Raw genomic sequence first — 144,179 nt, forward strand, 5'->3', positions numbered from 1 at the left:
AAAAGAGTGGCAAAAGCTGTACTGGGATGCAATCTCAAAAATGATAGAATGATCTCGATACGAATCCAAGGCAGACCTTTTAACATCACAGTAATCCAAGTTTATGCACCAACTACTGGTGCTGAAGAAACTGAAATTGACCAATTCTATGAAGACTTACAACACCTTATAGAAGTGACACCAAAGAAGGATGTTCTTCTCATTATAGGGGATTGGAATGCTAAAGTAGGGAGTCAAGAGATAAAAGGAACAACTGGCAAGTTTGGCCTTGGAGATCAAAACGAAGCAGGGCAAAGGCTAATAGAGTTCTGTCAAGAGAACAAGCTGGTCATCACAAACACGCTTTTCCAACAACACAAGAGACGTCTCTACACATGGACATCACCAGATGGGCAGCATCGAAATCAGATTGATTATATTCTCTACAGCCAAAGATGGAGAAGCTCTATACAGTCAGCAAAAACAAGACCTGGAGCTGACTGTGGCTCAGATCATCAGCTTCTTATAGCAAAATTCAAGCTTAAACTGAAGAAAGTAGGAAAAACCACTGGGCCGGTAAGATACAATCTAAGTCAAATCCCTTATGAATACACAGTGGAAGTGAGGAACAGGTTTAAGGATTTAGATTTGGTGGACAGAGTGCCTGAAGAACTATGGATGGAGGCTCGTAACATTATACAGGAGGCAGCAACGAAAACCATCCCAATGAAAAGGAAATGCAAGAAAGCAAAGTGGCTGTCTAATGAGGCCTTACAAATAGCGGGGGAGAGAAGGCAAGCAAAATGCAAGGGAGATCGTGAAACATACAGGAAATTGAATGCAGATTTCCAAAGAATAGCAAGGAGAGACAAGAAGACCTTCTTAAACAAGCAATGCAAAGAAATAGAGGAAAGCAATAGAATGGGAAGAACCAGAGATCTGTTCAAGAAAATTGGAGATATGAAAGGAACATTTCGTACAAAGATTTCCATAATAAAGGACAAAAGTGGAAAGGACCTAACAGAAGCAGAAGACATCAAGAAGAGGTGGCAAGAATACACAGAGGAATTATACCAGAAAGAAACGGATGTCTCATATACCCCAGGTAGTGTGGTTGCTGACCTTGAGCCAGACATCCTGGAGAGTGAAGTCAAATGGGCCTTAGAAAGCACTGCAAATAACAAGGCCAGTGGAAGTGATGGTATTCCAGCTGAACTATTTAAAATTTTAAAAGATGATGCTGTTAAGGTGCTACACTCAATATGCCAGCAAGTTTGGAAAACTCAGCAGTGGCCAGAAGATTGGAGAAGATCAGTCTACATCCCAATCCCAAAGAAGGGCAGTGCCAAAGAATGCTCCAACTATCGCACAATTGCACTAATTTCTCACGCTAGCAAGGTTATGCTTAAAATTCTACAAGGAAGGCTCAAGCAGTATGTGGACCGAGAACTCCCAGAAGTGCAAGCTCGATTTAGAAGAGGCAGAGGAACCAGAGACCAAATTGCAAACATGCGCTGGATTATGGAGAAAGCTAGAGAGTTCCAGAAAGACATTTACTTCTGCTTCATTGACTATGCAAAAGCCTTTGACTGTGTCGACCATGGCAAACTATGGCAAGTTCTTAAAGAAATGGGAGTGCCTGATCACCTCATCTGTCTCCTGAGAAATCTCTATGTGGGACAAGAAGCTACAGTTAGAACTGGATATGGAACAACTGACTGGTTCAAAATTGGGAAAGGAGTACGACAAGGCTGCATTTTGTCTCCCTGCTTATTTAACTTATATGCAGAATTCATCATGCGAAAGGCTGGGCTGGATGAATCCCTAGCCGGAATTAAGATTGCCGGAAGAAATATCAACAACCTCAGATATGCAGATGACACAACCTTGATGGCAGAAAGTGAGGAGGAATTAAAGAACCTTTTATTGAGGGTGAAAGAGGAGAGTGCAAAATATGGTCTGAAGCTCAACATCAAAAAAACGAAGATCATGGCTACTGGTCCCATCACCTCCTGGCAAATAGAAGGGGAAGAAATGGAGGCAGTGAGAGATTTTACTTTCTTGGGCTCCATGATCACTGCAGATGGTGACAGCAGCCACGAAATTAAAAGACGCCTGCTTCTTGGGAGAAGGGCAATGACAGGCCTAGACGGCATCTTGAGAAGTAGAGACATCACCTTGCCAACAAAGGTCCGTATAGTTAAAGCTATGGTTTTCCCAGTAGTGATGTATGGAAGTGAGAGCTGGACCATAAAGAAGGCTGATCGCCGAAGAATTGATGCTTTTGAATTATGGTGCTGGAGGAGACTCTTGAGAGTCCCATGGACTGCAAGAAGATCAAACCTCTCCATTCTGAAGGAAATCAGCCCTGAGTGCTCACTGGAAGGACAGATTGTGAAGCTGAGGCTCCAGTACTTTGGCCACCTCATGAGAAGAGAAGACTCCCTGGAGAAGACCCTGATGTTGGGAAAGATGGAGGGCACAAGGAGAAGGGGGCGACAGAGGACGAGATGGTTGGATAGTGTTTTCGAGGTTACCAGCATGAGTCTGACCAAGCTGCGGGGGGCAGTGGAGGACAGGAGTGCCTGGCGTTCTCTGGTCCATGGGGTCACGAAGAGTCGGACACGACTAAACGACTAAACAACAACAACAACAAGGTGAATTTCTGCATTGCTAATTATTTGTCTCTTTCATGAGTATGAAATAAAAAGAATGCTAAAAATGTAATCCCACCAACCAAAAATCTCAATATTCATTCTTCGCATTACAGTGGTACCTCGGGTTAAGTACTTAATTCGTTCCGGAGGTCCGTACTTAACCTGAAACTGTTCTTAACCTGAAGCACCACTTTAGCTAATGGGGCCTCCTGCTGCCGCCGTGCCACCAGAGCACGATTTCTGTTCTCATCCTGAAGCAAAGTTCTTAACCTGAAGCACTATTTCTGGGTTAGTGGAGTATGTAACCTGAAGCATATGTAACCTGAAGCGTATGTAACCCGAGGTACCACAGTATTCACATTCATGAAGTAATAGCTAAAAATATATAAATAAATGAGGCTGTGATGATCATCCACTCAAGTTCTCTACAAGTATCCAACATTCCTAGGAAGGAGAGAAAAGTTCAAAAGCAGGCATCATTCAGTGCACAATTCATGGGTTTATTCTGTTCTCAGTGTTGTCAGCTACTTAAAAGGAGAATGGTGGTGTTGCCTAGCATCCAATCAGATTGGCACCATCCTTGCTGAAGTAATCTGAGTTCTGACTGGCTATGTAGTTCTGAGGAAGTTTTCCTATGAATCATTGTTGAATCTTTCCCTATGATGAACAAGGCCTGAGCCAAGAACGGTAAAACCGCTCTGTTCCTTTCTCCTCAAATTATACACTGGTTTTGTTCAGTTTACTTCATAAATTATTATCTGTTTCTTTTTTCTCAGGACTGAGTCTGCAATTATACATTTTATCAGTCATCAGTCATATTTCCCCTTTTTCTGAATTAAAAGCCACAAAGGTTGTAACCTTTCCTCGTAGGGGAATTGTTCTAACCCTCGATCATTTTGATTGCTATTTTCGGAACCTATCCAGCTCTACAATATCCTTTTTCAGTTGAGGCAGTCAGAACAGTACACAGGATTCCAAATCTTTGCCACGTGCAACCAATGGAAACTTTATCATGGAATACTAAGACACCCATAAATACAAATGATGCATTTACACAGCAATTTGTTCCATTTCCTCATTGCCCTAACTCTTAATTTCTGCATTATATTTGAGATTTCAAATGACATTAAAAAAGCGCTTCTGGAAAAACTAGTGGAATACGCTAAAAGTTTAGCACTCATTTCTGTGTTAATTGCTTCCAGAAAATAATATGTTTGTAATCCCATTGACCCACAAAATTCCAGAAGTAAAGTGATGAAATCTGGGGGCAGTATACCAGGAATACAATTCTTCCCTGCCATTTTCTTGGGTGAATCGTGGAGGAACAGAAGCACACATGTGCGGAAAGAGTAATGACATTGTCCAATGATGTTTGTTCGTTCTATTATATTTGCTGTTGTGTCACACCCACACCCACCAGTTGTTGCTATAAGTCTGTCTCAGGAGACAATGGAGGAATACGCCTTTGGGGGTGAGGTCAAACTGATGGCAGGTTGCAGCACCTGCTGTGGCTATAGAAACAAATATGGGAGAGACATGTTTTGTTGTAGCTGGGGCAGATGAAGGCATCAGGTTTTGCTGTTACAGGTGTACCATGACATTTCTTCTCTCAGCGCTATTCTCAGTGGTCATTCCTCCTTTGGTCACTGGTATGGGTACACAACTTGACTGCCTGTCTCCAAGCACTGCGGTCATCTGCAAGGGATTCCCACATGTCAGGAACCTCACATGACAAAGTTGATGTTGCCTGTTGCCAGCCTTCATATCATGTTTGCAGACATCTTTGTAATGCGGAGTTGGTCTGCCAATTGGCCTGGTGCCAGAAGCCAGCTCCCCGTAGAGTACGTTTGTTGCCGAGACTGTGTCATTTGGAAACAACGTCTCTCGGATGTGAAGGTATATCGGTCCTAAAGCTACTGTTCCATAACACAGCAGGTACTGCAGTGTGAAAGGAATGTAAGAAAATAAGTGTTAGCATCATTATCAGGAAAACGAACACAACATTTCCCATGTCCAAAAGAGTTCCTGCCAGCTTGAATCCACCAGGATCTTACAGTTCAGAACATATTATTAAAACTGTACTGGCAACTTTCTGGGACGTTACACTTAGATCTCTGAAATGAAATCTGCATATTAACTATATTCTGAAAGGATTGTATCGGAAAAATTATTAAAGAGCTGGCATATCTCAGAGACCATATGACCTCGATCGCCTCTGGCTTTCACTGGGGACAAGCCCAGCCACAGAAGTTATGTTCGGTTTCAATGTGCTGACGTTCCATGCAAATAGATGAAATGCTAATTGGCTTATTGTACAGCTTTGGAGAAAGTAATTGTCCCCTTTGATCTGTGGTATAATGAGATTTATTTTGAAACATCAAAGTGATCTCTAAAAACTGAAGGAGGAGATGAGGAGCTACGTAAGCTTCATATTCTCGTGTCCTTTGAGGAACCGAGTGGGGGGGGAGGGACAATCAGTAATACAAATGCTGAGGAAGTGGAAACTTGCCCGAGTGTTAGAAACTGGGGATAAGGATTCCGTGAGGGTTTGTCTTTGTCCTCTGCGGTCTGTCAGAGCAGCACAGAAGCTTTTCAAAGTAGATCCTCTTCTCAGTGCAACTTTCTCCGCTGGAAACTTTAATTACTTCCACAGCAATTGAGGTGGATGGATTTCAAACTGTGAAATAGGTTTTTACTAGGGAGAGCTAATAGGGGAACTCCTCCCTAACCCCATCCCATTATGGTGTCTTGAGTCCTGACTGGAACAGGAATCAGAAAGACAATCCCTGTGCTTGTTACATACCAGTGTTAGGAGTCAATGGGGCAAGGCTGTCTCTTTCAAAGCAGTGCTGCAGAACAATAAAGCTCTACTCCCTCCTTTTTCTCATTTGAACTACTTCCACCAAGAGAAGTAATTAGTGAACATCCAAGGATGAAGTCTGTTTTCTGACGGTGTATTGGTTTTTTTATGAGAAGCCATTATAATTTGGATGTAAATGGTAGTGTTCAATTTGATAGAGTGGCTTTCCCTATATAAAAGGTAAAGGATAAAGGGACCCCTGACCATTAGGTCCAGTCGTGACCGACTCTGGGGTTGCGGCACTCATCTCGCTTTATTGGACGAGGGAGCTGGCGTACAGCTTCCAGGTCATGTGGCCAGCATGACTAAGCTGCTTCTTGTGAACCAGAGTAGCACACGGAAAAGCCGTTTACCTTCCTGCCAGAGCGGTACCTATTTATCTACTTGCACTTTGACGTGCTTTCAAACTGCTAGGTTGGCAGGAGCAGGGACCGAGCAACGGGAGCTCACCCAATTGCAGGAATTCAAACCGCCGACCTTCTGATCGGGAAGTCCTAGGCTCTGTGGTTTAACCCACAGCGCCACCCGCATCCCCTGTATAAACCACCCCAAAGCCTGAGATGCTCTATAGGGACCTGAAGGAGAACTTACTCTGTCATGAAATACTTCTCCCCTTAATGCGTTGGTTTTATGTATATGCTGTTGTTGTTTTAAACTGTTTTTATATTTATATATTTTTTTTAAATGTTTTCATATCTGCAATTGTTTTAACTGTTTTTATATATGAAATTTTATTTTTGTTTTTATATTGCAAATTGCTGCAGAAAGCCTGGTGGGAAGTGATTCATAAATGAAATAAATTACTGTTTTCATCATCAATAAGAAAAGGTTTTTAACATTTGTTAGCTACCCATCTGTCTTCTGAAGCCTTTCAAAGATGGGAAAAGGATGAAACTCTTATTTATCTTTGCCTGGATCTCCTTCTATATTTGGTGCTCTATGGGAAGCTGGCTTCAGCACTAAATCTTTTGGAAGACCAACTCTGTGTCACAAAGATGTCTGCAAAGCTGACATGAGGGCTGGCGACATTAACCCCACTGTATAGGAATCCTTTGCCATCAGGTCATCCATCCACAGCAGTGACCAGAGGAGGAATGTCCACTGGGAGGAGCGCAGAAAGAAGAAATGTCATGGTACGCCTGTAACAACAAAACCTGATGCCTTCATCTGCCCCAGCTGCAACAAAACATGCCTGTTCTGTATTGGTCTCTACAGCCACAGCAGGCGCAGGCACTGTCACTCTTCAATGGTCTCCCAAGACAGACAGAAGCAGACAACTTATAAGGTTTTCTTTATGTTTTTATATGAAAACTGCTTTGGGGTCATCAGTGTAAGGCATTACACAAGAGCCTTAAAGAAACAAAAAAAAGGTGTCTCAAACTGTATATTTTTAGACTAAACTTGTATATCTATATCATCTATATCTATATATATCTATATCTATCTCCTCCTTTTAATCCTTTCTAGTGCCCCACTTCCCCCTGGCTTAGAATATTTCAGTAAAGCCCCAGTTTAGTTATTTCTTAAAATGGCAGCAGTAGAAAGAAAATTAAGTTCATTTCTTCTTGAGTGAAAACAAAGCTGAAGGGACCAGGTGAAAAAATATATGAGCACGCATCAATTATTTGAGTTGGTGCATTCTAGATGCGAGGGATCTATCATCTTTCAAGTAGGAATAGGTGTATTCTATTCTATTCTGTTCTATTCTATTCTGTTCTATTCTTCTTCCAAAATCAGGTACTCATGAAAAAATTGACAATGGCTGGCCCTGCCATTGTGTGGACAGGCGGAGTCCCCCCAACCCCAGGCGACCCCCGAGTGGAATAATGACTCAGGACAACGTGCTATGGGATTAAAATTGGCCACAACTTTATTAAGTTTCGGATATAGGGAGATCTTTGCTCAGGCATTTGGCGTTTATCCTTCCCAGTCCCCAGCCAGGGATCTGGAAGACATCAGGGTTAGCAGAATGTGTGGTGGTTGGGCTGGCTCAGGAGAACCTATGTTCAAGCAGAGAGCCCGCCCCCCATTTCACCGCCACAGGAGGGGAAAGCAATGACAATCTCTTGGCGTATGGCCAATGCCTCCCCTCAAGATCCATTTAATGGGGAACCCTGGGATCACCGCCACAAGGGGGGGTCATGCTTCACACACACCCCTTTAGGAAGATATACTAAAGGATTCTGCCCAAGGCCTGAAACCGCCAAAGTTGTGATGTTTTGCTACGGGAAAGGCAAAACCTGCCAATGCAGGAAAATTCCTTTCCGACCCTTCAACAGCAACCCTGACATAGCAGTGCCTGCGTACCTGTGGAGAAGAGGTTAACCTGCAAAAGAAGACTTAACTGCGGGAGGGCAGGGTGGGAGAAGCTCTGGAGCTGACTGACGCTTCCCAGGTAAGATTCTCCTTCTGTTGTGTTGGCATGGTGGTCCCTCCCCTTACCTGGCCAATCCCCTGGCAACGCCTCCCCAGGCATGATTGGGTGATTGACTGAGGTAGGCGGAGACCTTCAGGTATCCAGCCTGGGGAGGGAGAAGCCAGTCCAAACTACCGGGAGCCACACTGGGATCTGGGGGGCTGAGCACGACCATGCAAAAGGTGCCCCCCCCATTTGATGTGGGGTGTGGTCATTCCCCTTCCCCATCACAAGCAAAATATATTTATCTTTGATGACTCACTGCCACAGAGTTCCCACCAGACCTACCAGTCTGCCTACCAAATTGTCCGTGACAGCACGGGATGTTACTTAGCCCCTCCTGTGGTCCTCAGTACTGCTATCAAGTTAATGCCATTAGTTTCCCTGGCTGCCTTCACTAGGGCTGTCCTCCAGCCCATTATTGTCTATGATTTTGTCATCTGCTATAGGTTTCCGTCTTATCCCAGCCAACTCATTGTACAGGGTAGAGTGGACCCAGTAGTTATGTGGTGGGTGAAAATTAAGGCTTCAGATCAAGGTTAAGCCAACAATAAATCTAGCTTTTATTAAAGGTTTTGAAAAGCCGCAACATTATCGATTTCTCTCCTTATTTTAAAATGGTTTTAACAGTTTATCATACAAGCAATTTGGATATGAAAATAGCAGAGGAAAACACATCCATCTAAAGCTTGCTTGCACCATTTCTGTACTTTAGCTAAGTTATAGTGAAAAGAACCATTTCTCTCTGCTCATTCTTCTCCATTTGCAGTCCAGCTTCCAATCCTCTGCTCCTCTACAGTGGTACCTTGGGATAAGAACTTAATTTGTTCTGGAAGTCCGTTCTTAGCCTGAAACTGTTCTTAACCTGAGGTACCACTTTAGCTAATGGGGTCTCCCGCTGCCACCATGCTGCCATCATGCAATTTCTGTTCTCATCCTGAAGCAAAGTTCTTAACCTGAGGTACTATTTCTGGGCTAGTGGAGTCTGTAACCGGAAGTATCTGTAAACTGAAGCATCTGTAACCTGAGGTACCACTGTACTTTCAAGCTTAGTCTCTTTTGTCCCTGGAGTCTGGGTCCTCTGCCCCATTTTCTGGCTTATTTCTTCCTATGTTTCTTCCATTCTCTCTCTCTCTCTCTCTCTCTCTCTCTCTCTCTCTCTCTCTGTGTGTGTGTGTGTGTGTGTGTACATGTGCATGTGTCTAACCCCCATCTCTCACTTTCCCTTGCCTGCCTGCCAGCTTCACTTACATACATTATTTCAATTACCTTGCCCAGCCATGCAGCCAAACAGAAGGGCAGTAGAATTTCCATAGTAACTAGAGGACTTCATACCCATGTTAGTTTCAGTTTCCTGGACTAATCTGTAGTACCTTTAGAGTTTGCCAAAGTGTGCCCACCAATAGTACCTAAAACAAATGTGGCTGTTTTCAGTAAATAGCCCCTCAAAAATCCACAGTGCCCCTACAGCAGCCATTTTGTGTTATTATGTCACAACCCATGGCAGACATTTTGTGACTGAGGTCCATCACTTTCTCAAGATTCCAAATGTGCCCAATGATCAAAATATTTTGGCCACCCCTCATCTATTATCTTTACAAATACACACACACCCCAAGTATAGCCTCCACACCAAGATCAAGCATTTTATAACTCAAAACAACAACACAATGATGAAAAAGGCCATTGCTTCCCACTGCCATTCATCTATGAAAGAAACCTTACCACAGCACATGCTTGTGTTTCCTTCTTTATTTTAAAATCCATTAAACATCCAAAAATGTTATGTCTCAGCAGTAACCTGCACAAATGTCTCTGTTTTCATTTTTCAAAAATAAAAATGGGTGACATCACTATATCTAAACAAGTAGACACAAAACCTGCTGACAGAAATGGTTTAAATGAAGCAGAAAACTATAACAAAGTAACAGAATGACTGATACTCTAAAACAGAGCATCATTGAAATGATCACCCTGCTTGGGATCCCAGACTGTGATCCCAAAATGAAAACAGGAACGCAAGTAGGAAGTCTGCATTCAGAACATCCAGGTCAAAATCATTTAAAGGGAAGGCCAACAGAAAAAAATTAATGGAGAAGGAAAAATAAAAATCTATATTTTAAAAAAAACCTGTATTACTTGTAACCACACAATCACTTCACCCCTTATGATTAATTGTACCTATGCAGAATTAGGGGACATTCACACAGGATTATTATTGGTGTTTATCGGCTTAAGGAAACTATCAGAAGAGATCATAAAGAAAAAAGAGAAAATATATGAACAAGATGTGATGTGGAAACAGCAAGATAAGACTGGATTGAATTATGAACTCTGTTTGGACTGATATGGATTGATTTGGACATTAACGCAGTAGCAAGAAGATGATCAGAATCCCCCTTCGGATCTTGAAATATGGGTCCCCCCAACAAAATTTAAAATTCGGCTTTGTAATTCGGAATTTATGTGATGTGATTTAATTTGATTTGATTGGCAGGTTAATAAAAATTATTTAAAAATAAATAAATAAATAAAATTCTTTCTGGTGGATGAAAACACTGCTGTTTGTTAGACTCGTGCCTCCGCTGCACATGTCAAACTGGACATTTAAAATTGCATCTTAGCTGCCAAGATAAAGATGTCCTCCGAAGTGTGCTAATATCTGGGAATTGTATTTGGCAGAGGGCTGCTGTAATAGAAACATAATCGTAATTGAGACATTTAAGCTGCTCCTGTACAAGAAATCCTTTCTGTACATCTGGTGCTTCCTGGAAACTTAAACACCAGGGACTTCATTTTAATTTGCCTAATGCCGTGTTCCTGTCGGTAATGATGGCTATGAACTATCCTACTAATCTCTCCAATGTCAATTTCACACACAGACAGTGGTCATAGAGTTTGTGATTAGATTTCCCCAGGTAAATTCACTTTGCCCTGGCAGATCCTACAGCAAATATACATTACTGTGGGAGCAGGACCTGTGTGCGGTTAATAAGAAAGCCCTTCCTCCTTTGCAAATACCAAATGTTGCTTGATTCCTATTGTCAAATGCATATGGAACACAGCAAACCCAGATATTTTTCTAGCTGGAGTATGGTTCTGGCCGGATTGCTTATAGTCATTGTCATTACCACCACACCAAACTACAGTGGTCAGGGGCATATATGCCAAATCTCACTGTGCTAGGTTTGTGGCATATAATCTAATTGATTCAGTTGCCCAGATTTTTCATCTTGCACCCAGATTTTACTGCAAATGCTTCTGATAGTAAAGTTGAGTAATATATCTGTATAGAACACTATTGCAACTATTCTTTCAAAAAGCTTAGCATTAGTAACATTCCTTCATTCATTATGTTTCTATCCCACTTTCCTTTCAAGAAGCTGAAGGCAGTGTACATGATTTCCCTTTCCACCCTCATTTTTACCCTCACAACAATCCTGTGAGGTAGGTTAGGCTAAGTCGGTAGTGACCACCCCAAGGTCACCCAGTGAGCTTCACGAGTGAGTGGAATTTGAACCTGGGTCTTCATATTTCTAGCCACTCTAACGACACTGGATTTCATGTGAATTTAAGAAGAGCCCTGCAAGATGAGACCAATAATAATTACAGTAACAACAAAAATTGTAACTAATTGAAGGATGTGATTTGATGTGTCACAAGTCTGTTTTTGCTGTGTTTTGTCAATTGCACATGTGTTCATTCATAAATACAGTCCAGAGACTCCATATGTCTATTGTAAAAGGTAAAGGTAAAGGGACCCCTGACCATTAGGTCCAGTCGTGACCGACTGTGGGGTTGCGGCGCTCATCTCGCTTTATTGGCCGAGGGAGCCGGCGTACAGCTCCCAGGTCATGTGGCCAGCAAGACTAAGCTGCTTCTGGCGAACCAGAGCAGCGCACAGAAACGCCGTTTACCTTCCCGCCGGAGTGGTACCTATTTATCTACTTGCACTTTGATGTGCTTTCAAACTGCTAGGTTGGCAGGAGCTGGGACCGAACAACGGGAGCTCACCCTGTTGCGGGGATTTGAACCGCCAACCTTCTGATTAGCAAGCCCTAGGCTCTGTGGTTTAACCCTCAGCGCCACCCATGTCTATTGTAGTAGCAGACAAATCTGGGATTTATGTCCACCAATCTGCCACAGACAGCCATCTAGTTCCCGGGTAATGGTTAAGTTGGAATTATCCACAGGATAGAATACAATACCATATTAAAATGTCCTCAATATTGTATCTCTTATGGGTGCAAACCTTAGCAGTAGCAATTCCCTGGTATTTTGGAGCTTGAGTGAACACGGAAAGCCTTTAACACACCATGTTAAAGTGAACCTTTTTGTTAATTTACTTATTCTATGACAAGCTCCAGTGTCCTTGAGATCTTCTATTTTTAGCAGAAAATATGTAAGAAAGTTGCTCTAAAGGCACAAACCTGAGTTTCATAAAATTGCAACTGACTCCCCTATGTTACAGTCAAAACATGTTTCATGTGAGATGAGGGGAAAACATGGGAGTGCAATTTTAATTTGAAATTAGGAAAATTTGTAGTATGGTTGTAAATTCTAATTTTATTGGATTGTCTGTTGAAGCGATAATGAAGCATTTTCAGAGCATCCCTATGACACCTTAATCAATACTGTTTGTCAAAAATAGGAGAGAGGGAAAGGAGTGGCATAAATCATAACCACTAGCAAACTGCTAGTATCTGGAGCTTGCACTTCTATTGAATGCTTATGGAGATGGAGACAGAGAGAGAGAGACTGTCCTTGTTCAGAATCACTCTCTGGAAGCTGTATCAAAAAGAGAAGATTCCAGCCTTCTTCTGGCATTTCCTGCAATAAGCCTGAAACAACATTTAGCTCATTGACAACCTCAAGAGCCACCAATGTTTCAAAGAATGAATATGTGAATGATTTCCAACACAGGAATCATGAGAAATCTGATTTGCCATTATCTCTGCATGGACTGGCTCCACTTTGTAATCAGTATGGCGGCCCGAATTCTAAGTGCATTCAGGTGGATGTGGTGAGAATCCACCCCACAGTCAGTAGTCCTGCATAGAGATGTAAAATTTCCAAATATTTTGAAGCCATGAGGGGGGAAAACTATTCCCCCCCCCGTTTCCCCCCGGAAAAAATAGAAACTTTGGAAAAATTGAAAAAAAGTTCAGTGTGGAGTAGTTTTACAAATTACATGAAATGCAGTGTATATAAAAGTATTGTGCTTGCAATAAAACAGGTAACCACCCCCCCTTTCCCTCAAAAGCAAAAAAAACAAAAAGAAAAGAAGAAACCAAAATAAAAAATAATCAGATTTGCCCCTTAGCACCAACAGCAAATAAAGTTACGGACATTACAATGGCTGCAGAGGGAAAATTACTGGCAGAGATAGAAAAAATGTTTTTTCTCGTGGGAATCCTGCAAGAGCAGAGTATGGCTATGAATAAAGAACTTATGACCTTGAACCCTAAAACAAACAACTCTGCTGAATGCATAAAGGATTTGACTGATAAGGAATCTGCAGCTGAACCAGAGGAGGCGTTTTTGGAATTGGTGGAGAGGAAAGAAGGAGTGAAAAAATTACAGGAAAATACTAATCAGAAGCCTATATTGTCAGGAAATAAAGAAGAAGATCTTTGAACTACAAATCTGCGAAAGATGAGAAAGATGAAGGAAGAAGTCCCTGGAGTCCCTGGAATACTGGAATTTAAAAGAATAAAGAAATATGATTGGGACTTCCTCTTTGAATATGGGAGATCAGCTGACCTTTTGCAGCAACTGCTTTTAAGTATTTTGGATGGAAGAAAATTTGATGTGACTGTGACAGAACTCCTTCGAGACCTGAGGACCAACAAAAAGGGTTATCAACAAAATCGGCAGAGAGAGACTGACAGAGACTTGAAGGCCTCGGATGTGAGGAATCCGGGCTAGGAACTGTTTTTGGGGACATCTGCTTGGGAAGGGATGGAAACCGGGGTAGGGAGGGAGGGGAGAATAGAATTTCAAAATTTTATGATTTTTGTATTTGGCCATTATGACATATAACTAATTATATGAAGGGAGAAATTCTTGGAAGGGAAATTAGGTCGACCTTAGAAAAAGGACTTAATGTTTATAATAGAATTGGATAAGTTAAATGTGGATAAGTAAAAAGAGCTAACTTCCAAAATAACAATAATATGTTAAAGATGGGAGATAAGAACTTGCTGAATTAATTATTGGAATTGGGATGTATGAAGAGGGGGTGGGGGGAAGTCAGGGAAAGGGGGTAAAGAAAGTAAGAATATGAAATTATACATGTTTTGTTTTTGTTTTTGTTTTTGTTTTGTGTGTGTGTGTAAAATGTGAAAATCTAATAAAAATTTTATTAAAAAAAATAAAAATAAAAAATAAAGTTACGGTCCACCTCAATATTTAAGCTCCATAGAAGGTCTACTCTTTGAGTAGTGCTTTAGAAAAAAAGAAACAGAAGATACAACATATACATGCAGTTTATTCTATCTCATTTTCTGAACTACTGCTATCATTTTCCATTTCTTCTTCCTCTTTCTCTGTCATTTTTCTCATGGACTTCTAAAAAATAGCTTCAGGGGAAAACCTGCCCCCCCCTCCATTTTTCCATTTTTCCCCCAGGCCTTCCTATCTCTACTTGAGGACAGCCAGGGCAAAGTGTAAGGCAATTTTTTTGCATGCCAGGCTCAGAAGTAACCAACATCCAGTTACTGAATAGTATGTTGCACTATGGCTCAAACTCTGTTTGAAAGGAAAAGGAGTGTGTGTGGTTTTTAAAATTAAATTTGTTATTATATGTTATAAACTGCATGATGGTAAGAGAGCTTCTAAACAGTTTACAAAAATATACAACAGAACATTAAAATGATTGATAAAACACAGTTAAAAGCAGGTATTTAAGAGTATTCAAAAGATTATTAAAGTCAGCAGTGGTTAAAAGGAAGTAAATCACATCCAGCTTCTACATGTTCAGATGGGCTGGCCCTAACGAAAATGTTTTGAGCAGTTGCCGGAAAGAGTACAGTGAGAGCACCTGCCTGGTGTCAGTCAGCAGGGAGCTCCAAAGTGCGGGTGCTGGAAGGCCTGAAGGGCAGAAAAAAATGTGGGGGGGGGGGCACCAGGGTTTTTCTCCTGTTTTTTTCCAAAGCCATTTTTTTTCAAGAACTTTATTTAAAAAGTAAATGTGTGGAATATTCAGACTATATCAAACTTTTTTTTTTTCATTTTTTCCGGAAAAAAATGGCTTTGGAAAAAAACGGGGGAGGGGACATAGCCCCCCCCCAAAAAAAAAATTCCCAGGTTTTTTCCAGGACTTCCCATCTCTAGTCCTGCATTACCACCCAAATGCACTTGGAATCCCCTTTTAAATCTTTGCACTGAATTGGAGTAGGTCTGAAGTGTCGCCAGCTCGCGGGCAGTTGTTGAAAGTAGGACTTCCTTGCATTCCCCCAGTTCACCTTCAGCTCACATGTATTTGCCTTCAAATGCATGCAGCCAATGTTGCCGACCATTCAGTACTTGGATGGTTCAAGGTATGACTCATGTTAAAAACCAATTACCCAACTAGGGACCTGGCCTGCGCTGAATTAGCAGAGAGGCAATGTAGTGCAGCAGCTAAGATCTGGTACAGAAAACATCTCCCCAATACAATTCTAATCTTTAGGGTTGCCAGCTCTTGAACTTCAGGTGCCTAGGTTGGAGTCAATAATGGATCTGGGGTTGCAGGTGACGTGTGTATTGAGCCACTGAGTGAATATCCTGACACCAATAGGAGTTTTCCGTAGCAGAAGCTAAAGAAGAGCATTTTCACTAGCAGCAGGAAAGGGTTAAATTTGCCATTTTCCATCCATTTCAGTCCTGACAATTATCATTAGCACCTCCCCCCAGAACTGTTATTTTTGTTTTTTCTCCAAAGGTGCACCCTAAATGCAAAGGTGAATAAGAACATAAGAAGTGTCTGCTGGATCAGGCCCATGATTCATCTGGTCCAACATTCTGTTCTCACAGTGGTCAAATAGATGCCTATGGAACAAGGGGAAAAGGCAGGGTATTAAAAAATAATAATCAAAGAAACACATCTGCAAGAAAGCTCTGAGCATATGAACACTCTTCACTTCTGTGGTTTCCAGCAACTGGGATTACTACGCCAGCATGGTGTAGTGGTTAAGAGCGGTGGACTCGTAATCTGGTGAACCGGGTTCACGTCTCTGCTCCTCCACATGCAGCTACTGGGTGACCTTAGGCTAGTCACACTTCTCTGAAGTCTCTCATCCCCACTCACCTCACAGAGTGTTTGTTGTGGGGGAGGAAGGGAAAGGAGAATGTTAGCAGCTTTGAGACTCCTTCGGGTAGTGATAAAGTGGGATATCAAACCCAAACTCTTCTTCTTCCAATGTCAAAGGTAGAGAATAGCCATCATGTCTAGCCTGGCCCTCAACTGTGACTGCATGTACATTATGTTTTGTCTATTGCTTGGACAGGCGGAGTCTCCCCAACCCCAGGCGACCCCCAAGTGGAATAATAACTCAAGACAATGTGCTATGGGATTAAAATTGGCCACAACTTTATTAAGTTTCAGATGTAGGGAGACCTTGGCTCAGGCATTGGGCATTTATCCTTCCCTTATCCCAGAGACATCAGGGTTATCCAGAATGTGTGGGAATTCGGCTGGCTCTGGAGAGCCTATGTTCAAGCAGAGAGCCCACCCCCCGTTTTGCCGCTGTTGGAGGGAAGAGCAATGACAACCTCTCAGCGTATGGCCAATGCCTCCTCTCAAGACCCCTTTAACGGGGAACCCTGGGATCACCACCGCAAGGGGGGCATGGGTTACCGCTTCACGCCCCCCCCCCCTTTTAAGAAGATAGACTAAAGGATTCTGCCCAAAGCCTGAAACCGCCAAAGTTGTGAAGTTTTGCTACAGGAAAGGCAAAACCTGCCAATGTAGGAAAATTCCTTCCGGCCCTTCAACAGCGACCCTGATGTAGCAGCACCTGCATACCTGTGGGGAAGAGGTTAACCTGCAAAAGAAGACTTAACTGTGGGAGGGCAGGGTGGGAAAAGCACTAGAGCCAACCGACGCTTTGCAGGTAAGATTCTCCTTCTGTTGTGTGGGCAGGGCGGTCCCTCCCCTTACGTGACTGATCCCCTGGCAATGCCTCCCCAGGCGGGATTGGGCGATTGGCTGAGGTAGGCAGAGACCTCCAGGTATCTAGCCTGGGGAGGGAGAAGCCAGCCCGAACTACCAGGAGCCGCACTGGGATCCGGGGGGCTGTGTGCGACCACCCAAAAGGTGCCCCCCATTTGATGTGGGGAGCGGTCATTTCTACAGACCCTCCAAGTCTCCCCATTTTCCAGGGACGTCCCTAATTTAGAGAAGCCATCCTGGTTTCTGATTTGATCCCAGAATGTCTCCCTTTTCCTTAGGATGCCCTATTTTCATTGGAGAAATGTTGGAGGGTATGGAATTATCCATCCCCTGAGCCATCTGAAGACAATCCTGTACAGGGAGTTTTTTTTTATGTTTCATGTTTCATTATGTTTTTATATATGTTGGAAGCTGCCCAGAGCAGCTGGGGCAGCCCAGTAAGATGTGTGGGCTATAAATGGTAAAAATATCATTATGGAATTGGATGTCCCTATTTTCATTGAAGAATGTGTCACTCTTCATTAGAATATCCATTGTTCCAGTGGATACTGGTGTACAGATATAGAGGAAACAGATTTAGAGCAATCTAGGAATGGATAGTTATTAGACATAGCACTTAAGCTGATTCTGTTCCTTGTCACTGTGATAAAAATAAACTGAGTGCTTTTGCACCTGTACTGGCAAAGGACACTTTTACCAAGCAGGCATCCACATCTCGTACAACACTTTTAAAAAAGACTTAATTCAGCAGGGAACCAGCACAGCCCCCACCACATGGAGGGACGCAGGCTGCAACCTCAGCTTATATTTTCTCTAGCCACAGGCTTTCTGGGTATCTCCAAGAATGCCCTTGTTAAAATGCCCTTGTTAGAATTATTAAAGAGCTTTCTTGGCTCCCAGAAACAGCTTAATTGCCTCTCCCAAATGTGACATTTTCTAAAGCTGGTCTGTTGCTGCATACAGAATTGGAGGTGTTGGGTTTTCTGTTGGTTTGTAGAAAAAATATATATGTAGGAATTAGAAATTATTAGAAAATGAGATTCAGAACAGCTTCACATTTAGCAGTGAGGGCACCCCAAACCCTGCTGCACATGAAATGTTTCATTAAATATATTGGCATTTTGAGAAGCAAGTGAGACGCAGTTAACTGTGTGATGTATCTTTTTAAAAAGCTGTGTCGCCCCAGTCCAACGAAATGTTGCACTCACAGTTGACATGTGTGGGATGCTCATCAACAACAAGCCTTGGAGCCATTATGTATTACACACAAATTAGTCTATCTGCATGGCTCTGCAAACATTATGCTACAGATCTGTGCTTCCAACTTTCTTGGGTAGAGAGGTGTTTCAGGGACCTAACTACGAGGAATGTTAATGGTGTGATAAGCAGTTATGTCGTGAGTGTTTGAAAAATAAATATCAGGCATCTTACCCCTACCCACCCAAATGTTATCAGGATCATAGCACACAGGGAGGGGAACATTCAGTCTTCCCACCACAGTTCCCCGCTGTGCCAGTTAGTACCGGAGAGGTGGGGGAGAAAGTCACACTGAGAAAATGGAAACCCTTTTCCTCATGTTAACTGTCACATGGGGGGGGGGTGATGTTCACTGAGATTGTTGCTGGGGAATGAAGCTTTTAACCTCTACACTCTGCACACTGTGATCTTGAGAACAATATCCTCTCCCAACACATAATTTGGTGTACTTAAAAAAGAAGCATGCACAGTTATTGTTAAACATGTAATGTGGTTCGGCTAGTCACCAACTTCTTTTAGACATGCAGTGGATTTTAGACATGCATTTGGATTTGAGAGGAAGCAAAAAGGGCCACAAAATTTCTGTTTACACACACACACACACACAACATTTGCCCACTTACTGTACCTAAGAGGGACTGACTCCTTTCTAAAGCTCTGGTGGCTTTCTCAGGAAGGGGGGGTGGGGTGGATCTACACACAGAAAAAAGGCCACTATAAATAAGTCAGAAATTAAATGTTATAACAAAAGAAAAAAACCTGTGATGTAAAATCCCATGGTGTTGCATGTTTATAACACATTCAAAGCCCTGTTTTTGTTAAGTCTGGTCACTTTTACTATAGCTGTGGTCGCAACACCAACCATACAATCTCAAATGTTCTTTTTAAGCAAAGAGATTCAAGCAGTGGAGGTCAATCTCCATTAGGGTGAATGGAGCAATGTTTCACCAACCTCAGTCAACCCTACCTGCCTGCCTTCTTACTTAACAGCCAGTCCAGGAGATAACCCTGGCTGTCAGCTTTCGGGGTTGTCCCTGTAGAAGTCAGCGGGGGGGGGGAGGAAAGGGGGGGAATTAGTTTGCTCTGCCCATCACTGCTGTCCTCCATGTGTTCTTCCTTACCCGTCCCAATGGGTACCAGCCACCACTGGATGTGAGTTTTGGGCATGCATACACCTAACACATTGGCCGGCAACAATCACTCAGTATATACAGTCTGTGAGCTTGTCAAGGTTGGAGAAGATGGCAGCTCTCAGACAATCCTATGGCTTCCCTCAGGGAGTTCTCCTGAAGTTACCAGGATTTGAAAGCCACATTCTAATTCACACAAACCACATTCTAATTCTTTCCCTCTTTGATTACTAGGCAACAAAACAGAACACGCTGTTCAGGCTGCTGGCTCTATTTTTCCCCTCATCTAACAATGGCATTAGAAATTCTAACATTAGTCATATTTATTATATAGTTGGAAAATGAAAGATTTTTTTGTGAGCTTTAATGATGCAACCAACCAAGGAAATGCAATTTTATACTTTCCTGTATTAATGGTTTACTCACTGCTCTTAACTACTGGATTTTAATTACGTTTTTAAAAAAAATGAATTGTAATTTTATGTTTCTATATTAATGGTTTCTTTGCTAATTTTCAGTTCTGGGTTATTTTACTGCTGATTAAAGTTAACACTAAATTAATTTGAATGTATTGGATTGTATCGAGTGGTAGCTCTGGACTATCAGAAAGCACCTCCCACAAATCCAGGGTGGGGCTCCAGATTTCCACTGATGTACCTCTACCCACTGGACCCCACTTGGCCCCTGGATGCTGCTCTTGAGCATTAAATAACCTTTTGGGACAGTATAGCAGAGAGCCGCAGTAGTTGCTGGAGTTTGGCAAAAGTTGAATATCCCGCCCAGTATGAGTATAAGGAACTAATTCCAAAGGAACTGTGAGAGCTGAGAAAGACTGTGTTTGCCATCTGAGCATGGCTGTTTCCACCTGCCTTGCTCCTTTTCCTGCAGCACTGGGAGCCGGGCTTGGCATTAGCCAAGGTCCCCAAAGCTCAGAAGGACCACTCACTGGCCAAGCCTAGCTGTGCAAACTTCCCATCATCCTCGCTGGGCCCCCCATGGTATATTAGCAGTAGGGCAGATGGCAGTGCCACTTCTGAATGGGACTCCAGCTCAATTCTTACCACCTACAGTGGCCACCCAACATTTTAATTTACCCAAAATTCTATGAGATGGGGTACTGCATTTGGGGTAAATTGAAATGGTGGGCAGTCCATCATGAAGGGGAGCCAAGGCTGACTCCCATTCAAATGTGGCACTGCAGCTCTCACCTATCACTAATATGTCTATCATTGAAAAGATCAATGTCTGCACCAGGCAGGCCTCACTTGGGAGAGCATTCTGTTGGCAGTGGGCCACAACTGAGAAGGCCTTCTCTGGCATTATTCATTGCATTTTTCTGAAACTGGCTGTGGCGTTTGTGGTGTGTGACATCATACTGGGTTCATAAGGAAAGGGTTAACTAAGTGTAAAATGACTAACCTATAGGAACCCAAGGGGAGGAGTTAGAATTAGAGTTCTTAAGAAGTCAGTCTGGAGTTAGAGAAGAGAGAGGGAGGATAAGTCTGTGGGTTGGGCTAGTCTGATGTGAGAGAGTGAGAGGATCTGTTAAGAGGAGTCAGTCAAACAGTTGAGATAATCAGTCAGAAGGTATTAGGAAGGTATAGGCCGGTAAAGAAACTAAGGTTAAGAAACTGACAAGAAAAATTATCTGAAACCATAAACTTGATAATGCTTATAAAATAAACTTGTTTATTTGGTTTAATGTTAACAACTGTCTGGACTCAGTGTGTACCCAAGAGTAACAGGTTGGTGGCAGCGGGGAAGCGAGCACAGTGGTGGCACAGGGATCAATAGACCGGCAAACATCCGGGGACCTGTGTGATCGCCACACTGGCCCTCTTATAACCCATACCAGGCAGATCCCTTTCTACAAATTCCAGACTGATTAAACAGATCTTCTTGATTATATGGTAACTCTAATTCCCAGGTAGTATAACGGGATAATGCTAAAAAGAAAAAGAAATCTAAATATGTTAAGTAACTATACAGCTGTTTTTGGAGTCCATAATTCAAATTAATTACGTATAGTTAAAGCTATGGTTTTCCCAGTAGTGATGTATGGAAGTGAGAGCTGGACCATAAAGAAGGCTGATCGCCGAAGAATTGATGCTTTTGAATTCTGGTGCTGCAGGACCCATGGACTGCAAGAAGATCAAACCTCTCCATTCTGAAGGAAATCAGCCCTGAGTGCTCACTGGAAGGACAGATCCTGAAGCTGAGACTCCAATACCTTGGCCACCTCATGAGAAGAGAAGACTCCCTGGAAAAGACCCTGATGTTGGGAAGGATGGAGGGCACAAGAAGAAGGGGACGAAAGAGGACAAGATGGTTGGACAGTGTTCTCGAAGCTACCAGCATGAGTTTGTCCAAACTGCGGGAGGCAGTGGAAGACAGAAGTGCCTGGCATGCTCTGGTCCATGGGGTCACAAAGAGTCGGACACGACTAAACGACTAAACAACAACAAATTCAAATTACCTAAAACAGATGAGAAAACCAGACTGTCTTTTTATGTATACAGTTATATTCATATTATAATATGAATTAATACCATAATATTCATATATATTCATATACTATCATATTCATATATAGTATTCAGAAAGGAGTCATATATGTGTGTTATATGTGTTACACAGTCAGACCTGGGTTTCTGATAGTGAGTTACCCGTCTCTGAGTTTGCTTTCTCTTCTTCTCCAGCTTGCAGTGGGAGAGAAGAATCAACATTTTGTAAATATTCAAGTCACATAGACCAGAACACACACCACAGAAGTGCCCCGCAGCCAATCTCTTGCCCACCATGGCTCCTAAAAGATTATTATAGCAGTTAAAAAGATTAGAAGTTTTATAAATTATGATTATGCACTTATATTTCTGTTTATTGATCCTTTAGGGAAGACTAACTTAATAACCTAGACAAAGCACTTTACGCATTTGTTAGGAAGATTTGTTCAGTGTTATGAAAATGACATTGTCAAATGGCATGACTGGTCCTTTGCCAACAGGCTTCCCGTCAGGACAGAGCGGGCCAGAAAAACAAGTCCCTAGAATTGTTCTACAATGTAAAAAACAGCAGGTGAAAATGTTGGAGTCTCTCTCTCTCTCTTTTTTAACAGGGGGAAAAAAAACTATTGCCATTGCTTCAAGTGGCAGAAGAACAGCAATGATCACCCTGTCTGTATTCTTCCTTTCTACACAATTTCTATACAATTAATGGGGAAGCACCATAGCTCAGTGGTAGAACACCAGCTTTGAATGCAGAAGGTGCCAGGTTTAATCCCCTGCAACTCCAGATGGGGCTAGAAAAGTCCCCTGGAAAGCCACTGCTTTTGTGGATGTTACTGAGCTAAGTGGACCAATGGCCTGACTGCTGAGGTGTGCCTGCAACTGTGAAACCTGAAGAGATTGTGATGGTGCATCTCCCTCTGTTGCCATTGGCTGAGTACTGCCTGTGATGTCACAAAAGCACATGGCAACACAGCGGATACAAACATGGGCCATTAGAAAAGCTGGTAGACTAAAAGGGAAGCACTTTTCTCTTCCCCACAGAACACAGAGGACAATGACTGTGGCATAAAGCATTTTCCTATCTTCTTCCACCTGCAGCAGGCAAATTGGCAGATGGAAAGAGGTGATCTTCTGGAAGCAGAATGCTATGGAGTAATAACAAGGTAAGCTCACTTGCTGAGTGGGAATATAGCTTTCAGGTGGCTCGTCATACCCATGGTCAGAAGCTTCCTGGTGTCTAGTGATGGACCTAGTGGAGCTTGTATTTGGAAGTCGGCAGATGCTGTAAGGCGGAAGCAGGCTGATCGTTTTCATCTTTTGAAATTGGCCAACAGAAGCTGGTGGATTTTTGTAAGTTGAAGCTGGAGCATGAATGTGAATGAATGGAGAGTGAATGATGAGTGAATGTGTCTGTTGGGAGCCTGAAGAGCCCTGCCCTGCTTCTATCCACCTGGCTTGGGGTGGGGCCTGACAGGCTCCATAAAGGACTGCTGCCGCTGCTGCTGGGCAGAGAGGGCTCCATTTTTATTTTTGAATTGCTTTTATTTTTTATCTATGTCATTTTAAATTGTGATTGATATTAATGCTGTATTCTTAGTTTTAGATTTTATGATTTATGTGGAAATGGTTTTCCATTTGGTTGTGATATCTTTTATTTATTGTTTATGACTTTTTTATGTTGATAATTATGTAAATCTTGTCATGTTGTAAGCCGCCTTGAGCACTGTTTCAACTATGGAAAGGTGGGATACAAATAAAATGATGAATGGATGAATGAATGAATGTTTTTCATGGATGTCTGCTGCGTGTGGGTGGATGGGTAGAAGGTTTCTAATGCGGTCAGTGCAAATGCTGTGTGCATGCATGTGAATGTGCTGTATGAAAGAAAACCAGTGGATACGTATATGAATAGATGAAAGCCATGGGAGCTGGCAGGATGAAGCTAGCTGATGAAGTCATGAGACAGAAGCTAGTGGAGGTGCCTGGGTGATGCTGTTGGACGGTAGCCAATTCCACTCATTGTCCCTGAGGTTTCTTTAATGCAACATGCCCTCAGTACCCTGAGGGTACATTCTATCATATATGGTGGACCTATAAAAGGATAAAAGGAATATTGGGAAATAATTCATAATGAATTGAAAAAAAATGTTTAAAAGTACTTCCCCCCAAAAAAAAAACCAGAGTCCTTTTTGTTAGGGATAATTCAGACAGAAATTCCCACATGTCAAAAAAGGTTATTTATGTATCCCACTAATGCGGCCTGTGTTTTGTTAGCCCCAAAATGGAAAATGAGCGAGGTACCAACTAAAGAAGAATGGCAACTTAAACTGATAGAATATGTGCAGCTTGCAGACCTAACAAATAGAATAAGAGAACAAGAAGCACATATTTTTAATGAAGATTGAAAAATGTTTGTTGATTATGTGGGGGGAAATTGTGTACACTTGAAAACATTGGCAACCTTAAGATAAATTCAACAGTGTAAATAAGTTTTGATGGATGTAACAATGGGATACTGAATGGTTTAGTTTATGTAAAATAATGCAGGGATTTATGTTACGCAAAATAAACCATGGAAAGAGAAGAAGGGAAGTCACTGATATTTTAAGGTTGTTTAAATGAATATTCTAAAATGTAAAACAGAAAATTTAATAAAAAATATTGAAAAAACAACAATATGAATGTCTGAAGGCAGCAAGGTATTCTCAATAATAAGACCACACTTAAAACAAAATAAAAAAATTCCTTCCAGTAGCACCTTAAAGACCAACTAAGTTAGTTCTTGGTATGAGCTTTCGTGTGCATGCACACTTCTTCAGAAGTGTGTATCTGAAGAAGTGTGTATCTGAAGAAGTGTGCATGCACACGAAAGCTCATACCAAGAACTAACTTAGTTGGTCTTTAAGGTGCTACTGGAAGGAATTTTTTTATTTTGTTTTGACTATGGCAGACCAACACGGCTACCTATCTGTAACAAGACCACACTTGTCAATTATGCAGGACTGTCTGAAGATTGCAAGGTTTTCTCAAGACCCCACCCCTAGTGAAAGTAAAGAAGAGAACTGCAAGGTTTAATTGCAAGCCAGCTTATATTTCTAAATATTTCACTTTTATGGTGTTGCCCATCCCTGTTGTCAGTACACTTGTGGGGTAGGCTGATGTGGCGTTTGCCCTCCTATGTGCGTGACATCATACTGGGTTCATAGGGGAAGGGTTAACTAATTGTAACTAACCAATGGGAACCCAGGAGTTCCCATTGACTAACCAATGGGAACCCAGGAGGAGAGTTAGAGTTAGGGTGGAGAAGACAGTCTGGAGTTAGAAGAGACAGATAAGATAAGTCTGTGGGTTGGGCTAGTTTGGTGTGAGAGAGTGAGAGAATTTGTTAAGAGGAGTCAGTCAAACAGTTGAGATAATCAGTCAGAAGGTATTAGGAAGGTATAGGCCATTAAAGAAACTAAAGTTAAGATACTGACAGGAATATTATCGGAGAAACCACAAACTTGTTAATGTCTGTAAAATGAACTTGGGTTTTTTGGTTCACTTTTAACAACTGCCTGGACTCCGTGTTTTACCAGAGAGTAACTGGTTGGTGGCAGCAAGGAAGAGAGCACAGTAGTGGCACAGGGATCAACAGACCGTTAAACGTCCGGGGACCCTGTGTGATCACCACAGCTATATATATATTTCATTATAAATAAATCATTGTGAGGTTTTCGCACAATTGTCTTATTGAGAGGGTGGTAGTCCTATGGTATTCTGAAAATTGCATTGAAATAGGCTCAGGGCAAAGATTAAGCCTCCTTCATTGATTATTGTCATTAGGAAGAACAATCAGGAAAGGGTATGAAAGTCCACTCACAGAAAGATCCATACACACGAATGGTGTTAAATAACTAATACTCAAAAAAGCTGGGAAATGGCTTTTTCATTCTTTAAATTTTATGACCCAAACTGGCATCTGCTGGTTATGAGAGCCTTTGAGAGTATAAGCGGAAATTAGCAATAGCTGTTTTGAACTCCAGAGCTTTCTGTTCCTGAAAGGTTAATAGAGAGCCCATCTTCTTAAAAGTAAGAAAGAAAGAATAATTCCTTTGCTTTTTAAAAAAATGGTTATTGAGTTACAGAACAAGCCAGTAGGAATTTAACCACCAGCTTCCATCATCCTGTAAACCCTTCAGCTGAAGAAATCTTTATTTACTTAGGCTGCAATCCTAACCCCACTTACCTAAGAGTAAGACCCATTAAATTCAATAGGACTTACTTTGAAAAAGACATGGTTAGGATAGCACTGTTAGACTGTCCACTTACAACCACTTCCCAGGATATAAGCTCTTCTGAAGTCAACAGGGCTTACTTCTGAGTAGACGTATGGGGAATTGTGGTATTTCTTACTATCATGCATAGCTGCTGCAGAGGTAATAAGAACACTGGAAGAGTCTGCTGGATCAGGCCAAAGCCTTATCTAGTCCAACATCCTGTTCTCATAGTGGGCAAACAGATGCTCATGGAAAGCCTGCTTTTCTTCTTTAGTGATCACTTGTAGCCAAGTAAGATTGTCTTCCATAAACAATGAGTCCGTAAGTGACTGTGGAGGCCAATTCTGGATCCACATGTCCTTCCACAGTGGGGACATTGGTTTCCAGATGGGAGCTGATCACGGTGTGGATTTGCCAAGCGTGCCTTCCTCCTAGCACATTTCTCCCTTGCGTCAGAGTTCAAGTGTCTTCAAAGCCCATGACACCTTTGGTAAAGGCTGTTCTCCAACTGGAGCGCTCGCAGGCAAGTGTTTCCCAATTGTTTTTTATACTACATTTTTTTTTTAGATTTGCCTTGAGACAGTCTTTAAACCTCTTTTGTTGACCACCAGCATTACGCTTTCCATTTTTAAGTTTGGAATAGAGTAGTTGCTTTGGAAGGTGATAATCAGGCATCTGCACAACATGACCAGTCCAACGAAGTTGATGTTGAAGAATCATGGCTTCAACACTGGTATTAGTTCGCCTGTCTTCCCAAGTGATGCATAAAAATTTTAAGAGACAAGTCTGCTGGTCTCCCCACTTGTAATTACCAGAAACTTGCAGAAGCATGTGTCATCCAACAGTAGAGGCAGATCAGAGCCATTGTGGTTAGTAGCTACTGATAGCCTTATATTTCATGAATTTGTCTATTTTTTTAAAAAAATAATTTTTATTCATTTTCCAAACAAATTTTATACAGTCAACAAATTATTTTGCACTCATTCTTCAATTTTTTGACTTCCCTCAGTTTTTCTGTCAATCTTTCATAAAATTTCTTTTTGTTAACACATTTCTAAACATAATATTGCCTTTCCGAACTCCTTTTCCTCTTACTCTCTTTTTTGCAGTATTTCTTACTATCTCACAGAGTCTCTTCAAAACCAACAAGCACTATCTGTACATCACATATATTTTTCAGATGTTCTATAAATTTCCCCCAGTCCTCGATAAACTTTTGGTCTTTCTGATATCGAATCTTCCCAGTCAATTTGTCTAATTCTGCATATTCAGTCAATTTCCTTCTCCATTCCTCCACTGTTGGAATTTCTTCCTGTTTCCATCTTTGGGTCAGAAGTATCCTTGTGGCAGTCACTGCATATTGAAACAGTTTAGAGTCTCTCTTATTAATTTCGTTTCCTACCATTCCTAATAGAAAGGCCTCTGGTTTTTTTAACAAACGTATATTTCAACATCTTTTTCAATTCATTGTATATCCTTTCCCAGAAGTCTTTTACCCTTTTACACTCCCACCACATATGATAGAAAGTACCTTCTTTTTCTTTACATTTCCAACACTTATTGCATGTTTTATACATTTTAGCCAGTTTAACTGGCGTTATATACCATCTGTAAACCATTTTCATTACATTTTCTTTCAATGCAGTACATGCCGTGAATTTTAACCTTTCATTCCATAATTTCATCCAATCATCATACTGTATATTATAACCAAAATCTCTTGCCCAATGTATCATTACTGCTTTTACCTCTTCATCTTTTGTATGCCACTCCAGCAACATTTTATACATTTTAGACAGATTTTTATACTCATTATTCAATACCTCCACTTGGAATTTTGATTCTTTACCTTCATACCCACACATTTTACAATCTTTTTTAAACATTTCATTGATCTGAAAATAATGTAACCAGTCATAAACAAATTCTTTCACCTCTTCATAAGGTTTCATTTTCCATTCCCCCCCTCTCTTATTACCAATTCTCCATATGTTATCCACCTCCCCCTCAGATTGATTTTATTTCATGAATTTGTCTAATCTATTATCCTCTTTTAAAGCTGTCCAAATGGTTGGTCATCACTATCTCTTGCAAGAGGCTGTGAAAGAAACCTGTGAAAGCAAGTCAACTTCCCAGCAAGAATATCCAAAATTGTGGATTCGTTCAGAGCTCCCATCTTTGTAACTTTGCCATTTCCAACCCACTTTTGTCCCTTTTCTCCACTTTAAGAACAACAGACAGAACACCATTTCACTGTAAAATATTGATAGCATGCTAAACTATGAACTACAGCTGTTTCATCCCCTTGCCACTTAAATTCTTGTTACAAATCATGTTCAAAGTGACAAAGGTCACACTCGATGCAAATCTGCAGTGCTCGATTCACAGTTCCACTTCGCAATTGTTTGAATATGCAATATTCTTACCAAAGTGAAATTTGCATGAATATTGTTATTTGGCTCCACTTTGATAGGAACAGCTTCTGAAAGCATTTTCTAGGAGGCGATTTGCTGCATAAAAAAAATAAACTTTGTGCGAAAAGTTGAGGCAGAACAAGAAAATGAACATGGTGACTGCCTTAGACCTTCTAAAAGCTCCTGTCCCTTTCCTATTACATCGTTCAGAAAAGCACTTCACTTTGCATTGCTACTAGTGCTAACACAAATCAACCTTTTCTTTAGAACCAGGGTGGGAAAACACTGATAGTGTTGAACCACCTGCTTATTTTAACACAGAGGTCAAAAAGTATGTGTACTGGAACAAAACATGCTGTTAAATGTTACTTTTAATCAACAAGAAAGCATTTTTAAGGTTTTCGCCTTTTTAGCTAGAGACAAAATTGCTTCAGGATCCAAAGCTAAGTCAATAAAACATAAATTATGAATCATAGCAGAACACACTGAAAAAGTAACTTCTTGATCTCAGCTTGAAAGCAATATTTATAATAAAAATATTGTGCTAATATATTCTGGGCTTTTTACATAGAGTAGTTCTAAAACATGTTCTCATTTGAACCCCAGAAGTACAAAAGCAACATGTAGCTGCTTCTGATCTATGGAAATGTTGAGTTTTAAATATGTACTATTGCATTAACATCCTTCTCCCACCACCTCAGCTGATCCATATTTACAAGCAGCTTTTACTTTATTTTCTCTCACACTATGTACCAAAGAATGTTCTTAAACACATGCAGGGAAGAAACTGTATTTGCATTGACACAGAAATCATTTCAGCAATTATTATTTTTTAAGTATAAAAGCTAAAAGCTAATAATAGGTTTGATAATGAATGCACATTTCCCTGCTTTAAATAGCAGCAGCTTCTTTATACTTATAATAATATTGACAGTAGTGTTGAACCACCTGCTTATTTTAACACAGAGGTCAAAAAGTATGTGTACTGGAACAAAACAGCTGTTAAATGTTAATTTTAATCAACAAGAAAGCATTTTTAAGGTTTTCACCTTTTTAGCTAGAGACAAAACTGCTTCAGGATCCAAAGCTAAGTCAATAAAACAAATTATGAATCATAGCAGAACACACTGAAAAAGTAACTTCTTGATCTCAGCTTGAAAGCAATATTTATAATAAAAAAAACCTGTGCTAATGTTGTTATCAATGCCACCCTTTGCTCTAGCTGATTAGACATAATTGCATTACTTTCCATTTTATAGCAAACTACAGAGGTAACACATTGGATTAAAATTATAAATGATCCATTTTACAAAAAATAATGTGCCACTTTATAGTGTGCACGGTAAGTTGATATTAAAGAATTATTTAATGGTTTGTTTATGGTGGGTTTCTAGACAGGAGACGGCCATCAAACTTTAATTTTGTGTGAGTTACCAGAATAAATTAGCTAATATCCCGCAAATTGCATCATCTTTCATAAAACCCTTTGCCTGATGTTGTTCAGGGAATCGGTTGGTTAGAAGACTCACTGTCTAGCTATAGCTTGGCTTAGGCAAAACCCTCTCTTGTCAAAGCACATGAATTCTGGTATCCAGGCAGAATCTATTCACATTTTCCAAATGCTTTCTTTTTGGGCAGCCTAAGACCAAGCTTTTCCTAGTCTGCAGGACTTCAAGCTGCAAAGAGAGGGGCAATTGCTTCAATGCTCCCTTGTGAAACGAACTCCTTGTGTGTTGGGCTTGTGTATGCCAAAGAGATAGGCTCAGCTTGGCTGTTCCAGTTACAGATAGGTAGCCATGTTGGTCTGCCATAGTCAAAACAAAATAAAAAAATTCCTTCCAGTAGCACCTTAAAGACCAACTAAGTTAGTTCTTGGTATGAGCTTTCGTGTGCATGCACACTTCATCAGATACCCTGACGAATAAGTATCTGATGAAGTGTGCATGCACACGAAAGCTCATACCAAGAACTAACTTAGTTGGTCTTTAAGGTGCTACTGGAAGGAATTTTTTTATTTTGTTTTGACTCTGGAATGTTATTCCGGTACTTTACCAGAGAATTCTGGGAAGTGTAGTTTATTAAGGATGCTGACCCCACAGACCTACAGTTCCCAGCACTTTTAATAAACTACACTTTCCGGGATTCTTTGGGGGAAGTCATGACCCTTAAAGTGGTATAAGGGTGATTTAAATGTGTTGCATGGATATGGCCTTAGACGTGGAGGTAGTAATGGGGTTCTGAGTATCAGCTGCTAAAAGGTAAAGGTAAAGGTACCCCTGCCCGTACGGGCCAGTCTTGACAGACTCTGGGGTTGTGCGCGCATCTCACTTAAGAGGCCAGGGGCCAGCGCTGTCCGGAGACACTTCCGGGTCACGTGGCCAGCGTGACAAAGCTGCTCTGGCGAGCCAGAGCCGCACACGGAAACGCCGTTTACCTTCCCGCTGGTAAGCGGTCCCTATTTATCTACTTGCACCCGGAGGTGCTTTCGAACTGCTAGGTTGGCAGGTGCTGGGACCGAGCAGCGGGAGCGCACCCCGCCGCAGGGATTCGAACCGCCGACCTTTCGATCGGCAAGCCCTAGGCACTGAGGCTTTAACCCACAGCGCCACCTGCGTCCCTAGCTGCTAGAAACCACAAAAGAGGAGATTGCTCTTGTATGTGGTCCTCTTGAATGCTTCTGGCAGGCATCTGGGTAGCCTCTGTGAGAATAGGATGCTGGACTTAGATGGGCCATTGCCCTGAATAAGCAGGGTCTTCTGGTTTTCTTACGTTCTTAAGTTACTTTGGCAATTAAGTGGTATATAAGTGAAAATAAGACACAGAGGTAACCACTGGCAATAAAAGTTGCAGAGCGTGCTGGCTGCAGTCTCCTGCAATCTTGTGGGCTTTCCTATTCTCATTGCTGCAGCACAGATAATTCCCACCACTACGACCAGATTTTAAGATGTGCTGTGAAGTGTAGGTGGTTTCGAGCAAGACCCAAGACTGAGATTCAGCTCAAAACGGATTTATTGGAACATGAGGAACAAGAATGACAAACAGGGACACTTGGCCCAATATATATATACCTTATATATAATCAGCCTGATCCCCTCCTCTTCTTTCCTTTTCCTTCTGTGATGGAACCCCTATTTGGGGACTTCCCTGGCTTTTTTCTGGCCCATGTAGGACCAGTCTGGATAGTTGGCCTTGGTGAAGATCTGACATTTTCTCCCCCCAAGCAGTTTTTGATCTGGGCTTCCACTAAAACGAGGCTGCATTTTAAGTTGTATTTTAATCAATTGTTTTTATACCTGATGTTAGTCACCCTGAGCCCAGTCTTAGCTGGGGAGGGTGGGGTATAATTAAAATTTTTTATTATTATTATTATTATTATTATTATTATTATTATTATTATTAAGCCAGCCCAGGCAAAAACACACACACTGCCTGTGATAGCTCACCTTAATGCTGCAATTAGCGAATCACAACACTGGCCTTATCTCAGCAGGGATTGGCAGCCTGTCAGCTACTAGCAATGTAACTGGAGGGTTTTAGAATCCTCTCTGTCTTTTGTTATGCAGATGAAGCTCCTGAGCTTCAGGAGGCCTGAAGGCCTAGGTCTGCATTGCATGTATATAGCCTGACTTCAGCCTGCAATGCATAACAGGCTGCTCTTCTGCCTAAGACATTAAAGAGTGGTTCCATTTACAACGATTAAGATAGTTGCAATTTCCTTTGTGCTGCAGACTGCAAATCAGATGAAGGAGAAGAGATTCTTTTGGGGTGGGCAAACCTATGAATATGCCTATTGGCCTTCTGTATAAGGAGAAGTTATTGGTATTGCAGGCTTGGAGGGAGGCAAGACCTTTCAGCCATCAAAATCTAAATCCTACCAATTTGAGTTTTATATCTATGCACACAAATTTGCATTCCCTCTTTTTCTGGAGTGGGGGGTTCAGTTTCCTATTTTTTTAGTGAACATATTTTTGTTAAATATATAGAAACCAAAGCAAAGCCCGACTTTAGTCAGCATCCTATTCTCAGCAGTGGCCCATCTAGATCAGGCATAGGCAAACTCGGCACTCCAGATGTTTTGGGACTACAACTCCCATCATCCCTGACCACTGGTCCTATTAGCTAGGGATGATGGGAGTTGTAGTCCGAAAACATCTGGAGGGCCGAGTTTGCCTTTGCCTGGTCTAGACGGCTGTAGGAAGCATGAAAGCAGGGACCACTTGCAGTGTATCCCAGCATACTGCCTCCGACTGTGGAGGTAAAATGGCAAACTAGGTTTTATTGAAGTCAACTTGTCATGCATCAGGGTTTGAATCTTATTTGGACTGGTAGGGCCATTTCAGTGGAAGCTGGTGAATTCCTTCTCATCCAACATGCCCCCCAAGTCAAAGAAGAATGGACTTAAAGGGGGCATAGATTGCTTGCTACACCCTGAGCTACCTGTCACAGCTGCCAAGTTTTAATCAGCTTTTCCTCCTCCCTCGCTAGCTCTACGCTGCACACATAGCATTGACTTTCTGGTTTTTCTTTGACAGAATCAATTTGTCTTTAATGCTTGCACGACAGAAATTAAACAGGTGCAACTTTCTGCACTGTGTTTCCTGAACAGGAAATTCTGCATGAAATACATTCCTGTGCATCATGAAGTCACTAATGGCACAGAGCCTATGTCTCGAGTTGGGGGAAGTGAAGTAGCAACTATGCTATCTCTCGGGGAATTCCCACTGCTTCACGGCTTGCTCTGCAGGAGGCATCCGACTCTTGTCAGACTTTGCAGAGCAGTTCACAGGAAGGCAGATGCAGAAACTGAAAGATGCTGTGTATTGTTAAAGTGATCACCAAACAATGCATTCATGGGTCTGTACCTAGATCAGGACGCTTCCTCGTGCTCTAGTCAGGTGGGGCCTCATCCACCCAATATATGATATGACTCACATCTTCTTGTATGACTCACAGCCATGAGTTTTATTCCAGTCCTCATTGATCCCTGGGTTTATTCCAGAGAACTTTAATAAGTGACCCCATACACAAAGCCCTGAGCAATAAATAAATAAAATGTCCTGAATATTCCAAGCTTTCTTGTGAATAGTGTTATTAAAGGACATGATTTTGGAACTGGCAAGCCAGTTTTGCCAGCCACCTTCATTGCTAGAGATATTAATAGTGTTAAGAAAGTGATGTTCTCCAGGAAGAGATCACGAGAGAAACAATGATCTTCCCTATTGAAAGAATGACTTTTGTACGCCCATGGGTGAGTCACAATGAGGGACCTACAATATAAAATTAATATAGTGTATTTTAATTGCCGTGGTTGTGTCGTTTACTAGATATAAGAGGTGGATATGAACTTTTCCTGTGGAATCATCTGATGGTTCCTCCTTCACGTCATGCTCCCAGACAGTCAGTGACCACATGATTAGCATGATGACATTATGTAACTATGATGTACATGGGAGACACTATGGGGAGATGCACTGTCACTCCCTTGACCTTTATTTTGTTTTGTCGCTTAAAGAATGTTATGTTTAAGAATATACTCCTCCCTCTGCATGGGAAGGGCTGCATCTCAGGGGCAGAACATCTGCTTGGCATTCAGAAGGTCCCAGCATGAATCCTCGGCATCTCCAAGTACGGCTGGGAGAAAACCCTGTCTGAAACCCAGGAGACCTGCTGCCAGTCGGTTTAGACAATACTTAGCTAGAGAGACCAATGAGTCTGACTCAGTATAGAGCAGCTTCCTAGCTTCCTACTCCACAGGTCACTGTCATCTGGGCTTAACCCCATGATTTCCATAAACCTTGCCTTCCAAGTGGATAAGGGACGCAGCTGGCGCTGTGGTCTAAACTACTGAGCCCCTCAGGCTTGCCGATCAGAAGGTCAGTGGTTCGAATTGACTTAACCATCCAGAGGTCCTTTACCTTTTTTTACCTTTTACAAGTGAATAAGATGGACCTAAGTTGACTAGACAGCTAATACAATACCTAGTTGAGCAGTGAAATTCAATGTCCCCTTTCATATTTTAAGGGTACTGAAAGCCCATCTTAAATAGCCTAAAATTTGAATTTTGGGGTTGGATGGATGAAGGGATGAAATTCATTTTAAAAAGCAAACACCCAAATGAAATATGTATTCAAATACGCAACTGGACGTGAAGTTTTGCGTGAATGTTTAAAATAAAACAAAAATGCAGATTACAAATGCAGAAACAGGACACAATGGATTTGCTTATTTATTTATTTAGAATATTTTCAGCCTACCCTTCATTGTAGTACAATGTCATTGGAATATATTCTATTGTCTTTGGAAGCAATACAATCTTAAGAGCAGGTTGAAACTTCAGAAGGTATTTCTAAGATAAAGAAAACATTGTTGAACATGCATAATGCTGGTGATTCTAAAGACATCATGCAAAGCCATGAAATTATATATTTGGAATAGGGCAATTATGAGAAGCAGTCCTTGATACTGAAAATCTGTGTTAACATCAACATATTAATTTTGAGTACACACAAGGTACTTGAAAAAAGCGACAGCTTGTAATTTCTTTAATAAATACAGAGCCACGTTCAATTCCTCTCATTACAATTCTTTGCTATGGATAATCCATGCAAAGCAATGGGTCAAGTTTACACTCATGGATCTCTTATGAATGAATGAGAACTAAGTTGTGAAATAAAGCTTGAAGCAAGTTCTGCACCAGGCAGGAAACGCTGGGATTGCAAGATGGTTCCATGGGAAAGAAATTCACATTATACTTCAAGCAAGAGACAAGCCAGTCTCTACCTTGTGAATTAACCAACTTTGTGTAGAAAGATTCCAGGCTGGGACAAACCAAGCCTGAATGCAGCGAGAAGCCATATAATATTATTAGCTTTCTTATTTTGACAATGGCTTAGTTCAACCATGTGAGGCAATGATGTCTGACCATGCTGACAGGTGCTGTGATTCATGTAAAAACTGTGGGTTAAACAAAAAAAATTGGGCCAGCACATTGATGCACTAGAGTGGCTGCTCAGTAGATTTCAGCACTTCATTTCCCTCCTCTCTCCTTCACCGGTATATTACTCAAAGCTGGTCGTCCCCCCCACCTTGGACAAAGGGACTGTTGTCTAGATTTTATGAGAAGCATGAATGCCAGTGACTAAGATCCAGCGCTGCCTCCAAATTCATGGATGCCCAAAGAAAGTGCCATCCATGGGTCACCAACCGCCACTGGTGTGGGCCCCTCACCTACTGGGCTTACTGGCAGCAGCACCACAGTATTCAGCAACAATGCTACTGAGGGTAGCATCTATGTGCCAGTCAGCATTTTGACATTCCCACAATGCCCCCAACATAATGGCATTGTGGTGGGAGTCAAAATGGGACCTTTCTAACCACTCACCAGTGCCTCTCAGGAAACCAGGTTAAGAGACACAAACGCCAGCTCCATTTTGAATGCCCGGTCCATCCAGCTCAGCATTGTCTACAATGACTTCCTCAGACCTACCTGAAAATGCCAGGAGCCGGTCCTGGACCTTTGCCTGCAATGCACAACATACCCTGCTGTGTTTTGTTGTTGTTTAGTCGTTTAGTTGTATCCGACTCTTCGTGACCCACATGGGCCAGAGCATGCCAGGCACTCCTGTATTCCACTGCCTCCCACAGTTTGGTCAAACTCATGTTCGTAGCTTTGAGAACACTGTCCAACCATCTCGTCCTCTGTCGTCCCCTTCTCCTTGTGCCCTCCATCTTTCCCAACATCAGGGTCTTTTCCAGGGAATCTTCTCTTCTCGTGAGGTGACCAAAGTACTAGAGCCTCAGCTTCAGGATCTGTCCTTCCAGTGAGCACTCAGGGCTGATTTCCTTAAGAATGGATACGTTTGATCTTCTTGCAGTCTATGGGACTCTCAAGAGTCTCCTCCAGCACCAGAATTCAAAAGCATCAATTCTTCGGTGATCAGCTTTCTTTATGGTCCAGCTCTCACTTCCATACATCACTACTGGGAAAATCATAGCTTTAACTATACGGACCTTTGTTGGCAAGGTGATGTCTCTGCTTTTTAAGATGCTGTCTTGGTTTGTCATTGCTTTTCTCCCAAGAAGCAGGCGTCTTTTACTTTCATGACTACTGTCACAATCTGCAGTGATCATGGAACCCAAGAAAGTAAAACCTCTCACTGCCTCCATTTCTTCCCCTTCTATTTGCCAGAAGGCGATGGGACCAGTGGCCATGATTTTAGTTTTTTTGATGTTGAGTTTCAGACCATATTTTGCGCTCTCCTCTTTCACCCTCACTAAAATGTTCTTTAATTCCTCCTCACTTTCTGCCATCAAGGTTGTGTCATCTGCATATCTGAGGTTGTTGATATTTCTTCCGGCAATCTTAATTCTGGCTAGGGATTCATCCAGCCCAGCCTTTTGCATGATGAATTCTGCACGAAAGGTAAATAAGCAGGGAGACAATATACAGCCTTGTCCTACTCCTTTCCCAATTTAGAACCAATCAGTTGTTCCATGTCCAGTTCTAACTTCTGTATATACATAGGTGTGGAATGGGAGGAAACCAAATGAACCAAGTGAGAAAACCAAAGCGGTTGCGAAGGCATCCTGATAACAGAAGGTGTGCTTTCATTTTCTATATCATTTGGAAACTAGGGATGCTAAACATCTGCTTGCCTCTCAGGCTTTGTTTCTGTTGGAGACTTTTATTAATTAGTAAATGTTTGCAATGTTCTTGGGAGGTGTTAACTATTATTCAAAGTAATTTACAGGTGCAATCTGGTGTTTGCTAAAAAGAACTTGCTTGCTGCACAAGCAGGGCTTTGTTTACTAATAGCTATCTTCCTGATTCTTTTACAGCTGATAAATGAGGGAAGGGGAAGGAATAGTCTAAAGATTTTTGGCAGGTTGTTGTTTTCCTTAAAATGAAACCCACTCATTAGCCCACCACAAGCTGAGAAATAACTCAGGTTAATTAGGACCAAAGCTGATCTTGTTAGAAAGTGTGTTTTGAGCATGTGCAACTGGGATTGCTTGACTTGGAGAGCAGTGTTCATGTGGTTGTTTCAGTTATAGCATGGTTCAACTTGGCTCAGTTCTGGCTTAGTTCAAGGGAGCCTCCAGCATGAAACTAATTGACTGCCATTTATCAAGAAAGTTACATGAGGCACTTCAGTCTACACAGGGACAGTGGTTTCTTTCCCTACTACAGATGTTAATGAAAGCAATCAACTTGTGAATGGTAACATTTTTGAATTAAGGTGCCTTGACTCATTTTTCCTTCCTACCTGAAGATTTTTAGCAAAATGCTTGGCAAAAGAAGATACACTCAGTCTCCTTTTCAGCTGCATCCAATGGGACATGTCTCACAGCATACACAAGACTTAAAAAATGAACTTTAGATGCTTGGGATTTGCTTTGGATTCCCAATCTGTGGCTAGATTAGGCTCATGTGAGCCCAATAGAGCCGCTAACCCCCCACCCCCAAGAAGGGATAGGCAAGAGTTGGAGAAGCAGGATGACACCAATGCCGTAAGAGGACTTGTTGCTCAAATTTGCCTATGATGGAGAAAGGACATCTCTAAACTTACCAAAAGCATGGCAGAAATCACAACAGCAGCTAATGAAGCTGTGGACCTCATCTTAAAAGAAAAAACCTCTGTAAAAATGCTAAAGCATTCCCAAGCTGAATTTAAACTGCATCTTGAAGACATGCAGAACCATCATCATGATCTGAGCATATGTGCATGAAGGATCCCTGACCACTAAAAGATATTGAATACAATGGTACCTCGGGTTACAAACACCTTGGGTTACAAACACTTCAGTTTACAAACTCCACTAACCTGGAAGTAGTACCTTGGGTTGAGAACTTTACCTCTGGTTGAGAATGCAAATCATGCACTAATGGCATGGCAGCAGCAGGAGGCCCCATTAGCAAAAGTGTACCTCAGGTTAAGAACAGTTTCAGGTTAAGATCTTAACCTGAGGTACCACTGTATGCAGAATCCTTAGCCAGCATTTTTTCAAGATCTCTGACTTGACACCCTCCACAGCGGACAGGATTTCTACCTATATACCTCTGGGCCTCAGAAAGCAGTCATACAGCACAAATGGGGCTACCCGCTCAAACTGGTCATAAACTGGTCATTAACCAAATGGTGCAACAAAATATTCTGGGCCACTGCTGAGAAGGCCCTCGGCCTGGTTCCCTGTAAGTTCCCTTCTCTCAGTGAGGGAACCACTAGCAGAACCTTGGAGGAGAACCTCAGTCATGCTAAGCATGACTTTCCATGCTCCAAAAGGGGCAGAAGGGGTGAGTTTGATGTCATTCTCTGGAATTGTTTTCTACTTGTTTGTAACCAGTGGGTTTACAACATGGCACCCTTGTTTAAGGTGGCCATCAGTAGATGTTAGAGATATTAGTTCTTTGGTGGAAGTTTAGTTTGGACAAGGGAGAGGGAGGGAGGGAGAATGTTGGCGTGTTCAGAGTACATATTCTTAGCAATCATTTCACAAAAGGGAGAGTGCTATATATATATATAAAATTCCTCACTACAAGATATTTCAATCTGGAGGTAAAATTCTAATTCTAATTCCAATTGAGAATTGGCATTAAAGCCCAATAATTTCAAAGTATACATGATCTTGAACGCTGCATATTAGAGTGATAACTTTATTCAAAAAATCCACATATTTAATAGATTTGCAGATGAAGGGTGGCATACAAATTTAATAAATAACAACAATAAAAAAATCTAATAATAAAAAGGATCATGGAGTCCCTGGTGTCATTTATGGGTGAAACCTTCATATTGTGTCAAGTGGTGTTCTTTTGTGTGACTGGAAGTGACATTCTGTATCCTTCCCAGTACACTGCATGGAGGAGTTGTTTGGTTGCAACTTGCCATTGTTTCTGTGCCTAATGTATTAATAGTTTGTTTTAAAAGAGGATGTGTGTGACTAATCCATTAAGGGCAGCAGTGCACTGTGGAATTAGAGTATATTAGCACAAGGGAAGGACAAGGACAATTAAATGAGTGTGTCACGAAGTATGGTTCACATGTGCCAGCAGTATAGTAGATGCTTGTTAAAAATAGAGAGAGTCTCATAGCATAATTCGGAGATAGAATGAAGAAATGCATACTTCATGGAGTTTTTTAGCAGGTTTCCCCTACTGCTGTGTTTTCAAACCATGGTAAATCATTTAAGGTAACAAGGTAAAGGACCCTTGGATGGTTAAGTCCAGTCAAAGGTAATTATGGGTTTGCGGCACTCATCTCACTTTCAGGCCGAGGGAGCCGGCATTTGTCCACAGACAGCTTTCCAGGTCATGTGCCCAGCATGACTAAGCCACTTCTGGCGAACCAGAGCAGCACACGGAAACACCATTTACCTTCCCGCCAGAGCGGTACCTATTTATCTACTTGCACTGGTATGCTTTTGAACTGCTAGGTTGGCAGGAGCTGGGGCTGAGTGACAGAAGCTCATCCCGTCATGGGGATTCAAACTGCTGACCTTCTGATAGGTAAACCCAAGAGGCTCAATGGTTTAGACCACAGCACCACCCATGTTATTCATCAAAAATATTTTAAAAATAAATAAATTGAGTAGCACCTTTGAGACCAACTAAGTTTGTTCTTGGTATAAGCTTTTGTATGCATGCACACTTCTTCAGATACCAATTTATCAAAATTGTTATTATTTATAAAAATTGAGTAGACTTAAGTCTGCTTGATTTCACTGGAAGAAAGTTGAAGGACATGGCTATCTCTTCCAATGAAATCAGTGAGATTTTAAAGTGGCTGGATGCCAACTTGGGGGGGGGGGGGTTATATCACATGCTTGACAGGTATCCAGCCCCTCCCACATGCTAGATTTGGCCCAAGCAGATTCTGATAGGGAACTGGCCTCTGGCGCCTCAAAGCTTCCCCACCCCTGGTGTAGTGTTTCCAAAAGAGTGCATTAGGTAAGCTCACCATTAAATGTAAACAGAGCTGAATTCCATCCCCATCTCTATGTACTAGGGACATAATTTCACCTTATTTTCCTAATCTAGGCAATTTGGACAGCACCTTCCCATAAAAAAACGCAGTTTTGTACATACAGACTTTGCAAGATAACCTTTCTTAGGTTTAACATTTTCAGCCTTAAATATCTGCCACACTCTGGGTAATGACTCCCAATGTTTACACTGCCTTATTGCTGTAAATTTTATATGCTGACAAGCAGACCGTCCTCTTGGGAGTACCCTAAGTACAAAATTAAATTTAATCACCTAAGTTTTTTTTATTATCAATTTACATGATTTGCTGTTGCCATTGCTACATAGCTTGAAATAATTATACACACCCATCTCTTTTGTCTTTGCTGAACTATTTCATCTCCCCAACCTGTCGTTCAGCTTCTGATTACTTTCATATTGTTTTCCGCCTCAGACCAAGATTACTATTATAACACAAATTTAGATGCATCACCCCTTTTTTAGCAAAGGAAGAAGCCTATAAGAGTCATTCGTTTTCCTATTTCTTAAAGAGCTGTTATTCTTTAGCCATTACTTCATATTAATTCCAAATTTCTGTTGAATAAGAATAAGAATAAGAGGAGGCTTCTGGATCAGGCCCATCTAGGTCAGTATCCTGTTCTCACAGCTGCCAACAGCTATTTGAAGCCTACAGGCAGGACCTGGGTGCAATGGCACTCTCCCCTCTTGTAGTTTCCAGGAACTGGCACTCAGAAGCATTGCTTACTGCCTTCAGCTATTGAGGTGATTCAGGTAAGTGTCAAATAGTATATACTTTTGTAGATTGTCCCACTCATGATTATGGTGGTCGTCAGATGTATGATCTTGCTAGATTTGCCATCATCAGCAATATCAAAAGCAATACGATGGCCAGAAACAATTGCAGTGGTACCTTGGGTTAAGAACTTACCGGTAATTCGTTCCAGAGGTCCATTCTTAACCTGAAACTGTTCTTAACCTGAAGCACCACTTTAGCTAATGGGGCCTCCTGCTGCCACTGTGCCGCTGCTGCACGATTTCTATTCTCACCCTGAAGCAAAGTTCTTAACCCGAGGTACTATTTCTGGGTTAGCGGAGTCTGTAACCTGAAGCATCTGTAACCTGAAGCGTATGAAACCCAAGGTACCACCGTACGTACAATGTGAAGAACTTTATGGACTAATTCAAAACATCAAAACTAAAAACTGAAGTCTCTGAAAGTCTCTGAAAGTTCTTAAATGAATCACAGTGCCAGACTTTACCCAGCGAAGAGCAAGCTGTGAAGCTTTGTATAATCAGCAATGTCAGATTCTGATGTCCAACTCTGAACTCTGCTGAACAGTGTTTCCGGACAACAACTACTGTTTCGTTGAATTCTTCACCAGCCAATTAGTTCAACACTCATGAGTAGAAAGATATGTAATTTCTTCATTAACCAAACTTTTTTGAATAGATATAATATACATGAGAATAAAAAATACTCTGGAACAGTGCTCATGCGATTCCATGCACTAAATGCCAGGCCAGGGATTTTGGAGGACTCTGATAGAAGCAGGAGTAGAAATTCCTGATATTCACTTATTTGTCCTATGTCTGGAACAGAAAACAATCCTGCAAATACATCAATATTTGCTGCTGCTGTTGCTTTCAGTCTGCAAAAAAAAAAAAAAAAAGCATAATGGATGACATTTGTTGCCCGTTAGCATTGTGTTTCCTTTGCACTGGAATGAATGGGAGTGGGGTAAAGTAATGGCAGTGCAATTTACATAATCAGTTGCAGAAATTATGTAGGTGACATAATTTTGAGACAGTGGACAGTGAGATGAATAATGCCCTTTTCAGAGGAGGGTAAACTACAGTGGAAATGGAACAGTGCTGCTTGCAACAAATGTAGGGCAGATCAAAAAACTATGCCATTTAATATCCCCAGCCCGGTCTCACATTTCATATAGCCATTGGTATCATAACTAAACACAAGGACAGGCTTTCACTCTCAAATAATAGTAAGACACACTTAACTACAGCAAATATTACACATTCCCAATGAGGTGTTATTTGGTGCAGGCCATATCTTTAGCACAGAAGCTCGTTGCAATTTCTATTCCTTCAAATGTATTTGTTATCATGCACCCATGTGCCTATCTTAAATTAGGCTGCCATGGAGATGAAGAGAGCTATTCATATGCCTTCTCAGTTTAATTTCCCCTTTCTCCTAATTTTTGCAATACTTTCTTTGGTAGTCCTCAAAGACTGAAATCCAATACAAACAAAAATGCTTTTAGAGAGATTATTCAACCTATAATGTCAAATTCAATAAACTCAGGCAACATTATTTATAAGAGGAGAGAAGGAAATGATGCCCCAAATTTCAAGTATTTTCAGAGATGCTCCGAGTTGAAAATTAAGGATGCATTATTGAAGCACTGAGAAACCAAATTGTTATTCAGAAAATGGAACTAACATAATGATTTTTCCATCTGGCATATTTATTCTGAATCCAATGGTCATTAATAAATCTAAACCCAGGGGAACTGAAGGCACATTTGGGGGTAAACGCCTACCGTTATTTGTTGAGAGAAGCTAAAATTGAGATCTTCAGAAAAATATAGTTAGTTACAAATCATGCTGCCTTCTTCAATGCCCAATTGAGCTGTATAAATTAGTGTATGTGAAGCAAAAATACAAATATTAGCTAAGGTAGGCTACACATACCATGTACTCTGGCTTGTTTGCATCTACTGCAGAGTTTGTGGTTTGTCTTTTTTACAAAAATGATATTGCATTGCTATATATTGGCACATGAGGATGGGAAGGATTCAGTCATGTAATTGTTTTGGTGGAAAGCTGAATGGAGTCATTTCACTCTTACAGAAATGCATTCTACCACCCTGAGCATGCCCAGAGGCCTCAGATGAAGGGGAGCAGGCCATTGGGAGAATAGGGTGCTGGACTAAAATAGCCATTGGACTGATCCAGTCGACTCTTCTTATGTTCTTAAGACTCCCAAGAATTCTGCATTATCTTGTGTCAGGGACTGGCTGGATGAGGAAGAGTGGTGGAAGCCACACACCCAAGAGCCCCCCCCCCCCCAGGGAAGACACAGAAGACTTAGATGCTGGAGCCTGGTGGTGGGACACTGGCCACACCTCAGAAGTGGGGATGAGCTGGGAGATACTAGAAGCAGAGAGCTTGAGGGATAGTGAAGAGGCAGAAATAGGCAGGTGGCCCAGCACAGGCCAGGGTTATGAGGTTTCCTGTTTGGATGCAGGCACCGACAGCGATGACAGAGGGGAGCCAGACCCTGCAGTTCTCCCATGGATCTCCTGCTCCACTTATTCCTAGAATGTGACAAATGTTACATATTGCCAAACAACTAGCTAGGTAGGTACAGAGGGAGGCTCCTGGGGTTTGCTGTAGCAGAGGATCACAGAGGGAGAGGCCCTGACTCAGAGGGCTAGAGAGCATAGGAAGGGCTGCATGACAGTTCAAACAACTGCTTCATAAAAGGGCTTGCCTTTACGAGCATCCTTCAATTTTTTTCTTACCTTAATAAAGAAACTAAGTGCAAGTTAGCCTCATTTCTCTCTCTCTCTGACCTATGGATGACCAGCTCTGCCTGTAGGCTCTGCTACATCTTGATTCTCCACCATGAGGAGGCTTCAATGCACATTGCACATTTAAAAATTGCTTTGAAAATATGTGTATATTTGGGGAAATTGCGTGCAAAAATGTGTATATTCACAATTCACATTTTAATGATGACAATGACTAAAAAAAAAAATACAAACTAATATGGAAATGCAAACTGAATTTGGAAGGAACAAAAAACTGGGAGAAACAAAAAATGACAGATTTGCCCATTCATAAAACTCTCTCTCTCTGTACATGTGCAGCAAACATGTGCTACAATTCTCTAAGATATTGAAATTATTTCATCACTAAGCACTTCCAGCAACATTTAGCAAGGCTTATGGATGATAAGATATAAAATATATTTTCTATTCAGTGGGAAGGGGGGAAAGGACTTTGTTTAAAGAGAGCCAAGAGAAAGACTTAATAATCCCCCCCAAGAGATAAATCATCTTGGTCATGTAATTAACTCAAAATTACAATGGCAATAAAGGTACAGTTAAATTCTTATTGACACATTAAAATTGTGTGGAAATGTTAATACATTTAATTGGCATTTAACTAGGTAGCTGCAGCTAGTTAATTATATATCAATTTACATACTTAATAAATGCCAGAACATTTAACGATTATGCCCACGCCCATCAGAAAAGGGATATATATTATTGGATCTCTCTGCTACTGTTGCATTACCTGCAACCTCTGTGGAACTTACAGCCATATTGTGCAGCCTGAACAGAAATCTAAAAGAGAAGCTGTGGCTTTTAAGGTGCTGGTGTTTTCTTATCCTAAAGACTGGTACAACAAGGAAATGGGATACACATTGTCCCTTAAGTGTTTGTAGGAATCAAGAAACTATTTGTTCACAGGGTGGACCACCCATGTAGCCAGTTGGACGTGTACAACTGCTTTGGAGACTATACTTTCTGGGAACTAATAACCTATTCTGTCCGAGAATGAAGATGTTGTGCTTCATGCAGAAGAATTGTCTGCACTGCTCACCTATTGGTGGTGCTTCTCTATTCAACAACTCAAAGTGAAATTTTGATGGAATGTTAACAGTTCAAACAATACAAAACTTGGCTCTGATCATTCTGACATCCATAAGGAAATTTACGATACATGCTTCTCCCAAAATAAGGTAGTTCTCATTATTTCTGAAGTTGTGTAGAAGAAGGCTAAAATATTCCCTGTGACTCATCAAATTATGCAATGCCACATTTCCTGCCAATATCCCTTACATTTAACCAGTACTTGAAGAGGACAGCCTGAGCCATTGCCAGCCCGAGCAGAGGCTGGACCCGAGCTCCTACCCGATCACTCCACTGTGGCGCTGCTGGTTCTGCGGCACAGCGCCCTCCGGAGGTTGCATGTGCCCCTCCAACCCCCAACCCCCATAAAACATTTTTTTTTTAAAAAAAGACCCAAACCAGACATTTCCTTAAAAATGTAAAAATCCTCCCCAATGGGCATGTTAACACCACAAAAGAGGGCATGTCCAGGTTTTCCTTGACATATGGCAACCCTAACTTCACCCGAAATTATGCAAACCTCCAAATACAATAGGCACATCAATATGTGAAATGCACATGCAACAAATATTCTTGCATATGAATGGAATTTCAAATTCTACCAGAATGGTCTTAATCAAGGTGTTGGGGTGGGTGTTGGGGCACGGCAGTTGAAGCAGTGCTTGAATTCAATCAGACTGCTAGTGAAAGACTCCTTCTGAAAACATTTAGATATGTACAGTGCCCACATCATTTTATATTATTTCAATCATCCTTACAGTAAAAAATGTCGATTTTACTCCTATAATGCAGTGTTGCAGCCTCCATAGTGAAGTATGTTCTGTACTGACCCACCCAGGCTGACCACTAGATCTTTCCAGGCTGGGAGGATTATAAACAGCTTACTTCTCTCGCTGAACCTTCTTTGAGCAACTATTTTTTCATGAGCTTTGGAATGTTCCTGTATTGTTGGTTGTTCTTCAGTCTTGACCCCTGGCTTGTTCTTCTTGGTTTATCCTCTGGTTTTGACTTGCTCTTCAGTCCTGGCTCTTGGGCTTATTCTTGCTTCTTGACTTGTCCTCCAGTCCTTTCTTGCTCTTTTGTTCTGACTTCTGGCTTGACTCATTACACTTATCAGTTCAGAGCGTTGACCTGTTTTGTTACTTGGCTTTTTACTTCAGAGTGCTGCCCATGGCCTAACCCAGACAGCAGACTAGAAATAAGTACAGCACAGAGCACTAGAGCACATACTTTTCGGATTGACTTGTGACAGCACACACTTCCCATGACCTCACAAATTCATGACTAAGATGAGAGATTTGAACTGAGGGTTGTCCAGCTCATAATCTTAATCGTTGCTCTGCATTAGCTATACAAGGAATATTATTCTCCAAAACTCTGGACCAACTTTGATAACAGACTTAAATAACAAGACAACACAAAATTAATGAGTTTTCAAAGTTGCATGGAATGGCTTAACCAGTGTCCTTAAAAACCAAGTAGAAGCGTGCAGTAGCAAAATGTTTAGCAATTAAAAATGGAATTTTGACCTCCACCGAGGTCAAATGAGCAACCTCATGAAACTTCCACTCAGCACAACAGTTTAATTATAAGTCTATAACCTATGAAAACAAGTGGGAATACTCTGTTGCTTATGTACAAAGGGCAACAAAAGGGCTGTGTCTCAAAGGATAACAGAAGGGCTAATTTGCATGCTGTGCCTTCATGACAGCCACTCTGAATAAGGCAAATGTACAAGGTTTTGTTGGAATCCACCACCAAAACAATCAGACTTATCCTTGTGTGTGTCCATGCTTTGATGCTGTCAGGCTTCAGGGAATCCAGTCCCTCCCACAGTGGCAGCCAAGAAGCAGATAAACAAAAAACAGTTCTTACCCAGTAATTTATTCACTATGCACAGAGAGAGACGAAGGAATGCAGTCTACCTATGATAACGGCATTGCTCCAAGTAAAGTCCCACCCCCTCCATCTCTCCTATTCTACGTCACCCCTGTGTTGGCTAATCTGAGCTTTCTGCCTTTGAGTTTTCTGTTCCACTACTCTCAATGCACACCTGATCCTGGGGGGGGGGGGGTCAGGAATGCTGTCCAAGGACACTGAGTCTGTCAGCTGTCTCTCCCCTGGTGCTTCTTCTTCCTGCTGTTCCTCTTCCAATATTTCCCAGCTTCTCCCCTCTGCAGCCTCTGAACTATGCCATTCTGCAAACCACTGTTCTAAATCTATACTGCCCTCCTTTTCTTAGGAATGTTCCTCCTCAGTCCAGCCCCTGACAGATGCATTCATTGAGCTCTTACCTGATAAAGAGATCCTATATTGGGTCCAGTCTTTGGGGAAGTTCTCTGCATGCATCACTGTTGCATGCTTAGACTTTCCTCAATATTAGAATGAATGGGGGAAGTCTACTGAGAGCTCCATTAACACACCAGGAGGCCTACAGAATTATAGACGGAGATCAATGTATGTGAGAACAGAGAAACCATTCTATATGCATTAATTTCTTATCTGATTCCAGATTTATTTCCTCCAGCTCCACAATAATCACACTGTTTAATACCTTTCAGGGAATTGCCCCCAATATCCAGCTATTACTTGGAAAGTACTGAAATGAATGACATTGCTATGTAGTTGAGTATTAAAGAGACATTTGTAAAGAAATAAGGCCAAATTCCTCTGTTCAGTTAATGTGGCTTAACTGTTGGTTAAGAGTGGAGTTAATGGCAATCAATGTAATGGAAAACGAAATTTGCCCTTGAAATGTAAATGTTACAATCTTGCAAAGTATCTCAGACATTCCTCTATAAAGTCACTGCAACACTTTCTCATGCTAATCAAAATTTTATTTACATTTAAAAATAATCCTTTTAATGAAGCGCCTACCAGTTTCAAATATCACCAGCATTGAATGTTCAAACTGAAAAAGTACAAACTGCATAGCATGCAAATTTTTCACAAGAAGAAGGTAGAGATTAGTTCACCCCCTGACTTTTAAGATATATTAATAAGGCATGGCTTGATGATTGCATTGCTGAAAGTATAATATGGTTAACAAAGAACTTTTTTTATCTTCTACATAATCATTGGAATAAGAAATGCTTTTAAAAATGTTTCTAGCCCTTATGACTTTGAAGAAAAGCCTGCAATCATTAGTATATTTTCATATATATTTTTAAGGATACATCAGATGTTGATCAAAATAATGGGCTGCATTCAACTAACTGGGCCTGCTAGCAGAAGACCATGCAAGGACTTCTGTTAGCTCAACCGGGCTTTCCTCCCTCTTCTCCCCTGTGCATGCCCCCAAATTAGGTCAGGGGCGGAGGAAGGGGGTGCAGTAGGTGCGGGCCACCCCGGGTGTCACCACTGAGGGGGTGACAAAATGCCGGGTGGCACACACCGCGGGGCCTGCAGCGTGCCCAGGCCACACGTCTTGCCTGGGAGAGACGCGGTGCCATGGGCGCGTGCAGGCTCCACGCTGCCCAAACTGTCAGCCCACTGCCTCCCCCCCAGCTGTAGGGCAGCTGAGTGGGAGGAGGCAGGCAGACTCTGAAGGCCTCACAGTGAGCCCCGCTCCTAGGCGCGCTGCCTCAGTCACCCAAGCTGCTTCCTCCGACGCTGGATTAGGTTGGGAGATCAAGACAACCCCCAGAAAATGCCTAGGAGGAAGGGGATGATTGTATCAGGCAAGCAGAGATGCTTGCGCTCTGGGAGCAATCTCCTTAATGCTATGTTGAATTTTATTTTTTTCAGATCATATTGATTTTTGTTGTTGGGGTTTTTTTTTACAGCACAACATTTCCAGGATCCTATGTTAATATCTGGTGTGTGTGTGTTGTTAGGAGTGCGGATAGAGAGAACACTGCCAGCAGTGATGGATTTTACTGTCACAGAGTCCCAAACTTTGCCTTGTCCCAGTATACCTGAAGGAGCATCTTCTCTCCCATCATTCAGGCTAGACACTGAGGTCCTCCTCCAAGGGTCTTCTGCTGGTTCCCTCACTGCAAGAAGCAAGGGAACCAGGCAAAGCACCTTTTCGATAGTGTTACCCACCCTGTGGAATGCCCTCCCTTCAGATGTCAAGAAAATAAACAACTATCTGACTTTTAGAATACATCTGAAGGCAGCTCTGTTTAGAGAAGTTTTAAATGTTTGATGTTTTAGTGTGTTCTGATATATGCTGTGAGCTGTCCAGAGTGGATGGGGAGCAGCAAGCCACTGATAGTTTTCTCACTAGCAGTACCCAGCATTGAGCCCTGAAATGGAGTATTCAGGGTTGGGTGGGTAAATGCACTTTGGAACCTCTGAAAACAAACCTCCAGGGATCTTCATGGATCCAGACCCATTAGGCCCCTCACCCACACCAACCTGAAACTGGTGGAGCAAGTGTTTTTTGTTTGTCTGGTTGTTGTTTTTTAAAACACACACACACACACACACACTGCTGCCCTGGCACAAACAGAAAGACTTTGGATATGGCTATCTACTTATGACAGTGATGATAAGTGGGTGGGTGATAGGGTGAATAAGGACTTAAGGTACGGTAACCAATTTTATTTATTGCATTTATCCCCTTTTCCTCCATGGAGCTCAAGGGTTCTCCCCCTGCTTGTTTAATGTCCACAATAACCTTGTGAGGTAGTTTAGACTGAGACAGAGTAACTGGCCCAATTTCACCCAGTGAGCTTTGTGGCCAATTAGGGATTCAAATGGGACGCAGGTGGCGCTGTGGGTTAAAGCCTCAGCGCCTAGGACTTGCCGATCGAAAGGTCGGCGGTTCGAATCCCTGCGGCGGGGTGCGCTCCCGCTGCTCGGTCCCAGCGCCTGCCAACCTAGCAGTTCGAAAGCACCTCTGGGTGCAAGTAGATAAATAGGGACCGCTTACCAGCGGGAAGGTAAATGGCGTTTCCATGTGCGGCTCTGGCTCTGGCCAGAGCAGCGATGTCACGCTGGCCACGTGACCCGGAAGTGTCTCCGGACAGCGCTGGCCCCTGGCCTCTTAAGTGAGATGGGCACACAACCCCAGAGTCTGTCAAGACTGGCCCGTACGGGCAGGGGTACCTTTACCTTTACCTAGGGATTCAAAACTCTGGTCTCCTGGGTCCTAGTCCAATGCTCTAACCGCATTGGCTCATATAACCACATGTAACTGGAACAATAGCATACAGTGGTACCTATGGTTGTGGACAGGATCCGTTCCGGAGGTCCAGTCGGATCCCGAGGGTTCAGCAGCCTGAGGACTGCTTCTGCGCATGTGTGCATGGTGAAACCTGGTAAAATACTTCCAGGTTTGCTGCACTTGCATCCCAAAGTTTATGTAACCAGAAGGTTACGTAAACGGAGGTTTGATTGTATTCTTTCCCTATTTATCCCTGTCTCCACTTCCCTTCCCTATGTTCTTGTTTCCCCTATGTCAAATTTTACATTGTAAGCCCATTGGGGCAGGGATCTGCCCTTAACTACCCCACATTCCTTGATGGCACCATATAGATACTGTATTGCATTGTCATTTCAGCTTATTGGTTGACTGATGCCCTTACCAGCAGGTGTCATTTGATGATGGCTGAAGCAGAAGGTGGCTGGAAATGCCTGTGTATATTCCTGGGTATTCATGTGACTCTTTCCCACATCCAGTAACTTTTGGTGGTCAAATCTATGTGGAAGAGTTTTATCTACAGAATTTCCCTGTACGCTGGACTTCAATGCAATCACATATTTGATAAAGTGTGTGTGTGTGTGTGTAACTGCTTATGGGAAGTCTACTGCCCGGACACTGAGGTCCAGTGCCGAGGGCCTTCTGGTGGTTCCCTCGCTGTGAGAAGCCAAGTTTCAGGGAACCAGGCAGAGGGCCTTCTCAGTAGTGGCACCCGCCCTGTGGAACGCCCTCCCAACAGATGTCAAAGAGAAAAACAACTACCAGACTTTTAGAAGACATCTGAAGGCAGCCCTCTTTAGGGAAGCTTTTAATGTTTAATATGTTATTGTATTTTAATATTCTGTTGGAAGCCACTCAGACTGGCTGGGGAAACCCAGCCAGATGGCTGTGGTATAAATATATTATTATTATTATTATTATTATTATTATTATTATTATTATTATTATTATTTCCCCAGCCAATCTGGGTGGCTTCCAACAATTATTATTATTATTATTATTATTATTATTATTATTATTATTACTACTGGAAAATGGCACATGACACAATGGATCCTGTCAGACAACCCAGTGCTATGTTAGTACTATTGAGTGGTGACTGAATCAACTGAGGGGGAGAAATAATAAACTTGAAAATTCATTAGACTGAGATTAAGCTTAACTTCCAATGGATCTCAAGGGAGAATTAAATCTCAGAGTTGCCACACATGGGAACTTTAATAAGAAATATGCATGGTGAACAAACAATGGTAAAAGGCACGCTGAGTAATAAAGCAGTCTTTCTGTTTTCTATTTGCAGTGGAAACGATAAATAGTCTTGATACTTAGCTACCATGTCTTTGTGCTGATCATACATTGCAGACAAGTAATTTGCACAGTATCAATATTTTTTTGGTTTTGATCCAGTGTCATCAGCATTATTTCAAGACAAGAGGTATTAAAGTAATTAGATTTTTAATTGATTTTTTTGCTTATTTTTTTTCTTCAGTAGAGGAAATTCGTCAATGTTCATTTTGCAAATGAGCTAACAATGTTTTTTAAACGCTGACCTCTGGGAAGGAGGAGGAGGACTAAGGTCAATATTAATCAGTTCATTAGCACATTAATAGGACCGTGGATTTCATTGTAAAGAGCAGGTAAGTTCGCTGCCAACACCCATGAATAGGCTGTAGTCCAAAACATGAAATGTATATTCCAGACGCACAAACAAAGCTGGAGGAGGCAGTTTTCATTAAAGGGTTCAATTCTAGTAATATAGGAAGAGGTTAATATAAAAGTACTTGAACATAAGAAGAGCTCTGTTGGATCCGGCTGAAGGCCCATGAGCTGGCAAGGCTCATTTGACAGCAGCAAGAAACTTAGGCTTTAGTGTCATCAGCCCAGTCCTGTGGAATGCTCTGCCAATACAGATTCAGCAAACACCTTCTGTTTTCAGTTTTAAGTCCCTGTTGAAAACCTTTCTTTGCTGCCAAGCATACACTGGCAATAAAGAAAACACCCTTCTGTAGTAGTTAGTTAATCTCTGATTTTAAAATTTTGTATTTTTATTGTATGGTTTTAACTTGTGATTGTTGTAAATTACTCTGATTTTTTTAAATTAATAACTCTCTCTCTCTCTCTCTCTCTGTGTGTGTGTGTGTGTAACAGGTGTACCAAGTTCCCAGGGATCAGTAATCTGTCCTCCTCACAGCACCTATGCTGTACAGAAAAAAATCTCATTTTTGTTTATCATTCTCCATTAATTAATGTGAAAATAAATTGATTTTTTAAAAAATCAGTGAGAGAAAATGGTGAACTTATCATGAAAGGGATGGAGGGTTTTGTTGTGTATACCCTACTTTCCAGGTGGTCAAACTGGCTTTACATGTTTCATGTAATTCATTCTATACATCTTCATTCATTCTATACACAATGTTGCAAGCACTTTGCAGCCCTCCTGGGTGCTCGCTTATATTTTCTGAAAAATTCATTGCATCCTAAGCTGAAAGTCCTATAAGCACAGGATACAGGGAGCTTGTCTGCCGTGCACCAGATATATGTTTGTTTTTGGTATTTTTGGTTGAGGTTTTTAATTTTTAAAGAAACCCGTGCAGGTTGTTTAAACAAAAAAACAAAACAGGTTAACAGAAAGGACTTCCATTAAAAATAGAATCAGCAAGTGCATTGATCTCAGGCACTTCACAGCCAGTCTCTCTAAAGCTCAGAAGGAGATATTGTGAAATAGCTCTTGCCATGGGACATTTATCGGATCAGGAAGTGCAGGCAGCCAGTGAGACAGCAGAGTTCTGAAGGGACATATGCCACTGGAAACTGAATAGTCTATCTCAGGGATGTCCAACTCCCAAGACACTGTGATCTACTCTCAGAATAAATAAAAAAAACTGGCCGTGGTCTACCCATGGGGGGAGAGAGAGTTCAGAGTTAAGTTCAGGCCAGGCCAAAATTACTGAGTATTTTTAGAGGACACGTCAAAGTTGCTGAGCTTTTTTTTAGGGGGGCAGGCAAACACTGTTGAGCTTTTATGGGGGGAAGTTATTTCGCTTTTGGGGGGCAGGCCATAAATCGCTCACCAAAAAATAAACCAGGCAGTGAGAACTCCGTCTTCTGTTTTAACAATCGTGCGCGAATGAAGGACAGAGCAAAGGGGTGGGGCGAAATAATAATAATAATAATAATAATAATAATAATAATAATAATTTATTATTATTTGTACCCCACCCATCTGGTTTCCACAGAAACCAAAAATACACTAAAATATCACACATTAAAAACTTCCCTGAACAGGGCTGCCTTAAGATGTCTTCTGAATGTCAGGTAGTTATTTATCACTTTGACATCTGCTGGAAGGGCGTTCCACAGGGCGGGCACCACTACCGAGAAGGCCCTCTGCCTGGTTCCCTGTAGCTTTGCTTCTTGCAATGAGGGAACCGGCAGAAGGCCCTCGGCGCTGGATCTCAGCGTCCGGGCAGAACGATGGGGGGATACATTCATTCTACGGTTCATTTCTCCCTCAGGGACAAAAATAAGCCCACGGTTGATTGGTTGGACATCCCTGGTCTATCTGGTTCAGTATTGCCTCTCTGCTGACTAGCGCACCTCTCCAGGATTCCATGCTGAAGTCCTTCCCAGCCCTACCTGGAGATGCTGTGGAGTGGGTGAGGGACCGTCTGCATTTAAAGCAGTTGCTCTGCCACTGAGCTATAGGCCTTCCCCTTAGATCAGGAGCCTCCACTGTGGTAGCCTTAATATTTTTTGGATTACAACTCCCATCAGCCCTAGCCAGCATTGCCAGTGGACGGGAACGATGGGAGTCGCAATCCAAAACATAATAATAATATTTTAAAATAATTTTATTGTTTATACCCCACCCATCTGGCTCGCACTACTTGATGGGCCTTTCAACTCATCTGCAGGGCTCTTCTCATGAAATGGAGAGAGAGTGAATTGCTGCTCTTGTTGGGGTTATTGCGAGTGTGGTAGCCATGGACCCATGGCCTGCAGAGTCCTTCCCTAGCATCCACAGGGCTCCCTTCCCATCTGAAATTCTGTTGTAGCTCTGAATAGGTGGCAGTGTATGATTGTTTGCATTGTGTTTGAGTTATAGCTATGACAGGTTATCTGGGTTGCAAGTGTGCCTACAGGCCTCAGAAAACTGAGGAGCCCTTCTCTTTTTTGTTTGTTTAATGTTTCAAAATGTTTTCCATATAGAATCCAATGACATACAGTGGTACCTCAGGTTAAGTACTTAATTCGTTCCGGAGGTCTGTTCTTAACCTGAAACTGTTCTTAAACTGAAGCACCACTTTAGCTAATGGGGCCTCCTGCTGCCGCCGCACCACCAGAGCACGATTTCTGTTCTCATCCTGAAGCAAAGTTCTTAATCTGAAGCACTATTTCTGGGTTAGCAGAGTCTGTAACCTGAAGCGTATGTAACCTGAAGCGTATGTAACCTGAGGTACCACAGTATAACAAAATGCATGTAAAGCCAAGAGAGAGAGCTACACTCCTTTGAAGTGAAAGTAAAAAACCAGGGCAATACTACAGCAATAACAGCATTCAATAAGTGTCCTTCCATAAATCCCCATGCGATGTAGTACGCATTTCCAAACGTCCATCAAATCAATCTTTAGGGATCTGCAAATATCTTGCTATAGTAAGTCGAGCTGCCACCATGAAATGTATAATCGTATGCTTTGGGGAGAGTCCTGCAATTTTTAAACATCTGAAAGTCAAAAATCCCTGTGTGGCTTGCTGATCTCCTGCAAGGCACCCAGAGACGTTACCAGTAGATCGCAATCTAACTTTTGCTCACCCCTGGACTAGATGATTTGAAACTAAATTATCCTGTTCCCAATCTAAAACATGTTCAGGGTCCTGCCCTACAAGCGGAGGTGTAAATAGGGAGATTTCTGAAGTGCGCCAAGTTTATTAAGATTCTGGAAGTAGCAAGGAGTGGCATGGTAGTTCAAGCAATTCAATCTTGTTCATTCTGAACAGCCTGTACGAGTTCATAAAAAGACAAAAAATCTGCTGTGAACAGTCTCTGGGTCACGGCACTACCGTCCTCCTGACACCAGCCAGAGCAAATGCCTAAGAAAAGAGGGTGAAAAGCCTGATTACAGATTAGCTTCGGTGTTATTTCAATCAATCCCCTGAATGAAGTTAGTAATCAGCAAGACAGTGAACAATGAAGTGGCATTAGAGAGCCACTGTGTCTGTGTGTGCAAAGGAGGAGGAGGGGAAGAGTCAATTTAAAAGATTCTGTTATTTTTAAAAGTTGCATGACGACTTCTTTTTCCCCTAAAGGTCAATTACAAAGAGAGGGAGAGCCATTGGGGGCAGGGCTCTTTAGTCACAAAGTGTCAATTGCTGTTTTGACCAAGTTCATCTCAAGTAGCTTGGTTAGGCTTGCCATACATCAGGAAAATTCCTGACATGTCCTAGATTTCAGGTGTAAAAATGGTGTTGGGGGGAATTTTGCAAATTGGCAAAATGTCAGGGAAAACCCAGATGTATGGCAACACGGTGGTAAAAGCAGTTTTGGAAGTTGGTTTCCCCAAGAAAGCTCAACAATTTTTGTGGTTTTCTTTAAAAAGCTCAACAATTTTGGGGTCTTCCTAAAAAAGCTTGGCAACTTTGTGGGTGTCAGGAATGTTACTTTTTGAAACCCTAAGCTTGGTGGATTCTAGTGCCATAAGTACAAAGAGTCATCTACTCTGCTGATCTGCACCATCTTGCTTGTGGGCTTGTTGTCGAGGTATCTGGTCAGCCACAAGGAGAACAGGATGCTAGACCAGATGGGCCACTGGCCTGGTCCTTCAGGGCTCTTCTCACAGAACAGTCTTATTATTGGCTGTTTTCATCAGCAGACTTATTGTGGCAGGGGCGTGGGAGATTAGGAGATTTCACAAAGTATTCATGCACCTCAGAATTGAGATTCTCAATTTAAGTTGGGTTTGGGGAATTGGCCTGGGGCTGCTTTCCCAACTGGACTTCAGAATGAGAAGCTCAGTTCTGAAGTCCATGACATCTTAACTTAATAAAAGCTGTGTGAAATCTTAACTTCAGTTCACCCCATCAGTTTGCAATTTTAAAGACTAAACTTCTAAGAATTCTGCATTGAAATGTTACACGTGCGTGTGATACGTTTTCATGCACATGCTTCCTTATATATGCAATTTGGTGCACAATTTTGTCCACTACTTAAATTTGCATGTGCATCTTTGCAAGTTATTTTCCCTAATTTCTGCTTCTTGTTTTCACTGATATACACATTTTATACACAAGTGTGTATTATACACAATGTGCGTAAAAAGTCCCTAATATATGTATGCACTTAGGGGTTGACAAATTGCAGCATGAATTTCGAATAAATGCTCATTTCAGTGGATAGTTGTGTTTCGGTCCCTGTATTGGTTTGAAAAGTGCACGTTAGATGGGTTCACACTAAAATGCAAACAGAAACAAACTTATCCACCCCTACATAGAAAATGGAAGCTAGCAAATCTGTTAGAAAATTAGAGAGCCTTTTCAGCCTTATGAACATAAGAGCTGGATGGATCAGACCAATGGCTCATCTAGTCCAGGATCCTGTTCCTACAGAGGCCAAGCAGATGTCTTTGGGCAAGCAGGATTCAGGCAGAAGAGCTTCCTCCCTTCCTGTGGTTTCCAGCAACTGAGATTCAGAAGCATTACTCCTTCCAATTGTGGAGGGCAGAGCCACAGCCATTATGAGCCCCCCACCTCCAATCATGCCAACAAACTAATATATGTAAGAATTCATTTAGATTCGTACTTCCATTGAGAGAGCTGTCCTAATAGAGGTAAAGAATGTGAGAAGCACTGAAGGTTAATTGTCAATTATCCCGAGAATTATGTAGAAATGAGAATAAAAACACAGTTTAACATATAATTGTCCTTTCCTCATTTGTGCCCAAGTATTTGATTGAACAATGCTAAATTGGTTTAGTTGCTGTCACTAATGTTTAATTCTAGGAAGTTTGCTTTTTTTAAAATTGGGAAACAATTACGGTAGCACTGGAGTGTGCTCAAGGATCAAAAGAAATGTCACCGCAATGGGTATAGAAGGGGGGGACGTAATCTTGTGCACACCTCCTATAACTGCCACTGGAGAACTAGACTATTTGATTTGGTTTTTTTAATAACCAACATGCCGTAATGATGTGTGACCATGATTGCAGTCGGAAGAAAAAGAAATAAAGTGAAAACAGTGATCAGAGCATATCCTGAGCATGAAAATGAGCTCTTAATGCCAAAGGGAGTCTGGGTAGAAATTGCTTCTAACTCTGTGTCACAAAGAAGACTGGCTTGCTTCTGCCCCCTGCCCACTTGCACTGCTCCCTCTGGTTTAAATAAGTCAGTTTCAGAATTGCCTCATATGATGGGAACTGCCTTTAAGGAACATGGCCAGCTCTGCCATTAGGCAGAATGCAGGGACTGTCTCAAGCAGCACATGTAGGAGGGCAGAGGTGGCACACTTCTGGCTGTACCCTACTGTCGGGGGCCAGAGCTGGTTGTAGCCGTGTTTGCCAGTACAAATAGATATCACTTGGCTGCTAATTCATACAAAGATCAAAAGTTAATTTACATGGATCATTACCTGAGTTTGTTAACCCTTCCGTAATCTACAGTAGTATTTAGGATTTCAGTAAAGTGGGTAAAATACTCAAAATATCAAGAGTTTCATAACTATTTTTCATCCTGTGGGAGATGGTGTGGTTTCACACATAACTAGCCTCAAGCAATTTTAAAGGATGCTTAAAGGATCAATCAAACTTTTATTGCCATTTGCTTATTAAGGAATGACTATCCCTGGTGGCATGACTGAGTTTCTGTTGAAGCATGCTGAACACTGGACAAGGGGGGCGAGAACCAGCACAAAAGATAGTGCTATGCAGTGCCTTTTCTTAAAAAAAATGTTTAAGGGTACTCTCATTTTCCTACTCATATTGAAATAATGCCCCTCAATGGGGCCAAACGTAGATTCACAAAATGTTTAGGGATATGTGTACCTCTGCGTCCCCCCAGAAAAAAGCACAAGTGCTATGCGAGCATCACATCAAACACAGCCTTAGTGTTGCAGAGTGTAAAGTTTAAGTATTAAGCAGCAGCAAACATGGGATCCTTAATGCAGATTCACCATGGTAGGAGAAAAAAAGCCATGTGGAAGGAAATGCTGAATCTTTCCCTCTCTTTCCTTCTCTCCCTAGATCTTCTTCTTTACTTGGGATTCTGTGAAAGAGGCAGTGGTTGGAAAGGGCCATAGCTCAGTGCTAGAGCACATACATCTCCAGGTCCAACGGAGAGACTTCTTTTTGAAAACGATGCAAAGCCACTGCTAGTTAGTGTAGGTTGTGCTGAGCTAGATGAACCAATGGGACAGTATTCAACTAACTAATATTCTACTTGCACAATCAGGCTTTCCTTCTCTTCTTCCCACCATTGGTGCCCTACACCACCCCCAACTCTGCTTCAGCGGACTGGGGAACCCTCCAGAACAGATCTAGAGGGAAGATCAGGTATACATACTCAGTTCTTCCTGGTATTCTTCGAATGCTCTTATTGTGATGTCAACATGCCTGTAAGTGTTTCCTCTCACTCTTAAACATGTCCATGTAAAGATTGAGTTACCTTTATTAATAAATCAATGCCTCTTTCAGTTCCCCTGTCACTTGTCACTCACTCTGTACAAGAAGCATATGGTGTCTTGAAAACACCTGCTCAGATGTGCTTCTGCTCTTCTCTCAAGCTGTGGTGATTGTTGACAAACTGTAGGTGTGAATCTTTTTTTTTTTTAATGTTACTGGAATGACTTCATGTTTAGAAAATTAAACCCTTCCTCTATGTTATGCCCATAGGCATCTGGTTGGCCACTACGAAAAGAGGAGGCTAAACTAAATGGGCCTTTGGTCTGATCCAGCAGGCTCTTCTTACCTTCTGAGTCAAATAGAAGGTTGTTATGTTTAAGTAACATCATCTGAAGGGACCAATAGGACATAGTCAGCTGCCTTGTATCAAGTCAAGTCTTTGGTCCATCTAACTCAATGTTGGCTCTGCTGTGACCCTCTAGGTTTTCAGAAATGTCCTTCCCAGCCTTACTCTGGCCCTCCAGATGGTGGTGGACTGTAACCCCAGTTCATTGGCCATGCTGACTGGGGCTGATAGGACTTTGAATCTGACCTGTGCAAGGCCACATGTTCTCCACCTCTGCCCTAAACTATAAATTGTAGAAGCTGCCAACAGGCTTGAGCCAATTATATTATTAATCCCCATAGTTGTTCCCTTCGGGAGCTTCCCCACAGTTGAGTTCTGGTTCTGAGTTCACTGTAAGATAGGCAAAGGGATGCACTGGGTGGAGCCAAAGAACCTTCTCTTCTCCCCATAACTTTTACAGTACCAGTGAAGCCACTCCTTGTGGCACTTATTTCCTAGGTATGTTTGTTGAATGGTTTCTTTAAATGTAAAGGTTCATCATTGTTCCACCTGATGTGTATGTCTTTAAGGGGCCAGAGCAAGGGCCAGAGCAAAATAATGAGACCCAGCTCTACAGCTGTGAAACATAGCAGGTGCTGCTGAGTTGTATTGATTAAGCTGTGTCAGCAATTGGATGTAGTATATAAGGAGCAGCACCTAGCTCTCCCATTACCCTGGGGGATGGGTTGGTGGTTGGGTCTGGTTTGTTGTTGATGTATTTAGTGTATTAGGAGTTTTTGTTTTTGTAATTAAAACCTTGTTTAAGTTATTTTTGAGTCCCTTTTTAATGCATGGTCTCCCCAGCAAGCTCTCTGCAGCACTACCAAACTGCAAATAGCCAACAATGTTATCTCCCGGTATTGCAGGTGAGTTTGATTGGGACAAATGCATCAAAAGGGATGACCTGTAGGGGTAAGAATAGGAGTGTGGGAAGGGTTCAACACCACCCACCTCAATACACCCATAACACTTTAAATTGCACTCTACCTTCTGAATTCCACGTGAATGGGACAGTCCCATGTTTAAACATAGGAGTCAGCCACTATACTTTAGGCCCCAAGTGGCATTGGGGAAATCTCAGCCTGAGTTCTTGGAATGCTACTGCCAGTCAAACCTAACAGCACCAAGTTAGAGGCATACGTAGTCTGACCTGGAATAAGACAGTATCTGCTGTTAATTAAAATGGAGTGGAAATACCTTGAGTGAGTGCCACTGCTAGAAACCTTTTGCAAATATAATCTCCTTTAAATAACAGCTATCTCAGTGAACAATTAAAATTGTTTAAAGTGTGAAACTGGGGGCAGGGGAAGCAATCAACGGCAAATAAATTGTACAGTTGCTCTTGAGTAGATAAGGGAGTACTTGGAGATAAACACTGTTATCATATGTGTTGAGTAATTGTTCAGAAAATATGTTCTTGAGGCACAAACCATCAATGAATTGTTATGAGAGCAAGCACACGCTGATAAAGTCAGGGCTGAGGTCCTTCGCTTTGTGTGATGTACATGCAAGTAAGTGCCCACGCAGGAAAAGAAGAACTGGAATGAAAAGGCACCATGAAAGGCAGCAGCGGGTTTAAGGCATATTTAAGTCACAATTTGTACATTGACTGGTTTGCGTAAACAGAGAGGGTCACAATACGACCCAATTCAACCACGCTTCCTCTTTCTTGACTTCTACACCATAGCATCTGGATGAGAGGTCAAGCTGCATCCTGTATCCCTTCTGTGTACTTCCCTCTTTAACTCAAGGATCTAGATAGGGTTGAAGATTCCAAAAGCCACCCCTAGGAACATAAGAGCCTGCTGGATCAGACCAATGGCCATTTTATTATTTTTTTTAAAATGATATTTTATTGAATTTTAACAATAGAAGTTATAAAACAAGCAGTAAAGAAAGCACAAGAGAAAATACAAAAACACAAAAATACAAAATACAAAAAATACAGACACTTAACATAAGAACAAAAGAAAAAAACAGAAAAACAGAAGTCCCTCTTTTTTTTTATCTTCTCCTCTTTAGTTAACTTATTTTCCTGACTTCCTCACGCCTCCCTTTTTTGTATTCCACTTAAAATTTAATTCAGCAAATTCATTAACTTCAAGCTTTCAATTACCATCAGTCCATTCTTGCATAGTCTTTTACCTTGTTACTAGAACCCCTTCATTTCATTTCAATGTCATCAACATTCAAAAATTTTACAATGTTTCTGTAAATAGATTTTAAATTTCCTCCAATCTTCTTCCACCAACTCTTCTCCCAGGTCTCGGATTCTGCCAGTCATTTCCGCCATTTCCATATAGTCCATTACTTGCACCTGCCATTCTTCCAGGGTGGGTAGATCTTGTGTCTTCCAATGCTTTGCGATGAGTATTCTTGCTGCTGCTGTAGCGTACATAAAAAAAGTTCTATCCTTCTTTAGCACCAATTGGCCGACTATGCCCAGGAGAAAGGCCTCTGGTTTCTTCAGGACAGACCAATGGCCATTTTAGTCCAGTGTCCTGTTCTCACAGTGGCCTATGGTAAACCTACAAACAGGACCCAAGCACAAGAGCACTCTCTCCCCTTGTGCTTTCCGGTAACTGGTATTCAGAAGCATTATTGCCTCCAACTGTGGAGGCAGAGCATAACCATCATGGCCCTTGATCCTAGTCTTCCATGAATTTGTCTAATCCTCTTTTAAAGCCATCCAGGTTGCTGACCATCACCATAACTATGTGAATAGGGACTTCCTTTTATCTGTCCTGAATCTTTCAGCATTCATTGGAAGTCTGTGAGTTAGAGCGTTATGAGAGAAGGAGAAAAACTTTTATACATGTCATGCATAATTGCACAAACTTCTATCATGCCACTTTGTACCAATTAATGGATGCAAGCCAATTGTTGTGGTTGTTGTTTTGATTGTGGTGGTTATTCATTAATTCCATCCAGTTGATGATGGGACCTAGAAGTTGCCTAATAATATCAACCACTGATGCTTGGCCAAGTTAAACTGTATGGAGATCAATCAAAGGTACATTAAAAAAAAAAAAAATTAATTCCGAATGCCCTCAGTCTTGTTCACAAGATTGCATTTTATAGGTGGGGGATTAAGTCCAGGAGCCAGTAAGTAAATATAGAACTGGTATTGTAAGCTAAGTTGGTGCTACCAAATCACTTTTCCAGTCTCATCCAAACACAATGAAAGGACTGGTTACAACTTGTTCAGGGAAGGCTTTTCTGTGGGGGAAAATGCACTGAGTGATCCAATCAGAGATCTGTGTGCATTAGAATAATTCCTGCTCCCATCCCATAAACCCCAGTCCACTTCTTCTATAGCCCATGTCAGCTTTAATGAATTTAACCAAACTTGCAAGATTAAATTGTGTCAGTCAAGATGAATGCTTTTGACACCTAAAAGAAGGTGCCAAGCAACAGCAGCCAGTTTGGAAACGAACCATTGCATTATCGTAATTCTTCCGAGATGAAGTTACTGCAATAAGCAGGGATGTTGGATAAGCAGAGGAGATTGTCTTCCCCTGACTTGGGACCTTGATTCAGAAATCCTTTGAATCCATTAAGACTGACAATTTTCACATTTCACAGAGGATTCTATACAAAGTCAAATTATGTTGACCCAAATGAACAGGAATATATATATATATATATATATATATATATATATATATATATATATAATGTTCATTGGTTGAAAGCAGAAATTGCTGGATTTGTGTGAAATTGATTCTTACATTTTGCCCTCCCCTTTCTTTTAATAACATTTTAAAAATAACTGGCAATTAACCTCTAAACCTTTTCCCAAACTTGTTCTTTCAGTCCAGTGACGGTCTTTTTAGAAAGAGGTTAGAGTTAATCACACAGTTTGAGGGTGGGTAGGTTATTCTGCATGGAACTCTTGAAGATGCTTTCAGTATAAGTAATTAGAATTGCTGGTAGCAATACAAGATGAGGGCAAGTTCAACAGAGCATGTCCAAAAAGCAGAGGAGCACAGAGAGCTTGAATGAGGGAAGGGCGGGATAAGAGTGGGGGGCAGAGAGAGAAACAGAATGAGAGAACAGAGAGTGTGTATGAAGGAACCCGCCAAGTTGGTGATATTTTGTGAGAGAGAAGCTTGTTAAAATTGAGAAAAAAACAAAATATGAAGAGCATCCAGCATTCAAACTCTAATTAGATAGCATACACCAGAGAACTGCATGAAAGTCTTCTCTCTCTGAAGCATAACCAAAACTATCAATAGGATCAGATCCACAGCTGGTGTAGACCAGGACTGCAAGTTTACACCAGCTAAAAAAGCTTTCTGAGTGCATGCTAAATAACATCAATTTGTGTAGCATCTCCTTCTGAAGATGACATCACCCAGCCATGAATGAAATGTCATTAGTCCTATTTCATTGCTAAGATGGATTAGTCACTGTAGCTATGCACCACTCTGGCACCTTGGGAATTGTGCATATTAATCTTCTGGCAAATATTTACTGAACCTTTTCGACTTGCCTTCATAAACATTTGTCTGCTTTCCACTGGAAAATGTAACTTCTTAGGCATGATAATGGGATCTCACAGCAATGAATTAAACAAAAATTATGCACAAAGCAAAATTATTAATAATTATGCAAAATCTATTACAATGTCATGTTCCCGCAAATTTTGTGCTCAGGTGAAGAAAAGTGGATCAGAGGCTTCACTCTGAGTAGAGCCCTAATGCCACTGCTGTTTGCTAATTGGGCTCACGAAAAGTTCAGAGTAATGATTCCACATGCCAGGATGCATCTGCCAAGTAACAATTATATGTCCCAGTAGGAAACAGAAAAGATACCAAAAATAGCAACACATGCACACACATAGGCGTGATGCTAAGATAAATATTGCAAGAAGTGAGATTGTTGAAATGGCTAAACTCAGTTAAAAAACCTGAATTAGAGGGAGCCATATCTGTTCATTGGCATTAAGAATGTAAAAATATTTTTTTCTGAAAGCAGTTAAAAAGTCTTAAAGGGCTGGCAGAGGATTTAGGGTTAGCTAACATGGAGACCTCCATATGTTGTGGATATACTTCCAATCACCTGTGAGATTCAGCCAAGCTGCCTGGGCCTGCTGGGAACTATAGTCCAAGGCACCATGGATGATACCATGTTGGCTATCCTGATTTAACACTAAAATCTAGGCATATCAAAGTGTGGGCTGATCTACACTAAGGGGTGACTATGGGCAAATATTGAGTTGAAATTGGTTTAGCAAGAAGTTGATCTGCTGTCAACATATCAAGTGTTAGGGATGTGTGGACTTTCCACTCCTAAATAAGAAATTCCACCAGTTTCTTGAAATTCCCTTTGCTTACCCCAATATTCTTCAGATGTTTTGCCTGAATGGAAACCTCCAAATTTCTCTCATAAATTCTCTTTAGGTAGGGATGAATTCTACCTTAGCAAGATATGGAACCAAGCACCAGATTTTACAGCTCTTATCGATTTTTATTTGCTTGTCTTGAAATGCTTTGGAATTTTTTCCCCCAACCAAAATTTGACTCTTTTGGTGACAGTTCAGCTCTGTGGCACAGAAATGTATGTGACATTTCTAATCTCCTCTGAAATGTTGCTGTGTGATATTAGTACTATTGCTAGAATTCTTTTTTGCTATATTTTGAAGATGTTTCACAAGCACAATGAGAAGAGGGGCTGATGGAACATATAGTGTGACACATCTAGAGAACATCAGGTTGACCAAGGCCACTTTAAGGTATTGTCTCTCCACTCCAATCCTATGAGCCTTGATGTGGACCTTTCACATTTCATTGGTCCTTTCTCCACTTACGACTTTAGATACCAGTTCCACTACATCTACATCTTGCTGCTGCTCCTCTCCCCCACTGGAACAAAGACACAAGACAACAACTATACTGACTATAAACATATTCAATGACCAAATGGGCTAGCATAGCCAAAGTGAAAATGTGGGGTATCCAAAACTCATTGGAGACTTTGGAATTAAACATAAATTCAATAAATCATCACCACCACCACCGTCATCCCTTGGGAGCCTGGTTGGGCAACACACAGGCCAGCCAGCTGGCTGTTTTTACTTACTTCATCCACTCATTCAAAGTTTGTGCTGGGGCCTAATCCTAACCAGGCTACTCTGCACCAACATTTGATGGGCTGGAGTCACCCAGGCCCAAGGATAGTTTCTTTCCAGCATCCTCCTCAAACTGGCAGTAAGAGGGAGTAGGGATTTATCCAACAAAGTACATAATTTCTCTGCCCGATTGTTGTTGATTTCTCTCTCCCACTGGACACTTGTAAGACACTGGCTACAGTGTAGGTTGCTTCCTTAGAGGGTACAGGGGAAGAAGTTGGAGAAAAAGATCCATTGCAGACACTTCGTTCCAGTTGCACATCAATGAGTACAACCCATTGTGTCTGACAACCACTTGGGCAAAAATGTAGTGCTTAGAAATTCATACATGATTCTGTGCTTTTGCAACAAAAGCATATCCTGTTCCAGTCTAGAGTATACATTTCTGTTTCACTGTTTGTAGACCATGTATATATTTCATTCTACTTAATTGAAGCTCTTATCCAAAGATGTTTCTTATAGCTAGAGCTTACAATTAGCCAAGGAAAAAGAGGGGGGGAGAGAGAAATGAAACATATATAATTTATCAGTTTTGAGCTGTTCTTTCTAAGCTGCAAAATGTTCATTACCTTAATAAGGTAACTTCATACATATCTAGGGAGTGGCTATGCTGTAAACAAGTAGGTCACTTTCATGTGGTGGAAGAAAAGATAGAAAATAATGCAATGTTGAAACCCAAATGCCAGTCAGAGTGCTATACAATCTATCCACCTATCTTCGTGATAGTGAACCAATCCAAAGGATCAACTCTTTCAGAACTGTCAGTCCTAACTGGAAGTAGATCAACAGTATTGTTCATAGGCCTGTTATCAAATGTTAAAATGCTAAGACTGAACCTTGACTGAACTTATGTAAAGCTCTTACTCATACACCAGAGAACTGCATGAAAGCCTTCTCTCCATGGACGTTTGACCCAACTCAATAGAAGCATTATTTGTGTCAGAATGATTTTATCAGAAGATAAATACTGGGTGTGGAAGGGACATTTACTTCCACTTTTCATGTTTCTGCATAACATGTAGAGGGAGAAATTGTGTGGCTCTGTACCAAAAAGCACAGTGTTCAAATACACAACTCATCACAGGTAAGGATAGGGAGGTAATCCAGTTTGGTTCACATTGAAAAGTAGATCTATCAAGGCCTGGCCCACCCATGAGGTGGGATGAAGCAGTCACCTCAGGCAGCAGTAGCCCCCAAGGCAGCATCCCAATGGGTGCCCCACCTGTCCTGCTGCTTCTGCCGCTGGTGGATAAGTGGTGCTGACATTGATGTTGAGATCTCACTCAGTGAGAAATCTTGCAAGATCCCATGAGTGATCTCAGGAAATTATGCCATAAATGGGTGCTGATGCTGGCAGAGGTGGGTGGTATGGCAGCAGTGCTGGTGGCTGAGCTGAGTGGCATGGCAGAATGAGGCAGCACTTCCTGTTTCACCTCAAGAGGCTCATTCCCCCTTGGACCTATGTAATTCACAATTTCAAAAACCACACAGCGATCCTTCAAAATGCTTCTCTGAATTTTGTAAGAAATGCATATACTTGGTGAAATGCACACATTAGTAAAAATAACATACAAAATGCATTATATTGAGGAAAATGTAACACATATATTAGGTCATATTGCATATAAAAATGCAATTAGAAGAAATTCACACACAAATGTGGGTGATTTTCAATGAGAACTTTTTCTTAAAAAACCACAAATTGATTCGGAAATAGGGAGAAGTTGATTTAAGATAAGAAAATATGAGAAACTGAGGGCTCAGCTACACAGCTGCAAATAAAACGTTTTAAATGCATTGCAAAGTGCAATATACAAACGGGACACTAGATGGTGACAGTGAGCTATGAAAAATTCAATGTATTTTTCAAAACTTTTTTTTTTTAAAAAAATGCATTTTCACAGCCTTTTTTAAAATATGTGTGTAGATTCCACCTGAGACAAACCAAATTTGATTGATTCACCCATCTCCAGTTACTGGAGAGAGCTGATTTTTCCATCTTCGCATGTTGCTCAAAAGCAAGAAAGGCAAAGCCACAAGTCCATTAGCATATGCATTCTTTACTGCTAATCCTCATGAGTAGAACCACTAGGGAATGCTGAAACCAGTAACCATCAATGTTCCCAAAGGAACTGACAGAGTTAGCATAACATCACCTTTTGTAGATGCCTGGCCCATGCTTAACAGTTCTCTTGTAATTGAGATCCATTTCTTCCAGGACTGTGATATTGTTCATCTTAATGGAGGCATGTTGAATAAAATTGTCTTAAGGGAGTTTTAAAAGTGCCTCATTTCTGTCTCCTTAAGCATTTTATGATGGATGCATTATCCATTAAACGTAAGCACTATAGTCACCCTGTCCAAATTGCATTCTTTATTTAAGTAATTTTTAAAGAATGATCGTGCACTCCTGCATTTCTTCAAGAGTTCCAAAGCTCTTGGCCATGGTTGCATTGGGAGATCGAGCAATTAAATATGAAAACATCTTGAAATACTTCCTGGACAGACAGGGTTTCCAAGATTTACAGTGCTAAGTGTAATTACGCAATTCACAAGATGCATGAGCATTTTCAGTTTCATGGGGAATGGCTGGGAGGGGGGCTTTCTGTTCTCTGCCATTGCTAATGGCCCACACAGGAGAATGTGGAAATGCTTTCTGTTGGGAGTACAGAATATTTTAGCACAGACAGCATGCCAGGATGGGATGGATTGCTTCAAATGCTCTGGGGGTTACACTGTTTGAAGAAAGCAGAATTGTTCTCACTATCCTTGTGGCTGTTGGTGTGAAGCTCTCTTAGGAAAAGAATTGCAGTAGAGAAAATAAAGAACAAAGGTACAAGATAGCTACAGATCAGGAGATGAATTTATTCTTCTTAAAAAGGGGGAGGGGAATATCCACTTTGAATTTAGGAGAGTAAGTCCACTTTGGGATATAACACTTTGGGCATGTGAAATATACTCCTGTAGTTATTTCATGCTCTTTATTGCAGCTTGTAAAACAGTGATTGAATTGCCCACCAAACCTCAGGCTTTTATATACATTATTTACACAATGAGTCCTGTCTGACTGGCTGATTCTGCTTCCCTCCTAGAGCCTGATTGGTCTTTTCCTGCAGGCCAATCAGTTCTTGCACTCTAGGATCCTACTTGCCTATTGTACTAGGATCCAAGGATAGTACATAACAGCATGGATAGCCAATATAGTGCCTTCTAGATGCTATATAGTGCCTTCTAGATGCTTTGAATGATAACTCTGTAACTCCCATCAGTCCTTGCCAGTGTGATCACTGCTTAAGGATAATGGGAGTTGCAGTTCAACATCTGAAGGACATCACATTGGCTTAGGGCATGAGGAGAAGCTCAGACATTTCTGATTCTGTTATCAACTAGCTATCGGTTGTTGTTTTGTCCAAACTATGAACCATGATCAATTTTAACCATATTTTATCCAAATAAGGCAGGCTCGGAAAACACTGTATGATTTAGGCTATTTGTATAAAACATGGCTTAAACTCACTGTAGTCAGCTATATAATCTCCAAATAGTGTTGCGCTGATATTCTCAGCTAAGTCGGCCAGTGGTCGAAGATAGTGGAATTTATAGTCAAAAAACATCTGGAGGGCACTGTGTTTGCTACCCCAGGTTAAGCTAATCATAGTATGGTCTGGCTTCGATGAAACAACAAAATGTGATTCGATGGAATGGAAGGAGTCAGTCTCCATCTTGTGGTCAAACCAGAGAGTGAGGGATAAAAGAGGGGGTGATCAAAAGCACAAGGCTCATTCATGTACCAATGAATTATTGTTTAGGCACTGAACCAGACATTTACAGGTGCCAGGGTAACCTTCGATGGCACCAACAAAAGATCTCAGCAAATATCCCCTAAAGAGTCACAACACATGAGACTGCTCTTCCTGCTCAGTTGTCCATCAAACTGAAGTTTTCCCCTTTAACATCGAGATACCAAGTCTGGACATTCCTTTTGTTCTGAGCAGAAAAAAAGTGCAAAGAGCTTCTCTCTGTGAGAGAGCTTGGAGGTAGTGGTTGATGGCTCATGTAAGTGCCTTTTTTATTGGGGAAGGGGCTGTGAGGGGATGCCTTCACCATATTGTGATCAGCTCTTTCTGCTCTTTTAGATGTAGCACACTTTTTAGATGTGGCAGCCATTTTGTGTTAGGATGTGCCCCCATGGGAGCCATTTTGTGACAGGTGCCTATGGCATTTTCTCAAAATTCAAAATGTACCCACCAGCCTGAAAAGCCCAAATTTCTCATTTCCAATCTGTGCACTGTACAATATTCTGGAGTGTGGCTGAAAGAAATTATCCATTACCATCCCCCAACACAATTATGTCACAGTTGCCTTGTCCCATTTTTTGAAACATTGATTATTGATGTCACTGATCTAGAAAAATGACACTAAAGGTTTACCCAGTCCTGGAACGGATTTGAGAGACAGATGAGTATCAAGGTCCTGTTCTATCAGCAGCTGCAACTTGATGACCTGGACAGAGAGGCTGTGAGATCCCACAGGACAATGAGTTCCACATGATTCAAGCTATTTCACAACACTGCAATAGCACAGCCAGATGAGGGATCAAAGGAAAAGGCAGGAAGCATTAGTGGGGAGTAGTGAGAGAGGAAAGTTGTGGACTTTCCTTCCTTGGAGGTTTTTAAGCAGAGGTTGGATGGTCATTTGTCATGGATGCTTTCGTTGAGATTCCTGCATTGCAAGGGGTTGAGCTAGATGACCCTTATGGACCCTTCCAACTCTATAATTCTATGGTTCTGTAGAGAGGAGTAAATTAAGGATGACCAAGGAAGAGGATTCCTGTGGCCTCCATATGTGGCCTCCTAGCTGAATAGAACCTACGGAGCAAGATTTGAATGAGTTAAACGTGCCACTTATGGTTCCTTCGTGACACAAATTATATAGCTGCTCTATTAATCCACTGTACACAGAAAATCAAAGGTTGACACTCTGATATTTAGTATAAACAATATACAATTGTGGTGGGGAGGTGGGGAAATCTTATTATTGTCTCACACCTTGAGAACCACGGTGCCAGTGATTGAAAGACTTATCATTCATAAGGACCACCTGCTTTTCCCTCTAGCAGTACCCAGATTCATGTCCTGGGAGGACATTGGGGAATGCAACTGGAAAGATTCTGTAGCTAGTGCTGCTGTTTTATATAGGCAGAAAATGCAAAACTGATATTGATCATAACTTCCGCTGTTACTGCTCATAGTGTCATTTGTGTCTTGTTCTTCTCTGGCATTTCACATTGTTTATTAACCCAGTGTCAACCTTAAATATAAATTGCCCCTTTGGAGGAGAAGTGTTGACTTGAAGAACAATAGTTTGGAGCCAGCAACCAAATTTATACCAACCCCCCTGTGGGCTAGTATGAACAGAAGAAAGGTGTCAGTCAGTGTGCTAGTTCCTCTTTAGCTGCTTAAATTCTTAAAGATGGCCATACTAATACAACAGGTTGCAGGCAAAAGTAGAGAGAAAAAGGAGAGGTGAATGCAGAGACTATGTAAGACATGTTACCTTTGCTTGGATGGACAGGTTAAAGCATCTCACGAGAACCATGAGAACCGCCTAAGCCAGTGTGTCTACAATATAGTGCCTTCCAATTTAGCAGACATCCAATGAAACGGAATGTTGGACAATTCAGTACAGTTAAAAGAAAATTTATTCACATAGCCCACAGTTAAACTATGGAACTTGCTCCCACAGGAAGCAGTAATGGCCAGCAACTTGGATGGCTTCAAAAGAGGACTGGATCAATCCTTGGAGGATAGGTCTATCAATGGCGATGAGCCACAATGTCTGTGTACTGTCCTCACAGTCAGATGCAGAAATGCTCCTGAATACCAGTTCCTTGAAACAACAGGAGGGGAGAATGTTTTTCTGTTCAGGTCCTGTTTGCTGATTTTCTATAGGCACCTGTTTGGCGGCTGTGAGAACAGGATGCTTAACTTGATGGGCTACTGGCCTGATTCAGCAGGCTCTTCTTATGTTTGTGTAGGTTGCTCTACAACTAGTTTCATAGCATCCAGATGGTAATCCTCTGACCTGTGCCTCTCTATCCAACCCCCAGCACTCTCCTCTGGCCACAACTCTCTTGACTCTGCATGCCATTTACTCTGGCTTCTTCTGCTTTTGGGCTCCTAACCTTCCACCCTGTCCCTCCCAATGGACACCAACCACCACAGATCCTGGGCCTGATTCATACACACACATTCATCCAATGCGTGTTACAGTCACAAACTCCTTTTCATCATTTGGCCCCGAGGCCCCCAATCACATTTCAAGTGGTGTTGCTTTAAGCCAGGCATCCCCAACCTGCAGCCCTCCAGATGTTTTGGCCTACAACTCCCATGATCCCTAGCTAACAGGACCAGTGGTCAGGGATGATGGGAATTGTAGTCCAAAAACCTGGAGGGCTGAAGGTTGGGGATGCCTGCTTTAAGCTCACATCAGAGCAGCAAAGGGGACCTTGACTGTCTCATTCATAGTCATAGCTTCACAAGTGCGGTTGTCGGGAGAATTAACATGACCAAACCTTGCTTAGGTTGTTGTTTTCTATGTGCAACCGGTGGATATCCTGCAAGTCTACGTGGCAGATTTGTCAATGTAATAGGTGAGTGTTATGATGCATGGCCAGACAAGTCTTAGCAAATGCTCTAAGTGAATAAATGAGGTGAGGCAGGCTGAGCATAATTGTCAATTCTGTTTGCACTAATCGGCAACTGATTTATAAAGTGGGAAACAAAAACAAGAAGCCACCAAGGAGAGCATGAAATGGGACAGAAGAGTATATTCAAGCTTGACAACAGTGTTTTATTAAGTACCTCAGTGAAATAGCACAGAGAGGTGGTCCGGAATTTTTTGATCAGGCAAGCTCCCATATTGACTGCAGCAGTGTGCTTCATGTAAGGCTACAATTGAAAATGCTCCAGAAACTGCAGCTAGGGAAGAATGCTTCTACAACAGTCCTGACTGGCATATCAAAGTCAATGACACTTGACTTGCAGGATCTGCACTGGCTGCTGTATGTTACCCAATTTAAGACATTGATGTTAACACAGAACCGCCTGAATTACACCGGACTTAGGTATCTGATAGAGCACCTCTTTCCATATCTCCAGGCTTTGAAGTTGGAAAAGAGGGCTCTTCATACTGTCCCTAGATGTGAGGACACAGACTAGGCCCTTCTTGGTGATTGCACCCTGGCTGTGGAACTCCCTTTCTTTGGAGAAATTGAGGGCTGCCTCTTTGATTAGCTCCTGTTACCAGTTTGCAATATTTCCATTCCCCCGGGCTTATGGTAGTTTTCAGCCACATTCACTAGGGTTGTCATATTTCAAAAAGTGAAAATCCAGACATAAAAGTTGGGCAAAGTTGTTGAGCTTTTTCAAATAACTATGGCTTACCCCATAGATTTCTGGGAGCTGTTATTCGTTAAGGGTGCTGAGAGACCCTTAATCCCCTTACAGAGATGCAATTCCCGGACTTCCTGGGGGGGGGGGAGAGAGTATTGATTGTTAAAGTACTCTGAGATGTGTGGCTCAGAGGGGAATGAGTTGTCCTAGCAACTTTCAGCTTCCCATTTGTGTGTGTGTGTGTGTGTGTGTGTGTGTGTGTGTTTGTGTGTGGAAAGCCATGATGGTCTAAAATAGTAGCATAGTGAATTAAATCTGTGGTGTGAATGTGGCCTTAATGAGCCAACTCCAGAACAGAATATTGTGTTACTGCTGTACTATTGTGGTCAACTTCTCAACTTGTTTTATCTGCATCTGTTTCTTGGTTTCATGGAATCATAGAATTGTAGAGTTGGAAGGGATCCCAAGGGTAATCTAGTCCAACCCCCTACAATGCAGAAATTTCAGCTAAAGCATCCATGACAGATGGCCATCCAACTTCTGCTTAAAAGCCTCCGTGGAAGGAGAGTCCACAACCTTCTGAAAGAGACCATTCCACTGTTGAACAGCTCTTCCTGTCAGGAAGTTGCTCTTGATGTTTAGTCAGAATCTCCTTTCGTGTAGCTTAAAGCCATTGGTTCGAGTCCTACCCTCCAAAACAGGTTTGTTTAGTTTAAACACTATTATTTTGACTGTTTCTAAAAATTTTAAAATATTTCTAAAAATAAGAAACTTTGTAGTGCAAGCTAAGGTCGTACAAGACCAGAAAGAAGCTGGCCGGGTCAGGTAAGTTTGAGGCCTGCTGTTTGAGGACGGTGCTGTGAAGGTGACTGTAATAATGAGGATAGGATTAGAAAAAGGAAATACCGCCATTGGAGGGTGCGTAACGTCTTGACAAATAGAAAGTTCCATATTAATCCAAAGATTAGATCCTATCATACAACTATATCAAATATGTTTCATCACGTGGTAGAGACCAGCTAGTTGACAACAGCGAAAAAAATAAAATTGGAAGTTTCTTATCACAGATGAATGGGGTGGGGGGGACTCTGAGTTTTATGGAAGGTCAAACTTACAAAGTGAGAGATAGGATTGTTTCCCATGTTGTGTGTGTGTGTGTGTGTGTGTGTGTGTGTGTGTGAGTGAGTGTGTTATATTGGGTAGAGGTTGTTGAGTACCAAGTGCACACACAGTGCGTAAGTGATAAACTCCCCATGTCTTTCGCAAAGGTACCGTTACCCTGCGTACTTAGAAAAAATGCAACCGCTGACCTGTAGAATCTATTTATCTATCTTTTTGTTTGTTTTATTTAGCAACATTTAGATACTGCTTAATCAATTAATTATTATTAGTTTATTTCTTAATTACCCACCCTTCACCCCAAGGTCCCAGGGTGGGTTACAGTATTAAAGCACAATATTAAAAAACAATTTAAAGCAATTTACATATTATTAAGTATTATATCTTTCAGCAGTTTACATAATAGTATAGCATATAAATGAAAATGCAATAGAAACAGATGTTAAAAGCTGTAGACACAATAAAATTATCGGAATATAGATCAAATCAACAGGATTTATTATTTATTTATTTATTTATTTACTTATTTATTTATTTTTAAAAAAGAACAAATATATGAGTATAATGAAATTACACGTCTGGGCAGGCTTGCCAAAGCAAACAAGTTTTTAGTAGGTGTTGAGAAAAGTACGATGAAGTTCTTTGCCCCATATTATTAGGCAGGGAGCAATAGGTGCCACCACACTAAAATAGTGATTGCTCACAAGTGAAGAAAGAACACTATGTGGCACTTGTAAAAGTGCTAGTTCCACAAACTGAAGTGGTTGGGCTGGCATATATGGGGTAAGCAATTATTTAAGATAACTGAACAGTATGTGAAGAGAAAGTGACAGAGAGGTTTTGTCTTCCTTCACGCATTATACACAGCAGGGTCGTACTGAATGAAATATTCAGAGCAGGGAAAACCTCCTTCAGAAGTTCACAGCAAATCAGAATACATGCTGCCTCAGTAAACATCATGCTACTTGGTCTAGTTGCCAAGCAACATTTCCACCAGTCCCCTCTCTTGACTCATTGACGTTAACCCTTAAATTGCAATCTGAATGAACTCTGTTGTTGCACTTCCAACAAAATGGGTGGCATTCAACTAAGTTTTAATCAGAGTCAACCATTTGAAATTAATGGGCCTAACTCAACCATGTTCATTTATTTCAGTGAGTCTACTCTGAGTAAAACCTACTCAGAACAGTGCCAGAGTAAATGCTTTGAGTGTAAAAGTTGATGGGTTTAAAGAGCATGGATTTGCAAGGTGGTGTTCGGAAAGCAGTATTCTAGTCCTCCTAATTAACACAAAACATTGTTTTTCATCTCAAACTTTATTGTTGCCAGCTATGGAAACATTTACCTGCTGAAACTATTCCCCATTTAATAAGCAGCTTGTTGAATATGCCTTTTTCTTGCTCCATGCAGACCTCTCTTTGCTCAGGTGTATAAAGAGGGTGTAGAATACTCTTTGTGCATTTATACCATTGCTATCATTTCTCTTCTTTTCAGCTGTCCACTTTCCTCTTCCTAGATAATGTTTCTAAGCCCATTTTTTAAAACATATGACAGCCTTTCAGTAACTTATTCCCCAACCCAGCAATCATGATGCACGAAGCTTTTTCCCCTCTTTGCCTTTCTCCACGCTACAAAGAAAGGGAGTAACAAAGGTTCTTCAAAGAGCAGCTTGTAGAGACTCCCCAAGTTTGCATTTTCTCCCTACAATAACAAATGCGGTTCTTTCTCAGGTAGTGCATTAATCCCATGCCAACCAAAAATGGGTTAGCAAGCATATAAATGAGCTCAATCACCCTTCACTCAACACCATCTCAAATCTTGGAGAGGTGAGTTAAAAGGAAACAGTTTACAGTCTCAGAGGGAGCGACCAGGAGGAAGGGAGGGGGCTGGCTTTCCATCTCTCACAGTTAAAACTAAAAACTTGTAGCCAGGAATAGACTACAATGCAATACCTTCCAGAGCCTCCCTGAATGAAGGACGGGTGGTTAGGCATTGCTACCTGTCAGTTATCAAAACTGGAAGAGATTTCTGCAGACAGTATCATACTCAAAGCTGGCAAATCGTGGAAGAATAACAGGCACTATTACCCCCATGCTGCACTATTTTAGAGCTGCAGTAGATCTTATGTGCACAGAGGGCTGGGGCAGAAATTCATTTCAGTTCATATTTAAAAGCATATCCACCTAATTTGTGCTTTGCAAAACAACACATGACCCAAACCACAGCTTTAAATCAGAATTTCCACTTCTCCCAATTCAGCAATTCAGTTATCCAGACAAATTGTATGTCCATAAATGCATCTACTAAGGGGAAGTGTACATACAAAGACATACATTAGCGAAAATAACACCAAGATGCATTATATGAGGCCAATTTAAATTTAAAATGCATTATATGAGGCAAAATGTTTTGCAGATAATGCATATAAACATGTGTATATTAAGAGAAATTCAATTTAAACTTCTGGTGGATTTTCATGATGACTTGGAAAAAAGTACAAACTGACGTGGAAAGCTGGAGGACTGAACTTAGGTTGGAAAAATGAGAAAGTGAGAGACACTGAAACTCCCTCCCCCATGCATCCCTCAGGCTTTCCTCAGTGCAGGTAACAGAGCCAGATGCTCATTCCTTGGGGAAAATGCCCTCTGCTAAGCCCCTCCACCACCAGCTGGTCCTGGGGGTGCTTGAGAGCTTTTATGGAAAATTAAAATGGTGGTATGGCAGGCCAAAAAGAAAATTCAAACATTGGCCTAGAGCAGAAAGGAGCATTGGGCTCTGCCAGGTTCAGGAGCCTTGGCAACTGCCCAAGATTCTCAGGTGTGATGCAGATTCTGAGTCCTTCTTCATGTTTGATCTCAGACCATGACCTTGAAGGAATTTAATAGGAATGAATGATTCAATGTGTGATTTGATTCTTAGTTGAGCCATTGCAAAATTTTACAAGGATGGTGTTTCACCTAAAACCCCAAAATACTCTAGGGCATTGCAATGGGTGGGGAGTTGGCCCCCTTAGGAATAGTTGAGGTCCCTTTGAATTTTTATCTTTCTAGTATTCCATGAAAAAATGGGGTGGCGAGAACAGATGCTGGTAGTGTTCTTCCCAATTGCTTACTAAAATGTAAGCTTTTCCCCATTTCTCAGCTTTCTGTCCAATGAGTGCAAGTGGAACAGTATAGAATGTTAATGTTATGACTGCTAATTTTATTATTATCTACACACACTCATACATCCCCCTCTATTCTCCATCTAAACAAGCAAGATACATTTTCAGGGTTAAAGGAAACATTTCCCCTATGAAGAAATGTGTGGGGTGCAAAGCAGTAGTAGCAAGAGGTGCAACCTAAGGGCCAGATAGAGAGGCATTGGGGGGGGCATATTCAAACCCCAGGCCTGAGGTTTCCCTCTCCTACCTTATATAAAAAGGAGATAACCCCTTAGTGTTAAAAGGACAAAGGATACACTGAAAAACTCCTTCCAATGTATTCCAGTTGTATTGCCTGCAAGTATCTGCAACTGCAAATTTACTTTAAGGAATTTTTAGGGAAACTGGGTATTCAGAGGAAAGAAAAAGAAATGCAAATACAACAATTTACCTGCCTGATACGAAATCACTATCATTGAATACTTAATAGCTTTCTTTGCCCACCTTACACCTGCATAAATCCCTTTAGTGCAAGCAATTGTAGGAAACACTACTCATGATATGATTTCACTTCTGAGATAAATTACTAGGTATTTAAATTTGGTCCTTTAGCTAGCAAATAAAAAAAAAAATGTAGTTATGCTTTTGAAAATAAATGTAGGAGAATCAGGAAGCTGTCAAGATCCACGGTTATCAGGGATAGGAGAAAAAGGCAGGTTCTATATTGAGGCTGTATATTCCTGCAAAGGGAAGACCACAAAAAGGCACAACCTTCACAATGTTGCATACCTGTCCTCTTGACAACTATTGTGTCAAAAATCAAAGTGTTGTAGGAGAAGGCAGAGGGAGTTAGCCACTGTGTCAACTGGAATAAATTGGTTTTCTTCCAGTATGAGGGTGTTATTAATTTATTTGCCTCTCCTCTTTATTTTGCCCTCTGCTTTAAAACTCCTGGGTGGTTAAGCAGTCCAAGTCTCAACATTAGCTTAGACAGCTAGCAAGGATTTTTCATAACTGCCACCATCAGGAGTTTAGGGTGCTGTGGACACCCTAAAAAGCAGATAGAAAACATGTGGAAGGTCTGCTTTAATGCTAGCATGAAAGATTAAAGAATTTGCTCCGTTTTACTCCTTCTATTGGTTTCACACTGCTCTAAATTCTTTTCTCCTATATTTTGGTTCAACTAGGAGAATTTATCAGATTAGTTTTGGAATTAGAACATACACAGTTTGCTGAAGCTTTCAGTTCCTTCAGTTCATCTGCATCTCTTTCCCAACCACAATATCAGCAGGGGTAACAGAACACATACAAACATAGGCATCTATTCCACCTAGCTCTGATTGTCTATATTAACTGTCAGTAGCTGTCAGGAGTCCAGTTCCCCGCTTGATAACACAGTGAGCGTAGTTAATTAAAAAAGATACTTTATTGTCAAAACAAACAGATAGCTCCGGACGGCTTTAAAACAGCCTCCGCCATCATCAATCAAGATAACCCTTCTGAGGACTGCTTCCGGTGTGATCAGAAGCAACTGAGCATTCACTTCATGCTTCTTTTGTTTTGCTTCCTATCTTGCAGCCCTCCCATTCATTAAGACCTCAGACTGAGTGGTCAGCTCCCTCCTCTTCCCCATTCTCTGAGAGGCTGTTGCTTAACTCTTTCCCACCTGTTTGTGCTTCCAGTGAGCTTTGCCCTCGTTCTGGCTTGCCCTCAGCCATTCCCTTATCAGCCGGCATTCCAAGGGGAGTTGGCACTGGCTGATGCTCATCTTGCATGGCAGTTAACTCTCTCTGTTCCTGGCTGCTTTCTTCAGTTGGTAGTAACCCTTCCCTGGGAGCTGGCTGTAAACCTTCCCTGGGAGCTGGCTCATTCATGACAGTAGCTCTTGAAGGTTTCAGAAGGAAAACATTCCTATTCCTACCTGGAGTTTTTGGGGATTGAACCAAGAGGCTTCTGCCTGCAAAGCAGATGCTCCACCATTGGACTACAGCCCTTCACCACCCTCCTCAGTTCACAAACCCAACAAGGTTGAGCGTAGTCATTGAGCAGCACAAAGTCTTGCGGGGATTTGTGAGTGCTCAATTATAGTCAGATTTGCAAAATCCCCATGAGTTAGTATGAGCCCTCCCTGCTGGTGTCAGTCCCCTCTCCTTGCTACTCTCTCTTTGCTCAAGAATAGCAGAAAAGACTCACCAGAGGGAAGTGGGGAGAGGTGGAATTTTACGAAGTCTGAAAGTACCCAGTGAAGAATATGACTTTTCCAGCTCGGGAATCATGATTCCTTTAGCAGTCCCATGATTCCCTAGCCAGAAATGAGTCACACAACATCAGTTGTAGCCATAGAGAGGCCACTGTATTAGATGACATACTGATTTCCCTGCCAAGGTTCTGCTAATCTGAGCAAATGAAGCTAATTTCCAAGGAAGTCTTGGTTGCACCCAGCCCTTTCCAACCAGTGTTAAGCAAACCCTTGCACTCCAGAGGGTAATCTGAGCAAATGAACTCCTTTCAAAGAAAGTCTTGTTTGGAGCTCAACCTTTCTACCATTTTTAGAAAGCTTCTTGCAACCCACAGCTTCAACACTGCTTCTGCTGCTAAAGTCATTACAAATGTTGAAGGTGAGCAGTAGTTTTCTATTTATGAAGTCAGGGCCATAGCGTGGGGGGGACGGGGGGACAGGGAGTCAGTATCTCTGCCCCAGGTGAGCTTTCAGTGAGTCAAAAGCCAGGTAACAAGAGAACAATGGCTTGACAATCAAGCCTGCAGGGAGCCCCATAAACCCCCGGGGCTGCCATTGCAAGTCTGAACTTAAAATAGAGAAATAAAGCCACTTCATCTCCCTTCCCTGATGGTTGTATAAAGAGAAACATAGTCCTTGTTTTGATTCTCAACTCAGCTTTTTCTTTTTTGACACTGTAACACTCCTGATTTCTGAATGTAAAAATGTAGCTGGGCAAAAGACTAGATATTTTGTATCTAAAAGTGTGTCTTGAATGTGTATGAAACCTTCATTGTCATGTCAGATGTCTCAGAACTAATTTTGGCCCTGACGAAGGATTTGACTGTAGCCTCCTAAGTATCAAGTGATGGCTAGACATGAGGAGGGAATTCCATCCAATTTTGCACTGAAAGGTGAACCTATCTAAATCACACTTCCCGAAAAAAATCCAAGAACCAAAGCACAACTATCCTTCAAATACAGTGGTACCTCGGGTTAAGTACTTAATTCGTTCCGGAGGACCATTCTTAACCTGAAACTGTTCCTAACCTGAAGCACCACTTTAGCTAATGGGGCCTCCTGCTGCGGCTGCGCCGCCAGAGCACAATTTGTTCTCATCCTGAAGCAAAGTTCTTAACCCAAGGTACTATTTCTGGGTTAGCGGAGTCTGTAACCTGAAGCGTTTGTAACCCAAGGTGCCACTGTACATATTTCCCTGTATGTTGCAGTGTAGTTCTCAAGCCATGTTACACAAGTGTGTGTGTGTGTGTGTGTGTGTGTGTGTGTGTACACACACTAGGGTAAAGTGTGCATTGAAATGCACATATGCCTGTGGAAATACTATACAAAAATGCATTATGTTAGGGGAAATTGTTTTGCAAAATTGCATACAAAAGCATATATATTAGGAGAAATGCTCACTAAAATGTTGATGCTTTTTCATGACTTTTTTTTTACTAATAAAAATGCAAAGTGATGTGGAAATATAGAGAAGTGGATTTAAGGTTGGCAAAATGAGAAACTGAAACTGACAGATTTGCCCATCCCTAGTCATTACTGAATTAAATTTAAGAGAATGGAAAAGATGTAAAAAGCATGATTATCTCATTGATTGTGCCCTTCCCATCAGAACCAGCTTATTCCTGCTGGTTAAAGACTTTATTAAATTTTCAGAACTATGGCTTTATAAGTATAGAGTCAGGTGGAGAAAAAAAACCTATTATATTTAATAGCAATCATTGGTACCTTGGGTTCCCTGAGCTCCACACTGAACATTTACATTTCAAAGTGTTCTTTAGTCTCTAAAAAAGGAAACATGGCTTTTCAACTAGTATTCTTCTCCCATTTGGAAACAATCTTCCTTTCTTCATGTTGAAGATTCAATGTGGAACTTTGTCCCCAACCTGAAGAAAATATTTATATTCAAATAGCCAGCCCAGGGTTTGAATAGTTTGTTTACCTGCATTGAGAATGTCCAGGCTGCCTAAGGATTTTTAATGGGATTGTCCCTTTGATTCTAAAAATATACATCAGAACAATAATCAGGTCCCATTGGGGGCAGAATATATTATGGCAATAATTGGTTTCTGAATGATACAGCAATTTTAAGTTTGGGCATTTTGGCACCACTTAAAACAGGCAGCAAAATGGGTTAGCTTAGCAGTGACAATGGTGCAACTTTTAGCAGCCATGGCTTCTTCTGAAGAATTCTGGGAGCTGCAGTTTGTTACAGGTGCTGGAAGTTGTTAGGAGACCCCTATTCCTCTCAGAGAGCTACCCTCCTCAAAATGGTTTAATAGTCAATCCCTCTTCACATGAAACACTGAGAATTGTACTTCTACTGGCGAGAGCCAGTGTGGTGCAGTGGTTAAGAGCGGTGGACTCGTAATCTGGGGAACCGGGTTCGCGTCTCCGCTCCTCCACATGCAGCTGCTGGGTGACCTTGGGCTAGTCACACTTCTTTGAAGTCTCTCAGCCCCACTCACCTCACAGAGTGTTTGTTGTGGGGGAGGGAGGGAAAGGAGAATGTTAGCCGCTTTGAGACTCCTTCGGGTAATGATAAAGCGGGATATCAAATCCAAACTCTTTTCTTCTTCTTCTTCTTCTTCTTCTTCTTCTTCTTCTTCTTCTTCTTCTATAAAGGGAATAGTGACATACTAACAATTCTCAGCATTCTTAACAAACTACAGCTCCCAGCATTCTTCAGAGGAAGTTATGACTGCTTAAAGGGCATCAAACATATGGTATAAATGTGTCCCTAGAGTGATTACATAAAACTTGCATACCTTCCAACATTTCTCCAAAGAAAATAGGGACATCCTACAGAAAAGTGGGACATTCTGAGATAAAATCAGAAACTGGTATGACTTCTCTAAATCAGGGATGTCCCTGGAAAACAGGGACACTTGGAGGGTCTGAACTTGATCAGACAAACAGCAAAGCTAAGAGAATGCAAACAGATGAGTCATTATCTTGATGCCTGGCTCTGCCCCCTGACCTGTACAGATTCAGTAGCCATGTACAAATTCTACAGACAGAGACTTTTTTCTTTGTGGGGAGGGGCTGTCACTCATTCCCACTTCCCACCATCATCCCATGATAGGTGGTCTCAATGGGGCTCCTGCCCTTGGTTCTTGCTTGCTGCAGTGATACCTGATGATGTGCCATTGCTCTCAGCATGAATTGTGTAGAAAAAACATGACTGCCCCTCATGGAACTCGTGGCAGAAGCAGGCCGGTCTCTGTTTTGCATCCTCCACAATGCCATAAACCTAGCATTGTTCTGGAGCAACATAGGAAGGAAATGGTGTCATCCACCCAAGAAATAAAAAATGGTGAGACTATTCAGGAGAAATTCTCATAAGAAGAATCTGCTGGATCAGGACAATGACCCATCTAGTTCAGGCTCCTGTTCTCACAGTGGCCAACCAGATTCCTGTGGGAAACCAGGGAGCAGAACCTGAGCACAAGAGCCCTCTCTGCTCTTATGGATTCCAGCAACTTGCCTCTGACCATGAAGGCAGACCACAACCATCATGGCTAGTAGCCATGAATAGCCTTAAAAAGGTAAAGGTAAAGGGACCCCTGACCATTAGGTCCTGTTGTGGCTGACTCTGGGGTTGCGACGCTCATCTCGCTTTATTAGCCAAGGGAGCCAGCGTACAGCTTCTGAGTCATGTGACCAGCATGACTAAGCTGCTTCTTGCGAACCAGAAACACCATTTACCTTCCCGCCAGAGCGGTACCTATTTATCTACTTGCACTTTGATGTACTTTCGAACTGCTAGGTTGGCAGGAGCAGGGACCGAGCAACGGGAGCTCACCCCGTCGCGGGGATTCGAACCGCTGACCTTCTGATTGGCAAGTCCTAGGCTCTGTGGTTTAACCCACAGTGCCACCCACGTCCCTCCTTAATGAATAGCCTTATCCTCCATGAATCTGTCAAATAATCTTTTAAAGCCATCCACGTTGGAGGCCACAGCTGCTTCTTTTGGAAAGCGAGTTCTGCATTTCCCTCTACTTCCTCTGTGTCTCTTGTGCCTATTTCTAGACTGTAAGCCCTTTAGGGGGCAGGGCACTATATGGTATATGTGCTCTGCCCCCAAACTGCACAATAGCAGTAGCATCAACAGTAAAGATAAAGTGTCCCACCATCACACACACACACACACACACACACACAGTTTCGAATGGCAGCCTGAAGAAGTTCTAACCAGGAAAAGTGCTAGCGGTGCATTCTGACAAATGTCTAAACGGGCCTCAAGACTGTCAAGCAGATGTAGAGAAAATTGGCGCAGCTACTCCCCCCCCCCCCTTCTGAGACCTATTAAACAATTTCCTTCAGCTATGGCCATCATAATAAATAATAAAATAATAACAATGGTTGTAATATCCAATTTCCTGTGCCTTCCTTGTTTTCGGTCTGTCTAAACTGCGCCGTTCCTACCCACATGCAAAGGCTCAGCGACCGGATGGAGCAGAGGTATGTTAAGCATACACAACAGCAACAAAAAGAGGCCGCAGCTTCAAAATGGGCTTTTATAGACAGGATACAAAGTGCTTTATTAGTCTCGCAGTCAAATTGCTTCCTGGAGGAATCGAAAAGAAGGCTTGCAGGCACAAATCTTCTAGGTTCTTACAAGGTCTTTGATAATGCTTTGAAAATTACATGTGGCGTGTTATAGCCAACAGGCTTTTTCTCAATTCAAGCCAGCCCCGCTGCCACCAGTCCCATCAGAATGTAAAATTTCCCTTCAAGTTGAACTTGATTGAAATATATTTTTTCTCATTAGTTCCCTTAAGTAGAGGGTGTTACTGTAGAAAAACAACTAGGCCGCTGGATTTCTCTCTCTCTCTCTCTCTCTCTCTCTCTCTCTCTCTCTCTCTTTCATATTTAAGAGCGGGAAGTTATTTGCATGCATACATCGCCCTTCAGAATTTTCATTTTGGTATTTTAGCGGCTGAATGTGGAAGACAGAAGTCACTTTGCAAGGGTGCTTCAGAGAAAATGTATGGCTTTGGGGATAATCTATGGCAATAATAACGGAGATAGTGCTGTCACGAAAACCCTCATTCTGAGAGGCATTATATAGACGGTCTTTTTAAAAAACTGCATGTAGTAGCTCTGCAAGCTGCCATTTGGCATGTCAGCCATTCAATCTGTTGCATGGCTTATTAAATACAATAACTTGAATGTAATGTTGTACCTTTCAAATGCTGTGATGCAGACGCTCTGGTGTTCGGTACTTTATTTCAATTGCAAAGCGGCGTAAGAGCAAAATGATCGATGGGCTTTTAAACATTGCAAAAAGCAGGTTTTTAAGGGAACACGATGCCTGCAAAATGATTAGATTGGTAAGGAAAGGACAAATTTGAGCCATTATTTTAGCTCCCAAGGGCTGAAGTACAGTACACTTCAGTTGCTTTATTCTGCCATACTTTTATACACCTGTAATTCCAAAAGTGTGCCATGAGAGAAGGGCTATTGTGTAATGAAACATGGGGGGGGGGGGTCATAGTGTTAGAAGGAACTTTGAAGGTCCTCTAGTCCAAACCCTAATAATAATAATAATAATAATAATAATAATAATAATAATAATTTGTATATCGCTGAAGATCATAGAATGCTGCACAAAATATGAATACAAAATGGAAACACAAAAATAATAAAAACAAAAACAAACCAATAACCCCCTCCTACAAATACATTTCAAAGGACATAGAATGTTAATCAGCCAAAGGCCATGTTAATGAGAAACGTTTTTGCCTGATGCCTAAAGATAAGTAATGAAGGTGCCAGACAAGCCTCCCAGGGGAAAGCATTCCACAAATGGGGAGCCACCACAGAAAAGGCCCTTTCTTGTGTTGCCACCATCTAGACCTCTCATGGAGCAGGCCCATGAACAAATGCCTCAGGTGATGATTGCAGGGTCCAGGTCAGTTCATATGGAGGATCTTTTGATCAAAGCAGGATCTTCAATGGATCCTTAACATTTGGCTGCCCAGTGTCATGCCTCAGCCATGGGAATCCTCATCAGAAGAAGGCCAGGATAACCAAGCCTTACGCCAAGCCTTGGGGAAGGCTCCATGTGGGAGTAAAGAGCCAGGATCCTGCAATGAGGCCAAAGAGAGGCAATCTGAGCCCAGGGTGAGTTCCCCATCTGTCAATGAGGCTAAGTGGGTCTCAAGCCTGCAGAAAAGGTGGCGCCTTAAATGCCAGATGGAAACTCACCCATCCAGAGAAGTGCCTGACAACAGGCAAGGACTGAGTAAAGATCTCATCGGGAGTAAGACTCTCCTGTTACTGCTCTCCAGAAAATGACATTCAGTAGCATCCTGCCTCTGAACTTGGATGGTGCATATGTAACAATCAGGACTAGCAACTTGGCTTCTTGGACCTCTGATTTGACTTCAGGCTGTTACTTCCAGCTCCTAGCACGTGGTACCCAACTTGCACTTGGCGACTGCCTACAGCTCAACTCACGCACTATAGCAGTAATGAGGGCTGTCCAGCTGCAAATACCCTGCAGTCCTAATTGGATGGGAAGCCATGTTGCAGAAAAGTATCAGAAAAATAGAAAGCAACAACAACCCTATACCTCCTCTCTTCAAATCACCAAAACCCAAGAAGCTGAATGCACTATTTAGCAGTAAGCAGTAAAGCCCACCACTGGCTGGACCTGAGGTTAATGGTGGCCACCTCCACTATTGGTGGCTGTCTTGCCTTTGAATATTAGTTGCTGGAAATCGCAAGTGTGGAGAGTGCTGTTTCACTCAGGTCCTGCACTTATGCATTTTGTTTGGCCACTGTGAGAACAACATGCTGGACTTGATGGGTCTTTGGCCTGACCCATCAGTACTCTTATAACATTCTTAGGAGAAAGGGAAGCCAACAGCTTGCCTATTGCTTCCATTCTGTCAGGCACTGTCATGCTTCAGGGAATCTGACCCCCCTCCCGCACAGCAGGCTGCCAGTAATGAAACGACAAGAAGCTATGTATTCAATATTCACAGAGAGAGACATAGAAATGCCATCTCTTGGATAATGGTGTTGCTCAGAGTAAAGCCCCACCCCCTCCATCTCTCCTATTATACATCATCCCTACATTGGCTGATCTGTGCCGTCCGCCTCAGAGCTTTCTGTTCTCCTGCTTTCAATGCCTGCCAGGTCCTGGAAGAGGGGGGATCTGGAATGCTTTCTAAAGATACTGAGTTTGTCAGCTGTCTCTTCCCTGGTGCTTCTTCTTCTTCCTGCTCCTCTCCCAATATTTCCCAGTTTCTCCCCTCTGCAGCCTCTGAACTGGGACCTTCTGCAAACCACTGCTGTAAATGTACACTGTCTCCCTCTTCTCTGGGAATTGCAGAAGGAGGGGGGTGGTCTCCACCATTCCTCCTCAGTCAGTCCCTGACAGGCACCTAAAGGGGAGAAGTGAACTGGGTTCAGAAGATGGGTGTGCATGCACACTGTGGCATACATCCTCTAAAAGCCCATTTCCATGATACTGAGGATTCTTTTAGCTGCAGGGAGGGGCTGCACCTTTGCAGTTCAAAAGACTGCAGAGGAAGAAATTAACCTCAGAGGATGAACTTCCGCTGAGCCCCGCATTCCTCCATTTACTCATAAAACTTTCATGGGTCCCTCCTCGTTTGCCTTTATTGGATCTTAAACAGCAACTTAATCTAAATAAGTCTCCTCCATAAACTTATAATCTGCTCTCTCCTTGCATCACAAAACACCTTCCGGGAGCCAAGACAATAGAAAACATTGCTGATTAAATTCTACCATGCTGGTAATAACAGTCCGCTTATGCGAGGGATGGAAGGAGTCACACATCGGTGGTCCTAAGGTTCATCTCTCGCAGGTTTCAGCTGAAACTCAGGTACCGCATAACAGGTGGGATGTCGATTCTCTTAATTTAAATTAGCTTTGGAAAAAGATGGCCTGAGCTACAATATCTCCCATATGCCCCAGGCAATATGTGAGGCGGGGATTTTCGTCCTTTCTTTCTGGTTACTTTCTATTTTTAAACCAGTGGAGTGGAAAGTAAATTGCTTGTCAATAACTCTTTGCTGTCACCAAAGCAGTTGTTTCGGAGGTGACCATTTGCAAATTGTTTCCTAAATTACCATAAAATAAATAAGGCAGAGGGTAGAAATACGTCTGAATAAGGGGTGTGATTGTTCCCCCACTCCTTGTTATCTTAGTGGGAGAGAAGCAAGTAATTTTTCAGCAGCTATAGCTCCTTCTCGCAGGTTTGTTGAATTTTCCATATGCTTGCCGAACCCTCCCCCAAAAGTAGCTGAATGAGAAGCACTTTCAGGTGCTTTGCAGGGAGATGCCTTTGCACAATCAGTTTAATGCTACAAAAGAGCACTGACCATAGGATGAAACTGGCAGGGACTGTTCAATCACTCCCAGTGCAGAGAGTGAAAACACACTGATGAATTAGCTGCTATGTTGCATGTTTGCACACGTAATTGTTATTCTGGGCCTGCCTCATTTGGACCAGACAGCACACCTAGTTATGGGTGGACAAACCAGTCTATTATTCCACCCAATGTTACTGTTTTCGGGTTGCACAATAGTAGTTTATTGTAATGTCTTGTGCAACAAACCTGCCTCTTCAAAAGATTGGACTTGTTGAAATAAGGAAAGCGATGGGAATATGAATATGGAAGTGGAGGTTACTATTTGCTTTGATGCAACATCATCTAACCTCCACACAAACAAATCAGAATGAATACTGGAGGTTGCTGGAAGCAGTTCAAAGGTCAGCCAGCCACATATCTGCATCCATTTTTGACTGATTAAAAAATAATAACCATGAACATCAGCATTTTAGTTTGCATTTTTCCTAATATACACATTTTTTAATGCAATTTTGCCTAATATACTGCAGTTTTATACTATTTCACTATTATTATTTTTTGCTTTTCTAGACATATTTCTCCCTAATATACACATTTTGGGGGGTTGGAAAACTTCACTACAAAATTCAACAAAGTACATAAAGGGCACGCTAGGTAGATTCCCATTTAAATGAGAATTAAACTGAATTTCCCCCCTATCCCAGTGCAGTAATATGTAGAAAACTAAGTATGATACCATTTTCAACGTTAGAAACTGCATGAAGGTTTCTGAAAATGTAAACAGCAGATGTGTCCCTCCACCCACAATCTGGAACAACTTTAACCCTTTGCCTTCAGAACTGGAATGGCTCCCCCAAGCCTGTTATTTGCACTGGAAAGGAACTCCCATTCATAACAATGGAAAGCAGTTTTTTGGGGGGTGGGGAGGGGGATAACACAATAGCTGATTACATGAATGGTTAGTTTGGCCCTCAGGGTTTCAAGTCTATTAGGACTAAAGAGGGTGATTGAATCCATAGGTACACTTAGTTTCTTCACTAGTGGAACCCAATTTTCACCTTCATTTTCAACAGTTGCTTTTCAACACATCTATGTTAAACCATTTTTGCCAATATTTCATCTGAACGCAGCCAGTTTTCAGTGATATTATTTATTTTCAAAGTGTAAGAACCTGAATATAAGTGCCCATTTGAAGATTGTTTTTATGAAACTGAAAGAATAACACCATGATGGTGGTGGTGGTGAATCGATGTAATAAAGGACAAATTCTACACATTGCTAGAAGAAATGTTTCCTGTAATATATTCTTTTTCATCAGTTTGGAATCTGGAATACAAAACATCCCTATTTCAGCAACACGTCATTCACTCACAAGATTGCTTGCTACTGGAATGGGTGAAAATCACCTGATAAGCGTTTAGAATAGGAGTTTTAAATTCTTTATGCCCAGAAGAGAAGGCACGTTTGACATTATTTTAAGAGATCTGCAATGTTATCTTTCACTTGCTGTTTGGGGTGGTGTGCAGCTACAAAGAGCTCACGGTAAAACTTCGCCTCCAATCTCATAATAATTTCCTCCTAGTCAGAATTATTGCACAGGCACTCGGTTTATTGCTTACAAGCAAACATTAGTGCGTTATGAAACCAGCTTATTGGCTCAAAACCTACATAAATAAGGCAAAACTGCTGCTTTTATGGCGAGAAGGGTGTTATTATGTGTCAATCATACAACTGATGGCTCTGCGTGCTCACAAGCAATAAAAAGCTAGTGCCACAGTGCCACTAGGCTATTTCTCACCTGCTTTCGTCGCCTGATTGTTAGGGTTTAAGGGTGGGAGAGTTGGGAATGAAGGGGTGTCACTTGGTATGAGTGGGAGGGACAGTGTGCCTGAGTTCTAATTGTATGACAGACCCTTCATTCATCCATTCATCCATCCGCTCGTCTTGTGAATGGGGCCTCCACATGTAGGAGCTGCAGTTCTAGATGTGCAGGTTTCCTGACTTCAGCCAACCACACTCCTCTCATGGATATCAGAAGTAGGGCTGGAAAAGCCATAAAACTTTGGCATTGGAACCAGCAATGAAACCCCTCTGAAATAAAGGGTGTGCATGCCCTTATGGTCTCTTCAAGTCAATAGGCCTTTTCATGGCTTCAAAGCAGAGCAAAATGCCAGGGTGCTATTTTAACAAGAGCCCTTATCTTCATCAGGCACCATTTTAAAATGTCATAAAATGGGATCACAACAAAATAATAAAAATCTCTGCACTCTCACTACCACCCCGCACCTCCAAAGATCTGTCACTGGTCAAATCTATAATAATAACAGGAGCAAAAAGCTACTTTTCAGGTGGTGAATGAGCTGCCTAGTTCTCAGAAGCAGCTATGGACATGCTCAGAAATTAAGGGGTGATCCTAGTTTGGTTTGCCAGGGCTATGAAGCCAGTGTCTAGCCTCCTCACCTCCCCAGTCTGCTCACAAGAACTTGAAGTCTTTGGCCTCCTTAAAGTAAGCAGCCTAATTAAGCCACATTGGTTGCATAAACATACCTTTTGCTTAAAACAGGATGGCAAATCCTAAATCACAAAATCTGGAGGAAAACACAAACAGCATCTAAAGCTGCATTTTGTGTTTTCCCCAAATGTAAACCAGGGCCAAGCAGAATGAAAAAAAGATACCTCAGGAGGAATTTCCGGTTCACCGAAGGGGGTGGGATTCAGGAGGACTGGGGGGAATTAATTTTCCCCACACTATATATGTTGAAAATGCCCAGATACCAGTAGGAGGACCAGATTGGTTCTGGTGGTACATCTGAGGAGCCCCAGCCTCGCCATTGTTGTAATGCACTGTACTGGTCCATGACAGTGACACCAGTGTTGGGAAAGTGGATCAGCAGCAGCACCCCACCATGTTGGCCGCTCCTGGTACAATGCAGTCCTTGTTAGATCCAGGTCTCCATCCATATCCAGGCAGCCTTGGAGGAAACTGATTTTCCAGATCCATTTCAACTGGGATTTTGGCCTGGTTTTGACACAGCGACTGCTTTGGTCTGATGACTTCTCTCAGAAGGGGGACAGGGGAAATGTATCCTTGCTAATGCTCCTTGACCTTTCAGCAGCTTTTGACACCATCAACTGTGGTATCCTTCTGGTTGTCTCAGTTGGGGGTGCAGTGGTTCAGGGCCTACTTGGATGGTCATTTTCAGAGGATGATGCTTGGGGAGCGCTCTTTGGCTCTGTAGAGCCTTCATTGTGGGCTTTCTCAGAGTTCAATTTTATCCCCCATGCTGTTTAACATCTACATGAAACCACTGAGTGGGTTTATCTGGAGTTTTGTAGTACGTTGTCAGCAATATGCTGATGATACACTCCTCTTCTTCTCCTTTACATCTACAGGTGTGGCAGCGGATATGCTGGACAATTGTCTTGCCTCAGTAATGAATTGGATGAGAGACAATAATCTAAAATTCAATTCAGATAAGAACTGAGGCACTGTTATTGGGTGGTTCCCTAGACTAGATGTCCAGAGGAGTGTCCAGAGGAATGTGTCCAGAGGAGGGCAACCAAAATGGTCAAAGGCCTGGAAACGATGCCTTATGAGGAACGGCTAAGGGAGCTGGGCATGTTTAGCCTGGAGAAGAGGAGGTTAAAGGGTGATATGATAGCCATGTTCAAATATGTAAAAGGATGTCACATAGAGGAGGGAGAAAGGTTGTTTTCTGCTGCTCCAGAGAAGCGGACACGGAACAATGGCTCCAAACTACAAGAAAGAAGATTCCACCTAAACATTAGGAAGAACTTCCTGACAGTAAGAGCTGTTCGACAGTGGAATTTGCTGCCAAGGAGTGTGGTGGAGTCTCCTTCTTTGGAGGTCTTTAAGCAGAGGCTTGACAACCATATGTCAGGAGTGCTCTGATGGTGTTTCCTGCTTGGCAGGGGGTTGGACTCAATGGCCCTTGTGGTCTCTTCCAACTCTATGATTCTATGATTCTATTCTAGATGAATGGGAGGTTGCCCGCACTTTATGGGATACACTCCCTCTGCATAAGCAAGTATGTAGCTCCGGGGTCCTTCTGGATCCATTGCTGTCACTTGAAGCTTAGGTGGCCTCGGTGGTACAGCATGGCACCATGGCAGCATCAGATTCAGCTGGTGGCCCAGCTGCTCCCCTATCTGGACAGGATTAGCCTAACTTGTGTTGTCTATGCTCTGGTAACCTGTAGGTTACAGTATATATGATGCTGTCTCTGAAGAGCATTCAAAAACTTTAGCTAGTGTAAATTTCAGCAGCCAGGTTTCTCACTGGGACAAGATGGTCTGAGCACATCACTCTGAACCTGGCCCAACTGCACTGGCTGCCAATTAGTTCCAGGCCTAATTCAAAGTGTTGGTTTATAACCTGTTGTTTAGTCATTTAGTTGTGTCCGACTCTTCGTGACCCCATGGACCAGAGCACGCCAGGCACTCCCATCTTCCACTGCCTCCTGCAGTTTGGTCAAACTCATGTTGGTAGCTTCGAGAACACTGTCCAACCATCTCGTCCTCTGTCGTCCCCTTCTCCTTGTGCCCTCCATCTTTCCCAACATCAGGGTCTTTTCCAGGGAGTCTTCTCTTCTCATGAGGTGGCCAAAGTATTGGAGTCTCAGCTTCAGGATCTGTCCTTCCAGGGTTTGATCTTCTTGCAGTTTTAACCTATAAAGCCTTAAATGGCTCAGGACTGCAATACATCCAGGACCCCTCTCTCCCAAATGAACCAGCCTGGATCCTTTGATCATCATCTGAAGTCCTTCTTCATGTGCCTCCTCCTTCATGTGCCTGCAGGGTGGTAATGCAAGAACGGTCCTTTTTTTTGCAGTGGCTCCCTGTATGTGGAGTGATCTCCTCAGGGAGGCTGGCCTGATACCTTTGTTACATATCTTTAGCTGCCATGCAAAAATATTCCTCTTCTCCCAGACCTTTGGCTAATTAAACAATAAACAAACACACAAACATCAGAGCAGGATTGTGCTTAAAACAGCGAACCAGGAAATAGCCAGAATCTCTGTAGTTTGGTTGAGCATCTCAGTAGAAGTTTCTATTTCCTCCATCCATCATATTCAAAGTTAAAAGTCAAGTCAATCAACATTTCAGCTCAGTTATATACATACCTCAGCATGATCGTGGCATTACCAAACTGACAGGGGTGATGCAGCTCAGCAAACCTTCTGGAGGAGACTGGCCTTCGTTTTCAGCTTAACATCCATTTTAAAACATGTAAATGAAAGAAAAGCTGGCACATTTCTCATGTCAGGGTATCCAAGGAAGGAACAGGGCCACCGAATATGCAAATACAGGCTTGGATTTTAAATTACCTTTTGTCACCTACCGCAAAGAGTGAATAAAATCTTGTAATTATATTGTATTGATAGGCACACTCGAATGGGAAGAGTTATTTTCAAAAGGTTAATTATTTACATAACCTCGTTCTCTCCAGCTCATCTTACCCTAACTCTTCCTGTGCAAAGAATATAGCTTTATCTTTTGTTTGTTTTTATTATTTTTTTCAAATGCAAGAAGATCATGTCTTCCCCCCAAGGCTTGATATGAGTGCAAATAAGTCCAAGCCAAGTATCTCACACTAGATGTGCCTATAGCAGCCTGTTTTCATTAAAAAAAAATTTAAAAAATCTACTTTTTAACTTGATGCTTCTATTTTTTTTAATAAAAACTAAGAATCTGGTATGTTCCTTTTGCTATGATCCAAGAATGATTCAAGCATGTAAGTGTTATAAGAAAAAAACTGCTCTCTTCCCCTTATGGGGTACTCAACAGCCCATAGAGAGTCCTCTTTTTAGGTTCTCTATCGGTAGGAGAAAATAACAGAGAGAGCCAGTGTGGTGTAGTGGTTAAGAGCGGTAGTCTCGTAATCTGGGGAACCGGGTTCGCGTCTCCGCTCCTCCACATGCAGCTGCTGGGTGACCTTGGGCCAGTCACACTTCTTTGAAGTCTCTCAGCCCCTCTCACCTCACAGAGTGTTTGTTGTGGGGGAGGAAGGGAAAGGAGAATGTTAGCCGCTTTGAGACTCCTGAAGGGGAGTGAAAGGCGGGATATCAAATCCAAACTCTTCTTCTTCTTCTTGATAACTAATTCCTGAACCTAGGTCACAGGTCACAGGCTCACACCCTGTTCATATCTTGAATGTGCCCTTAAGACAGGATTTTGTGAAGACAGGATTTGTGAGGAAAGAGACAGTCGGGAGATTTCCCACTTTGACCTTGCAGAGAAATATTTGAGGTCAATTTGTTCAGGATCTTTTCTGTGGGGTTTCAGACATGTGGTTTATATATACAGTTATGAATATATATATATATATATATATATATATATATATATATGACCTTTGGGACACGGGTGGCACTGTGGGTTAAACCACAGAGCCTAGGACTTGCCGATCAGAAGGTCGGTGCTTCGAATCCCCGCAACAGGGTGAGCTCCCGTTGCTCAGTCCCTGCTCCTGCCAACCTAGCAGTTCGAAAGCACGTCAAAGTACAAGTAGATAAATAGGTACCAATCCGGTGGGAAGGTAAACAGCGTTTCCGTGCGCTGCTCTGGTTCGCCAGAAGTGGCTTAGTCATGCTGGCCATGTGACCTGGAAGCTGTACACTGGTTCCCTCGGCCAATAAAGCGAGATGAGCACCGCAACCCCAGAGTCGGTAACAACTGGACCTAATGGTCAGGGGTCCCTTTACTTTTTATATATGACCTTAAAATTCTTATAACATAACCATCCTTAAGAAATGTTCCCTATCTGAAATTTTCATCCAGTTTCAAATTACCTGGACATATTTGTAGAGCAGCGCTAACAAATTAGGAATCAAACATTCTCCTGAAGGTACACTCTTTCACCTTTGGTGGACATGCCCAAGGATTAAGACATTCTGGGAGATGATTTATAATGAAATGAAAAAGGTATTTAAATATACCTTTCTGAAGAAACCAGAGGCCTTTCTCCTGGGCATGGTCGGCCAATTGGTGCCAAAGAAGGACAGAACTTTCTTTATGTATGCAACAACAGCAGCAAGGATACTCATCGCGAAGTATTGGAAGACACAAGATTTACCCACCCGGGAAGAATGGCAGATGAAGTTGATGGACTATATGGAATTGGCGGAAATGACTGGCAGAATCCGAGACCAGGGAGAAGAGTCGGTGGAAGAAGATTGGAAAAAAATTAAAGATTATTTATAGAAATACTGTAAAATTAATGAGCTTTAGAAAAATGGTGGAATGAAGTTAAATGGCTTTGGCAGAAATGTTATAAGGAACTAGGTACAGATAGACTGTTAATGTATTAAAGGGAAAAAACAAGGTTAGAATATGTTAAGATTAATTACAGGACAGAAAACAGAGGAAGATGGAAAGGAGTTGCTGAAACAGTTAATTGAAGTGGAATACAAAAAGGGAGGCGTGAGGAAGTCAATGAAACAAGTGAATGAAAGATAAGCTTGAAAATACTGGAAGTGTTTTTAATTGTTCTTGTTTTGTTCTGTTAATTCAATGTTTTATGTAGTGTTTTTGTTTCTGTTTTTGTATTGTATTACAGTGGTGCCTCGCAAGACGAAAATAATCCGTTCCGCGAGTCTCTTTGTCTAGCGGTTTTTTCGTCTTGCGAAGCATCCCTATTAGTGGCTTAGCGGCTTAGCGGCTATTAGTGGCTTAGCGGCTTAGAAAAAGAGGGGGGAAAGGGAAAAGACTCGCAAGATGTTTTCGTCTTGCGAAGCAAGCCCATAGGGAAATTCGTCTTGCGAAGCGCCTTGAAAAACAGAAAACCCTTTCGTCTAGCGGGTTTTTCGTCTTGCGAGGCATTCGTCTTGCGGGGCACCACTGTATATTGATTTGTTTAATTATTTTTCTTTCTTTTTCTAATCTTTAAACTCTTAATAAATATTACTTTTTTAAAAAAGGAATCAAACATTCTTGCACTTGTTTTTTTAAAATTTTGCGCCACATTTGTTCATGCATGGTTTGTCATAGCTGCCAGGTCCTCATCCCTGGTAGAACACATTACTTTGCTTACTTACTTTTTGTATTAATCCCACCTTTTCTCTAAGGTGCTCATGAGTCTCTTCTTCTCCATTTTATCCTCACAGCAACCCTGTGAGGTAGGTTAGACTGAGGGACTGTGACTGGCCCAAGGTCACACCATGAGTTTCATGGCCAAACAGCCTGTCCCAAGTGTCAGTTTTGCAAGTATTAAACCATGATTCAGTTGCATCCTATTTTCTTTTGTTCTTTCAAAAATGAAACATTGAAATTATTTTATTATTATTTTTACATTTACTATTTATATTATGCCCAAAAAAGTCTCAAAGCAACTTAACAAGACAAAATATGAGAGAAAATCAACCAAAAGCCAGTTTAAATATGTACAATGCATAATTCCTAAAATGTTCAAACCACAGCATATCCCAACCCACTTTCAGATGGACACAAAAGTGGAGGCTAACTCAACTATCAAAGGCTTGGCTGATTAAGAATGTCTTCTTCACCTGTTGCCTAAAAACCTACAGTGGCGGCAGCAAATGAAATTCCTTGAGAACACTTTAGAAATGGGGGGGACCACCGCTGAAAAGACCCCTTCTTGTGCAACCACACTTCAAATCTCCTTCAGATATGAAGGCCAGCCATGTGCATTTAAATAATGTGAATCTCCCCTAAAATACACATTTTAGTGTGCATTGGCCACTAAAAAAATTCATTTCTTGTGCAGTTTTTTAGCCTAAAAATGCATCATAAAATTTGGAGAAGGGTGCAGTTCAGATCTAGGCATTAAACTGGAAGCTGAGGGTCAGCAGTGGCCCATCCTGTTTTGCTGCCTGAGGCAAAATGTTCAGGTGCCACCTCCTCCAGCAGCAGCCGCCTCCTGCAGTGCCAAAACCATGTTTACTAGGGTCATGCTGTTGCAGCAATGGTTTTCGACAGTGGAACCCCTCACCACAAGAGGAGTGGCGGTGGGTGCCAGGTTCCAGTGAGATCTCTCTGCAACCTAGAAGCCAATGCTGCAGCTGGTTCTCCTCACTTTTTTGGTGAGTGGGGCACCTCCCTATTGGGTTTCTGCTGCTTGAGACAGCTGCTTCAGTCTGCCTCATGGGCGGCCCAGCCCTGGTGAGGTTTGGATTGGGTCACTCAGAAATGTGGTCTGAACAAAATTCTCTTCCCAAGTATACTTTGGTTTCTCTCCTCAAACTCCTTCAGGCCCTGTGCACTTGTAAAAAAATACAGCTCCTTCTTATTGATTTCCCACAGTCAACACAGAGACAAATTGTGTGATTCCTAATAATATATACACTGAGGAAACTTGGGTAATAAAAGTGTTTATTATGTGGCAGCATGAGGAATGAATGTAAACGGATCTCAATTCAATCATAACTTTATTCCCGATTGAACAGCTACGGTAAATCCAGAGATGAAATGAAAGATTAATTCACTGAGATTGCAGTTTGGCAGCCACAGGTTACTGCCAATTTGCTATTCTTGCAATGGTGTTTGCTTTTTATGCACGCGAGCGCACGCACATGCATACTTGCACTGAACTCGGGTAAATGGCTGTGTTTCCAGCCATATTACAACACAGCTTGGCTAGGACAGGAAGGCTCCTGACTGTTTCTTCCCTATAGGAAGAGCTGTAGTTCAGCAGTAGAACAATCTGTCTTGCACGCAGAAGGTCATAGGTTCTATCCTTCATATGTAAGGTAGGGCAGGAAGAGACTCCTGTCTAAAACCCTACAGAGCTGCTGCCAGTCAGTATAGATAATATTCAGCTACATGGACCCATAGTCAGACTCACAGAATCATAGAGTTGGAAGGAACCCTGAGGTTCATCTAGTCCAATCCCCTGCAATGCAGGAATATTCAGATGTCCCATACAGGGATCAAACCTGCAATCTTAGCATTCTCAGCACCATGGCTCTAACCAACTGAGCTATCCAGTATAAGGCAGCTTCTTATATTCCTTTCTGGCACCCTCATGCAGAAGTGGAGTTTGTGCAGTTATTGCATGTTTCACTTATTTATTATTGAGGTATATATCCCACCTTTCCAAAAAGAAAAAGACATATCCTGGTGAGGCAGAAAACAAATAGGAATATCCACATTTCTCATTTTGTTGTTGTTGTTTAGTTGCTTAGTCATGTCCGACTCTTCGTGACCCCATGGACAGGCACTCCCGTCTTTGCCTCCCGCAGTTTGGTCAAACTCATGTTGGTAGCTTTGAGAACGCTGTCCAACCATCTCGTCCTCTGTCGTCCCCTTCTCCTTGTGCCCTCCATCTTTCCCAGCATCAGGGACTTTTCCAGGGAGTCTTCCCTTCTCATGAGGTGGCCAAAGTATTGGAGTCTCAGCTTCAGGATCTGTCCTTCCAGTGAGCACTCAGGGCTGATTTCCTTCAGAATGGATGCGTTTGATCTTCTTGCAGTCCACGGGACTCTCAAGAGTCTCCTCCAGCACCATAATTCAAAAGCATCAATTCTTCAGCGATCAGCCTTCTTTATGGTCCAGCTCTCACTTCCATACATCACTACTGGGAAAACCATAGCTTTAACTATATGGACCTTTGTCGGCAAGGCGATGTCTCTGCTTTTTAAGATGCTGTCTAGGTTTGTCATTGCTTTTCTCCCAAGAAGCAGGCATCTTTTAATTTCATGGGGGCTGTCACCATCTGCAGTGGTCATGGAGCCCAAGAAAGTAAAATCTCTCACTGCCTCCATTTCTTCCCCTTCTATTTGCCAGGAGGTGAGGGACCAGTGGCCATGATCTTAGCAAAATAATATATAGAATAAACTCATAGAGTTGTAGAGACATAGGAAAAGATTCAGGAAAACAAATACTCTCCATGCCAGCTGGAAAAGAAAAGTATTGGCTACCTGCAGAATAGTGAGGAGTGATTATGGTCAGGTGTTTTATTTGACAGAATCAGAAAAGGTATTAAGAGCAAAGTAACCGGCAGTCAATTTTTTTAACTGTTCAGGAGATCCACCCTTCTTCTCCAAAGTAAATCCTTATATATTTTATGTTGCATCTCAACCTAGTCTCAGTATTGATGAAGGAAAAACTATAAAACCTTTATATAAAAATAATATTATTTGGGGAACAATGGAATGCTGCTAGCTCATGATTATGATTATTTCTTCTTTTTCCTATTATAACTCTAGTTCTCCCCCTTTCTGCAATGATTTGCAATTTAAAAAATCAAATCCTCATGAAAATTCATCAGCATTTTAGTGCAAATTTCTCCCTATACATGCTGCTCTTTTTTGCAGTTTTGTGTAACAAACACATTGCTGCAAGCAATTTTCTATAATGCAATGCATTTTTCTTTGTTATTTTAATGAATGTATGCATTCTTTTCAAACTAAGATATGCACTTTTGCACACATTGTTTGGCTGGAGAACTGCATTCAGGGAAGTGTGAATGTGTTTTGGTTTGTGTATTGTTTTGAAACGTGCAAATTAAGCAGCTTTTCATTATAATGCTAAGAAATAGAAATTATCCGCCACTCCTGCACACAAATCTGTTTCAGCAATGTGGATTTGCTAATACCTAGGATTTGTAGTCCCAGGTAGATTAAACCAAGATCCATCTTTTTTCAATCCTTAGCATCACCAGGAAGGGATTGGCAAGACTGCTGTCTTAAATCCTAGTGAGTCACTGCCACATAGAAAAAAAGTGAGCTATATGGACCAATGTTCTGACCGTTGTTGTTTGTTGCTGTTGTTGTTGTTTTAAGGATGTGAAACATTCTGCAGTAAGTGACCCAAATTCTACATCAAAGAAAGCTGAGCTTTGTAACCTATATAAACTGTGTTAAGATAAAGTGGTAACTTGGTTCTCAAACTTAATTTGTTCCAGAAGTCCGTTCCAAAAGCAAAGCGTTCTAAAACCAAGGTGCGCTTTCCCATAGAAATAATGCAAAATGGATTAATCCATTCCAAACTTTTAAAACAACTCCTAAAACAGCAAATTAACATGAATTTTACTCTTGAACGAGACCATTGATCCATAAAATGCAAGCAGTAAACAATGTACTGCAGTCACACACTCAATCGTTGGGTTCCACACAGTCACAAAAACAAACCAAAAAAGCCGCAAAAACAAAAATGCAAAATAAATAGCAGAAACAGACAGACCTCAGTGTAACACTAAAAATGGAAGTGTGGCACTCAAAACAGAGCATGTTCGGCTTCCGAAAAATGTTCGCAAACTAGAACAATTACTTCCGGGTTTGCAGTGTTTGGGTTCCAAGTTGTTTGAGTACCAAGGCATTTGAAAACCAAGGTACCACTTTACAAAAAATTAGCTATACTCAAGGCCTCCCAAGTGGCTCAGGAGCAGCCAATCTCTCTCCATTTAGGTTCACAATGGCATGTGCACCACTGTATTTCCACATAGCACAATCACATATAGTTGTGGTATGTATATGAATTCCATACCCTTGGGGAGTGGTCCAATCATTGCCTTCCTTTCACATCAGATTGTTAGCCTTTCCCTGAGATGACATGCAAGTGTGGAAGCCTTCATCACAGCCCACTTGACAGCACCATGCAGAAGGGTCTATCATACATCTGGAGGTCCACCTAAAGTGTCTCGTTTTCATGTGTCTGAGTGCAAATAAAGAGAAGAACCTCCCCTGTTTTGTCCTCAAAACCTTATTTTTGTAGATAACAATGAACAAGCAAGCTAGAAGGAATGGCTTGCCAAATAAGCAAAGACAGGGAAGCCTCTTGAAGAAGACTTAAAGCATCCTCTTTTCTTTTCTTGAAAGGTCCTTTTGCAGCCTCCTAAAGGATCTGTGTACATCAAGGGATGCGTAGAGCTGATAAACAGAGGTGGAAATATAATTAGAAGATGGAGAGTAAAAGGTTACCGAATTAAAGGCATTTGAATTCCTGCTGGCTAAGGAGATTACAAGAACCGCATAGAATACTTCAAAGTTTTCAAAGAGGAAAGAGATTAAACAGGGCACTTGGCTTCTTTGTTTTCAAGTGTAGTGGCACAAAATTGCCAGCCCCTGTTCTTTAGCTGGCTGCTCCCAATGTCAGTGACGCCCTATTATTCAGTATTAGCCAGGAAAGTATTTTGCCTCCTAAGTCTTTGCAGTTCCCTCCCCCTGCACCCATCAGTCTGGGTTTGACAGCTTTTATCACCTTCTAGCAGTAACTACTGCTGTGCCAGAATCTGCCCTCTGTTTTCTCAAAGAAGAAGAGGAAGAAGAAAAGAAAATTCCACTGCGGAAGAAACTTCCATTCTTCTGCCTCATTCTCAGAGCCTGTAGGAATTCTTCCATATTTCTGTGAGTCTGAGATTTTTGAGCTTACCTTATCATTGTGCGATGGCTGATGGTAGGGTATGTCCTTTTTCTTTCCAGTATTCCCCCACACACAAAGTATTCTGCAGCTTCCCAGGCTGCCCATGTTTACTGAATGAGAGAAGTTACCTTATGATATCTTCCCCATGAGCTTTAACTGAAGCATGGACACCCAGGGAGGCAGCAAAGCACAGACCACTGGTGAGATGAGATGTAGAATGAAAGAAAGGACACTCACAAACATCCTCGGCCATGACAAAACTTAGGTATGTGCAACTAAAGCTATGCACCCCACCCATGATTTTCTCTCTCTCCCCTTTCATAGTTTCCAATGCAATTTCCTTTCTCACCAATTGATGGATAATTGTCAGTGGAAGGCTGAAGAAATTCTTTTGGCACAGTAGTAGCAGTAACACAAGGAGCAGCAGTTTGCAAAATGTTTTCTTGTATTGGAAGAAAGCCCCCGCTTGGAAATCCACTTCCTGACACAGATCAGACTATAGTGACAAATTGATTGATTAAAATCCCATGAGATAAGTATTGAAAAGGTTGATCTCTCATATATATATATATATATATATATATATATATATATATATTCAATATCTCACAAGGTTCCATTATGGATTCGTGGCACTTGCTCCATCAATCCAAGAGGGAGATAAACATCAACTCATATCCAGGCACCAAAAGCTGCATGACTCTTTTTCCAAAAATGTACTCAAAATCACGACATTTCATAATTTGCACTGCTTTCTCTTGTTGAAATCACATCAGTTTAGAGATCGTTTATCTTTCAGTATAAACTGACTGCTGAATTTCTCATTGTATGATGCTGACACAAGCCAAGGCTGTCGCCTCATCGACAAAAAAACATAAACCTTGTGAAGAAGATGGTGAGAAAACTTTATAACAGATCGATCTTTGGCTTTACTTTTCAAAGTTTTTGCATTTCTTTCATTTTTTAAAAAACTGCCTCATCTTCCTGTTATTGTTTATTTTTTTGAAGGTACTGCTTATTAATATACCCTTTAATCATTCACACCATGCAGTACATGGGGAACCAGCAGGAGATTAATCAAGACCAGTTGGTCCTGGTAGTAACGACTGAGGTCAAGGAGGTTTTGGCATAACCAGGCCTTTTCGGGGACTAGATCCAGGGCAGAATATGATAGGAGAGGGCCTAGAATCACTATTACCGGTAAGTCCTCTTTTGTAATTACCCCTGAGTTATTCTCTGGTGTGGATTTCAGTTACAAAGCTTGTAAGTAGGTCCTTATTGTTGAAGCTGAGGAACTGCAGTTCTTTAGTTAAACCTCTTTATATTGTAAGCTTGTAGGTAGGACATCTGCTATTTTTAATTTTAGTGCCAAGCAATTGCTGAGAGGATGGTCACATTGTGATAATCATAATATTAACAACAACAACAACAACAACAACATCACAAACTTTTCAGGTTATTTTATTTCTCAGTGTGAAATTTCCCTTAATGGTGATGAGACAAGAGAGAGAGAGAGAGAAAGAGTTTTAGATGTAATCATGGAAAAATATTGGGGGGAACGTTCCATATTCCTTATTATGCCCTGTTCATTCAGAGTGGTTGGTTTTCGTATCCCATTTCTCTACAGAAATTGATGAGAAACTGATTAGGAAGAAAACCAGTTCCACCTATTTCCTGCCGTACCCGTTTCCATGATGCATAATATTTGCATTTCAGATGCAGCAAGGGAATTCTTTTGTTTGCTTAACAATCTGTTTCATTTGGATATTTTAAAATGTCATGGAAACATTTCAGCTGGTCGCAGGTTTTCTAAAAGCTTGTTTACCCAACACTACATCACAATTTGGATGAAAACAAATCTTTGTCGGAAACCACTGACTCAATGAAGCTTTCTTGTGGTTTCGTTCCTACACTGAAGCTTGGTCACAATAATTATAGCATTGATATATAGTGATTTACATTTGCATAGCCACTGGAGATATATTATTTCCCATTCTAGTATTTTTTTATATTCAAAATACCTATATACAAAGAAGACTTGCTGTATATGGGGAGATTTAACAGTGTTGAGGCTGCCTTCGAACATCAGGAGCTGTTCATAATTCTTTGAGTTGCAGGATAACATATTTTGGAATCTGCCTTCACCTTGAGCTTACCTTCCTCTTTTGACATTAGGGATGGAGGAGAGATGATAAAGAGCACTGTTAATTATGTATCACTGGCAAACTTAAAACACATGCAGAAACAATGATATGAATGAACACTTGGCCACATTTGCTTGACTCATTTCCATTCCTAGAACACTCTGTCAATTTCTGCCAAAAGTTCGTTAAACGCAACAACAAAAATCCCACATTCAACCCATGAGCCTTTCACCAGCACCGCCTCTCCCCCTTTGACAGTTTTCAAATGCAATTTCTTTTCTTGTGAATTGAAGGTCAAGGGGATAAACATGGAAGAATTCTTTTTGGCTCTGCACTAGATAGGACAGCAGCCTACATTCCACATGAATGGGAAACAGAGGTACAGGAAAGTGCTCTGCTAGTTAGTGCACCTGCTCATGCACAATGTGGGTAAATTAAGGGCGGTGATAGAATATTCAGCGGATGGAGCAAGCCAAGCACATTGCTTTAATTAATGAAATTCATTATTTAGAATTAGCCTCCCTTCCTCTTCTTTAATAAAAAGGTAAAGGTACCCCTGCCCGTACGGGCCAGTCTTGACAGACTCTGGGGTTGTGCGCCCATCTCACTTAAGAGGCCAGGGGCCAGCGCTGTCCGGAGACACTTCCGGGTCACGTGGCCAGCGTGACATCGCTGCTCTGGCGAGCCAGAGCCGCACACGGAAACGCCGTTTACCTTCCCGCTGGTAAGCGGTCCCTATTTATCTACTTGCACCCGGAGGTGCTTTCGAACTGCTAGGTTGGCAGGCGCTGGGACCGAGCAGCGGGAGCGCACCCCGCCGCAGGGATTCGAACCGCCGACCTTTCGATCGGCAAGCCCTAGGCGCTGAGGCTTTAACCCACAGCGCCACCTGCGTCCCATCTCTTCTTTAATAAGTTTCCTTTAATCTTAATTGTTTCCGATCAGCATGTTCTTTTCTATCTTCCACCTACACTCTCCAGCTCTGTCAAGGGTGCAGGACATTTCTCTCCCCAGCACCTATAAGCCTGCATCAGCCACCAAGACTGTTCCCTCCCTTCTCTCAGCTGGCTTGCTATTTATAAATGACGCCATCTCTCATCTCAAGATGCCGTACGAGTAATTTGGGCAATGAATTCAAAGTCAGGGCTGATCAAGCAGTTTCACTCCAGATTCATTTCTCCTCAGCAGACCTGGGGAAGGCACGCAAAGGTAGCCATGGCGCTGCATTCTATGCAGCCCATTTTGACAGGGAACGGGGGAGTCAAGCTTATCTGCAAACTATCTGAATTCATCTACACCACTTTAATGATGTTTCCCTGCAAAGCCACCTGTGACCTTTGGCTAAGTAATGAAATGCACTCTGAAGAATTCCATACTTCTTAGGAGAGGACACCATATCCCTTGGGTGAAGGGACAGGAAAACAGAAAAATCATGCCAATTGCAGCAAGATGAATGATGCCGGCCATTTTTATAGGTCCCTCTTGGACAGAGGCTATGCACCTGGGTCTAACCTAGACATATCCTTGCCTAGCAGCTTTTCATATATTAATGGGCATATTGTCTTTCTTGTTTTATTGGTTTCATCAGGCCATCCCAAGAATGAACCTGTGAACACAGGAGTAGGTGGCACATGAAAGGGCCAAACTGAATGTATTGTTTGTTACGTATAATTATTTAATTCACAATGAAATGGAGAATGCCTATATGTATTACTGAAGGTTTTGACGTGGGGTTTTTTCATGGGGCTATACTGAAACAAAGAATAGGACTCTAAACTCTGAGTTGATAATTAACTGTTGTTATTCTCTGCCAACACATGAGTGATTAACCTTAGATCACATGGGAGACTACTGAATTGCAAATTTGCCATCTTGGAAGGGTGGTGGCTGAGTCTTTGTTCTCAGGTTCTGTAGAAATAAGGATGTAATGAAGTTCTCCAGGAACACACAACCTCAGGCAAAATGGAGGCTGCAGGAAGAGAGAGACCTCTGCTTCTAGGAATTATCTTTTATTTATGAGAAGAAGAATCTGTGGTGGACTTGCACAATATATTGTATGGAACTATTATTATCATTTACTGGTTTTTGTTCTGTTTTGGAGAAAGTTCTGCAAGTAAGGTTTTGAATCAATCTAATGGCCTAGACAGTTTGTATTCCAAAAGGTGTCTGTTTTTAGGCACCCAGTCACTTCAAGCTGTGCAATATTAATATCTACAATAATATTAATTGTGAGAACTTCACAGTATGTAAGGAACCCCTATCGTCCTGGCACACAAACACCATATTTTATTGGGAAGAGGCAAACACTAGCTAAGGTGGTGCCCCCCTTCATTCATTCAATTTTTACCTCTCATGCACCCAGTTCCTCCAGTGAACCCAGAGCAGTGCACATGGTTCTTTTGCACCCATTCCACCCCCAAAACAACCCTGTTATGTAGGTTAGGCTGAGAGATGCAGCACAATGGCCCAAAGTCAACTGATGGTTGAGTACTGGCTCTGCTGGTCCCTAGGGGTCCCTTTGGAATCAATCAGATTTTATATTAAATTAATTTCAACTGTCCAGTAGATATTTTCCAAATTAACTTCAATAAAAATGGACACATTCCTGATTCCCATCTCTAGAAGTGAAATGCCCTAAAAGAGTTCCTGCATGCCTTTAGGAATTTTGTACAAGCTAACAACCAAGTTCTGTAAAAAGGATTTTCACCCCTGGAATAATGCCGTGGACAATTTAAAATTCAACAAAGAGGATTTAAAGTAGCAATGAATATTCAAAGTGGAATTTAGAAGGAAAAATACCTAGGTCTTTCTGGATATCCCACCCCCTATTGCGATATAAATAATCACCTAAGTGTCCTGCCTATGAAATATGCATGCATTAATTAAGCAAAAGATTACAGCTCAGTACATACACTGCATTTCTCACTCGCTGTCTTTCTCTTTTTGCCTAGGCAAGGCCAGCGTGAAAATCAGCAGAGGTGAGGGAAATATAGCTGTGGAAAACAGTTAACAGCACAAATCAGAGGAGCCACATGCAGCTGAATGGTTCACGATGGTGATGCATCCCTACACACACGGGGAATGAGGAAAACAATAGGGGCTGGCTACTACAGAAAGTGGGTAAGGGACCCGAGAAAAAGAAAGCCCTAAGCTTTTCTACTAAGTACTTTTCAGTGAAAGTCATAGGGCCCCTCTAAACTGCTGGTTTATTGAGCATTAAACCAGACTTGCTTGCAAAAAGCTTATGTGGAGGTTAAACTATAATCTGGTGGTTGTTGTTGTCTTTTGTTCTACATTCATTCTGATTTGTTGGTGGAGTAGATATGCTGCAGTGAGCATTTATTTTAGACAGTATTTATTACATTTATAACTTATCATATGGAAGTTTTTGGTGTTTGATGTTTTATTGTGCTTAATGTGTTTCATTTGCTGGAAGCCATCCAGAGTGGCTGGGGCAACTCTGTCAGATGGGTGGCAAACAAGCAAATAAACATATAAAAATCATCATCATCATTATCATCATCTTTCCTCCAATGAGCTCAAGGTGGTGTCCATGGTTCTCCACCTCCCCATATGTCACCCCCACAACAACCCTATGAAGTATGTTAGGCTAAGAGACAGCAACTAGCCCAAGGTCAGCCAGTGAGCTTTACAGCTGCACGGGGACTAGAACCCTGGTCTCCCGGGCTTGAGTCCAACACTTTAACCACTGCACTGGCTCTGATCTGTTTGTGGGCTGCTTATACATCATTCATTCAGCCCATGCTTTCCAGTGGATTTGTGGATTTGTTGCCAGGCAGATGAACATGACAGAGCATGTTGATCTACTTGATTTGTGCTTTTAAATTGCTCCCACAGCTAATAAGCAACATGGATTTCAAGCAGGGGGGTGGTTAGGGGGTTGTCCAAGCAATCCGAGCCCCCGGTCTTTAGAGGTAGATCCCAGATCTCCTGCCCCCCCCCCCCACTTTTAAAACATTTCAAAAAATATTTCTAGGGCTTCTGGAGTCACTGCAAAAGTGCACTACTGCTGAGACGCCACCATTTAAATTTCCCAGAAGAATCTATATATGCAGCATATGTAGATTTTATGCAAATTTGTACCAGGGACCTATGGTCCTTTGAGAGCACAGTAATGGCGCTGACCCCAAATAAGCTATTTGTGTTCCATGATTTCTTGCCATGATCCCAATAATTTCATTCCCACCCAGGTGTATGAATGCCCAGCAACACATACATAGGCCCAACTAGACAATTAACAACAGCACTAATCATCTCTTGAAGGGAGAAGAGGGAACACAGTGCATTATCCTAAGAGTTGATTAGGTATATCCCCAGTTTTCAATACAATGTGACTTTCATGTAGCCCTGAGAGCTAAATGAGGCTAAGAATCGCATATGCCACACCCTTTTTGCACACTGAGCTCTTGTTCTGCTAGGAGTATGCCTTTAGAAGCCTGCTTCCATTTAACTATGGAGCATTTCTGCACTGGCTGCCCATAGACTACTGTGTCAGGTGATACTTTATTGTGCTGATATACAAAGCCCTGAACAACTTGAGTGCAGGATACCTTCAGGACTACCTGAGCCTTTCTATCCTAGCTTGATCACTGAAATCCCATGAAAGAGCACTGTTGGTTGTCACAAGAGACCTGATTGACCTCAACTGGATGTTAGGTATTTAGTGCCGCTAGTCTTAGGGTGTAAAATGCTCTTCCAGCAGAGATATAGCAGACATCCTCAGTTCTAACCTTCAGGTGTCTCTTGCAGAATGACTGTGTCAACAGGCCAATTCAGTGCTTTAAGCTTTAAAGATGAGCGAACCATTTTTATGATAATTCTGTATTGGTTTTTTTTTTTCTTAAATTTTATTCAAATTTTTTAGAAATACACATGTCTATACAGATATACACTATACAGATCATCATATCACCAAACTTATAAGCATACATATAGATATACAAAGAAAGAAAGAGGGGAAAAAAAGACGCCTTTGGACTTTGTTTAGTCCTGGACTTCCCTCCACCCTATTGGTAAGTATCAAATAATCCTACATTCACGTATTTTCTCTTAGTTTTAAATATTAGTTATTCTCTGTTAGAGTTAATCGAGGCCCACCAGTGTCTTCTACAATTTATTTTCAGTATATTTCCAGTATTTACTCCAATTTTTATGAAATATTTGCTCATCTTGGTCTCGTATTCTAGCCGTTAATCTGGCAAGTTCGGCGTATTCCACCATTTTAACCTGCCAGTCACTTATACTAGGTATGGTTTCCGTTTTCCAGTTTTGTGCCAGCATAATTCTTGCGGCTGTGGTGGCGTAGAGGAATATATTCTTGTCTTCTTTTTTAATCTCTTTACCCAACATTCCTAGCAGAAAGGCTTCAGGTTTTTTGGGAAAAGTATATTTGAGAATTTTTTTAAGTTCATTATATATTAGTTCCCAAAATTTTTTCACTTTATTACATAGCCACCACATGTGGTAGAAATCGCCTTCTGCTTCCCCACATTTCCAGCATCGTTTGTTCTTTAACCTATAGATTTTAGCTAATTTCACCGGTGTATGATACCACCTATATATCATCTTCCACATATTTTCCCTCAATGCCATACACGCCGTAAACTTTGTATTATTATTCCATAATTCTAACCACCTTTCAAAATCGATGTTATAGCCCACATCTATCGCCCACTTTGTCATTGCCTCCTTCACCTCCTCATCTTTAGTGTACCACTCCAGTAGTATGTCGTATATCCTGGACAGTGCTTTACTCTTTCCCTCTATTACCTCCACATTAAACCTAGATTTTTTATCTTCAAATCCTAATTTCTTTTTATCTTCAGTTAGCAGACCATTCACCTGGTAGTATTGTAACCAACTTGTGAAAAGAAATTTTATCTCCTTGTAAGGTCTAAGTTTCAAGCCTTGTTCCGATTTAGTTATAAGTTCTTCATAAGTGGCATTCTTCTCTTCCATATTGGTTTTCTTAATAGTCAACACCTCTATTGGAGAAATCCACCAAGGAGTCTTCCTTTCCAAAAGATTTTTGTTCCTCTCCCATACCTGGAATATTGGACCTCTAAAAATATGGTTTAGGAAGCCCCTGTGTGCCTTCACCTTTCCGTACCACAGGTACGAGTGCCACCCGAACCTATTATCGAAGCCCTCCAGATCTAATAATTCTCTATTTTCCAATCTTATCCAATCTTTTAACCACAATAAACATGCCGCTTCATAGTATAGACTCAAATCTGGTAGGGAAAAGCCCCCTCTTTCCTTTTTATCTACTAATATTTTCATTTTAATTCGTGGTCTTTTTCCCTGCCAGATGTATTTCGCCAAGGTTCTCTGCCATTCTTGGCATTGCTTTAGACCTTTGAGCACCGGGATAGTTTGAAATAGAAACAACATTCTGGGTAAAACATTCATTTTTACAACTGCTATCCTTCCTAAGAAGGATAGTCTCATTCTGTCCCAAATTTCCAAATCTTTCTTAATATTTTTCCAGGTGATCTCGTAATTATCTTTAAACAGGTTAATATTTTTAGCCGTAATCCATACCCCAAGGTATTTTACCTTTTTTACCTTCATTATTCCCACCCTTTGCTCTAGGTCTACCGTTTCTTCCTTGGTTAGATTTTTAACCAACATCTTAGTTTTGTTCTTATTAACCTTAAGTCCTGATACGGTGCCAAATTCTTCAAATTTTTGTAGAGCTTCTTTTACACTATGCTTTGGGTCTTGAAGAGTTAGTACAATGTCATCGGCAAAGGCTTTGATTTTATAATCATTCCATCCTACCTTGATTCCTTTAACTTCTGTTGTTTCCCTCAATCTTTTGTTAAATATTTCCAGAACTGTTATAAATAGTAGGGGAGATAAAGGGCAGCATTGTCTAGTTCCTTTGTGTATATTAAAAAATTCTGATGTTGTGTTATTTATTACAAGTTTTGCCTTTTGTTCATAATAAATAGCTTCTATACCTTTTCTAAATCTTTCTCCCATCCCCATCGCTGTCAGACTTTTCTTCAGGAAGTCCCATGAAACATTATCAAATGCCTTTTCGGCATCTATAAATACCAGGGCGGCCTGAACGTCTATTCTGGTATCTAGGTATTCAATAATGTCTATTACGTTTCTTACGTTATCCCTCAGTTGTCTCCCTGGGAGGAAGCCCGTTTGATCTTTGTGAATTCTGTTGTTCAAGACCTTTTTTAATCTTTCTGCCATCACATCTGCGAACAGCTTATAATCGTTATTTAATAACGAGATCGGTCTGTAGTTCTTTACTTCTAAAGCATCTACATCTTTTTTAGGGATTAATATAATATATGCTTCCTTCCAGGAGTTGGGGATTTTCCCCTCTTTTAGAATATTATTCATCACTTCACACAGGATTGGGGATATTTGTTCATTTAATGTTTTGTAATATTTGGCCAGTAGGCCATCCGGCCCCGGTGCTTTCGATAATTCTGTATTGTTTTTAACAGTGTTTTGTCTCTTTTGTTGTACACTGCCTTGAGATTTTGTACAAATGGCCTGTGGAGTTTGGAACAGACAGGGTTAAAACTCCGCGGTGCCCTGCATCTGGGAGGGGCCGGAAGCAGGGCCGTACGTCACAGGCTTTGTCTGTTAGAGTTACTTTCAGTTCTACCGAGAGACGCTGAGAGACACAGCTAAACAGACAGGCTGTGTCTGTGTGCTTTTGGGAAGCACGGAGAATGCAGGAAAACTCCGATGGAGAGACTGATTTATGGCTTGTAAATAAACGCTTCTAGAGATAAGAACCGATCTGTCTTTTGGACTTGATTTATCCCTTTCTCACATGGACTCAGGACCGCTGCATTTACTCTGCTAGGCCAGCTCAGAGTTTCCAGGGATACGGAGCTGAACTGGGAAGCTTGCTGGACCCAATATTCTGGACGGGGAATTTATTTTCATGCCCAAATGGCCATCTATAAATATTTTTATAGGTAAAATAAATAATCATGCATATTGAAATTTTTATTGTTGAATTTCCTCCAAGGAGCTCAGGGGGTACACTGTTTCCCCTTCTTCATTTTATCCTCAGAACAAACCTGTGGGGTAAGTTATGGTAAGAAACAGTGACTGACCTACTCATTGAGTTTCATGGCTGAGCAGGGATTTGAACCCTGGTCAGCTAAGGTCCTAATCTAACCCCTCTAGCCATTACACTGCAAACTGGTTCTCTAGATAAATTGCATTGTCTATGTTTTTTCCTTGTTGCCAATTTATTTTGCACTAGATCTTTGCTATAATTCCTGGCATCGAGCAATGTCTCTAACCTTCAGGGATGCCTGTTTGCTACCAGCCTGGGAGAGGAGAAAAGAGAGATGAGTTTTAAAATGCATATGTTGTCTTTTCTGTGCCATAACAAGCTTGGCATCCTACCAGCAATGTCTGAATCTCTCTCCCAGGGTAACTAAGACAGCTCAACCAGCTGTAGTCAAATTGCATTGGAAATGGATAGTTTGCAAATTCTCCCCTCGAATGAAATTTTAAATTACAAAAAAAAGTCATCTGACCGGTTATCTCTTACTAAAGTGCTGTACGATTTGCATATAAACTTCATTTCTTTTTCTAATTACACAGACTTAAAATGCATTCATTTTCCCTTTGATTATGAGCCGGCCTTGCCAAACACCTGTGACTGCCACAAATTCTAATTTGTTATTTATTTACTTCAAAGCAATCTTATTATCTAAATGATTCAAAGCATCAAAGGCCTTAATTATTGATACTCAATTTGATAGGCTACGCTTTCCATGTCCTTGGGATGAGGAAGATGACTCTTCATTTCCTTTGCCTCAAGTACACACTTGGGGGGGGGGGGTTAGTGGAAGAGAACACAGGATTTTGTACACACACACACACACACACGACATCTGAAATTAAAATCCTGCTTAGCTTCATCCAGGTTTATACAATAGGATTGACTGCTACAATCTTCTGCCAAACAGAACAGGCTTTATTTTAAGAGAGAGAGAGAGAGAGAGAGAGAGAGAGAGAGAGAGAGAGAGATTATTTTTAACACAGAGAGAGAGAGTTTTAATGTTGGGGGGCACAGTTGGAAAATGTTCAGAAATGGAGCATCACTGATGCCTGCAAGGAAAGGTTGCAGCTAGGGCTGGGCAATATCTAGTTTTTAATATCATGATACATCGCCAGCTAAACACTGCGATGTCTCGATATACCATGATGTCTGAAATGAGGCTGGAGCTTATAATAATCTGGGAAAATGTTGAGGGGGGATCTAAATTTGATGTGTCTAATTAAGTGAAAATTTACTCAGTGATAACATGCTTAACTAAACCATTAAAGATTTCTGGAGAATATATAACTGTTCTGTTAAGGGCTTTATATACCCAGAAGTAACACCTTGAACTTGGCCCTGTAACAAACTTACTAAACTTTAATTGCTAAATCTGTATATTGTTTATCCACTAAGAAACTTAAAATAATGTCAAAACAAAATAAAAAAATAATGTGTTATGTACTGAGTTGAATAGGATCCATTCCATTCCTCCTCACCACTATGAACTGAATAAAGAGCATTAAATCCACTCTCGACTCCCAGTTGTTGCAGGAAAATCCGAGGGCTCTCTTGGACAAATGAAGACACCGACCAGAGCAATTTAGAGCAAAACAGCAGCCAGTAGGCTCGGTCTTTATTTAAGAAAAGACTGTCGCGACAGGACTCCCACCGCCCACGAGGTGAAGCAAGATGGAAGCCCCGAACAAAAGACGACCCTAACTTTTATTAGTTGCTAATCCCCCAAGCTACACCCCCAGAATTACATCATATTTACATCATGATTACATTAAAATTGGGAGGAGTCGAGGAGGGGTTACACAGGTAATCCGAGTGTCCTGACACCTGGCCGGAGCCTCCTCTCCCCCTCCCACATGAGTCATTTTCAAAAACAAAAGAGAAGGGCGAGGTTTCCTGCCCCCTGAGGGGAATCCGGTCAGAGTCCTTTGTGAGAGTCCGTGTGGAATACACTAAAAGGTGCAGCTTTATTGTGTCCTTGATAGCCTCCTGTCTGGACCCATCACGATGGCTATCAAGGCAGTCACGTCAACCGAGAGGAATCGCTGAGTACGTGACCGCTCGGTCGAAGGATTATGGTTGCCCAGCATCAGGTCACCCCCCTTTGATAGTCCTAGAGATATGCAGTAAAATAAAAGTGGTCCGATAAAAATCCAACGTACGGCTGTTTTTTGGTGAATATAAAACGGCGAAGACTTTGAAGTTCAATCCAACCCCAAGTTTAGGAAACAATGTAGCAAGGTCTTGATTGGATCAGTCATGGTTGATTGAATTCGGAAACGTTGTATCAGTGAGCTGTCAAACAGGGAACCAGCGAATGCCAGCTGCAGTACCAGCGTAGCCGCCACCAGGGGCGCTGTTCGCTAATGCTGATTGGTTGAAGTGGCAGTCGACTGACCCAGGGTTCAGTCGCCCGGTCTACTCATGTTAAAGATAGGGCGATGCGGAGCGCTATGGCGGAAAACTATCAGGCTAGCGCTTCCTTATTTACGGAAGGCTTTTAAGAGGTGACCCTCTAAAGGGACAGCTCTAGGGTTGGGGGAAAGATGCGTGTGTGTGTGTGTGGTGCTTGTGCAGTACACGTGACAATGGGGGGGGGTGATTTCCGGCGACACAGTATATTACATAATGCATATGGATTCCACCCAACTGCCTCTCATATTACTTTATTTATAATGTAATATATTTATATCCTGCCAAGTCGAAATTCAAGGCAGCTTACAACATTTAAAAACATCAGTCATAGAATAAAAAATAATAAAAGCAAACTGGTTAAAAACAATACTTAAAATACATCACAATATATGTAAAACCAGCAATTAAAATTTGAACTGGCAGCAGCCCAATCATCAGGATCGTCTGCACCTTTGTTTCCAAATGCATAAAGCCCTTTACTGCAAAATTGTTTGCTTCCTTTCCTGAACAGGAGCAGGAGCCAAGCCACAAGGATCTTGTCACAAAGAAGAAACTTTGTTTGCTAATGGGAATCTCCATCCCACAGCACTGCTGAGGAACAATGATTCCAATAAGCAAACGAAGATAAGATCTACTGGGCTCTAAGGCACACACTCTAAAGATCCCGATATTGTGCTTAGCCTGATGTTGTGCTGGGTCTCTATTTTAAGCTTTTTGAGCTGTTTCCGCTTCTTTTTCCATTGTGTTGCCATACATCCAGGTTTTCACTAACATTTTGCCAGCCAATTCGGCAAAATTCCCCCCGATGCCATTTTTACACCCAAAAACCAGAACATTTCAGGTATGGCAAGCCTAGATATATCTCTAAGGGCCACAGGTCAGTGGTAGAGCTAGTACATGCTTCACTTACAAAAGGTCCTAGGATTATTCCTCAGTATCTCCACATATGACTGGGAAAGAGACTTGAAACTCTGGAAAGCTCCCAGCAATCAGTGCAGACAAGAATGAGTTTGATGGGCCAATCATAGAATCATAGAATCATAGAATCATAGAATCATAGAGTTGGAAGAGACCACAAGGGCCATCGAGTCCAACCCCCTGCCAAGCAGGAAACACCATCAGAGCACTCCTGACATATGGTTGTCAAGCCTCTGCTTAAAGACCTCCAAAGAAGGAGACTCCACCACACTCCTTGGCAGCAAATTCCACTGTCGAACAGCTCTTACTGTCAGGAAGTTCTTCCTAATGTTTAGGTGGAATCTTCTTTCTTGTAGTTTGGATCCATTGCTCTATGTCCGCTTCTCTGGAGCAGCAGAAAACAACCTTTCTCCCTCCTCTGACATCCTTTTATATATTTGAAGATGGCTATCATATCACCCCTTAACCTCCTCTTCTCCAGGCTAAACATGCCCAGCTCCCTTAGCCGTTCCTCATAAGGCATCGTTTCCAGGCCTTTGACCATTTTGGTTGCCCTCCTCTGGACACGTTCCAGTTTGTCAGTTTCCTTCTTGAACTGTGGTGCCCAGAACTGGACACAGTACTCCAGGTGAGGTCTGACCAGAGTTGCATTGGCTTTTTTAGCTGCCGCGTCACACTGTTGGCTCATGTCAAGTTTGTGGTCAACCAAGACTCCTAGATCCTTTTCACATGTACTGCTCTCAAGCCAGGTGTCACCCATCTTGTATTTGTGCCTCTCATTTTTTTTTGCCCAAGTGCAGTACTTTACATTTCTCCCTATTAAAATTCATCTTGTTTGTTTTGGCCCAGTTCTCTAATCTGTCAAGATCGTTTTGAAGTGTGATCCTGTCCTCTGAGGTGTTAGCCACCCCTCCCAGTTTGGTGTCATTTGCAAATTTGATCAGGATGCCCTTGAGTCCATCATCCAAGTTGTTGATAAAGATGTTGAATAAGACCGGGCCCAAGACAGAACCCTGTGGCACCCCACTAGTCACTCTTCTCCAGGATGAAGAGGAACCATTGGTGAGCACCCTTTGGGTTCGGTCAGTCAGCCAGTTACAAATCCACTGAGTGGTAGCATAGTCAAGACCGCATTTAACCAGCTTATTTACAAGAATATCATGGGGCACCTTGTCAAATGCCTTGCTGAAATCAAGGTAGGCTACATCCACTGCATTCCCTTCATCTACCAGGCTTGTAATTCTGTCAAAAACCGAGATCAGGTTAGTCTGACATGACTTATTTTTCAGAAATCTATGCTGACTATTGGTGATCACAGCATTCCTTTCTAGGTGCTCACAGACTGTTTGCTTAATGATCTGCTCCAGAATCTTCCCTGGTATTGATGTCAGACTGACTGGGCGGTAATTATTTGGGTCCTCTCTTTTCCCCTTTTTGAAAATAGGGACAACATTTGCCCTCCTCCAGTCTGCCGGGACTTCGCCTGTTCTCCAGGAATTCTCAAAGATGACTGCCAGTGGTTCTGAGATCACATCTGCCAGTTCTTTTAATACTCTTGGATGCAGTTCATCTGGCCCTGGAGACTTGAATACATCTAAACTAGCCAAGTATTCTTGTACTATGTCCTTAGTTATTCTGGGCTGTGTTTCCTCTGCTGAATCATTTGCTCCAAATTCTTCAGGTCGGGCATTGTTTTCTTTATCGGAGAAGACTGAGGCAAAGAAGGCATTGAGGAGTTCAGCCCTTTCTGTGTCCCCTGTTTGCATTTCACCATCTTCTCCTCTGAGTGACCCCACTGTTTCTTTGTTCTTCCTTTTGCTACAAACATACCCATAAAAGCCTTTTTTGTTGCTTTTAACCTCTCTAGCAAGCCTGAGTTCATTCTGTGCTTTAGCTTTTCTGACTTTGTGTCTACACGTGCTGGCTATTTGTATGAATTCCTCTTTGGTGGTTTTCCCCCTTTTCCATTTTTTGTACACATCCTTTTTTAATCTTAACTCAGTTAAAAGTTCTTTAGATAGCCACCCTGGCTTCTTTAGGCACCTTCCATGTTTCCGTCTCATTGGTATTGCCTGAAGTTGTGCTTTTACTATCTCCCTCTTAACAAACTCCCAGCCATCATGAACTCCCTTTCCTTTTAGTATTACTGTCCATGGGATCTCACCCAGCACTTCCCTAAGTTTTATGAAGTTGGCTTTCTTAAAGTCAAGAAATTGAGTCCTAGTATGCTTGGCTGCTCCTTTCCGCTGTATAGTAAACTTCAGAAGAGCATGATCACTCGTGCCTAATGATCCTTCCACTTCTACCCCACTAACCAGGTCATCAACATTGGTTAGGACCAGATCTAAAATGGCTGTTCCTCTTGTTGCTTCTCCCACTTTCTGGACAATGAAGTTGTCTGCAAGGCCAGTGAGGAAACTGTTTGACCTTATGCTCTTGGCTGAGTTTGACATCCAACAAATATCCGGGTAATTGAAGTCCCCCATTACTAATATCTCCCTTCCTTTTGCATGCTTGGCCATCTGTTCCAGGAAGGCATCATCTATGTCCTCCGTTTGGCTTGCGGATCTATAGTAAACTCCCACAATGAGGTCCCTGTTATTCTTCTCTCCCTTAATTTTGACCCAAATGCTCTCACTTTGGCTTTGAGGTTCTAAATCTTGGATCTCTTCACAGGTATACACATCCCTGACATATAACGCCACTCCTCCTCCTTTCTTGTCTGGTCTGTTTCTCTGAAATAGATTGTATCCCAACATTATTACATTCCAATCGTGGGACTTATCCCACCAGGTTTCAGTGATGCCTATTATGTCATATTTGGTTTGCTGTACCAAGAGCTCAAGCTCATCTTGTTTATTTCCCATGCTTTGTGCATTAGTGTACAGACATTGAAGTCCATTAATCATTCCCCCGTGACTCTTATTTAAGGATTTTTTTCCTCCCACCACTAGGTCTGCGTGCTGTTTGCTCCATTTGGTCTATGACATTTGGATGATCATCTTCATCAATTGATAGACTCCTACCTTCAGGAGCACTGTCTCCCTCCCCCACATTAGTCAGTTTAAAGTCAGTTTAAATGGTATAACATAGACTGCTTCCTAGGTTTCTAATGTTTAAAGTAACCTTCATATTTTTAAACTAAAGCAACTATTTCTAAGAGAGAGAGAGAGACTCCCATGCTTAGCTGCCATTCATTCATTTATATATTAAGGCATGCATGCATTAATATCCTGTCTGACTAGCCTGAAAACAGGCTCTTGAAGCAGCTTACCCAATTATTGATGTTGCAAAGCTGGTGGAGATGAGGAAACATCAGGATGCAAGGGGTCATGATATGCATAAATTTCAGCGGGAGACGGGGGCTGGATCTAGACACATAAAAGAAGCATTTCAGTTAAATGTGTTGCAAACTTTGTATGAAAAATCGGGTTAGCAAAAAACAGAATTCCACAGCGCCATCTGGTGTCACAGTATTAGAATGCATAAACAATGTATATAAAGCGCCTTTTCTTTGCCAATGTAGCTGAGTCTGGGGATAGTGGAGCTGGCATTTTCAGTGGCAACCACACATTTAGTATAAATTCTGGTTTTCCCACAGATGTGGGAAAAACACACCGAGTGTCATGTGTGAAAATCCCTTTCGTTTGTAGCAGATTAAATAGAACTTTAAAAGCTGGCTGTGCTTGCAGGGCTATAATGTCTCTCACCTTATCACCCTATGAGCACCTGCACATTAAAGTGTTTGCAATATTTGCAGAGGATACTGAGCCAATATTATAAGCCTGGCTGGACACCACTCTGCTATCGTCAAGAAGGAAGATGATGCAATGAGAAATGGGAAAGTGTAATGGAGATTATAAAGCATCTGGCGTGTGAAAAATCCTACCAACATTGCAACAGACAGAGAATGGAAGTGACCTCGAAAATGTAATAAATTATATTACTCCACTAACCCGAAGCCTAATAATAATATGGTTGCACAAATTGATCTGAAATAACATTTACTGCATCTAATGGTTTACATTAGCAAAGGAGGAATGACAAAATGAATCACATACTGACATTCAAAGGATAGCAATCCGCTTACGCGAAGATAGACGCTCCGACAGATGCTATAACCCTAGCAAAAAGCATACTGAGTGATTATATCTTGGTTTTTTATATATATAATATTTTATTAAGTTTTTACACAAATAAAAAAACATGTAAAAAACAAACATGAGGTAAGAATAAAGAAAAAAAAAGATACACAGATAAAAAAAGAAAAAGAAAATTTTAACATATAAAAAAGAACTCACATTCCAGTTATAACATTCAAACCCTTATTTTCCTTCCTTCCACCCGCCTCCCGGTCTTGTATTCTATGTAATAATTAGTTCAGCAAGATCATTCTTATTAATTTTCGTCCTTCGTCCCTCCCTTTGTACTCTTATTTAACCTAATCACTAGAACCCCTTCTTTTCCTTTTCAATGTCCTCAACATTCAAAAATTTTACAGTGTTTTTGTAAATAAAGTTTGAACTTCCAGTTCTCTTCCACCTGCTCTTCTCCTTGATCTCGAATTCTGCCGGTCATTTCAGCCAGTTCCATATAGTCTATTACTTGCATCTGCCATTCTTCCAAGGTGGGTAGATCTTGCGTCTTCCAATGCTTTGCAATGAGTACTCTTGCTGCTGCTGTAGCATACATAAAAAAAGTTCTGTCCTTCTTTGGCACCAATTGGCGACCATACCCAGGAGAAAGGCCTCTGGTTTCTTCAAGAAGGTATACTTAAATACCTTTTTCGGTTCATTATATATCATTTCCCAGAAAGCCTTAATCCTTGGGCACGTCCACCAAAGGTGAAAGAATGTCCCTTCAGTTTCTTTGCATTTCCAACATTTATTATCGGGCAAGTGATAAATTTTTGCAAGTTTGACTGGGGTCATGTACCACCTATATATCATTTTCATAATATTCTCTCTTAAGGCATTACATGCCGTGAATTTCATACCGGTAGTCCACAACTGTTCCCAGTCAACAAACATAATGTTATGACCAACATCTTGTGCCCATTTTATCATAGCAGATTTTACCGTTTCATCCTCAGTATTCCAATTCAACAGCAGGTTATACATTCTCGACAATATCTTAGCATTGGGTTCTAACAATTCTATTTCCAACTTTGATTTTTCCACCTGGAAACCAATTTTCCTGTCCAAATGATAGGCCTCTCTTACTTGAAAATAATGTAACCAGTCTCGCACCTTATCCTTAAGTTTCTCATAGCTTTGCAATTTCACTTTATCTCCCTCCTGCTCCAGAATTTCCCAATATTTTGGCCAGTTAGATTCCATATTAAGCTTTTTCAAGGCCTTTGCTTCCATAGGTGAGAGCCACCTAGGGGTTTTATTTTCCAATAAATCTTTGTATTTCATCCAGACATTAAACAATGCTTTCCTGACAATATGGTTTTTAAATGTCTTGTACACTTTAGCCTTAAAGGTAAAGGTAAAGGTACCCCTGCCCGTACGGGCCAGTCTTGACAGACTCTGGGGTTGTGCGCCCATCTCACTCAAGAGGCCGGGGGCCAGCGCTGTCCGGAGACACTTCCGGGTCACGTGGCCAGCGTGACATCGCTGCTCTGGCGAGCCAGAGCCGCACACGGAAACGCCGTTTACCTTCCCGCCAGTAAGCGGTCCCTATTTATCTACTTGCACCCGGGGGTGCTTTCGAACTGCTAGGTTGGCAGGTGCTGGGACCGAGCAACGGGAGCGCACCCCGCCGCAGGGATTCGAACCGCCGACCTTTCGATCGGCAAGCCCTAGGCGCTGAGGCTTTAACCCACAGCGCCACCTGCCACCCAAAAACGTTATCATATCCTTCCAAGTCTAAAATGTCCGTGTTTTCAAGAAGTAGCCAATCCTTCAACCAGCAAAAGGCTGCTGCTTCATAATATAACTTAAAGTCCAGCAGGGCAAACCCCCCTCTTTCCTTTACGTCAGTAAGAATTTTGTATTTTATTCTGGGCTTTTTGCCCTGCCAGACAAATCTAGAAATTTCTTTTTGCCACTTCTCAAAACAGTCCATTTTGTCAATGATTTGTAGCGTCTGAAACAAAAACAACATTCTTGGCAATACATTCATTTTGATAACAGCAATTCTACCCAGTAAGGAAAGTTTCAAATTTGTCCAAATTGAGTGATTATATCTTGGTTTGTTGGTCATGTCAGTAACATGGGAACTCACATTTAGCAATACCATAAAAAGACAACAAAAAGCAAGGGGTGGAGACACACCACTCAGATTTCCAGTTTAGCAAGAGTACTTGTGGTTCAAATAAAACTGAAGTGTCTATTTTGTAAAACCAGGAACGGGGTCTTAAAAGTAATACAAGCTCACACATTTACCATATGTACTGCATCCTTATATGCACCTTGAAATTAACACATGCAATCCTATACAATACACTAAGGACTCTTAGCTAGAAAAAGAAAACAGCCAAGTTTCAAATGCCAGTCAAATACCATATTTTTCCATGTACAGTGGTACCTCGGGTTACATACGCTTCAGGTTATATATGCTTCAAGTTATACACTCCGCTAACCCAGAAATAGTGCTTCAGGTTAAGAACTTTGCTTCAGGATAAGAACAGAAATCGGGCTCCGGTGGCGCGGCGGCAGCAGGAGGCCCCATTAACTAAAGTGGTGTTTCAGGTTAAGAACAGTTTCAGGTTAAGGACGGACCCCCGGAACGAATTAAGTACTTAACCCAAGGTACCACTGTATAAGACTACGTTTTCCCCCTAAAAATAATGTCAAAAATTTGGGGGCGTCTTATACACAGATAGCGCTGATCCCCATTTTCTAAAATCGAAGTCCCCCAAATAGGGGGCATCTTATACATGGGGGTGGGTGTCTTATAGATGGGAAAATACAGTAAATTGACACTATACTAGCTGCACCTCCTCCCATGTTGTCAGAATAACAAAACTTTAGAGTCAAAGGGAATATTGGATGTCATCTAGTCAAACCCCTCTCTTGGTGCAGGATCTGATGGAAGTATTGACAGGTGGCCATCCAGCCTCTCTTTAAAAACCTCCAGCAAAGGTGTATTCTGTATATCTTGGGATGAATGAGAGGAAGAAATACTGAATGGTGGTGGTGGTGAAAGATTGCAGGTGGCCACCATTGCTGTACCTTAGCCTTTGTCAGCTGTGCTGGCTGAGGCTGATGAGAATCCTAGTCCAAAACCAGGTTAGGAACCAGGTTCACATAAATGGACTTCTGCCTTCATTAGTTATGTTAGGTATACAGACCTTCCTTCTTATACCTCTCATGGCTTGAATGAGAAAAATGTTCCTGTTACAGTGATACCTCAGGTTAAGTACTTAATTCGTTCCGGAAGTCTGTTCTTAACCTGAAGCACCACTTTAGCTAATGGGGCCTCCTGCTGCCGCTGCACCGCCGGAGCACGATTTCTATTCTCATCCTGAAGCAAAGTTCTTAACCTGAAGCACTATTTCTGGGTTAGCGGAGCCTGTAACCTGAAGCGTATGTAACCTGAAGCGTATGTAACCTGAGGTACCACTGTATTGTATAGGACTCTGGAAGACTCTGACTAATTGATTGTAAACTCCTAGAAGAAAGAAAGCCCTGAACAAAAGAAACTGCGGGCTCCCTTTGAAGTGAATCTAGAGTGATAGAAGCAAAAGTCCCTGAGGCCTGTGAGGATACAAGCTTTAGAGTGTAATTGCACAGATGCAAAAGCAGAAAGAGGATGCCTGCAGAATCCTTAATGCCAAGAAGGCGCCCAGGAGCACTTAGCAGCGAGTGTTCATACTTCTGCCTCTGAAAAAGACCAGCAGCAAGTACATATCTTGCGTGAGTTATCATTTTCAGGATGGAGGGAGGGGCTCTGTTTAAATATGGCTTTTTGAATGGATTTAGGCATTTGCAGATTAATGCGGAAATAGGACAAAACAGGTTTATGGTGAGTGAAGCCAGTGAACACATGTGAAAGTGACTCTACAGACCGGTAATAGATCCAGCCAATTACATTCCAAATGCAAGAAGAGCTCTTCTGGATCAGGCCAAAGGCCCAGCCAGCTCAGCAGCCTTTTCTCACAATTGCTAACCAGATGCCTTTGGTAAGCCCTCAAAAAAGACCTTTGTAATTAGTTGCAATTCTTTTCCTGCTTCCTCGTTTCCATGCTGGATCCCATACTCCTCTGGTTCTATACTCCTCTGGTTCCAGTTTCTACCTAGTAAGAATATTAAAATACAGAAAGATAGAAAAATGCATGCCAATTATTTCCTTAAATTCTACTTTTTTTAAAAAAAAAATGTTTATATTTTCCTTTTCCACCCACCCATCGATTTCTGTCTCTCCCTCTGTGACACATGATTTAGAAGATCATGATCTCTCAGGCCATGGAAACCACAAGACATCAGTAACAAACTAAGTGTTGTGATTCCCCTCAATTGGTTGGCTGCCCGGGGGCGTGGCGCCGCAGCAGGGACAGCCAAGCAGGGGCCGGAACGCCCCCTGCAAAATGCAGGAACAGCTCCCGCTCACAACTCCTCCCCTCTGGAAGGAGGAGAGGCTTAACTAAACATGCTTTTACTATTTGGCTGAGATGCTCAAAATACAGGTAACCTATCTGGGCAGATTCAATTGCCTTTACTCAAAGGAGTTTCCTGAAACACATACAGTGGTACCTCTGGTTGCGAATGGGATCCATTCCGGAGGCCCGTTCACAACATGAAAAGAAAGCAACCCGCAGCGGCGCATCTGCGTGAGCGCAGGTTGTGATTCGCCGCTTCTGCACATGCACATGATGTCATTTTGCGCTTCTGTGCATGCGCGAGCAGCGAAACCTGGAAGTAACCCTTCCCGGTACTTCTGGGTTGCTGCGGGACATAACCTGAAATAACATAACATGAAGCGGACGTAACATGAGGTATGACTGTATTTGTAAACCCTCAAACGTCAGCTCAACAGAAGTTGGGCATCATACCTATTTTGCCTGTTCTGTGGATTTAGCATGACAGTTACATTCCACTAACTTTAAAGCTGAAAGGCGGCATGGGTAATGGAATCTGCTATAATGTAAGAGTGAAAAATGTGGAGACTTGAGAAAGGAAGAAGACTGGAGTTTCTCTCCTTGTTGTATTTAGTTAATACTTCTGGGATTATCACAAAGGCTTCTCTTAAAAAATCAAGCGTACAGTAAACAGCTTTGATGCAAGGCCTCTATCTATAGCTAAAAGCAATGTGGCCAACAAATGCTATCTACCAGTGCCTTTTGGCTGGCATGCATGCCTAATTGAGTGCCACACTGTGTCCGTTTTATCTCCCCTCCAAGGTGCGCAACAAGAGATCATCACTGACAAGTGAAAGCACTGAGTGAGCATAAATAACACATTTCATTGATCCACAGATGATTGTGGGTGGAACTTGAGGCAGGCCAGCCTGCGAGCCATTGAAAAACGTATCAGTAATGTAATTCATTTTGCTGCCATTCACAGTGACTTCTCGAATTATTTTAACACTTGTTCATGTTGAAGAGATCAATCAGGATTGCTTGCAGTTAAGCTATTTTGCTTTGGCCAGGGAAAATAAAAGGCATAGGCTGGATCTTCATATAGTCTCATGAAAGCAGCATGGGATGCGCTTTTAAGTTCAACACAGTGACCTCTAAGCGGCAGCTGAATGAGTCGTATGAATGGCAACCCACAAAATACCAGAATTTAAAACACATAATAGGTGCACGGCATTAACTACAGTATAGCCACCTCACTTCAAGTCTGAAATGGTTTCATCCAGAAAAAGGATGTTATCCCTTGATTCCAGGCCTTCCTTTCAGCAGTGCAGCCAAAGGCTAAGCCAGTCATATGACAGCTGACAGCATAGATCAGGCGTTGGTAGGCAAATTTACAAAGGCTTTGTATCCTGTATCGTTTAGCCATCCCTGAAATGTACCTTTCCCCCTGATTATGAGTTTGCAACGTGAATCATAATTTGCATCTTTGACAGCGAAGGAGAGACTGATGGATTGAAACAATGCTTTGTTTGAATAATGTCAGCCGCTGTGACAGTGACAGTAATGCGGAGTGCTAAATAATAGGTATGCCTTGATACAAATTTAAAAATATGCAAGCTATTGTCTTAGCTATCAATGCACCACTGTGCCTGGCCTGCCATCTAATTTCATCCATCTCATTGACAGCTTCCTACAGGAGACTGTGTTCCCTTCCCAATGACATGTGATTGTAATTAAATAAACATAGGAAAGTGTTCATACGCAGCAAAATGAAAATGAGGACCTGAACTCTTTGGTTCCATTTTAATGGAAATAATTTCCTGACCTCATGCCTACAAGTCACCTCAGATGATAATTTTAAGTTGAAAAACTATGGATATATATAGATTCTGAAGTGCCATCTTGTGTCCTTTCAATGCTTCTCACAACTGCAGTCTTCTCTCAAGTTCCCCATCACTGCCACCATCATTAAGTGCATTTGCTCTCTCTGTCTGTGGCTTTGCCAAGCTATTTGGGGAAAGTAGAGGTGTAGGGACTAGAAAGTAGAGGTGTAGAGACATCACCTTGCCAACAAAGGTCCATACAGTTAAAGCTATGGTCTTCCCAGTAGTGATGTATGGAAATGAGAGCTGAACCATAAAGAAGGCTGATCGCCGAAGAATTGATGCTTTTGAATTATGGTGCTGGAGGAGACTCTTGAGAGTCCCATGGACTGCAAGAAGATCAAACACATCCATTCTTAAGGAAATCAGCCCTGAGTGCTCACTGGAAGGACAGATCCTGAAGCTGAGACTCCAGTACTTTGGCCACCTCATGAGAAGAGAAGACTCCCTGGAAAAGACCCTGATGTTGGGAAAGATGGAGGGCACAAGGAGAAAGGGACGACAGAGGATGAGATGGTTGGATAGTGTTCTCGAAGCTACCAGCATGAGTTTGACCAAACTGCGGGATGCAGTGGAAGACAGGAGTGCCTGGCGTGCTCTGGTCCATGGGGTCATGAAGAGTCGGACACGACCAAATGACTAAACAACAGCAGAGGGGTAGGGAAGGTTGGAAGGTACAGGTGAGTTCCCCCAGGAATTGTCTTTCCAATGAGAACTCTTAGAAAGGTCCTGATCTCTCTTTCCCCTGCCCACTGCCTCTGGGAATCATATAAATTGAATCTCATGGTGAGGTGTGCTAGGAGGAGCTCACTCACCTAGAGTTCCACTGAGTCATTATTCCATAAGTAGTGACTGAAGTCCCAACTTGTAGTGTGTCTGAGGTGGGTTAAATGTAAGAGATTTATCTAGAACCACTACTGCAACCCACAAACATCTAATCTTGTTTTTGTTCCTCTCACTTTCTTATTTCCCTCATCTTAAATTATTATTATTATTAATTTATTATTTATACCCCGCCCATCTGGCTGAGTTTCCCCAGCCACTCTGGGCGGCTCCCGATCAAGTGTTAAAAACAATACAGCATTAAATATTAAAAACTTCCCTAAACAGGGCTGCCTTCAAATTTATTTTAAAGATCTGAAGCAGCACAGGAAGACAGTCCTGAAACCATTTTAACCCTCCCAAACTGACCAGCTCTGCATTTTCACATGGGTAAGTGCCATGACAATTCATCCTTTTATTTGCAAATATCTCCTTACATCCAAATTTTGTATGCGTTCCAACTAATATACACATTTTCGCAAAGCTATTTCCTCTAATATAATACTTTTTGTATGTTATTTTTTACAAATATGTGCATTTTAATGCACACTGTCCACTAATATATTCATTTTTGTACACGTTGTTTTGTTGGAGAACTTCACTGCAAAATTCATTTAATTTTGTAGGATAATTGTGTTTCATTTAACATAAACAATGTAGTTTCTCTTCAAAATGCAAACAAAATACCGTCCCAAACCCTAGTTTAAAGCAGCTCTTGAGGTCCTGATAATGGTAATGAAAGAGAGGATGGTTTAAAAATAAATAAATAAATAAAAAATCACAAGGTGATACAGGATCAGGGAATTCCCTTAATCCTGCTCTATTATATTCTGCCATTCTAATGTCTCTTGGAGTGTGCTCCACCTTGTCCTCTTGAAGGAAGAGCAATGGCCCATCTACTGTAGTCCAGCTTCCTGTTCTCACAGTGGCCAACCAGATATGTATGGGAAACCTTCAAGCAGAACCTAAGCGGAAGAGCACTCTCCCCTTCTGCAGTGTCCAGCAACTGGAATTCAGAAGCATACTGCCTGTAACCATGGAAACAGAGTATGATTATCACGCCTAGTAGCCCTTGATAGCCTTGTCCTCCATGAATTAATTTAATCTTCTTTCTCTTGTGGGAACAAGTTCCATAGTTTAACTACAAGCTCCATGAAGAGGTATTTCCTTTTATCTGTCCTGATTCTTCCAACATTTAACTTTGATGAATGTCCACGAGTTCTACTTTTATGAGAGAGGGAGAAAGAATAGTTCTCTATGTACTTTCTCCATGCCATACATACTTTAATAAATGTATATCGTGCCACCTCTTACTGACTTTTTCTCTAAATTACAAAGTCCCAAATGCTGTTTACTACAACCCAAAGATCTTGTTCCTGGTCAGTCACCACCAGTTCAGACCAAATGAGTGTATATGTGAAATTTATATTTCCCCTGTCCTGAATTAATAAATATAATGTCTGATTCATATGTGAAGCTATGGAAGTGAAGATCTCACATGCATCTTTTGAACAAAAGGACTGCGCTGTTGCTGGAGTTACAAGTCTAGAAATTTAGTCTTCACTCCTCAAAGTTCAATCTGGAGACTTCACTTTGTATCAGGACTACTTGTAAGAAAACTGGGGGTCAAAGGACAGGTGGTCATTATCAAAGTGCTTCTTACACTATGCTGTGACCTTCTTTCTATTTTTTCCTTGCAGAACATGAAGGGAGAGGTGAAGCTCTATGTAAAAGGTCACCTACAGTTTCTTTGTTGTGTGGGGCAAATCAGCAAGTGAACTGAAACCCTATTTTAAGGGGCCTGGTGAGCTATTAGAAACTTTCCCACGGAAATGCAAATAAAGGCAGATTTCAAATATATCGTAAATGCTGAAATGTGAACTTAAGAAACAGAAACCGTACTTACTTCCATTGATTCAAAGAATACCATAAACATCTGGCAAGCACAAGACGGTTTCCAGAAGTATAGCAATGGTGTAGAAAATTAAACAGCATTGACTAGAACACACAGGTACCAGAATGTCTTGACCTTACTATTTAAAGTAAGAAGGGGAAATTTACTTTTCATTAAGAAAAATAGAAAAGCCCACAAGAGCTGCACATCTGCCTCTGCTTACTTAATTCAAAGATGCACGGCATACACAAGTGGCCTTGACAGATGTTTAGTAACAAATCTGCATTTAAACTCATCCAAAGAAACACAGTCTGTTGAGGGAGTGCAGCTCTCACATGCAGAGGAGGTAATTGAAGATCAACACAAAACCGGTTAACATTGATCAGAGTAAAGCACATTAAAAGTCTGCACACAGTAAACAAAGTGAGTGCACACAGTATATCTAAATCAATATGTTGCTGTTCGTGGCAAGAACTAAGAAAACCTGGTATGCTTTTCTTTTTGGTTACTTTTTGGTTACTCGTGAAGTTTCTGCCTCCATTGGAAAATTCAAAGAATGAGTTAGTTAGTTCCTTCTTCTTTGCTACAGCAGGTCCACCTACTGGTAATATATAATATGCCCACTGCATAGTGTTTTGCCTAAAGAGAGGGGAAAGATACAAATGGAAATTATATAAAGCCATAAGGCTAGAGGAAAAAGCAAAGTAAGTAGCCTGTTCAGGGCACTGCAATATCTGGGGATTTTCTTGGTTCCTCCAAGCTAAACTTATATGTGGTCTCCTCATGTTCTGCTGCATCAGTATCAAGCAGAGGCGCTGTCCTCCAAAGAACATTAAGGAGTCCTGACACGACATCATGACATCACCCCACGCCCAGCTCCGTGTTTGGCCTCAACAATGGGGGACCTGGCCCCCTCTAAATATATATATATATATTGAGGGGGCCCAAAGAGCCTCAGCTCCCTTGAAGCCAGCGCCTATGGTACCAATTGTAGGCTTTGTGTCCTTAAGGTTCCAGCTTCACTTCAGTCCTTGACAACTGTAGTTATAGGATCTTGGGTAGAAGACCTGAATCCATATAAAGCAGATCCATATGTTCATAAGGCGATTTCTTGATTATATTGATGAATGCTGAATCAATACTGCAAGGACAGACTTGTTTTCTACAACTGTGGAACTCCCTCAGTAGAATTTTAGTCAAAATATTTACTTACCACTGTAAGACCGTATTTGTCAAATCTTCCAGTTTTTGGTAATCCAGAAAGAGAATGCCCAGCCTCCACTCCTACTCATGAAGCCCTTTTTCTTGTCCATATGACGAAAGTGAACCCAAGAAAGCGATGGTATATACTAGGAGTATACCACCACTCTGTCCTGGGGTCAAATGATGAGGTGAACAAGGGTGGTTCAGAATGAATTTACCCCTCCCAAAATCAAACCATAATGTCAGCTAAGCACCCCCAAGTTAGATCAGGGCCCCTCCAAAGCCTAGTCTTACCATGTTTTACTATATTCTCTACTTCCCTGAATGCTATATTTCTGTATTTTTTGATCTCTTTATAGTTTCTACTCTAGGTCCATGGGATTTGGAAGAAGTGAGACTGTCTAAATGCTGCCCACAGAAGAGCTTTGGATGCTTTTGTTGTTGTTAAAGTAGAGTAGCAGCGCAGCAACATAGAATTCATTGGCAGTTCTAGCAAGACAGCGAACAAGGATCCCAGTCCATAGATTCCTGTAGGCACTTTTGCTTTGAACACCACTACTTTCTGAGAAGCAGGAAACATAAAAGCACATATTTAAAGAGCAATGGAGACTAGGATAGATTTCTGCAACAGAGAAGAAAAATTAGCAACCTGCTCCAAGTATTCAACCCATGTTTAAGCAAACTCCCCTCTTTTTCATTTTGTCCCCATGATAGTGTCCTGAAATTCATGTTGTTTAAGTTGACACACAATATACAAGGAACAAAGCTCCCATCGAAGTAAAATATGCTTAATAAGTGAGACAGAAGGTGAGGAGAGTGACAGAGACAAAGTCTATCGTCCGAGAATTTTCAGTTGATCATATATGCTTAAAAAAAAAGAAAAAAAGTTCTACTACATTGATGTATTTTGACAGGATATTTTTTTTCCTGCCTCCAAGGCTTTTAGGGAAAATGGACTCATGGGTTATTACTGTTCCAATGAAGAGTGTGACTGAAATGATTCCGCTCATTTCCTGGAGCTATGCATTAACCAGACGGCTTGCGGTGTGTAACTTGCAACTGTGTTTGGTTTTTCGTTCTGCTTTGAAAGGGAGCCACAGAGGAAAGAACCATTAGAATTGTTCTGATTTTAACAAACATGGCAAATAAATTAGGCTTTTGCCATGCTGGGGAAGGGAACAGCAGCTTACACACAGTTTCTTCGGCTCATTGGCAGACCAACTCTGCATTACGAAGGTGTCTGCAACCAAGACCTGAAGGCTGGCAACATCAACCCCACAGTGTGGAAATCCCTTGCAGACAACTGCAGTGCCTGGAGACAGTCAGATCATATATCCCCAGTATTGGCCAGAGGAGGAATGATTGCTGGGAGGAGCCATGGAGAAAAGAAACGCCATAGTGCATCTGCAGAAGCACAACCAGATGCCTTCATCTGCCCCAGCTGCAACAAAACATGTCTTTCCCCTACTGGTCTCTACAGCCGCAGCAGATGCCGTAACTCTCCAATGGTTTGACCCCACCAAGGCACACTCCTCCATTGTCTCCCATGACAGATGGATGCCAACAGCAATCTTTTTAAATATGTGCAATGAAGATGTGAAAAAATTGGAAGTTCTAAGATGCAGCATATCATCCTGTCTCAGAGCCAAAGTTCCAGGGGACAGGTATAGAGAAAGGGCAGGAGATGTCCTGTGGGGGAGATGTCCTGTGGGGAAATAAAAGCAGAAGCCTTTTAAGGATCCAGTTGCATTGCTTTATATATCAGCATCTGCAGGAGTGTCCCGTGAGTTGATAAGACATATTTCACAGAAATATAGACACAACATGTAAGCTAATAACTGTTAAATCACATGTAATAGAATAATTATATCATTCAAAAGGTAGAAATAAATCTATTGGAGTTCATATATACAATGTAACAGACTAGTGGCGCAGAACGTCAAGCCATGTGTTGAAGATAGGCGTCAAAGGGCAGTCTCACAATGGTTATTCAAAGGTTTCAACAAAAGACATCTCAAAAGTCTAAAAAGTAAGGTTTTCTCAAATGTTTTTCAAAAGTTCCAATGGAAGACGTCCCAAAAGTCTCAAGGACAGTATCGTTACGGAAACACTGTCCTTGAGACAGCTACTACTATGCTTTAAGATCCACTGTCTTGTAATATCACACATGTGCTTTAACTACTGATGAAGCCCAGGACGGCGAAACAAGGCCAGTATTCCAGTAATCCTTGTCTAGACTCTGTGAAAGGATTTTGTGGAACTAACAACCTTTCATGTGGATTGTTTGGACTTTATGAACAGACAGGTGGAATAGACACCATTACACAGATGGACCTTATGCATGAACTGACTAGAGAATGATCTGATCCACTGGGTCTTCTGCTTTGTTTGTTTGTTGAATTTTATGAGTTACTTCTGTTGAAATTTACAATTTGATACTATGAATAGTACACCTTATTTATCTAAGAACACAGCCGGTTACGTCTCGTGTGTTTATTGAGGATGCTTTACATGACCATAGGTTTGTTTGTTGTTGTTTTGCTAAATATATCAGGCAATTAAGAGATGGGTCAAATGCCTGTTATGAGCTGGACTTCTTGATTCTGTAGAAAGAGCAGGAAGAAGCCAGATTATCTGGATTATGTGGGGGAGCTGACTGAGTTTTGAAGACTTACCCTACATGCAAAAGTAGTATTTCACAACTGGTTTATTTCTGTTTACAATGTGCCCTGAGAAATGGCATTTTTCCATCAGCCACACTGAGGCGAGGCTATTTGTTTGCCCTTAATAATAGTGCATAATTTACTAATCATGTTCAAATCTGACTTCCAACAACCTTATAGGTATATTTTCAGCTACAATCTACAAATTAACCTTGAGTTACAAAATGATCCTTCCATCTACTACTTCAGTGGTTGATGATAGCCCTGATTATAGAATTTCCACAAATTAAAGTGCCATTGAGCTTTTCTCTCTCTTCCCTCTCAGGCTTGCCTTTTTCACTTAATATTTGATAGGGAACAAAGCCAAGGAGGTTATTTGCATCCTTGTCACTTGCACTGGACTCGCTGAAAGGGATTATTGAAAATTGATGTGAGGAAAGTCATTTCCCTTCTTGATATTGGATCATTGCTGCAAATGGACCACAGCTGAATTCTTGTTTACTCTGCAAGAAATAATAATCAACTGGATGGGTGTACGCTTATAATATGTGCAGTGTCGGAAATGAGCCAACATAAACACACTACAGATTTGCCAGCAATTTCAAGAAATTCATTACCTTCTCATTAAAAAAGTAGAAAGAATGAAGGATAACCTTCCAGATTCCATGCTTAGAGTCTACAGACTCTGACGTGCAACAAGCTAAGATAACTTACCACAAGATGACTAAACGTGCTGTAAAATGTATTTTTATTATTGGATTGTACAGTTGGTCTGGATGGTACTTAGGGGTACTTTCCAAACCTCTGATTCTGTATCTGTGAGAAAAGAATCTAGTAAAAAGAGAAGCTGCTGAACTGGTCAAACCTGTCTCTTTGTAAGGTGGCCAACTGAGTACTCTTCTCAGCATCTTAAAGAGTGAACGATGTGTCAACTATGTGATGATGCTCTCTAATAGAAGGGGGTTGGTCTTTTCCCAGCTCACCTGACTGGATGCCAATTCATCCTAGGAAGGAGAACAATTGGCTGGGGTGGGGCTAGTTTTGGTTTATGAGGTTTTTGGCTGGGCTGGAAGCTGGACAGATAGGCTTGACTTTTCTGGGAATCCAAAGCTATGGCTTTGGGGAGGGGGTTTCCCCTGGAAGTCTAATGGGGAAGCAGAATCTGTTGGAGTATTAATAGGGTGAGCCCATCCACCCTATGCTCAGGTTTTATGCATATTACCTAAAGACACCACAATCTCCATTGACCTACATTCCAAGGAAACCAAACCCTGGGTAAGCACTGGAATCCCTAGAATACCTAGTCAGGTTACAGCAATTTAAAACTACAATATTAAAATCAGTTTAAACCAAATTGTATAACAAGAAAGGCGAGGGATTTCCAAAGACTTGTATTTTCCGGATCATGAGTCAGATTCAGATTTGCAGCAGGGTAGATTGAGTCTGTTGTCTTTGTCCATGGAGTTTTCTTGGCAGGGATACTGGAGTGGCTTGCCGGTTCCTCCTCCAGGTGGATCACGTTTGGTCAAAACTCTCCACTATGACCTGTTCATCTTGGGTGCCCTGCTCGGCATAGTTCATAGCTTCTCTGAGTTCTTCAAGCCCCTTCGCCACGGCAAGGCAGTGATCCATGAAGGGGGTAGTGATGTATGGAAGTGAGAGCTGGACCATAAAGAAGGCTGATCGCCGAAGAATTGATGCTTTTGAATTATGGTGCTGGAGGAGACTCTTGAGAGTCCCATGGACTGCAAGAAGATCAAACCTCTCCATTCTGAAGGAAATCAGCCCTGAGTGCTCACTGGAAGGACAGATTGTGAAACTGAGGCTCCAGTACTTTGGCCACCTCATGAGAAGAGAAGACTCCCTGGAGAAGACCCTGATGTTGGGAAAGATGGAGGGCACAAGGAGAAGGGGGCGACAGAGGACGAGATGGTTGGATAGTGTTTTCGAGGTTACCAGCATGAGTCTGACCAAGCTGCGGGGGGCAGTGGAGGACAGGAGTGCCTGGCGTTCTCTGGTCCATGGGGTCACGAATAGTTGGACACGACTAAACGACTAAACAACAACAACAGATTGAGTCTGGATCAGTCCAGACCAGATCAGGTTCAATCTGGATGTACAATTTGGGGCCATAAATAGACACTAGGAGCCTCTTCCACCTCCATGAAATTGCTTAATCCACTTTTTAAAGTCATCTACATTGGTGAGCATCACCTTATTGTATGGGAGAAAATTAACTATGTATTGCCTCCTACATAGCTTCATTAACGCTTGAAGTTTTGTGACATTACCTGGCTCACTTGACTCACATAGGTACTTCTCACAAGTGGCAGAAGCACCCAGGGTCACCTGCATATGGATTGCTAATGAGACAGTAACAAAGTTACTGTGACCAGGTAAGCTCAGCAAGCACCTGCTTGTGTGAGTGGCCTTCTTGCTTCAGCAGCGAAACAACAGAGCAAAGTGTGATAAGGAATGTGATTCCTGTCCTCTGCCTAGGAAATTCACAGCTTGCACATTTTCCTGTGCACAGAAGGGAGGGCTTGACCTGATGTGAATTGTCTCTTCATATATGGCATTGCTCAGATGAATATAACACTCAAGAGCCAATACATCTCCTTCAGTGTCCTGCAGGGAGATGAATTGCAAGCAGAATATTAGCAACACAGAGAGAGAAAGAGAGACTCAAATACTTCAATCTCTTATGATGCAGGCACTTTGAAGTAGACAAGAAGCAACAGGGGCTATGTTGTTTAAAAACAGATGTTGCATTTGAACTACAGTGTACAGGGCAATGTAAATTAAACATGAGTATTTATGGAGATGGATTTTGTGCCTCGATTTTTATAGCATATATAATAAAAGTAAATCCACAAAATATCACTGTTTCCTATTAGGTTTTATGCCTCTTAAATCTGCAGTGCTTTTCTATCTTCCACACAGGAAATAAACTACTCAGGGGTCATGCCAAAAAAACAATACATTTGGATTGACATTTGTCTGCTCTCTCCAGCTCAGTGCAGGGGATAGTCTATTTCACTAATAATACTGTACTCACCATGACCTGCTTCCTCAACCTCTGGTCAGCTTTTGCCAGTGTTTTCTCTATAAGTTCCAGATCACTGTAATTGAAAATGCTGTGCAAGCCATCAAGATAAGCTAGGCTTTGCAATGCCAATGCTGAGGAGTACTTTGCTCAATTGCAGCTCCTCTATAGCGTAAGTTTTACAAAAGTTTACCAGCTCTGCTAAAATGAAACAGAAACTCTGCATGATAGAATATAACATGAGCATACTAGCGACCTGTGATGAGGGAGAAAGGTTGTTTTCTGCTGCTCCAGAGAAGCGGACACGGAGCAATGGTTCCAAACTACAAGAAAGAAGATTCCACCTAAACATTAGGAAGAACTTCCTGACAGTAAGAGCTGTTCGACAGTGGAATTTGCTGCCAAGGAGTGTGGTGGAGTCTCCTTCTTTGGAGGTCTTTAAGCAGAGGCTTGACAACCATATGTCAGGAGTGCTCTGATGGTGTTTCCTGCTTGGCAGGGGGTTGGACTCGATGGCCCTTGTGGTCTCTTCCAACTCTATGATTCTATGATTCTATGTTGTTATCCAGGAAAGAGTGCCTTTGAGTTGATCCACTTGTTCTATAATGGGAGATTATTCAGTCTACTAGTATAGCATCAAACATAAGCCTGCTTCAAACATTCAAAAGGATGTGTGTGGTTAGGAACATGGGGACATGGGAAGCTACCTTATACTGAGTCAGATCATTGGTTCATCTCCCCATTGTCTGTACTGGCTGCCAGCATCTCTCCAGGGCTTCAGACTGGGAATCTGCAGATGCTGGGGATTGAACCTAGACTTTCTGCATGCAAAGCAGAAGCTCTGCCAATGAGCAATGGTTGATACATTTGCTAACTTTACCGGTTTTGACTTGCACACCAGTGTTGCCTTGCACAATTCAGCTGGCAGACCCTGAATCCTTTCACATATACCTATATAGCTCACACTTGCACACTTGTATTTGTAATCTTAAAACTAATAAGTAAGATTTTGTACATATGTTCAATGCATCATGTCAATGTACTCAATAGACTTCCACAATCATAGAGCTTTTACTAGATGAAGAAATACATATTGCCATACTTCTTTCGCCCCACCCCCTTCTCCGACATTATAGAACCCAAATTCACATTAGTGGATCTCCAATGTTCATCCCATTTTAGATGAAATTGGGTAACGGCCTAAATAGCAGGAATTGCCATCATATTCAGTCCATGTTTGCACAAAACTATAATGCAGATGTGTCAAAGCCTTTCTCCACACAAAGCAACATGTCTCCATCAAAAAATATTGTGGCCAGCAGACTCACCTGAAAATAGCCTCTGCCTTGCAGAGGACAAATCTCCTTTGAGTTGGTGTGAAAGCAAATATTTCGTCACTACTGCATTGTTTGTTCCCAATAAGCTTTCAACTAGCTCAAAGTCTTGCTTCTGCCCTGTTGTAGGCTCTGTGCATCCTCATTTCCTCCCTTCCTGTGGTATAAACTGCCCTAACCATTGTCCTGGGGTATCCCTGATACTACAGTGGGATTTGAACCCTTCTCCTGGGGAGGGGGTGTTACTTGTGTGCTCCATGTGCAGGTCTTCTCAGTACTGGGCAATGGAGTTGGCTGGATGTTGCAACTGCAACTGATGGTTGCAACTGCCAACTTCCCTGTCCAGCTCTTGCCATTTCCCTGGCCAGAAGGATTGTTTGCAGGCTGCTGATGTCGACACTTGTTTGGACTGCCAGGCGAATTGGAAAAAACACTCTCTTGGATCAACTTTTAGTCACAGATGTCACTTGCTGCCCTCCTGAACACTGGAAATGTCTGTAGGCAGCTCTGGGAATCCATTTTTAGAGTGAGTAGAGGATGGGTTCTGTGATGTCATCACTCTGATCATTGCTGTGTGTTGATGGGGAATGGGCAGAGTGCAGTGGAAGAACAATGGTTCTGCATACAGAAGGTCCTAGGTTCAATCTTTGGCATCTCCAGATAGAACTGGGAGAGACTCCTAGCTGAAATCCTGGAGGGCTGCTGTCAGTCACTATGAAAATTGTGCTGGGCTGGATGGACCAATGGTATGATTCAGTGCAAGGCAGCTTCCAATCAACAAATAATTGCCCAGAAAACATTGTCAAGGACTTTGTAGGAGATGTTGTCATCATTACTGGGCTGACACTTTTCCTCATACCGCAATTCCTGTGCTTTCAACTTTGAGAGTGCATTGGATCATGACTATGTTGAAGTGGGCCATAGGATCAGCCTATCCAAGGAGGAATGTATTATGGGCAGCTGGTAGAACCCTACATTCTCTTTATATTCAACATACACTGGGTGAAACACTCTTAAATGCTCATGGAGGCTGCCTAGCAACAGTGCTTTGTAGACTGTGCCCAATGACTCCAGGCTGCAACATCTGTTGCCTTTTAAACTTGAGTAGCAGGAGTAAAAAGAAAGTCAGTTATTCAAATAAATCAAGAACAAGATTCCATTAACAAAATGGGACTTGAAAAGTGGGCTGTATTATTCATTGTCACTGCGCAGCTGAAGGAGAAAAATTATGAATGATTTGTTTGTGCCTATATTCCTCCTTTCGTTCAGAATTGTTTTGCCAATTCAAGCATAACTGCAATCCTGAAGAAAGTCTCTTCCCAAACTTCATTACTCAGCCAGAGCTAAAATCAGCCCGGAAGTTTCAAGTAATGATAAAATGCAAGTCAAAATTAAAAACACCAAGTTAATAAAAGCTGCAGTTATTCGTCTCAGATTGTTGGCTGCACTGAATTTGGTTCAATTTTCTTTGGTGAAATGCATCCCATTCTTCAAAACAATGCATCACATGCCTTGTCATTTCAGTGTAATCAAAGCAACAATTGGTTTTTTAAATATTTAGTCTGATATTGATTTATTGCTGGCTTGATTGGTAACTCAATTTGTCCAGAAATATAATTTGTGAGAAAAGTGGCATCTGCCAGAAAACGACAGCCATTCAGGGCATTCATCTTGGCAAAGTCCTATTGAACATTTCTGTTGGGTTGCATGATTTCAAATGAGCAAAACAAAACAAAAGTCAGGGGGAGGGGCAAAACCACTGGCATTGGAGCATGTACCCTACTGGCCACAATCCAACATGGAGGTAGGCATATTTAGGACAACTGAACATATGAGGCTGCCTCACATTGTATCAGCCATTGGTGAATCTAGCTCCATATTGTAGACTCAGACTGATGCTATCTTCAGAATATATGACACTGTGTTCTGTTGTCTGGAGGATGGAGAGGTGAGGGTATATGTGTTGAATGCTATTACTTTTGCATGGTTGAAATGTAGCCTAAGAGTTAAATCCCTGTCCATCACCCCACCCACTTTTGCACCTCCCTGCCCGCTACTGAAAAGTGGCTCCTGAAATTTTATTTGAAAAGGAGTGTGGCCTCCTGACTGAAAAGTTCTCTTACCCCTAGTGTAATCATGCATAAACTTGTGGCTTCTGTTTTTCTCTGAAAGCTCAGACTGACAGAAAATGAATGGGGAAAGCACACAGACACCCAGCCTGGAAGATGCTTTTGGAGTTTGCCACATCCAAAACTCTGAAATCTTTGCTTGCTTCTACAGTCTTGTTGGAGCTCTTTTCAGCAGTCACTTGCTGTAAAAGGCTTCCTCCCAGCAAAGTACCTATCTCTTTTCCCTGCTTCATCACCCTATACTTACTTTGTGTGCTTGAGCCAATCAGAGATGTTCTAGTCCAAGTGTAAAGTGCCTGGTTTATTATCTATAGTTGCCTTCAATTGACTGTCTCCTCTGTACTACCCAAAAAGAAAAAGGGAAATTCCCATTCTGTGCATGGCACCTCAAGTGATAACATCTTATTTTTGGTTTTGGGTTTCTTCATTGATATTTTTTTTTTTTTTTTGCCCGCACACAGCAGTCAAAACACAATTGAAGCTTGATTCGTGAAAATTCCTTAGCTGATTTCCGATGGGTGTTTTTAAAGAACTTGAGGGGCTTTGCCAGACTCATCTGCCGGCCAACAGAATGAGAAATGGGATGCATTAATAAAACCACAGAAGGCAACTCAGTGGAGTGTATGGTTCAGCAGCCAGACGTTATTGCAGCGGCTTGACATTTAAGAAAAACTGGGGTAAAAGCTGGAGGAAATTGTAAAAAAAGATGCAGTTCTACTGAAATGGATAAAACATATGAACATGAGAAGAGCCCTGGTGGTTTAGGCCAAGGGTCCATTTAGTCCAGGATTCTGTTACCAACATTGGCTAGCCAGATGCTTCCTGGAAACCCACAAACAGAATGCAAAGACTTTGGGTGACTGGATAGGGAATTGATCTATGGAGCTTGCAGTGTGGGGCTGAGTCTTGGGAGCTCCCTCGGGGTGGGGGGATTTGACAGGGGGAAGAGCTGCAGCTCAGTTGTAGGCCACCTGTTCGGCATGCAAAATGTCCAGGTTCAATCACCAGCATCTCCAAGTAGGATGTTGTTTATGTGCCAATAGCTCCTGCCTATGGCCAGTAAGACAGACGCGGGTGGCACTGTGGCTTAAACCACAGAGCCTAGGACTTGCCGATCAGAAGGTCGGCAGTTCGAATCCCCGTGACGGAGTGAGCTCCTGCTGCTTGGTCCCTGCTCCTGCCAACCTAGCAGTTCGAAAACACATCAAAGTGCAAGTAGATAAATAGGTACCGCTCTGGCAGGAAGGTAAATGGCGTTTCCGTGTGCTGCTCTGGTTTGCCAGAAGTGGCTTAGTCCTGCTGGCCACATGACCCGGAAGCTGTACGCTGGCTCCCTCGGCCAATAAAGTGAGATGAGCTCTGCAACCCCAGAGTCGGTCACGACTGGACCTAATGGTCAGGGGTCCCTTTACCCTTAGCTTTACGGCCAGTAAGGCTGCATTCAGACAGCCCTTTATGCCATCTTCACAAAGTTTCCTCCACTGATCATTTTCACATTTTATGTGATCTTTGACACAGCATAAAAGCCACTTCTGGAAATCTAGTGGAAATTTAGCACTAATTTCCATGTTTATTGTTTCGGGGGGGGGGTGTTTCTATTCGCAACCTTGTTAATTTGGAAAATCATGCAACTTACTTGTTGGTGAAATTTGGCAGTCATATACCGGCATCCGCATACTGAGATGCGGGTGGTGCCGTGGGTTAAACCACAGGGCCTAGGGCTTGCTGATCATAAGGTTGGTGGTTCAAATCCCCACGACGGAGTGAGCTCCCGTTGCTCAGTCGCGGCTCCTGCCAACCTAGCAGTTCGAAAGCACGTCAAAGTGCAAGTAGATAAATAGGTACCGCTATGGCGGGAAGGTAAACAGCATTTCCGTGTGCTGCTCTGGTTTGCCAGAAGTGGCTTAGTCCTGCTGGCCACATGACCCGGAAGCTGTACTCCGGCTCCCTCAGCCAGTAAAGCGAGATAAGTGCTGCAACCCCAAAGTTGTCCATGACTGGACTTAACAGTCAGGGGTCCCTTTACCTTTACCTTTTTACTGGCATATAGTTCTTTTCTGCTATTTAAAATTTAGCAGCACATGACATTACACATGACACAGTTTCACCACATAACAAGGTACTACAGTGTATATGAATGCAAACTCAAGGTAGAAAATACAGCACTAGCTTGACCAGTGAGTTGACCAAACCTAAAGCAGCTACCCATGCTGTTTTTATTTGCTCTCAAACAACTGGTATTCAGAGGCATACTGCTTTTGAACATTAGCCTTCATATAGCTAGCTTCATTGGCTAATAGGTATTGATAGACTTGCTTTCTAATTGCCATTTAAGGCCATTTCAGCTGTTGCCCATCACTGTTTGTCTGAAACAATACCATTAGTTAATTATGCATTGATGAGATAATTGCCAAATGATGATGGGTCTTGGCAATTTAACATACACCTACAGCCATGGGCATGGGCGGTCTTCTATATTCTGGTGAAGATAAGACAAGGTTATTTTCTGGTAGATCTAGGGTAAGGCTTCAATGATGAAATAGGCAAACTGGTCCTAGACCAAGGAATCCTTGTTGAAACCAGGGTATCATCTTGTCTTGAATCAACATGACTGGAACTGATTGTGTGGGATGGTAACTCAGATGTTGCTTGAGTTTTCCAAAGAACCTACAAAGGGTAAGACCTGCACGATTGCCTTGTGTGTTATTTTCTACTATTCATTTTGCAAAAACATTCCTGGACCTGCCCTTGCTGATAAAAAAACAAACCACTTTTGTTGCAGAATCTCACTGGGGCTAGACCACCGAGAGGGTCACTTTGTTTTCCCACGCATCCAAGATAATTAATTACAGCACTGTTGCCAATGAGCGTATCAGCTTGATGCATAAATTCAGCTGATTTCCGGAATGTTTTGGCTTAGAAAACGTTGAAGAGATAAGAGTTGGATTTTACTGATGATTTTGTTGTTGTTGCATGACTTGGATTAGGCTCTGAAATAGCTGCTCTCCTTCTCAGGGCATGTGTATATTATGGACTATATAGCAGATTTTCTCTATCTCAACAGAATCCTGGGAACTGCACTCTTGTGACTGGGCTGAATAGCTGGACATGAAGTCTCTATCAAAAGTGGTTCCCATGATTCCTTAAGGGAAAGCATATTAGTTAAACTAGTAAAAAACTGATGTGCATTTCTAGGGCAGAGACATGCCCCCAGCGTCTATTCAGCAGGACCCTCTATTTTCTGAAAAGCACATAATCTAACAGCAAATTCTTTCTCTCCTTTTATATGTGTGCATATGTGTTTGTGAGATTTCCAATGCAAACAGAGCAAGTTAAATCAGATGTCACATTCCACCCCACCCCCACTTTCCACAGACACACATCCCATATGCAAGGCAGCAGCTAATGATGACTGCAGGCCTCGAAGAAAATCCTTTGCAGAGATGAAACTATTTCATCAATTCATCTGCACTTTCAAAGTGAGACAGGAAAGGGAAGAAATGGCTTCGGTCACAATTTTGTTTTGTTTTGTTTCTCCTTTGCTTTTATATCAAGAGTCGTGGGGTCAATCTGAGTCTGGGATATTCATTATATTCCTTCCCTTGGGTAATTCAGAAAAGGTCACAGAATGTCAGTAATCATCTTCTTTATGTCTTAGTGGCAAGTTTATGACTGAAGGATTGCCTTGCTAATATGTGTTTAAATGAGGAGCTGTTGGTGGTATTTAAGGGAGAGTTGGCATTTGAAACAGGCAACAACAAGAGATCTGGCTGGTAAACAGGAACGCTATTGATGTCAAGGCTAGTTTTGAGAGTTAAGGCTTTAATGGCACCTCTGGTCTAGCATTTTGGGGTTTATTTTGGTTCCCCCCAATCCCGAGAAGATCCTTGGGGTTCCATTGGTTAGAATATTGCACTAGGACCTGGGAAACTAGGGTTCAAATTGCCACTTGGCCATGAAGCTCACTTGGTGGCCTTGGGCCAGTCACTGCATCTCAGCCTAACCTACCTCACAGGGTTAAATGACAAGGTGGCTCACTTTGAGCTCATTAGATAAAAATGTGGGATAGAAATGTAAATAATAATAATGATTTAAAAGTCAGAAAAGTCAGAAAATGAAAAGTAGAACAGGATAACTCAGTTGGTTAGAACATGGGGCTGATAACGTCGAGGTTGCAGGTTTGGTTCTGGACAGCTGCATATTCCTGCATTGCAGGGGGTTGAACTAAATGACCCTCAGGACTAAATGACCCTTCGAACTCTATGATTCTAGTCTAGTCTAGTCTGAAAGGGTTGGCTTTTTAAATGTACAGAAAGGGAAGCTGCAAGAGGCCCCAAGTTTTGGGAGCATCCCTTGCTTATGATTAATGTAATGTATGTCTGGACCAGGGATGGGGAACTTTAGTCCTGGGAGACAAATGCTGTCCTCCAGGCTTCTTTAGCTGACAGCCAGGACTATCTCCAAGCCATTCTCCTCCCTGAGCCACACACCCCACCAGCCATCCACCATGCTCTGCCTAGATGGAAGATGACTCTTGAATTGAGATAATGTCTCTTGCTTGCCTGGATGGAGAAATGTGGTGGTGTGTGATGTTTGCAGAAACCGATGACTTTCGCACAATTGGAATTCAGCACATTGCTGGAGACGCAATGAGGAAAATGCTTCTTTGAAACATATGCTTATGCAATGTTTGACGCTTACGAATTTTTGGAAAAAAGTATTGGGATGTATAAACACTACTTTGGGGGGGGGTGCAAATATCAAATTATAGTATTATCCTAAACCACATACCAGTGATATGGAGTTTGACAGCTGGTCAATGTAGATGGACTCTTCTGCCAAAATCTGATATTGATTCACTGGGAAGATAATACTATGGCCCCCTTTTATCAACAGAAAGAAGATATGACAACTCTTGCAACATATGCATGGATTGCTTTTAGATGCAGATACTTGAACTGCATTTATAAAAAATATTAAAAAGGTAAAGGGACCCCTGACCATTAGGTCCAGTCGTGGCAATATTACTTGTTATTAATTGTATATTCACTGGAATAATAGCATTACTTATATACCTACTGAATTGCAGCTTCAAGCACCATTTCCTTTTCACCTTATTTCACTTTATTTGACTATACACACTCACACACACACCATGACTGGAATGCCACCTACTAAACAAAGACAATATCTTATGTACTGGCAAGAGCCTCTTCAAATATCTAGTAGTAGCTAAGGTGAATCTAGTTTAAAATTATTAAATACTTGAGATTTTCTCCTTTTATTTCAATTCTGTTGGGTAGATTGTGTGTTTCTGTGTTTAATAAATATTAATCTATGCACTGGTGAAGCAATGCTTTTATCTCCCCATTACATATATTAATTATTGAGTAAATCCCCTGAAGATTTTCCCTGGAGTATTTGAAGATAATTGTGGGGAGGGCTTCTGGAGCAAATTTGTAAGATCTGTTAACTGTTATGAATCATAATGGTCCAGAATCCACACTAGTAACAATTGCTTTTAAAATTTTAGCACATCGGGATTTTGATACAAAACAGTCTTTCAACTGATCAGGCTTTCAAAACCTACTTCTGTTCAATCATCTAAAGTAATTCTCCTGTATTAGCTCGTGTCTGGGGGTAAGGAACTGCCATACTTCATAGCAGAAGGCTATGTAGCAGGGTGGACAAATAACTCTAGAACATGGCTGGGTTGTGGGGAGCGAAGTACAGAAGAAATCTGTTCACCTACAGAGTTTAGCGCACACACCATCTGATATGGGAAAATGCTCTAGTCCTGTGGTTTTCAACCAGTGTGCCGTGGTGGCACCCTAGGGTGCCTTAAATGATGGTCAGGGATTCCGTGGGCAACAATGGTCTCTGTCCCTCTTTCCTTTTCTGCATCCTCTGATGCCCTTTTGTGTCTCTGCCTCCCAAAGGCTTGCACAGCTGTTTGTAAGGGAGCTGTGGACTCAAAAAGTTTGAAAACCTCTG

General features: G+C 41.8%; 1 long non-coding RNA gene across 3 annotated transcripts; it reads left to right on the forward strand.

Annotated features, from left to right (window-relative positions):
- The first annotated feature begins 22,945 nt into the window (after nucleotides 1-22,945).
- Nucleotides 22,946-118,639, forward strand: LOC307223114. Of its 3 annotated transcripts, XR_013841949.1 has the most exons (4): nucleotides 22,946-23,140; nucleotides 106,239-106,397; nucleotides 111,307-111,365; nucleotides 118,445-118,639. It is a non-coding gene; the product is annotated as an uncharacterized lncRNA (long non-coding RNA). The 3 variants fall into 3 exon arrangements; XR_013841950.1 differs by lacking the exon at nucleotides 111,307-111,365; XR_013841951.1 differs by lacking the exons at nucleotides 111,307-111,365; nucleotides 118,445-118,639 and having other exon boundaries at nucleotides 106,239-106,781.
- Nucleotides 118,640-144,179: the final 25,540 nt, after the last annotated feature.

Source organism: Podarcis cretensis (assembly GCF_951804945.1).
Source record: "Podarcis cretensis genome assembly, chromosome: 1".
Taxonomy (NCBI): Eukaryota; Metazoa; Chordata; class Lepidosauria; order Squamata; family Lacertidae; genus Podarcis; species Podarcis cretensis.